The sequence below is a fragment of the Phaseolus vulgaris genome, chromosome 10 (genome assembly GCF_051622355.1).
Source record: "Phaseolus vulgaris cultivar YP4 chromosome 10, ASM5162235v1, whole genome shotgun sequence".
Classification (NCBI taxonomy): Eukaryota; Viridiplantae; Streptophyta; class Magnoliopsida; order Fabales; family Fabaceae; genus Phaseolus; species Phaseolus vulgaris.
In genome coordinates this window covers 5,624,632-5,739,931 of record NC_143507.1, presented here as the reverse complement: position 1 = coordinate 5,739,931, position 115,300 = coordinate 5,624,632, and the positions used below count along the sequence as shown (strand labels likewise).

The 115,300-nt window shown below is 35.7% G+C and overlaps 9 protein-coding genes and 2 pseudogenes across 12 annotated transcripts; 3 read left to right on the top strand and 8 right to left on the bottom strand.

Annotated features, from left to right (window-relative positions):
- Window positions 1–1,007: 1,007 nt before the first annotated feature.
- On the bottom strand, window positions 1,008–9,937 carry LOC137818621 (disease resistance protein RPV1-like; annotated as a pseudogene). Its single transcript, XR_016516373.1, has 5 exons — window positions 9,395–9,937; window positions 3,889–4,969; window positions 3,488–3,763; window positions 2,644–3,396; window positions 1,008–1,608 (listed from the first exon to the last, which is right to left on the bottom strand). The product of XR_016516373.1 is annotated as a disease resistance protein RPV1-like (transcript).
- Window positions 9,938–23,949: 14,012 nt separating this feature from the next.
- Window positions 23,950–29,070, bottom strand: LOC150024168 (uncharacterized). The gene is made up of 7 exons (XM_090296579.1): window positions 26,932–29,070; window positions 26,206–26,288; window positions 25,687–25,945; window positions 25,548–25,601; window positions 25,065–25,325; window positions 24,281–24,946; window positions 23,950–24,081 (listed from the first exon to the last, which is right to left on the bottom strand). Exons 1-7 carry the CDS (start codon window positions 29,068–29,070, stop codon window positions 23,950–23,952), a joined length of 3,594 nt encoding a protein of 1,197 aa, XP_090152705.1.
- Window positions 29,071–32,661: 3,591 nt separating this feature from the next.
- On the top strand, window positions 32,662–36,961 carry LOC137819176 (disease resistance protein RPV1). Of its 2 annotated transcripts, none has more exons than XM_068622948.2 (5): window positions 32,662–33,210; window positions 33,537–34,638; window positions 34,863–35,138; window positions 35,391–36,164; window positions 36,321–36,961. In XM_068622948.2, exons 1-5 carry the CDS (start codon window positions 32,732–32,734, stop codon window positions 36,891–36,893), a joined length of 3,204 nt encoding a protein of 1,067 aa, XP_068479049.1. In that variant the 5' UTR covers window positions 32,662–32,731; the 3' UTR covers window positions 36,894–36,961. The 2 variants fall into 2 exon arrangements, with proteins under 2 accessions (XP_068479049.1, XP_090152672.1); XM_090296546.1 differs by having other exon boundaries at window positions 36,303–36,961.
- A 15,024-nt stretch (window positions 36,962–51,985) lies between these two features.
- Window positions 51,986–53,349, bottom strand: LOC137819173 (uncharacterized). The gene is made up of 2 exons (XM_068622944.1): window positions 52,812–53,349; window positions 51,986–52,593 (listed from the first exon to the last, which is right to left on the bottom strand). The coding sequence occupies exons 1-2, from the start codon at window positions 53,347–53,349 to the stop codon at window positions 51,986–51,988; spliced, it is 1,146 nt and encodes a 381-aa protein (XP_068479045.1).
- A 2,232-nt stretch (window positions 53,350–55,581) lies between these two features.
- LOC137819171 (uncharacterized) lies at window positions 55,582–56,244 on the bottom strand. The gene is made up of 2 exons (XM_090296577.1): window positions 55,830–56,244; window positions 55,582–55,718 (listed from the first exon to the last, which is right to left on the bottom strand). The coding sequence occupies exons 1-2, from the start codon at window positions 56,242–56,244 to the stop codon at window positions 55,582–55,584; spliced, it is 552 nt and encodes a 183-aa protein (XP_090152703.1).
- A 2,080-nt stretch (window positions 56,245–58,324) lies between these two features.
- LOC137812500 (TMV resistance protein N) lies at window positions 58,325–62,562 on the top strand. The gene is given in 6 exon segments (XM_068614503.2): window positions 58,325–58,929; window positions 59,163–60,252; window positions 60,352–60,585; window positions 60,711–61,436; window positions 61,972–62,360; window positions 62,362–62,562. Coding segments are annotated over 6 exon segments (2,985 nt in total). The 5' UTR covers window positions 58,325–58,444; the 3' UTR covers window positions 62,423–62,562.
- Window positions 62,563–74,459: 11,897 nt separating this feature from the next.
- On the bottom strand, window positions 74,460–74,565 carry LOC137819903 (small nucleolar RNA R71; annotated as a pseudogene).
- A 4,333-nt stretch (window positions 74,566–78,898) lies between these two features.
- LOC137812487 (disease resistance protein RUN1) lies at window positions 78,899–82,849 on the top strand. Its single transcript, XM_068614481.2, is given in 6 exon segments — window positions 78,899–79,480; window positions 79,564–80,623; window positions 80,725–81,000; window positions 81,129–81,857; window positions 82,322–82,722; window positions 82,724–82,849. Coding segments are annotated over 6 exon segments (3,087 nt in total). The 5' UTR covers window positions 78,899–78,908; the 3' UTR covers window positions 82,773–82,849.
- Window positions 82,850–83,582: 733 nt separating this feature from the next.
- Window positions 83,583–87,615, bottom strand: LOC137812478 (disease resistance protein RPV1). 2 transcript variants are annotated; one of them, XM_090296426.1, is made up of 5 exons: window positions 87,040–87,615; window positions 85,884–86,958; window positions 85,563–85,787; window positions 84,499–85,227; window positions 83,583–84,260 (listed from the first exon to the last, which is right to left on the bottom strand). In XM_090296426.1, exons 1-5 carry the CDS (start codon window positions 87,612–87,614, stop codon window positions 84,207–84,209), a joined length of 2,658 nt encoding a protein of 885 aa, XP_090152552.1. In that variant the 5' UTR covers window position 87,615; the 3' UTR covers window positions 83,583–84,206. The 2 variants fall into 2 exon arrangements, with proteins under 2 accessions (XP_090152552.1, XP_068470570.2); XM_068614469.2 differs by having other exon boundaries at window positions 83,583–84,107; window positions 87,040–87,611.
- A 6,176-nt stretch (window positions 87,616–93,791) lies between these two features.
- LOC137812459 (disease resistance protein RPV1) lies at window positions 93,792–97,666 on the bottom strand. The gene is given in 6 exon segments (XM_068614449.2): window positions 93,792–94,285; window positions 94,679–95,407; window positions 95,534–95,797; window positions 95,900–96,351; window positions 96,354–96,979; window positions 97,072–97,666. Coding segments are annotated over 6 exon segments (2,988 nt in total). The 5' UTR covers window positions 97,536–97,666; the 3' UTR covers window positions 93,792–93,832.
- Window positions 97,667–108,183: 10,517 nt separating this feature from the next.
- Window positions 108,184–108,669, bottom strand: LOC150024167 (uncharacterized). Its single transcript, XM_090296576.1, has one exon. The coding sequence runs from the start codon at window positions 108,667–108,669 to the stop codon at window positions 108,184–108,186; it is 486 nt and encodes a 161-aa protein (XP_090152702.1).
- Between the last annotated feature and the right edge of the window lie 6,631 nt (window positions 108,670–115,300).

The following is a 115,300-nucleotide window of genomic DNA, read 5'->3' as shown; positions in this document are numbered from 1 at the left end:
AATAAAAATACTATTAATAAAAACAATTATTAATAAAATAATTACACTTTTTGTCACAACATTTTATGACTTTATTCAATTTAATAATAATAATAATATAAAGAATATTAATATTAATAATTATAATTTAAGTAATATTAATATTAATAAAAATATTAATATTATTAATATTAATATTTATTATTATTATTGTTAATAATAATAATATTATTATTAATAATAAAATAATTATAATAACAATATTAATAATTTTCATAAAACTATTAGTAATATTAATAACATTATTAATATATTATTGTTATTGGTATTAATATTTTATTATTATTATTATTATTATTATTATTCTAATACATTAATATAATACTACATCATTAATATAATACTACTTCATTTAGGAGTTGATGTTAATATTAATATTAATGTAAATTTTTTTTCTTTAACTCACTAAAATATTTTATATTTTTTAAAAATATTTTGGATGTGATAATTAATCTAGTGATGTTATCTTAACAAGAGGTAGTAAGTTCAAATTCATAATAAAGACAAATCTAAAAATTGTTTTGGTGGGTGTCTTAATCTTTTATTAGAAAATTATTCAAATTCCAATCATAAAACTTAAAAGATATTGGACGTGTCTGGCAATGCTAACAAGCATTTGAGAAAAAAAAAAACAATAAACAAGAAGGGTAATCCACTATAGACGTGTAGGAACTCTTATTGTCACAATAAAAAAGGCGAATTAGAACTGTTTCCACTATTCACTCCAGTTTCAGCCAAAGACAACACTTTAACTGTTATCATACTAGGCATCAGGAGCTGATCTCAGAATGTGATTAGCAGTAACTGCCAACTATTTTGAACCATTTTTCTTGTACGTTCAGCATGTAGGCAAAATTCTCTGCCTACTTGGGTACAAAATTCTCTGCCTCTAGAAATTCAAAATCTTTCAATCTTGAACCAAATTAACCATGACGTATTTAAGGTCAAGGAAGGTCAGAGACAGAACATGGGGAAAATGGGAAACAAGAGTCTTAATTATGCGTATGGCTACAAGAACATTTATGTAACAGGACTTTTCCTCCTCTCTAAGAAAAAAGTAAAAAATGGTTAAAACCTCTACTCTTCCTGAATCTTACTCATTCCAATTTTCTTTATAAATTTTGCGAGACATTTTTCTTTTGCTTTTTCTTTGGCTCAGGAGAAAGCTCCATTTCCATCTCAATAGATTCATTCATCATACAATAGATAGACAGCTGTTTTCTTGACCACCAAGTGATGACCAGAAGTCACAGAAATCTCCACATTGTCTCCACCTCCCAAATGTGATATTATCTCCTGCCAATCTTCATCATTAAAGGAAATCACTGTGGCTTGCTTGTGTATCTGCAGGGTGCGCTTTGTGTAATTAGCTATTAAGATACTAGTAAGACATTCGGTTGCCATGATTTCGGGGTTTGATAAATAAACAATACAAAAAGCCATTCCCTTCATGCTGCAGTCCTCAGGCACAGTGAAATACACTGAATGTCCCTCACCTGTATGGGCCAACCAATAAGGATCATTGTCACCTGGAAGTAAAACTTCACAAGCCTCATTGGTTGTCAATCCCTGCAACATGAGAAAACAAGCTTAGTCATTTGTGCAATGGACTCCTCACCCCTACAATAATTTTTTTATCATTCTAAAATTACAAAATGAGCATTTTTAATAAAATAAAAGTGAATTGTATAACTTAGGGGAGGCAAACTGTTATGCTTTGAAGAGTGTCAATAAAATTTTGCATTTTTTCTTTGTAATTTTTATTATATTTTTAATTAAGAGGTTGAATTGTCGTATAGGAATATTAAAAACCACAAGAGAAAGCTGAACCATTTTTGTTCTCATAATGTAAAATAATGACCCATATACTGAGAATTTAAGGCTAGATTAGTAGGAGTTACTTACTATTAGATATTAAAGATTCTTAGTGGACTTTAAAGACTACTTAGGTATTAGTGTGGAATTTAGAGAGACTTATTATGATTGTCTAGAGTGACACATATTTGTAAAACATGAATACGCCAATTTAGAAAGAAAATTAAGTTTTCTTTTTATAAGAATTTTATAGAGTTCTAAGTTATAAGAACCTAAACTACATCTCCTTCCCCAAACTTCCGTTTTGTCATCACAAAATCAGGACTAAGTTTTTGAAATAATGAAAGATATTCATTTATCAGACTAGCATCTTTTAACAAATATTTTTCTATACACACAAGCCAGGAGATCGAATCTTTGACCACTTATTGCATAAATTGAAGCACAGCAATGATAACTAATTCAAATAAATTTGGATAATAGTTTTGTTCTGTATATCTATCAACAGCAGATCAATATGAATTTAAATGCATTTCTGTTTATGTCTCAAAGATCTTTCAACTTTTCTTTTTATGTTCAATGGGAATCTAACAAACACGAAACAAGTGTGGGTGGAAGAAAGTGGAAATTAAATTGCTGCAGCTTAACATGATACTTTTAAATTAGAATGTGGTTATTGAATTTTCTTTTAGACACATCATAAAGATTATTTCAAGTTCTCTTAATTAGTAGCTAAAATAAACAGTGAAGGTAAAGTAGAGAAAGGTAAAAACTAGAGAAGGAATTAACCTCAGATATCCTATTGCTGAGAATATCGAAGAATTCTTTGTAACTTCCAACTCCAATCAAAGAAGACCTCAAGTGATGCCTTGAAATTCCTAATTCTGTAAAATTTACAACATCTTCAACCATAATTGTTTTAACATGTTTAGACAGTTGAAACTCTGTCTCACATTGCACCAAAACACTTCGAAGATCTGGAAGCCTTCTAAGCATTGGTACAAGCTCACCCAAAGTATTATTTTGTGTATTCATGGAAACCAGAGAACATGATGTGCCAGAAAACAGACTAATATAAAGGAGAGGATTCATTGTTGGTGACATCCAAGACTGGATGATAGAAGGAAAAAAATTTCGTGCCAGTCCTTTAAATCCGCATAAGGATATATATCCAATGCTTTTCGAGCTTACTATTGAAAAGGGGACTTGTTTCACAGCAGTATTATCAGCAAGTAGAGTTGTCAGGGATTCCATCTGTGCTATATCTTCTTCCAATTTGTCAATCTTCGAACAACCAGATAGGATGAGAGTTCTCACAGATTTCAACTTGTATATCTCTATTGGGAGATTGCTCAGGCTTATACAGTCCTTCAAATTTATCAATAGAAGATTATGGAGATCTCCAATGGATTGGTGTACCTTACACAAACTTGGACAATCTTTGAGAACGAGCTTTTCAAGATTTGGTAGTTTTGAAAAGTCAGGGGTTTCTATCAAGTACTTGGAGTGACTAAGATTGATCATTTTAAGCCACCCTAACACCTACACAAGATATAAAACTAGAGAAGAAAATGAAAAATCAAACAAACACTTAGTGGAAAATTACGATTAGAATTAACCTTGTGGTTTATACCTGGGGTTGTTTCCATACAATTCTAATATTACTGTGCCTTAAATCAATCGCAATCACATCTTTCAGACTAAAATTGTTGGGTATGTATTTTGATGGAAACCCATGCCAACAGACCCATCTCAGATGCTTAGAAAGATACCCATAGTCTCCGGATAGTTTTACATGGTCAAGTTGCAGTAATCTCAATCTCTTCATTCCCTTAAAAGCATAAGCTTCAAAGCAATCTCTGCTGGTCAAATGCAGTGTCAGGGCCAAACCCTCAACAGCTTCTGTTCCCTGTGATGATAAGAGCAAAGAAAAGTAAATTTAGAAATATTTATTGTAAGCTCATTCAGAAAGTGATACATGAAAAGTCAAACACTACCAAGTTTCCAAAACTATATATAAGAAGTATTACTCACAGTATTCTCTGTCAATACTTTCACTGCATCCTCATTAAGCCACAATCGACTGCGCTTCCCAGGTTCCTTTCTTGAACTTTCACGGATTATCTCTCTTCCCAATTCTCGTAGCAAGGGATGCATTCCAAGTTTGTTATTCCTTTCAACTTTTATGAGGCTACGTTCTATGAGAATTGTTATTCCAATATCAGCACATAGTCCACAGCCATTTAGTATCTCTGTCACATAGCCTCTGTCTTTACCAATAAAGAAACAACATACATCAAGAAATATATCCTTTTCCATGTCATTGCGTAAACCCTCAAAGCTTATTCTTAATATCCGTTGAACTCGATCATCTGGAATTGTTTCCAGTTTCGACAACACACTTTCCCACTCTTTCTTTGTCCTCTCAATCAAATATGAGCCAAGGACTTCAAGAGCTAGTGGTAGCCCTCCACAATAAGCAACTACATTTCTTGCAAGTTCATTGAAGTCTTCACTTGGTTTGGCTTTTCCAAAAGCATGCCAACTAAAAAGCTCAAGAGACTCATTTTCGTCCATTTCCTCCATTGTATAAACATAATCAACTTTGAGTAGTTTTAGTAGGCGTACATCTCTGGTTGAAATAATTATCACACTTCCTTCACCAAACCATTTGCGATTTCCAAATAGGGCTTTCAACTGTTTAAACTCGGTCACATCATCAAGCACAATCAGAACCTTTTCTCCATAAAGTCTGTTCTCAATCAAACTTATTCCCATTGCAATGCTATGTATCTTGACCCTTGTTTTTAGGACATCTGAAAGAAGTTTTTCTTGCAAATCAATACATCCTCTGTTATTCGTTTCAATGAAATTTCTACGGGTGAATCCCTTGCCAATTTGATTGTAGATTACTTTGGCCAAGGTTGTTTTACCCGATCCACCCATTCCCCAGATCCCCAACAGAGAACTTGTTTCTGATCGACCATTGATGAACTCAATCAATTCTTGCGCTCGCCATTCTAATCCAACTGGGAATTCAGGAATTGACAATAAGTCGTAGTCAAGTTTTTCCATAATGTCCTCAACAATTTGATTCACTAGTTCACCTTCACTCCTTCAATAGTTATAAGCATACCAGAATAAGCATAAACTAGGAAAAGATAATATAATATTAAGCTAAATTGCAATTTAGTCTTCTTTATACAAATGCGATACTGGTGTTCATGCTTTTCTTTCTTGCTGCGATTTTAGTGACTGAATTTCAGAATAGCTATATTTTTTTTGGCTAATTGTCAATTTGGTATATTTTAATCTTTTCAATTTTTTTTAATTAACTAAATTATTTCCTGATGACACTAAGGATTGTTTAGATCTATTCAATTGTATCTATAAGAAAAATGTATGTAAGAAGATGATAAGAAGAAAGAAATTCTCTTATGTGTATATCACTTCATGTATAAGAGACATTTTTTTTCTAAATTACAATCTAATTAGGAAGGATCACCTAATCATGATATTCTATAATTATTAAATTAATTGCATATAATTAGGTATAATATCGTACAATATTGCATACAATAATTGCGTATAATTTGATAATTACCATTTCCTCAATACTCCCCTCAAGTTGAGCTACAAGTTATATGACACCTTTAAATCCTGCAACAGGTATCGCCACCAAAACTATTTCAAAACAAGTATTGGCCATCGCGCGGTATTTTGCTTCCGCTAATGATCTTGATACGTTTGTCTATTTTTTTTTGACTTCCATGAGATAATAGAAGAACCAAGAAAAATACAATATCCAGATGTTGATCTCCGAGTTTTCTGACAATCTCCCTAGTCTGAGTCGCAATAAGTTGTCAATGTCAGATTGTTCTCGGATGGCAATAGCAATCCTGGTCCCGATAATCCTTTGATACACTTTATGATTCGAATTGCGACATCACAATGAGGTTTCCGTGGAGCCTGTATATATTGACTTAGGGTCTGAACCGAAAATGCTATGTCAGGCCGAGTAACAGTGAGGTATATCATTCGTCCCACGAGTCACTATTTGACTGGATCCTTTAATAACTCCTCATCGTCTGGTGTGAGTTTTAGGTATTACTCCTTTGGAAATGTGTCTGGACGAGCACTTCCTACAAAATATCAAACGCATATTTTCTTTGTGACATGTAAATACCAGCTTTGGAACGGGAAAATTCAGTCCTTAGAAAATATTTTAAGTCTCCAAAATCTTTAATGCGAAATTATTGTAATAGACAGTCTGAATTTTTGTCAAATCATTTCCTATCAAAAGAATATCTCCACATAAATCAAAAGGGGTTGTAAATGATGAGTTATTCTGTCTTGTGAATAGAGAATAGTCTGTCTTGGACAGTTGAAATCCTACAGATTTAATCACATGAGAAAATGTTGAAAACCATGTCCGGGATGCCTGTTTGAGACCATAAAGAGATTTGTTGACTCAACATACAAAGTTCTCCCCTGTCGATGATGTCCGGGTGGCAAGTCCATGTAAATAATTTCATGCAATGTGCCATGTAAGAAGACATTTTGCACATCTAGCTGGTGAGTGAACCAATTTCGTGAGGAGATACCTCAAAGTTGTTAATTTTGCTGTTGGTCAAAAAGTTTCAGAATAGTCGACACCTTAGTGTACCCTTTGCAACAAGGCGCGCCTTATATCTGTCGATGCTATCATCTGAGTTGTACTTTATTTTATAGACCCATTTGCATCTGATGGGTTTCTGCCCAGCGGGCAACGGTGTCAAGGTCCACGTTTGATTTAGCTGCAAGGCGGAAAGCTTTTCGTCCATTGCTTTTTGCCAATTTGGATCAAGGATAGCTTGAGCATAAGTGTGAGGTTCTTTGGTGGCTATGATGTTAGCAAGATATGCACTATGTGTAGAAGAAAATCGTGAATTAGAAAGAAAATGATGCATAGGATACTTGGTTCCATTCGTCCGGTCTTGGGCAGTGGTCTAATGATTGGCTTGGGATCCCGTTACGTAGTCTTGAAGCCAGGAAGGTGGGGTTGATATGCGACTGAATCGTCGAACAAGAAGGTCGGTTGGAGAAGGTTTGGTGATGGGTGCTAGACTTCTTGGCGTGGGAGAAGAAGGTTGGTCTGCTGGATGTTCAGGTGCATTATGACGAGTAGGAGAAGAAGGTTGGTTTGATGGAGGTTCAGGTGCATTGTGATGAGTAAGAGAAGAAGGTTGGTTTGATGGAGGTTCAGGTGCATTGTGATTCGTAAGAGAAGAAGGTTGATCAAGTGAATGTTGGATAGCAATGGGTAACTCAATGTCAATAGTGGGCAAAATACCTTGTAATGGAAGTGAGGATTGCGTCTGTGACTATTGGCAGAATGGGAAAACACTTTTATGGAAGATGACATCTTGACTTATAAAAAAAGTGCCTGCATCTATATCAAATAATTTGTATGCTTTTTGATTGAGAGGATAACCAATGAAAATGCACTGTCGAGCTATGAAGCTCAAACACTTATCTTAAATGGCGTGTCGGTGTCAGATACTCATATCGGACACTAACACTCGTATGACACTTGTAGGACACGTATTCGTGAAGTGTCCAATTCAAAAAGTATTTGTTGGATTTCTGACAATTTTAGTACGGTTCTAACACAATTTTAAAAAGGAAAAATACATTAATTTTCTAAAAACTCAAACTTATTGTATAAATTTTTATTATGATTATAAAAATAAGAAACAAATCCTTTTGAACCAGTCATGAAAAACATCTTTCTGTTCCAAAAATAATCTAGAACATACTTGTGCACATAAATCTTTATTGTCAATTTTTATAATTCATAATTATATAATATATAGATTCGTGTCTCCGTTTCCTACATTTTAGATATTATAGGTATCTTCGTGTCCGTGTCGTATCAGTGTCCGTGTTCGTGTCGTATCAGTATCCGAGTCAGTGTCTGTGCTACATAGCTGCCGAGCGCACGGATCAAATTTTTGCTTAGGTGAAACAACAGTTGCATAACAGAGACAACCAAAAGTTTTTAAGTGAGAAAGTGAAGGCGGACGATTATATAGCATCTCAAAAGGTGATTTATAGCAAATGATTAATGATATATGTGGCAGTTAAAACACATTCCCCAAAATTCTAATGGTAAATGGGACTGAAATATGAGGGCTCGTGCTATGTTTAAAATGTGTCTATGTATGTCTTCTACTACTCCATTTTTGTTGAGGAGTGTAAACACAAGTGCGTTGACATTCAATACCTTTTTTGAGAAAAAAATTACGTGTAGAAATAAATTTCAATTCGTTGTCAACGCGGATGGTTTTAATACATGCCTGAAATTGTTTTTGTGTAAAAGTAATGAATGATTCTAAGAGATGCTAGGTTTGGTTTGGAAGAGGGGACATGTAGTATAAGCCTGCGTGTTGTTTACCCGAGCCAATCATCCTCCCCGTAGCCAAGTCCTGCAAAACGCAACCACGTGGAGTAAAAACGACACAACAATTTAGTGAACTGGTTATCTTACTAACGGACATGAGATTTAAATTAAAAGAAGGAAAGAACATTTTGAGAGTGATATTGTCATTGAATTTAATTCTGCCCGTCAATGAGATGAGCGCAGTTGAGCCTATGAGCAGATTAACATTTGGAATAAATGATGATGAAGTGTGTGTGAAAAATTGTGAATCAGATGTAAAATGATTGGTTGCTCCGCTATCCAAAATCCATGATTTCGTAAAAGCAGAATTAATAGACGAGTTATGGACAAGCAGACTTGCAGCGCTAACAAACATGTCACTTTTACCATTATTGTTGGGTGAGTAAATAGTCTTTGCCAATTGCTGAATTTGCTCGGCGGTGAAACCTTGTACGAGGTTTCTATCTGCCTTTTTGCCAGACATTATCTCTTATTTAGCGGATAAAAATGGAGTGGCTGTCAGAGCACCAAGATCGGTGCTCTGATATCATATAAGAAAAGGGTATGTAAGAAGATGGTAAGAATGATAAGAAGAAAGAAGAAATTTTTATTCTTTTATGTGTATATTTACATCACTTCATGTATTTTCATGCATAAGAAATATATATAGTGTAGGAAGACTTTCTCTCTCCAAATTACATTAGGTAGGGATCCACTAATCATGAGATTCTATAATTATTAAATTAATTGCCCTTACAATATTACATACAATAATAACGTATAATTTGATAATTATTATTTCTTTAATAATATAAATAGAAAAGAGATAAAAACATACCTAAATTGAATATTTTGACTTAAAGAATGTAAAATCTCGAATGAATAAAAAAAACTAAGCAAAGAAAACTATCATTTTAGAAAATTCTCTCAATAAACACATAAAAAATAAAATGAACTCTTTCATAAGCTAAACATAATTTAATTTACATAATTTTTCTCTAAAAAGATCATTTTCAATTTACCCAATTTTTTTTCTAAGTGTTTACATAAAATTTGTCAAAATGCCATTAAATGGTTGGAAGAGATCCAAAATAAGTAGACAACATAGATTAGATATACCTGAAATTCACTGCATGCCAACCAGCAAGATTTGCAGCCTCCCAGAGTGAATTTTTCCATATCATTAACACCTCATCGTTCAACCCTTGAGGTAAACAATTTTGTGCAAGTGCTTCCAACTGTTGTCCAAAACCACCCTCCTGATTACGAACATGCGACGGATCAACATGGTAAAACAAGGGCACCGCCTTCTGGCCGTAAGCTATGCGAGACTCCATGATTTCTACCAGTTCGTTAAGACACCAATTAGAAGAAGCATAGTTTTCGGAGAAAACGATGATGGATATCTGAGAGCCTTGTATGGTTCGCACCAGTTCTGCCCCCAACACCGTTCCCTTCAAAATGTTATCGTCGATGAAAGTGTTGATCCCCGCATTCGAGAGTGCGGCGTAGAGATGTGACACGATAGTCTCGCGCGTGTCGTCTCCTCTGAAATTCAAGAACACGTCATGGATCCAGTGGGTGTAGCTAGATGAAGACGCCGTTGACTTCATTCGGAGCTTAGAATACACGCTGCAACTATCGGTATGCTTCTATCATTAATGTATTTCAATTTGTATTAGGTTATATAATATATATAATAGCTTAGTTGCTTTAGCTTTTTGTTCTGAGTTGTCAAATACTTTTGTTAACTAAACAATGCAACAAAATGCGAAATAACGACGTAAATCTACTATCATTTTTAACAGTTAGAACATGAATTTTTTCTCTTTTGCTTTGCACTTCCAGAAATCATCTTCGTTTACAATTACGGATTAAATAATCACCAGAAAATTTGGAACTGATTTGCATGGCAATTTCAATTTTCTGGCGGAATATTTATAGAAGGTCACTTCATAAGAACAAATCATAAAAATGTTACTTGTGGGAAGAGTAAGCATATAATTTCTAGGTATGAATACTAAAACAATAAATGAATATATATATATATATATATATATATATATATATATATATATATATATATACACATCTATATATCGTGGAAGAAGGTGTATGAGTCAAAAGAGGAAGGAGGACTCATAATGATCGACTTGAGGCGATTCAACGTTACCTTGTTGGGAAAATGGATATGGCGTTTAGGTAGTGAAAAGAAGGGTTTGTGGAAAGAAGTTCTGGACTCAAAATACGGAGGATGGAGGGATCCTAGGAGCCAAAGGAAAAGTAACACTCATTCTCTTTGGTGGAGGGATTTGAAGGAGGTTTGGTCTTCTGAAGAGTGGAAAGGAAATTTTGAGGATACCTTTTCCTGGGAGGTGGGGAATGGGAAGGAGATAAGGCTATGGGAGGACAGATAGACTGGCAACTCGAATCTCAAAGACACTTTCCCAAGACTCTTCTCTATCTGTTCAAATAAGGTTTCGACTATTCGATAGGCGGGGGAGAGGACACAGAATTTAGAGTGGACTTTGAAGATCAAATGGAGGAGGAATATTTTTGAGTGGAACAGGAACAAGAACAACAACTGATGCAAGTGATGGGGGAAAAGAGGTTTGTGATGGATAAGGAAGATTCTTGGGTTTGGAAAGGTAAAGAGACAACAACGTTCACGGTCAAGTCCGCATACAATATCCTCAAACAAAGAGTTCAGGGGCAGGATAGTGAGATGTTTGGGGAGTCCTGAAGAATGAAGGCAAACCCGTCTTCACATCTCACAACTTGGAAGGTTCTGGAAGACAAAATAACGTCTAAAGCAAACTTGGTTAGAAGGGGGATAGGTATGACTACTATTACGTGTTGTCTGTGCAGGAGGAGGAGGAAACCACGTCCCATCTTTTTTGTACTTGAAAAGTTGTCTGGCTCATGTGGGCTAAGTGCTACGAGTGGATAGGGATGGCAGTGACGAATCATAAGGAGCCAAAGAAACATTATGAAGGTTTTAGGTTGAATGGGGTTAAGGAAAGTGTTAATCAGATATGGGGAGGTGTGTGGATAGCTGTTGTAGGAGAATTGTGGTATCACAGGAATATGAGGATCTTCAGAGGTGGAAGGTTAAATCATTTCGAAATTTTTACCATGGCATAAATGAAGGCTTGGTCATGGGTTTTGTCTAAAGCGCATGGTGTAAATTTTTCGTATTCAGATTGGTGTCTTGAGCCCTTGACTTGTATGAAGTCAGTCAAAGTATCTAGGAGATAGGTATGTACAATCTTTTGAGTGTGTCTTGTTGGTTATCCAATTGTTGCCAGGTTGTTTGAAGATGAGTATCTTAGTCAGTTCTCTGTATAAGGGTTTGGTATCCCTGAAATACCTCATACTATTTCATTTGTTTTTTTTGCCAATTAATATATATATATATATATATATATTATGAAATGATTTAAGTTCGTACGTGTATCTATTGGTGTGTGATTTATTATATTTGTAAATTGAAATTGCACATTTACTTATATGATATATGGATTTAGAAAAAGTGCAAAATGACATAAATTTAAATAGTTAGGATTGAATTTTGTTGAGTTTAAGTTTGATTTGAAATGGATTATTATAGTTGAATTGAAGACACGTAAGAATGATAGTTTAAACTTATCAAACTCTTTTGTGCTTATATAAATAAGAAGTAGAGAAAATATATTTTTTTCCATGCAAAGACAATGGTAGCCTTATTTTTAGATCCTTTAGGGTTTAGCGTTATTTTTTTTTTCGTTGTTTTTCTTACCCTTATTCAAAATACATTCAGTTGTGTTAAAGAAGATTGTGAAAATTCAGAGGGACTTCCTTTGGGGTTTGAGGTCTGATGGGAGGAAGATTGCTTGACTTCTTGGGGAAAAGTGTGTGAGTATCGTGATGTTAGAGGACTTGGTACTATTGATATTAAGGTCCTTAACACGGCCTAGCTGGGAAAATGGATTTGGCAGTTGGTTCAACTAAGGGTGGTTTATGGAAGGAGATTCTAGAGTCTAAGCATGGAGGTTGGAGATCTATGAAAGAACATAAGATGAACAACTATGAATCTCTCTAGTTGAGGGACTTGAAGGAGTTTTGGAGGTTGGAAGAGTGGGGTAGGAGTTTTGAAGACTGCCTTAAGTGGGAAGTTGGTAACGGGAAGACTATTTCTTTCTGGGAAGACAGGTGGGTGGGTAATGTTACTCTGAAGAGTAAATTTTTTAGACTTTACTCCCTTAGTGTTGATAAAGATATTTCGTTGAATCTTTGTGGGGATTGGATTAATAGTGTATGGTTGGAGAATTTAATTTGGAGAAGGGGCCTCTTTGAGTGGGAGAAGCTTCAGGTATGTCAACTACTTGAGGTAGTGCAAGGTACGAGTCCGATTTTGACTTTCGATGACAGTTGGATTTGACACGTTGGTGAGTCTCTTGAGTTTTAGGTTAATTCAACTTATGGTATTTTAAGGGGAGAGATGGAAAGGGAAAGCTCACGTATGTTCAAATTCTTTTGGAGGATTAACGCTTTACCCTCGACCCACGTTACAACTTGGAGGGTGTTGGAAAACAAGATTGCTTCTAAAGTTAATTTGGCTAGACACAAAGTTGTGGTTGATAGTATTTTTTGTTGTTTTTTTGGGATAAAAGAGGAGTCTACTAACCACTTTTTTTTTTGGGTGTAGATTTTCTTGGCTTGTTTGGAATCTTTGCTTTGCACGGTTAAGGTTGGTGTCAGTTGCTCCTTAAGATTCTTACTCACATCTCCTATAGTTCAATATTTGTAATGCATATGAATCTGTTAATTTAGTTTTGGAAAGTGTGTGGATGGCTGTGGTAAGGAAGATTTGGTGCCATAGGAATAAAGTCATCTTCAAAGGCGGTGTGGTGGATCACTCTGATTTTTTTTTTTGTCTCAACTGAAGACTTGGTCTTGGGTCATTTCTAAAGTTTCCTTAGCTTGCTTCTCGTTTTCAGATTGGTGTCTTGACCCCCTAGTATGTCTATATTCAATTTATTTTGTTGGTTAGTTATTGGTTGGTGGGTTCTTGTTGTTGGGGTGATTTCGATTTGACAGTAAGGGTGTTATGTGGTTGTTGTTTTTGCACGTTGTTGGTCTTGAGGCGATCTGTTTTTGGTTTTAAGCTTTGTTGCTTTCCTTTTGTTTGGTGTTTGCTTTGGATTTTTCAGTTTGGTGACTTTTCTTGGTGTTCTGGGATTAGTTGTTAGTTTCTTTATGGGTTTGGATTTTTGGAAGTAATTTGTATCTAATGGTTTGTATAAGGGTTGAATCACTCCTGAAGTGATCTCTATTTATTCTTTTCTCCCGATAAAAAGAAAAAGACTTATTTTATAAAAAAATGTTTTCTTATTTTTCCTCTGCCTTTCTTCTTTACTTACCAAAAGTGAAAACCTAAAGCACTTTCTTACTTCCTTAGTTGATTTTAATCAATCTAGGAGATAGCAAGGGTGACTATCATTTCCTTCCATAGAGTCTTTTTCACTTTATTTTTCTTTTTCCTATCACTCAGTTCTTGTTTAACAAGCCTACTATAATTTCCAATTTATGTTGTTTAAGCTTACCAAATAATGATACAAGATATGGTAGACAAATCCTTTGATTTATAAATTGTTGTGACTTTTGGTTGTGAAGATCTATCAAGACACTTCATAATTTTTACATTCAACTTCTCATTCCCAAAATATTTTTGAAGTCCTATAAGATGAATTATGATATGGGTTAACTTTTTCTGCACATATGGAATTGTCTCTCTTGGTTGCTGTATGAAAAGTTAATATTCTTGGATAAAAAAAGTTTTCTTCCTCTTTTAACATCAATTGTGCCATGAGTAACTTATAAGGGTCCCATATTTCCTTGACAAAATTAAACTATGAAACACATAAAATTTCGTCAAGGTTAAGTGAAGATGTTATAATGTTCTTGGCCATATAATGATATTGTGCCTCACAATTTCCAACATCAATAAAATCAGTCCAAGGTTTTTCAATAAAAACACCATCAACTTTATGTATTGGAATGAAAGACCCATTACAATAGTATCCTAAATGTTTCTATTAATAGATTCAATAAAGACCTTCATCCTTACTTTCAATAACAAATAATTGATCCCGCAAAACATAAGTGGTTTATAGATAGATGCACCTTCAACAAAAGGCAAATTGTTTTCTATATTTTTCTTGAAAACAAATTTGAAACTCATAACTTCTTTCAAGAACTTGCTCTTTATTGTTAGGCTTGAAGATGATCAAGTCCCAAGAAATAGTGTTTTGATGATGAACTTTGAAGATGAAGATGTATTTAAAGTGTCTTGACTATCATTATAAAGTTGTTTGAGTCTTACAAGATATTCACAATGAAAGCATACAACACTTTAAAAATGAGTTAAGATGTTTATAAAATATTTTGAAAAAGGTTGAAGAAAATTATTTAATCAATTAAAGCATAAAGTTAGAAAATTTTGTTTGAGTGATTTAACAAATTATCTCACTCTTTAATCAATGATACCAGAGAGATAACAAGTTAGTTAGATTTTAATATATTAAACCAGAGAGTTGTGAACAGATTTTAGTCATTTAATAAACTAATAATGGTTTTAATTAATTAAAAACTAAAATAATTGATTAACAGTGTTTAGATTCAGTTTTAATCTATGATTTCGAAACTATGGAGAGAGAGGGAGAGAGAAAGAAATTTATATTAATTCACTACGTCATAAGAGCTACATTTAATTGTCTAATCACCTTGATTAGACAATCCTTTTATTAATCCCTCAAGAAAACAAGAAAATACAACATACAAAACACGATCTTGAACCCTATAAGATATACCATCTTTGAAATCGCATTACAAGCAACACTCTTGATAACCCTAGTCAAGTTCAATATACAAAAGGAACAAAATCACATGCACAAAGATATAATACAACAAAGAAGAAAAAGACAAAGTAATCACAATGTAAATTTCTTAAACCAATGATTTCAGTTAAAGATTAAAACACAAAGACTCTAAGAAGTGTTTTAATCTCATTTTAGAGTCACTTTGTAGGCGAAGTGTTTTTAAGAAATATTGATTTTGATTTCGTGTCTCTTAGTTTTGAAATGGAAAATTTGGCATCTAAGTTTTAATCGGTTAAGACAAATTTTAGAAATAAGCTCACATGGTTTTAATATGTCAAAACAATATTTTAATTTGTTTAAATCACTTTAAGTGATTTTAATATATTATAAAATCGTTTTAATTGATTAAAACATAAAAACAAAATTTAAACTTGATATTTAAGTGATTTTAGTCAATTAAAATAAAGTGAAATAAACAAATTTAAAATTGATATTTAAGTGATTTTAATCTATCAAAATCAAAACAAAGTGAAATAAACAAATTTTAGGTTTCGGTAATTTTAATCAATTAAATAATTATTTTAATGGATTAAAATGCTTTTCCTTACTGTTTTTAACAAATCTAAGAATATTTTAATAGATTTAAACACATTTTAATCTATTAAATCATAATTAAAAAATTATAAAGGGCTCTAAAGCCCTTTAAAAGGCTTTCTAACTTAGCAAAGAATCAAATAAAAACTAAAGAAGTTCTTATAACACGACTAAAATAAGAAATTACAACCCAAACACAATGTCATGTGATCTTTAATACTTGAGACAGGTATGGTATCCGGGATAAAGATGAGACAAATATGTGCATAACTTTTTTATCAAAATAAAAAATCATGACGAGTTGAAGCAATACCTACGAGGACGAGTTTATTTGTCATCCCTAAATGCAAGTATTACATTATTTTTATCTAATAAGAAAGACTTCAACAAATTTTCATTATGAAATATATTCTTAGAAAATATATATTAATTTTTAATTATTTTGGATTTCAAATTGGCATCAAAGATTTATAAGAAATAAAACTATTTTATTTTAGAAAATGAGGATTTAACTTTGTACATACCCCAATTACGACCGGGTACATTTAGACCAATAACCTCTCATTTAAGATAATAGTTAGGGCACATAAATCAGACAATAACTGCCTGTTTTAGATTATATTTAAGACACATAAATCAGACAATAATATCCTGTTTAATATTATATTTAAGACACATAAATCAGATCATAAATTGGTTATAAATTACTAGTGGTTATAGGTTATTGTTATAAAATCCATTTATATCACGTGATGACCATTCAATGCTTTTCTTAATGGTCTGAGTCCAACAAGACCTATAAATAAGCAATGTCGCTCTCAGTAAAGGGACACATTAAACTCTATTATATACTCTTACTCTTAGCTCTTTGTTAAGGATTCATCATCATATTTGTTCTCCTATAGACTTAAGCATCAAATAGTCTTTTGCAGGTAAACCTCCCTCTCTCATCGGAGACCAACTGAAAGCTCGTTCCCTGAGGAACACGCAGTCCTCGCCAAGTTGTACTCCTCGAGTTCATTTCCGGTAGGAACATCTGGTGCCCACCGTGGAACCTGGTAAAACTTTTCCCAAGACCACTATAGACATCTAGACACACGCTCTCAAGATGAGTACTCAACAGAAAAATGCAAATCAGCCGATTGAGAACTCCCTTCCAACCAATGTAGTGGACCTACCAAGGATTGTGAAGGACGCCTTGGACCAAATTCAAGAAAGGATGGAGCAGGATTTGACATCCCGAAGGAATAACACAGGGCAAAGTTGCTGGCACTGCAAGACTAGATAACTTGCAGGAACTACAACAATACTTAGGATAAGTAGGGGCACACGGAGCATACCCCCGAGTCCCAGAAGGTTCCCCCATAAAACTTAGATTGGCAGGAGAGGACGAAATCTTGCTCTAACATCTTTAGGTCATCTTGGAATGAAACTCCCCCAAGTTCCATGCAAGGAGGGACTAGGCAGGCTGGGGGCACGAACATCAGCCCTTCAGAACACACCCCAACCTGTTGATCAACCGCACTATGAGGACCAACTTAAAGGGGTTTTCACCCTTTCACGAGTGAGGTCATGAAGGCCCAGCTGCCTCAGAGGTGGAGTTGGCCCAACTTGGAAAAGTACTCGGGTGCTTCAGATCCAGAAACACACGTTAAGGCCTATTTTACCTAGGCCCAATTGTTCTCAGAAGACATGGATGTGCATTGTAGACTGTTTCCAACCACTCTGGTAGGAGTGGCCTTAAAATGGTATTATTCTCTACTTAGGAACTTGGTAGATTCCTTTGACACATTTTGTGGCAGGTTCCTTGCTAGGTTCGCGGATTGCAAGCCTGTGGCCACCACCTCAGCATCCATACATAATATTGTGCAGGGAGAGACAAAGAGCTTGAGGAAGTTTATGGCCCGATTTGCTTGGGCTACCCTAAACATACCTAATCTGCACCCGGTAGTGTCCATGCACGCACTACTAGTAGGGTTATGACTGGGAAATTCTTATACACCCTCTATGCGGAACCCCCCGAGGACATGGATCAGCTGCGGGCTAGAGCAGCGAAATACATGAGCATCGAGGAAAATGCCAATGCAAGGAAGAAGGCGGTGAAGGCGTCGACTACCGCAGTTTTCCCGGGCCACAAGAGAAGAAGGCAGGGGAGATTTGAAAATTACACTCCCTTACTGCCTCGAGGGAGATTGTGCTACAAGAGGCCTGTAACTTAGAGTTGGTACGCCTACCATCCCCAACCCCTAACAACCCTTGGGGAGATCAAACAAAACATTGTAGCTACCACCAGAATTCTGGGCATAGCATTGAAGAATGCTTCAAGGTGAAGACCTCTTGAAGGAACTTTTCAGGTCAGGGGCCTTGAACTGTTTCATCTCTTGGTCCGAGAATAATCGGGGCAGAGGACGAGGAAGATCGGGTCGGGAACGAGGTGGTAAGGCAGAGAGTTATTACCAAGCTGGTCGAACTGGAACCCTAGAATGAAGTAGAGCACAGACAGGCTAGCATGATATGGGAGAATCCTAGCGAGGACCTGGAAACCAGGATGAGTCGGTGGTTAGCAGGAGTCATGGTGAAATTAACACCATTGCTGGCGGTTTTGTCAGGAGTGGTCCTACAAGTTCGACGAGAAAGAGACACCTTTGGAGTGTCAATGCTGTTAGCCTCATACCTCTGTGTCTAGTCTGATCTCCACTTTACGAATGAAGATCGGTCGGCCTGGGATCCTAAGTAAGATGACCTTGTGGTGATCACGACCACCGTAGCAAATTGGAGGGTAAAACGAATCTTGATTGATCAGGGTAGCTCAACCAACGTCTTATTTTGGTTAGTGTTCAAAAAATTGAACATCTCGGAGGGCTAAATCCAAGCCTACCTCGTTCCATTACTCGGCTTTGCTGGGGAAAGAGTTAACACAAGGGGTGGGGGGGTACATAGATCTCCTCACCACGTTCGGAACAAGGGAGGCACACCGGTCTATAACTGTGCGGTACATCCTAGTGGATGCCGATACCTCTTATAAAATAATCATCGGCAAAAGGACTTTGAACCGGTTGGTGGCGGCAGTATCAACACCCCACATGGCCATGAAGTTCCTTGATGAAATGAGGGGTATTATCACCATCAAGGCTGAGCCCAAAGTGGCCAGAGAATGCTATGGCCAAAGTCTAAGGGTAACACCTTACTCGGTAACCAAACCGAGTAAAGAAAGTACGAGTATAGATCTATCCTATCCAGAGGAAAAAAAGAAATTGAACGAACAAAATGAAGGGTAATCTCCCATGGCATGCCCCTTTTGTGAAAAAAACCCTGTGAGCCAGGGGTAAGGGAAATTGACTTGGATCTGAGGGCAGAGTTTGATGAAAACTGACCATCTTTCGATGAGCCCATGATTGATTTACAGTTGGGCACTTGCACGACATAAACCACTAAAGTTGGCCACTCTGTGGCCCCATCATTGAAAAAGGAGACTTAAAGCATGCTAAGAACCAACTCAGATATTTTTGCCAGGAATACCTCTAACATACCCAGAATTGACCCCGACTTTGTCTACCACAAACTTTCCATTCTATCGCAGGCAAAAGCGATCTCACAGAGGAAAAGGAGATTGGATGAAGATAGAAGAGCGACAACAGACCATGAGGTAAATCAATTACTTCAGGTTGAATTTATCAGAGAAGTGAACTACACCACGTGGCTAGCCAATGTGGTTATGGTGAAGAAGGCCAGTGGTAAGTGGCGAATGTGCGTAGACTACTCTGACCTAAACAAGGCATGTCCCAAGGATACATACCCCCTCCCATGCATAGATCAGTTGATTGACAATACAGTCGGGTACGAACTCCTAAGTTTCCTAGACACATACTCGGGGTATAACTAGATTAGGATGTACCTGCCTGACGAGGAGAAGACGACATTCATGATGAATAGGGCCAACTACTACAGAGTTATGCCCTTTCGGCTAAAAAACGCAGGAGCCACGTTTCAATGCCTTATGGACCAGGTCTTTGGGGAACTCATAGGAGACATCATGGAGGTATATGTGGATGATATTGTTGTTAAGTCGGCAACTGCGGGGGATCACCCCGAGCACTTGAGAAAGGTGATGGGAAGGGTGCAGAGTCGTAACCTTCGTGTGGGATGAGGCATGCGAACAAGCCTATGCAAACATAAAAAAAGACATTGTCTCCCTACCAGTCTTAACCAATCCACCACCACACACTCCTTCGTATATATATCTCTCGATCTCCCAGGTAGTGATCAACTCCGTCCTAGTACACGAGGTAGGCAAAACTCAGAAACCAATGTACTTCACTAGTCGAACCCTCCAGCCGACGGAAGAAAGATACCAGGTGGTGGAGAGGCTAATCTTGGCCTTGGTTTTTTCTGCAAGAAGCCTGAGCTAACTACTTGATCATGCAAATTTTACGGAAGCCCGAGCTTGCAGGTCCGATGACAACCTGGTCGGTCGAACTATCCAAGTTTGTCCTAAGCTACGAGCACGGGGGCTGTGAAAGCTCAGTTCCTTGTTGATTTCTTGACTGAGTTACCAAAGATAAAGATGAATAATAATGCTTGGAAGCTCCAAATTGATGACTCCTCGAATAAAAAGGGGAGTGGCATGGGCATTATTTTGGAGGGTTCAGACGAAATCATGTTGGAACAATCTATTCGTTTCACATTTGAAACGTCTAACAATCAAGCCGAGTATGAAACCCTTATAGCTGGCCTCAGGCTAGCAAGAGAGTTGGGCGTCAAGAAGGTTAATTGCATGACTGACTCCGAGTTGATCACAAGAAAAATTAAGGGAGACTACGAGACAAAAGAACTCGTACTGCAAAAGTATCATCAATTGGCAAGCTCCCTCATCAGCGACTTCAAGGATTTTGTCATGACCCATATTCCAAGAGAGCAAAACAATCGGGCCGACGTTATATCAAAATTGGCAAGTAAAAGAAAACCAGGACAACATCGCACCCTCATTCAGGAAACCTTAAACTCTCCTAGTTGGGACTCTGATGGGGTATTCCAACTGCAACCAGGAAGGTAGGGTGGATGACCCCGATCATGAATTACCTCGGGCAGGGAGACCTACCAGAGGACAAGAGGGAGGCGAAGAGGATCCGAAGGCAAGCGTCATTTTATACATTACAAAATAGTGAGTTATTTAGAAGATCCTTCTCGGCACCACTGTTGAAATGTCTAGATGAAGAGCAGACGACCTATGTCCTTGCCGAGTTGCATCGAGGAATTTGCGGAGTACACTCCGGAGATAGAATGGATATACATATATGACATTCCCTCGGAGGAATTATACTCTATTATCCCTTCATGGCCTCTGCTACTTGTGGAATGGATATTCTAAGACCCTTTCCACAATCTAGAGTCCATGTCAAATTGCTGATAATAACAATAGACTACTTCACCAAATGGATTGAGGCCGAACCACTAGCAACGATCACTGCCTAACAGGTCCAATACTTCTTCTAGAAGAATGTCATATGTAGGCACGACCTCTCATACTCAGTAGTCAACGATAACAGAAGACAATGTATATACAAAGGGTTTGAAGGCTTCCCAACTCAGTTGGGAATAAAAACTGTGTGACGTCGGTTGAGCATCTTACATACCAACGATCAGGCGGAGGTGGCCAATAAGGTGATTCTCAGGGAATTGAGAAAGAAGGTAGGTTTTGCTAAAGGCCTCTGGGCAGAAGAAATCCCGGGCATCCTATGGGGATACCACTGCACTCCCCAATCCTCCATGGAAGAAACTCCATTTCGCCTCACTTACGGGGCATAAGCGATGATTCTGGTAGAGGTAGGCGAAGCGAAAGCTTCGAGGAAGAGCACAACTCGGGTAACCTGAAGGCAGACCTGGACCTCATCCACGAGATCAAGGAAGATGCCTGGGTAAGAGAGAATGCCGCCAAGGGGAGAACAACTCAGCGGTATAACTCCCGTGTCAAAGCTCGGGAACTCCGAAAAGGAGACCTTGTATGGATAAAGGTCGGGGAAGAAAGGATATGTCGAGAAGAGGGAAAACTGACACCCAACTGGGATGACCCATTTTGGGTAGTAGATACTTTGAAAAACAGAGCATACAAGCTCAAAGAGTTAAGTGGAAAGTTAATTTCGAGAATGTGGAACAATACCCACTTAAAAATGTATTACAGTTGAAAAGAGGGAACTTGTACTCTTTTTCCTTAGCTCGAGTTTTTTTCCCTAAGAAGGGTTTTACCAAGCAAGGTTTTAATGAGGCAAGCTCAGCAAAATAAAATCACTTTCTCAGAACACAATCTTGTCACAATTCAATAAAGAACTAGCAACGCTCAACCAAGAGCGCAAAATCACAAGTTCAATACAAAACTAGCAATGCTCAACCAAGAGCACAATAACTCGCTCAACTAAGATCAAAGCAAAATAATACAAATTCAATCAAGAACTAGAAACTTTCAACCAAGAGCACGACACTCAACCAAGAGCAAATCAAAATAATGCAAGTTCAATCAAGAACGAAATGTTCAACCACGAGCATAGCTAAAAACAAAATCCAAACTGGTCCAAGCTAAACTCGTTCATCCTTCAAATTGATCCACCTGTACATCTTCTCAAATTCCGAACTGGGGGACTTATGTACATACCTCCAATTACGACCGAGTACATTCAGACTAATAACCGCTCATTTAATATAATAATCAAGTCGCATAAATCAGACAATAATTGTCCATTTAATATTATATTTAAGACGCATAAATCAATCATAAATTGGTTATAAATTACTAGTGGTTATAGGTTACTGTTATAAAATCCATTTACACTAGTACAAAAAGGTAGATTAACGACGGTTAAAATCAACATTTAAAGACGGTTCCAGAACCGTCGTTATTATAGGCGTCGTTGAAAGGTATGAACTTATAACGACGGTTCTGGGAACCGTCGTTAAAAGGTATGGACTTATAACGACGGTTATGAAAACCGTCGTTAAAGGTGGTTTGTGTTTTCTTGAAAAAAAATTTACGCGACTTTTAACGACGGTTCCTAAACCGTCGTTGTAAATAAGGATTTTTAAAGACGGTTCCAAGTGGAACTGTCGTTATATGTATTGATTAAAAAAATAAAAAATTTGATTTTTTTAAAAATCTCAAACAACCTGCATAAAGTTTTCAATTACAGAAAATAAAAACATTTCAAATCATAATTTAAATATAAAAATTACATACAACAAATTATAACATAATACAAAAAAGTTTGGTAATATATGAAAAAATTTGTCATTGTAATGATTTATCTATTCTAAAGTGTTATACATGGTTACAAAGTACTTTGACCATGTTGTTCTCACATACTCCAATGCTTCTAAATCTAGCGGGTGTTGGTCGTTGAACAATTGTGACATTTGAAATATTTTGAATTAGTGCATGAATAATAAATCTCAAATTTTAAAGTGTTTATTGTATTGAGGTATTACCTTATCCCAACCTTTCTTAATTTCAGCTTGCAAAATAGTCAACATCCACTGCATAACATAATAACCGCACTCATAATTTTGAGGTTGCCTGTTGGACTGCATGTGAAAATAAATGTATTAAATGAATGAGTGAAACACATTAAATTAAGTGAACAAATATACTTTAAATACCTTAAGGTACATCCAAGTGAGTTTTTGTGCGTTTGAAGTTCTCCTCCCACACAACATATTATATCCAGAGTAAGCACTAAAATAATAAGATTTCATGTTAGAATACATAACATTATATAATATATAAGTAATAATAAATGTTAAATGAAACTGTCGTACCTATCTATAATGTTTTTAAAATAGGCAGGAGGTTTTTTATGCAAGGAGCAAAACCATGCAGCGGTATGATCTTGAACAGATATGATCAATAGTTGCCAATGACGCCTGTATAACAAATCAGTTAATTAATTTCTCTTATTTCAATAATTTATTAAAACTTATTTAATAAATAAGAACTTACTCATGGATGTACGGAGCAAAATAAATGTGTTTTCCACCATTCTTTAAGGCAGTGGTGATGTATGTTTGTGTTTCCGACTTCTTGTTTCCAATTGATTGAGTGATTTGAGGGTCTAAAAACCCATATATATTGTGTTTCCCCTCATCAAAGCATAATCCAGAAAGATACCTAAATTTCAATAAGTTAGTACTAATATATTTAATAAATCAAAAGTATAAAGATTTTAAAATTTGAACTTACATCATCCATAATTGCAGAACTGTTATGTTAATCTCTTGATCTCCGGATGCAAGGTCCAACAAATCAGACATGTGAACGTACAACGGTAGATTACTATGCCTTCCAAAAACATTGGCATCCCATGGAACCTCTAAGACGGTTGTATCTAAAGTTGTAGCAACTTCCACCAATGCCGCCAGAGGATCATCAATGGAGACTATTTTCTTCTTTCCCAGAGACAAATTTGTCTTAGGTTCCTGCTACTCTTAAAAACAAACAAATACTTAAATTAGTTAGAATGTAATATATCTGATATATAATTGTATTAGTATTAGTGCAAATATATACCATAGAGTCTATAGGTCTGACGAGATGTCTAGGCCAGGCAACGAAAGTATGTAATGCCTCTGCCACAATTGTCACCTCTGATGTCGGCACAGGAACTGCAAGATCACCATAAAGGACCTTCTCCACCGTGACCTTCATGAAATTAGAAGGAAGAGGCACATTGTGTAACATTGTGACCCTTTCATAACACTTACCCAAGGCAACAAATCGGGTCAAAGAATTACACTCAACATATAATTCGCATTGGCTAGTTGAGCCAAAGTCATCCCCTGATAGATCAACTACCGAACAACTCCCTTTAGTGCTGACTTTCTTAATAGGAGGCGGAGGTGGTTCATCTTCTACCATAGTAGGTGGTTGCTGTGAGTGTCCTAAACCCTCCAACCGCTTTTTGAACTCCATTTCCATTCGCGCACTAAACTCCTCCATGAAGCTTTCTTTAAGCTCTTGAGTTACCTCAACCTTTAACTGCTCACGTAGTTGTAGTAAATACTCTTGGCTAGGTTCATTGGACAATTGTTCCTTGCTGTGTGATGGAGGTCCAAAGTATGACCGAATCCCAACCCCATATCCAGCTACACGAACACGTCCAGGGTGTTCAGGTCGTCCGAGAGCAACATTAAGAATATCATTGCGACCACATGGTTTAAAAGTCCCCTGTGTTGATTGCTCATTAAGAGAATCCTAAAACAAATGAAAAGAAATTGACAAACTTCAACACATTGAATTTAAAATAACACATAGAATTTAAAATAACACATTGAAAAGAAATTGTCAAACTTACAATGCGTTCAACTGTTTGTTCTGTAGACTTAGAACTCCATGTCCCTAATGTGTTTATACGGGCACCCTTCCACATCTCATGTCGGAGTGGTGGGGATGAAGGTCTTAAAGAATCTACACTATTCATTTCCTCAATGGAAGTAGAACGTGCTTTAATCTTTTCTTCAAGCATCTTCTGCTCTAGCAACTTATAACCACCACGAGACAATAAGTGTGGGGTATCATTATGTGCCTGATTGGCTTTTGCTTTGTTCCGAACCTCCTATCATAACACTCAAAATTTAGTAATACGTTAATATAAACTATATTCAAATATAAAAGTGATACTAACCTGCCATTTTTCAGTTTGTCGAATATTGACAAACTGTTGCCAAGTTTCTTCATCAATGGATGCATATTTTGCACAAGGATTTTCTTCTTTCCTTTTCCCATATATATAATCTGTTGTCAGTTTTGATTTAAACTGACGAAACTTGACACCCACATCTGAAAGAACCTTCGCTTTCAAGGTTTCCACATTCGGGATGTTGTAATGCGTCTACATTGTTTGAAAGAATTAGTTCATAAACAAAAACAAAGTATAAAAGAACTTTAGATTTAGCAAAGTAAAAACAGTTACATACCAGAATATCTTGCCAAATCATGTTTTTCTCGTGATCAGTCACGTGATCCCAGGACTGAGTTAAGATAGAGATCCTTTCACGAGATAGTACTCCGAGATAACTCCTATATTTCTTTGCATGTTGCCCAGTGGGCACACCAGTGTGGATATCAATATAGAAAGGTATTTTGTCATCTTTAGTTATCTTCTTAAACATATTCTTCAATCTTGTAGGTCCTCTACCAGTTTTTGAATGGGAAACTTTATCATCTGCCATGTTCCTGTTATCAAAAAAATATAATAAGCATCAAGAATATGAAATATAATGAAAATGAAATATATTGTAAAACTAAACATGAATCACATGTACATACAAATATATATTCCTTCATCATGATCATTTCGAGTTGCATGTACAACATCAGCAACATCCTCGTACTCTTTATTGATGGTCGTTCTTGTAAGTGATTCAATCTCACAAATGTCATTGTTTGTATCTTCTGGGTCATTATGTTGTTTTTTTCCATGTAGCACAACAGACCAGTGGTCAGACGTAGGATCTTGGATATAGAAAACTTGGGAAGCTTGATGTGCCATTATAAATGGTTCGTCATGATAACCTATCTTTCGAAAGTCAACCAAAGTCATTCCTGATTCATCAACTTTGACACCAGTCTTATTGTCAACCCACTTGCATTTGAAAACAGGTACAGTAAACTTGGTATAATTAACTTCCCAAATCTCTACTATGACACCATAATAAGGCATTGATCCCACAACAGGATTTTGATCCTTTGCAGTTGAAAACTGCATAGACTCTGCCTCCAAGGTGACTCCGCTATTTTGCACTGTACTCCTATCATCTCGAGACTTTGTGTAAAACAAACAACCATTTACTTCATAGCCAGAACAACATAAAACATCAAATTTGAGACCGTTTGCAAGCCATGTTAATGTTTCAGATGCTGATGGATCATTCATTATTTGTTGCTTAAACCATGACATGAAAGTTTTGTTATGCTCAATTAACACCTCTTGAAGATTTACTTATGAATCTACGAGAGTGCCAACCTTTTTCAGGAACTCCTATACATTTGGCTTTTGACATGTACTCGGAACAAAACTCAATAGATTCTTCTGAAATGTATCTTTCAATAATGGAAGCTTCTGGACGACATTGATTCTTCACATATCCCTTCAAAATCTTCATGTATCGTTCAACTGGATACATCCATCGCATATAAACTGGCCCACACAATCTGATTTCTCTTACAAGATGAACAACCAAGTGTACCATAATATCAAAAAAAGATGGAGGAAAAAACATCTCGAGTTGACACAAGATAACAATTATTTCTTCTTCAAGTTCATCCAACTTCTGAGAGTCAATCTCTTTACTACATATGGAATTGAAAAATGAACATAGTCGAGTGATTGTATGCCTAACATTTTTGGGCAAGATTCCACGAATAGCCACCGGTAGTAATTGTTGCATTAGAACGTGACAATCATGTGACTTTAAGCTAATTAGTTTCAAATCATTCATAGATACAAGACTATTCACATTTGAAGAGTAGCCTTGTGGTACCTTAACACCTTTAAGACATTCACAAAAACTTGTTTTCTCTTTCTTTGACAAAGTGTAACACGCTGCAGGCAAGTATGTACGTTTACCAACTTCTCTCGGTGCCAATTCCTCTCGTATATTCATCTCAATCAAATCCAGACGTGCATTCACACCATCCTTTGTTTTGCCTTTAATGTTCAGAAGTGTTCCGATTAGACTGTCACACACATTCTTTTCTACGTGCATTACATCTAGACAGTGTCTGACATCTAACTTACACCAATACGGAAGATCAAAAAAGATTGATCTCTTCTTCCATATTTCACTCACAGTTTGCTTCTTCTTCATTTTTCCAAAAGTCACATCAACATTTTTTATTTTTTCATAAATTTCAACACCACTTAAGGGAGTGGGACAAATTTCATGTTCTTGGTATCCGTTAAAAGCTTTTTTCAATCTACGATACGGATGATATTTTTTTAGAAATCTACGATGCCCAAGATACACGGTTTTTCTTCCGTGTTTCAACTGCTCATAAGATGTCTTGTCTTCACATATTGGACATGCTCTATGGCCTTTCACACTATAACCTGACAAGTTCCCATATGCAGGGAAGTCATTGATAGTACAAAACAACATCGCATGCAATCGAAAATATTCATTCTTAAACGCGTCAAACACATCAACCCCTTCATTCCACAATAACTTCAAATCTTCAATCAATGGATTAAGATAAACATCTATGTCATTTCCAGGTTGTTTTGGACCAGAGATCATCATAGATAACATCATGTATTTACGCTTCATACACAAAGCAGGAGGTAAGTTGTAAATCACTAACAAAACGGGCCATGAACTATGATTACTACTTAAATTTCCAAAGGGGTTCATTCCATCAGTTGCCAATCCAAGTCTTAAGTTTCTTGATTCTTTTCCAAATTCAGGAAATTCTTTATCAATATTCTTCCACTGCAAAGAATCAGCAGGATGACGAAGTACTCCATCATATTTTCTATTATCTGCATGCCACCTAAGGTTTTTAGCGTCATCTGCATTTGCAAACAAACGCTTAAGCCTTGGAATTATAGGAAGATACCAAACAACCTTAGCAGGAGGACCTTCCTTTGTGAATTCATCAATTTCATCATTCTGACCAACTTTAACCTTATAACGTGACAAACCACACCTGGGACATCTTCTTAAATCTTCATACTCATTTCTGTATAAAATACAATCGTTAGGACATGAATGTATTTTTCTATACTCCATACCCATTGGACAAAGTATTTTTTTTGCCTCATAATTTCGATTGGGCAAGGTATTTCCTTCTGGAAGCATGTCCTTAAGCAATTGAAGCAATTCTGTAAAACTTTTATCGGTCCATCCATTCATTGCCTTCAAATTCATCAACCTTAACACTGCTGATAATCGTGTGAAGTTAGTTGAACTAGGATACAAAGGAGTCTCTGCATCATTAGACATATTTTCAAAAACTGCATTAGCAAAAGATTCTACTCCCACATCACGAATCATGTCTTCTAATCTATCATCCATTGAGAAATGAACTTCCTCCGAAGCTCCGGGCACACTTTGCAAGTCTAACAATTCACCATGCCACGTCCATGTTGTATAACTTTTCAAAAATCCATCACATAAAAGATGTTCTCTAATTTCGGAAACACTCAATATCCTTCCATTTAAACAATTGACACAAGGACACCTTATCCTTACTCCATTCTTACAACTAACGGCATTATGTTCTGCGAATTGTATGAATTCTTCCACCCCTTTTTCGTAAGTATCACTTATTCGTGGTGTATTAATCCAACTTCGATCCATAGAACTGCTAAACTAAGGACCAGTGTGAACTCAGAATCAATACGCTTTATATGTAATCATTAAAAAATAAATCAAAATTGCCGAATGTCGGACACCTCCGGACTCAGAACCAGGGCGTTCAATATGTTAAAACAATATAGAACCATTAAAAAATAAATCAAATTTGCCGAAGGTCAAATACCTCCGGACTCAGAACCAATGCGTTCAATATCTCAAAACACTATATAATCATTGAAAATTAAATCAAAACTGCCGAAGGTCAGACACCTTTGGACTCAGAATCAGTTTGTTCAATATATAGAATCAATAACTCCAAACAAACACTTCTAAAATATAGTAAAAAATAAATAAAAATATACTAACCTCAAAATGGGTGGCGGTCGCGGTCGAAGGTCACAATGTCGCGGCTTGGAGGGCACGGTGGGAACGGTGGCACGCCTTAGAGGTCACGGATTGCGCCTCGGCGGTCGCAGGGCGTGGGTCAGCGGTCACTGGAAGCAGGGGTTGGGCGGTCGCGCCTATCGAAGGTCAATGCGAGCGGGACGACGGTCGGGGGCGGTTGCGCACGGTCGTGCAGTGGGGTGTGGGTCGCGGAGGTCGCACGGAGCAGTGGCGGAGGTCAAACGGTGGCGGAGGTCGCACGGTGATGGAGGTTGTGCGGTGGTGGAGGTCTCACTGTGGTGGAGGTCGTGCGGTGGTGGAGGTCGCACGGTGGTGGAGGTCGTGCGGTACTGGAGGTCGCGCGGCGTCGGTCGTGGTGGTCGCGGTGCAGGGCAAAGTTGCGGCAGCAGATTTGGTAAGAGGGAAGAAAGGAATAGCTGTGTGAAAGAAGAAGAGTGAAGAAGCAAAGTTCAGCGTTGGAATTTTGAAAAGGGGACCCACTTTTAACGACGGTTCAGTGTGAACCGTCGTGGAATATCTACTTTTAACGACGGTTCCAGGGAGAACCGTCGTCAATTCCTACACGCTCCGCTTTTAACGACGGTTTAGGCGGCAACCATCGTTAAAAGTGTAAAAAAATTTCAAAAAATTTACGAAGTTGCCACCGCCTCATTTATTACGATGGTTCTTTCAAAACCGTCTTTAAAGACTGTCGTTAATGAGATATTTTGTACTAGTGTTATATCACATGATGATCATTCAATGCTTTTTTTAATGGTCTGAGTCCAACAAGAACTATAAATAGGTGATTATTCTCTCAATAAAGGGACACACTAAACTCTATTCTACACTCTTACCCTTAGCTCTTTGTTAAAAGATTCATCATCATATTTATGCTCCTACTGACTTAAGTATCGAAGAAGAATCTTTTGCAGGTGGACCTCCCAAACTGTAGGTGCTGGTCTTGTGTAGGTTCTTGAGGCCGGGAGAGATCATCATTTGGCAGGTGCTGCTTTGGGGAAGGAATTGATGATTCAGACCTCTTTCATCATCTTTTCGTGTTCGACTTGCGCATTCGGCAACAAGCCCAACACTGAATGTCAAACACCAGCGATTACTCCCTATTCAAGTTCAGGGATAAACAAGTTGGAATAATCTTAGGTGCTGCTGATTTTGGACTTTCATGATTTTCCCCATCAGTTCCAGATATTGAAGTAAATGTACCTACTCATGTTTCCACTATGTGGTAGAGGGACCCCGGGTTGCCTTGATTCAGAGTACTTCTTAACACGTAATTTGACTGACAAAAGTGATGTTTACAGTCTCGGTGTTGTATTTTTGGAACTTTTGAATGGAAGCACACCAATCTTTCATGGTGTCATGTATGGGGCTTTTGATGAAGATGCTGTTACGGTGTACAGTTTTAGGCTTAGGCAGTGGCCAATTTTGCAGGTGTTGGCTCCATGCAATAGTGGTCTTAAAGTTTTGTAACCGTTCTTTTGCTGGTCTTGATAGCTGCAGATTTATGTCCAGTTTTGTCCTAAGCCGAAAGGTGACAGATTTTTGTATACGGGTTGGGATACTCCTTAATATCCCTTTAATTCATTTTTATTTTTTTTGATAAAAAAGAATCCACCTGTACATCCTCAAAGATTTCGAGCTAGGGGTTTATGTACATACTCTCAATTACGACTGGTACATTCAGACCAATAATCGCTCATTTAATATAATAATCAAGACACATAAATCAGACAATAACTGCCCGTTTAATATTATATTTAAGACGCATAAATCAACCATAAACTGGTTATAAATTACTAGCGGTTATAGGTTATTGTTATAAAATCCATTTGTATCACATGATGACCATTCAATGCTTTTCTTAATGATCTGAGTCAAACAAGACCTATAAATAGGTGATGACTCTCTCCCACACTAAATTTTATTCTATACTCTTACTTTTAGCTCTTTGTTAAGGATTCATCATCATCTTTGTGCTCTTATGATCGGAGTGTCTTTTGCAAGTACCCTCTTTGATCAGAGACCAACTGAAAGCTCGTTCCCCGAGGAACATGCAGTCCTCTTCAAGTTGCACTCCTCGAGTTCATTTTCGGTAGGAACAAACTTTAAAACCTAATCTATTTTTTTTCAGATTTTCGTTTTACAAAATTTCAAACTAATTTAAAGAAAATGATTTTGAATTTAATTTCAATGTATTTATTTATATGGAATTAGATTTAGATTTGTTTTTAAGATCTAATCCATGTGGTACTCACCTCTCAACACTAAACTCTTAAAAGATACATCATTTGCTATTAATAAAAAGTGAGATGCAGTTAACTTAAATTTAGAAAGCATAGCATTGTACCCTAACTTTATGCAAAACATACCAAATTTCAATATCTAATTTGTTGTTTGAAAATAATAATTAGTTGCTAATAAAGAAATTTTTATTATAATTTTTTAATTTATATTTAAAACTATTTTTAAAATCGGTATCAAAATAATTTAGAAATATTCAAACTACTTTTTTTGGAAATATGAATTTAAATTTAAAATATCTAATTATCTAGATATGAATTTATAAAAATTTAAATTAGTTTTATTAAATAGTATGCATTTAGATTTTTAATTTCTACATAATGTAGATCAATATTGGATTTATATTAGAGATAGGAAGGAAAGGAAATCAATATATGTATGTACCACTGTTACATATTTAATAAACTTACACTTTTAAAATACAAAGTGATCATGCCTAACTTTTCATATCTGCTATGATATGATAATCAATATCCACCACTTCTAGTAGCTAAAGTTATGAAAGATAAAAATATTATAGTAAGAATTTATTTTACCTCATTTGTCACAAAAATAAGAATCCATTGCAAAATTGCACACATAAAACTCAGCCATGCAGTTTCGGAGATGAAAGTCCATTGCCTTATGTAGTTGTAAAAGGAAAAGCTCACAATTCGTTGATGTTTAAAAGAGAGCACAAATTTATCTTTTGCAAAGCTTAAGTGCAAATTCTTTTATAGTTATAATAGTTACTATTTCCACTTACTGCTGTGATTGTTGTTTTACTTCCTCGTAGAGAACGAAAGGAAGAAAAACACATCGAACTTGTCGTTGTGTGCTTCGATAATGTCGTTGAAGTTTCGTTATTAACCATAGTTACGATGCATTCACTTACTCCCACAAGCCGTATGGACACCAAATTGAATCAACTTGCTTTCTTGCTTTTACTGACTCGGTCGTGTTTCATAGAATTGAACCAATGCCTTACGCTTCATCATCCTCAAAATCTAAACCCCGATGGATATACGATGTGTTCATCAGTTTCCGGGGCGAAGACACTCGTAAGAACTTCGTTTCTCATCTCTATTCTGCTCTTGCAAATGCCGGTGTCAACACTTTTCTGGACGACGAGAAGCTTGCCAAGGGACAACAGCTGAAAACAGAACTGTGGCATGCAATAGAAGGGTCTCAAATTTCCGTTGTTGTTTTCTCCAAAAACTACATTTACTCTACATGGTGTCTCGACGAACTCGTCAAAATCATGGAATGCCATTCTTCTAGAGGTCAAGTAGTTTTGCCCGTATTTTACGACGTTTTCCCTTGGTTTCTACGTAGACTGCAGGATGTTTCTTTCGAAGTCATTTTTGAAAAAGATAGTGACCTCCACCTCGTGAAACAATGGAAGAATGCACTGAGTGAAGCAGCAAGTTTTGCAGGTTGGGATGTTTCACGTTATAGGTATATGCTTATGCTTTTTGGTTCCCTTTTATTTATCAGATTTCTTTTTGTCTATCCATCTATTATTCTTTCTTGTAAAGGAATCTAACTCACTTCCTTGAGTAGGGTGCGTGAGTTATGAACTTCCTTATCATTTTCTTCTAATACTTAAATTAAATAGTATCTTTATGGCTTCTCTGATATACTTGTAAAAGGTTTAGTAAAAGTTTCTGCTAAGAACACTACGGCAGAAAGACAGGAGATCAACAGTGCAAAGGCTTTTTTTAGAATCTCCTATAATTTGTACCTATTAACATTTCGGGTTATGTTTTCTTTTTTGTTTGCAGAAATGAAAACTTGGTTGTGAAGGAAATTGTTAGTGAAGTTTTGGAAAAATTAGATAGAACATACATGTCTATTACAGAGTTTCCAGTTGGATTGGAACTTCGTGTGGAACACTGTATTGGCTTTCTTAGAAAGCAAACAAGAGGAGCTTATATATTAGGGATTTGGGGAATGGGAGGGATTGGTAAAACAACCATAGCCAAAGCCATCTACAATGAAATTCGATATGAATTTAAACATAGAAGTTTCCTAGCAAATATTAGAGAAGTTTGGCAAAGAGATCAAGGGAAGATTGATTTACAAGAACGACTTCTTTCAGATATCCTTAAAACAGAAAAGATCAAGGTTTATAGCATTGATTGGGGAAAAGCTATGATAAGGGAAACGCTTGCCACAAAAAGAGTACTAGTTGTGCTCGATGATGTGAACACATTTGGACAATTAGATGAACTATGTGGAAATGGTAATGGGATTGTTGAAGGAAGCGTAATAATCATTACAACAAGAGATGTACGTCTACTCAATGTGCTTGATGTTGACCATGTATATGAAGTGGAGGAAATGAATGAGATTGAGTCCCTTGAGCTTTTCAGTTGGCATGCTTTTAAGGAAGCAAATCCACCAGAAGATTTCCTTGAACACTCAAAGCAAGTAGTCACTTACTGTGGATCACTACCTCTAGCTCTTGAAGTTCTTGGATCTTATCTATACAAGAGAAGAAGAAAAGAGTGGGAAAGTGTATTATCAAAACTTAAAGAAATACCAAATGATAAGATACAAGAGAAATTGAAAATAAGCTATGATGGTTTAACCGATGATATGGAGAAGGACATATTCCTTGACATATGCTGCTTCTTTATCGGTAAGGACAGAGCCTATGTCACAGAGATACTCAATGGTTGTGGACTTCATGCTGAAATTGGAATAACAGTCCTGGTAGAAAGGAGCCTCATAAAAGTTGAAAAGAATAACAAACTTGGAATTCATGATTTGCTACGAGACATGGGAAGAGAAATTGTTCGTCAAAGTTCACCACTAGAACCACAGAAGCGCAGTCGATTGTGGGTTCATGATGATGTACTTGGTATATTGACAGAAAATACTGTAAGAACCTTCTCTTACTATTTTTTGAACTATCAATCATCCTCAATATACCATGAGCACCATAAGAAAAGTTTATATTTTTGTTTTCTGAATCATAACTTTCAAGTTTCGGTTTAAAACCATTTACCTTTTCAAAGTATTTAGCTTCTAGATGTGTATTACTTATCAACTTTCTCATGTGAAAACAGCCAATATTTAATTTCTTTTTCATTTGTTTTTCATAGGGAACAGGAGTGATTGAGGGATTGGCTTTGAAGATGCAAAGAACCAGCGGAGTTTGTTTCAGTACTGAAACATTTGAGAAAATGAAGAGACTGAGACTTTTGCAACTTGATCATGTACAATTAGCGGGAGATTATGGGCATCTTCCCAAACAACTGAGATGGCTTCATTGGAAAGCATTTTCATTAACACACATTCCTGAAAACTTTTATCAGGAAAACATAGTTGCTATTGACTTAAAATACAGTTATCTTAAACTAGTATGGAAGGTGCCCCAGGTATACATATTACCTGATATTTTCTATGATGACAATATTAATTTGGACAAAAACTCACATACTCTATAACAATCGGTGTTGTTCTCCAATTAAATTTGAAGTTTTACTTTGGTAATTTGCTTTTTACTAAATAAATTACATGCAAATTTGATTGAAGAACAACACCAAATGTATCTATAATACAGTAAGTTGTCTTATTAATTTTTTCTGCCATATACTTTGCTAATCTTTCAGTTTTAAATTTTCTTGCAGTTTCTGGAGAGGCTAAAATTTCTCAATCTTAGTCATTCCAAGTACTTATCAAAGACCCCAGATTTTTCAAAACTACCAAATCTTGAGAAGCTCATTCTCAAAGATTGTCCAAGCTTGTATGAAGTACACCATTCAATTGGAGATCTAAATAACCTCCTTCTATTAAACTTGAAGGATTGTACATGCCTTGGCAATCTTCCGATGGTTATCTATAAGTTAACGTCATTACAAACACTCATCCTTTCTGGTTGTTCAAATATTGACAAGTTAGAAGAAGCCATAGGGCAGATGGAATCCTTAACAACTCTAATTGCAGACAATACTAGTCTAAAACAAGTACCTTTTTCCATAGTAAGATCCGAAAAGATTGGATATATATCCCTTTGTGGATATGAAGGATTGGCACGAAATGTATTTCCTTATCTCATATGGTCTTGGATGTCACATACAGGAGGACTTTCAGCCTGTATTCAACCATTTGGGATCATGCCAACATCTATAGTCTCCATGGATATACAGGATACTAATTTGGTTAATCTATTATCGAAGCTGAGTGACCTTTCAAAACTTCGAAGTATTTCTGTACAATGCGACTCAGATTTTCAGATAACTCAAGAACTAAGAATAGTTCTGCATGAGTTATGCAATGTAAACCTTTCTGAATCTGAAAATGCATATCTATCACAAAATTCAGAAAATTCTATGGCATCGTTTTTGATTGGAATGGGAAGCTACCACCAAGTCTTCGATATGCTTAGCAATAGCATATTAAAGGTTCTTCTCTCTCTCTCTTTTTCTGTGTCTACCTTACATTACCTATTCACTTTACAGAGCATGAAATATTTTTTCCTGAAAAATATGTATTTGTTAACCGAGCATAACATGGGGTTTCATATTAAATAAATAACTAAGCTTTGCTGCATGATACAGGTATTGAGAACCAATAGTTCCACTGATTTTGTGCTTCCAGGGGACAATTATCCTTATTGGTTAGCCTATACAGGAGAAGGTTATTCAGTACCTTTTCAAGTTCCTGAAGATAGTGATTGTCGCATGAAGGGAATGTTGTTGTGTGTTGTTTATTCATCAACCCCTGAAAACATGGCAACTCAAAGTCTTACTAGTGTCTTCATCTTTAATTACACAAAGTGCACCATTCAGATATATAAGCAAGAAACAACAATGTTTTTTACTGATGAAGATTGGCAGGGTGTAATATCAAATCTAGGACCCGGAGACAACGTGGAGATTTTTGTAGGAGTTGGTCATGGAATCACTGCTAAGAAAACAGCTGTGTATCTGATATATGGTCACTCAATTACAATGAGAATGGAGTCACTTGGACTGAGTGCACAATCATTACATGAGCTGAGTGTGACTCTGTGGCCTGAATTAAGTGCACAACCATCCACTGGTGTGGAAATGGAGCCCTCAAAGAAGCCGAAGAAAAATATATTTGCAAAAATGACAAACAAAGTGAGAGTATGTGGATGTTTGAAGTAGATTAAGGGTTTTAGGGCTCCATTGTTATCAATTAGTAAATTCAGTTGTTTTCTGTACGTGCTATCGAAATAAAGGGAATATATATATATATATATATATATATATATATATATATATATATATTACAAGACAATCTATGATATTATACAACTGTTAAAATAAATTGGTTGACTACTATACCTTTTTTAAGGAATATAGCATGAAATGAGTAACAAATAAACCAACATAAACTAAATTACATATAAAAATGTCTTTATGAAAAATTACATTTTATTACCATTTTAATGGACTATTGTAAAAAAGTGAATCAAATTTTTTAAAATGGACAAAAGCATCGTAGATTTATCCAACATTATTAAAGTGTACTAGTATAGAAATAGTCTTTGATTACGATTAAAAATAATATTTAAAGACACTTTTATAACCGTCGTTGATGTAGATATCAGCAATAACTTTTAACGATGATTTTAATCGTTGTTAGAAAACAAAAATTAAAATACTAAGTTGAATGATAATATTTCTAATGACGATTTTAATCAAGAACCATCGTTAAAAGTCATTTGAAAGGATTTTAATGATGATTGTTATCAGAAATTGTTGTTAGAAATGACTTTTTTAGAATGGTTTTTCTCTATAACCATTTTCTTTTATGAATTTTTGAATACTGCTGTACATGTTTTCGTTTTGCATAATGTAATAAATTTCTGGACAAAATTATGCATTGCATCAAAATTCTAGCTACATATAATATCATAATTTAAATATAAAATACTTCATATAAATAAGTACATATAATATCATAATTTAACATAAGTAATTGTATATGAAAAAATTCAAAATAAAATAAAATTATAATGTCATTCTAATCATTCATCTATCATAAGGTGTTATACATGGTTACAAAATATTTTGACCATGTTGTCTTAACATACTCTAATACTTCCAATTCTAGCGGATGTGGGTCATTGAAAAACCGTGACATTTGAAATTTGTTTGAATTATTTCATATATAATAAACACCAAATTTTAATGTCTTTGTGTATTGATGTATTACCTGATCTCAGTCTATATATATTTCAGCTCGCACAATAGTTGACATTCACTGCATCATATAGTAACCACACTCATAATTTTTAGATTGCTTATTGCACTACACATCAAAATAAAGGTTATTAAATGAATCGATGACACACATTGAAGTGAGTGAACAAATATACTTTAAATACCTTAAGGTGCAACCAAGTAAGTTATTTTGAGTTTGCACTTCCCCTCCTACTCAACATGTTATATCTAGAATAAGCACTGAAAATAATAAGATTTCATGTTATAACACATAACATTATGTAATGTATAAGTAATAATACATGTTAAATGAAATTGTCTGCAAAACCATGCAGCGGTATAATCTTGAACATATATAATCAGTAGTTGCCAATGACGCCTACATAAAAATTTAGTTATTCGATCTTATTTCCATAATTTAGTATAACGTATTTAATGAATATGGACTTACTCATGGGTATACAAAACAATATAATTTTTTTTCCTCTATTCTTTAAGGCAATGGTGATGTATATTTGTGTTTATGACTTTTTGTTAGCCAGTGATTGAATGAGTTGAGGGTCTAAAAACTGATACGTATCTTGTTTCCCCTCATTGAAAATCCACAAATATATCTAAATTTCAATAAGTTATTATTAATATATTTAATAAATAGAGTATAAATCACTACTGCAAAAAAAAGGTGAAAAATGATACTTATTTTAGCATCAAAACAACGGCTCTCGGATCGCTGTGTTTTAGCAGGTAGTATATTCTCTTCAGACAAAGATGATGACTATTTGACTCTGTGTTAATGTCACACTAAAATGACGGTTATGACCATAACCACCGTTTTACACCTTTTCATAACTTGTATACAATACATGCATGAGTTATTAAATGAAGGTTCTGGTAAAAATCACTGTTTTATACCCTCCCCAACCTCAGCACAGACGATGCACTAAAATGGAGGTTATTACCATAATCGTCGTTTTATACCCTCTCGAGAGGTATAAAACGACGGTTTTGGTCATAACTGCTGTTTTTATGGGAATTTTTTTTTAGTTCATTTTGTTTAATGTTAATTCCCATCTAAATTGATTTGTTCAATTAAAATCCAGCCATTCAAATACATAAATTCAGAGAATCAAATTATATATATTGATAAAAATGTATTACAAACACTAATAACATATTCCTATTTATCTATCTTTCTAATTTCTACACTATTGATTAGTTATCCTAAAGTTATAGAAATTACGAAAATATGTGGTCCAAGCATGTCTCACTTATTCTATGGCAGCCAAAGGTAGTGGACTCTCTTCCATAAAGAACTACATTACAAAATAAGGTTCACTTTAACTAGTGTTAAGATACATATATGTTAAAGAATTATAAAGTATAATTTAAATATTATTACTTACTCCTAATCCCTTGTAATATCTGCTCTTACAATGGTAATCATCCATTGCACAATATAATAGCCACACTCGTATCCTCTCGGTTGTGTATTACACTATAATTCAATAAAAATTAAAAGTTACTATTGATAAACAATGAAAAGAGAAAGACAAAAATTACAAACCTTTAGTATCAACCATGTCATATTTTGATAATTTGAATTGGATCGACCTTTGAGGATGTTATATCCATGCCATGAACTGATTAATACAAAAAACTGTATTAGTAGATGTTTAAGTAACATACGCAATTAAGTTTATAGTGTAATTACACATCAATTATATGCTTTAGATGTGTGGATGACTTCTTGTGCAAGGAACAAAACCACACACCAGTTTTATCAACTATGGACAAGACAAGTAACTGTCAATGATCCCTATATCATCCATGAAAAGAGTTAGTAAGTATTTAAAACATGAAATAGTAATAATTAACGACTTATAATTGAACTTACTCATTAATATAAGGACAAAGTTAAATTTGTTTTCCCTCTTTTCCCAAAGTGTTAGTGATGTATGACTGAGTTTCATATTTCTTTGCTCCAATTGGATTAATATAATAGGGATCCAAGAATCCATAGACATCTTGATTCCCTTCATTGATAGAAACTTCAGAAAAATACCTACAAGTTATTAGTTAAAGCATAATCAATAATAATTTAACATAAAGTAAACTAAAACATAGGTAAAGATACTTACATTATAAAAAAATGAATTATATTTATATTAAGCTCCTGATCTCCAACTACAAATTCTAACAAATCTGACATGTATATGTACAGTGACATGTCAGTGTCTCTTTAAAAATATGTAAAAATGTATAAATTCATAAATTAGGGATTATTTTATGTTTATTGTATCAATTATTTTTCCACAAAGATATGAAATATATTCCATTTATGACCAACATAACTTCCTTCCAAAGCGGATTCAAAGTCATAATAAATGCAATTTAGACTTATAACAACCTTTGGAAGGAATCAACAACAGAACCAATGCACAGAGAATTAAACCAGCCTTCAATCAATGCTGTCAAAGGTGAAACAATCGGTTGTTTCGTAAAAACAATCGGTTATTTTTTCTGTCACAACATTTATAATGTTTCACACTTCAAGAAATAATGACAAGAAAGAAACAGAATAAGGATAATCTCATAAACTTTGCATAGATGAGAGTTTTCACATTAAAAGACATCAAATGGAGCCAAATATTAACTCAAGTGAAAAAGAAATACAAGTTTAAGAATTAAGAAGACATAAGCTCTTGGCCTTTTGACAATGTTCCACTCTTAAGGAGCGGTGATCCACCACTATTCATGGGATTCTATCATTATCAAATTAATTGCGTATAATTGCATATAATGGTGTATAATTTGACAAGAACAATATATCTAATAATTACTTCTCTAATCTTTGTAAGAACAATATGGAATCACTGTATTGACGGTATAAATAGGAATGTTGGCTTCTCATTTCATTAACTAGTTTGGGGTGTTTCTATATTAGTGCAAACACTTGTATTTTGTGTAGACAGTCAAGGCATTTCGATAGGGTCTAGGCGATTAGTTTGTTAATTTGTTCTGGAATTAGGTACTGGTTTTGGTTAGATGTAAGGTACTCAACTAATGTTTTTGGAATCATAATTTTGTAGGGAAAGAATTGAAATCTCTAAAATAATTCATATTTATTATTTTTGTTATTGAATATATATATATATATATATATATATATATATATATATATGTTCTTACAACAGGGACCGAGAACACTAGAATCAGGTTGACAAGATTAACTCTTATACAAATCTTCCAATCTTGGGCTAGACTCTCTCGGTTTCCTCTTGGGATGGATACTCTGGGCTTCTCCTCAAGGCAGATGCTCTCGGCTTCTCCTCACGTTGGCTGCTCTCGGCTTCTTCTCACGTTGGCTGCTCTCGGCTTCTTCTCACGTTGGCTGCTCTCGGCTTCTCCTTACGGCGGGTACTCTCGGCTTCTCCTTCACACAGATGGGGGGGGGGGGGGTGTACCTGCAAGTCGCTCCGATGCCAAAGTCAGAAATAGTTTAACGTTTTTCAGATAAAAACCACTCTTACCTTTTTCTTACGTTAACCTCCTATTTATAGGATATCTTTAATGGCCTTTCCACTTTACTTTTGGACTTTCTTTCCACACCATTTTATTATTTACGCACCCCCTAATGCAGGTTTCTATCTTATTTGGGCCTTATTATAATAATATTTATATTTTGTTTTATTCTTTTATTGTATAACCTCTCGGTTATGTGTAGTATCTAGCTTTCGGCTAAAGCCTATCAGCACAACACTTGTGTATAACCTCTCGGTTATGTTTAGTATTTAGCTTTCGGCTTAACCTCTCGGTTTTAGCCTACCAGTACACTGGCCCCTTAGGCATAAAGAATTTAATTTAAAGTTTTTAAGAAATAAAATAAAAAATTTTATGTCTAAAATTATGGTTTTGAGATATGATTTGATTTGAATTAAATGCCTCGTTTACTGTGTTTTGCTTTCTCAGACTGAATGATTTGACATTAAGACTCTTTGAACCCTTAGATGATTGATTTTTTGAACGGCTTTGAAGGGTTGTGACTTTTCAGTATCTAGGGTTTGTTTTGCTCATAAATAGGCAATGTATTCAAGCTGTTATCATTTTCTACGGTTTGTATTGTTTGCGGAGAGCTAGGACGTTTGAAGTCTTCTTCCTTCAAAGGTAACAATGTCTAATCCGAAATCTTCTTCTAGTTCAGATGATCTGAGTGATTTGTCAAGCACGGGTGGTGAATCCACCGGTCGAGAGGTACGAGGAGAACAAGATCTTGAATCGAAGTCTTCTTCTGCTACCCTTTCTTGTATGAAAGACTCAAATGATGCCGTTATCGCAACTGTTGCCGAAAGAGTTAGAATGATTTCTCCAAGGAAGACACTTCGTCCAGGTTACAACTGGGTTAATCCTAAGGTCCGAGACTTCTTCTCTCAGTATCGCTCTGCTAATGAGCTTCGTGATTTTGTTTCTAATTCTCAGATTTATTATTCTGATTTTGAGAATGATATAATTTCCTTTCGGTGTGTGGGTGATGTTGATAATGTCTATCATGGTCGAGAGGGCGATAGCAACGAATTTTTTTATTTTTATGCTTGCTTTTTTAGGGACCTCCATATTCGATTTCCCTTGAATGATTTTCAAATGGGCGTTCTTAACATTCTTAATATTGCTCCCACCCAGCTTCATCCTAATGGTTGGGCATCAATGCAAGCTTTTAGCATTTTGTGTAAATTGTAAGTCCTAGATCTTTTTTGTATTATTATAGCTCTCGGCCAGGTAAACGACCGAGTTGGTTGTCTTTGATTAGTAAGTCCTGTTAGAAAAGATGGCTTTAAACTAGAGGGGGGTGAATTGTTTAAAGAGGATTTTCGGAAACTTTTAAAACAAGAATAAATTTATCTCAGGAAACAATTGATTCAGAAATTTAGTTCGCCAAAACAACAAGCAAAAGTTGTAGTACCAGAAAAACAATCGGTTGTTTCGCAGAAACAATCGGTTGTTTATACCAGCAAACAACAAATAAACTGAATTTAAAGAGTTAGAGATAGAGAGATTGTACACAATTGTTTATACTGGTTCACTCCAAACCCAGAGCTACATCCAGTCTTCTCAGAAACCCCGAGGAAATCCACTAAGCAATCACCACTTGATCACTTACATAACAACCTAGAGAATGACCTTGAACACCTTAAGAAACACACTCTCCTTGGCCAACACTAAGATTGCTGATCTTGAACCCCTCAAGAACACACAGCCAATCTTAGCAAACACAAAAACGAAACTTGTTCAACAGAGTACAAGGATTACACTTGTTACAAAAGATACTCTGAAATCAATACAAGCAGAATCCTATTCCAACACTTTGATCAATCACAAACTCTTAGCAATCTCAGCTCTTTTAAAAAAAAAAAAAAACTCTTAGCAAAAAATTGTCAAAGATTCTTAATTGTTAAATCTGTTTTTCTGAATTTATTCAAAGATGTAGTTTGTTATCAAATCTTAACAAACTCTTAAAATGCATTTAAAGATTGGTCAAAACATTTAATGACTGGAGCGTAAGCAGTTAAAACATTTAAAGCTCAGTCAAAGCTAAAACAGTTTTTCTGTTATGGTCCCAAAACAAACAATCGGTTGTTTCCTCGAATCAATTGGTTGTTTTGGTACTTAATAGTTCAACCATTTTAAAAACAGTTTTCAATCTTTTTCTCAAAACACCTAAGTACAAACAATCGGTTGTTTCGAGAAAACAATCGGTTGTTTTAACTTAGTTTGAAAACATTTTACTTTCACAAAGATTGAGAATGCTAATGCTTTAGATTTAATCAAAGGGTGGATTACAACATATAAACTACCCCAGAACTAGACTAGCAGAGGCTTCAACATCCTTCAAAGGATTTGGATTCTTCAAAGCTTGAACACCACTTGGTTCAACAATCTCCCCCTATTTGATGAAGATAAATCCCTTATGCTTGTGTTGTACCTGATTAAATCTGAAGCAGTTCTTGCAATAGAACTTTGAACAAAACATAGAACTTCTGATATTTTGTTAGCGCACAGATAAACAGTAATAAACTTCAGAGCTAAATATCAGAAAAATATTACATATCCCAAACTGTTTTAACAAATAAAAACAGAAACTTAAACACAACATATATCTCCCCCTATTTGTCTTCACAAATAGACAAATATAAGAGATAAAACAAGATATTGTTTTGATTACATCAGAATTAAAGCAGCAACAACAGAAAGAAAGAAATTTTAAAAACCAGAAATAACAGCCAAAAACAATCGATTGTTTCGATAACCAATCGGTTGTTTTTCCTTCATTCTTCTTCATCAGCAAACTGAAGATCAAAGATTTGATTGGACAACTTCAATCTGTTCATCTAGAGTCATAAACCTTGTATCCATGTTGTCAAACCTGGTGTCAATCCTTTGGAAATTACTAACACAGAGATCATGGAGGCTCCTTTGATTTTCAGCAAAGCTACCAAGCCTATTCACCATGAGTCTTTCAAAAGGAAACATGGTTTGCATCCTTTCTCCTTGATTTCCAACACCAACACTTGGTCCAGCATCTTGATAATCTTCAGGTGGATCTTCATGTTGAACATCCATATCAGCAGGTTCATCTTGTTCAAGATTAGCAGCACCACTAGATGAGGCACCATGATCACCATCCTTGCTTATCCATTTTCCACCTACTTTTGTAAAACCCATTTTGCTGAGTGATCCATTGTTCAACTCTTAAGTTGACTTGACCAACTCAGATGTTTCATCTTCAAGGTTAACTTCAAAATAGAGTAGAAATTTAGATACTAAAACAGCATATGGATAATGATAATCACCTAACCTCGTGGCTTTTTGCATGTGCTCTTTGATGATGTGGATCCAATTGATCTTGATTTTCTTGGTGATGCAGAAGATATAAACCAGATCTTCTTTAGTTAGCACAGAATGATTAATCCCCCTTGGAGTTAGAATCCAAGTTACAATGAGAGCAAGCAATCTCTCATCAAGCTTCAAACCTCCAACCGAGCATGTACTTACTTGAGCATGTTGATTCTTCAAGCAACTCTTGTAGAATTGGATTTTGTTAAAATCCTCCACCACTCCAAGGTTTCCCTTGTTGATTCTAAGACCAGAGAACTTGAGACCAACAACAACAGTCCATACTTCATGAGTTATCTCCATTTCTACACCCTTCACATGAGAAACTAGATTGTTTCCCTCAAACTTTAGGTTTGTGTAGAACACCCTCACCAAATCTGGATATATGTTTCCCTTCATCTCCAGGAACTTTCTGAGAGATTGATCCTTGAGCAGCCTTCTCACATTATCAAGCTTTTTACTTTTCAGCCAATTAAAGCATACAACCTTGGGGTTGTTTATCTTCTTGATACTTGTTTCATACCTATACTTCTCAATAAGATCATTGTCTCCAGAAAACCAACCTTCTAGCCTTCCTTCAAACCTTACAGCCCTGTTTTTGACTCTCTTTGAGGTGGGAGGAGTTGATTCCATGCTTGGCAGAGAAGAAAACAGAGAAGAACTCACTTCACAGATTTTTGCAAGAGATGTTGCAAGAGATATTGCAAGAGATGTTGCAATTGGTTGTTCTTGTGGAAGAAATCTGCACCAGATTTTATAGCAGTAAAAGAATCAATTTGCATTTAATTTTATTCAATGGGTACCTGATTTTCAAAGAGAGAGGACTTGACTCTGCTCTGCACATAAAATGTCAGAAAAAGCTGAGAATCACATGGTCTACACATGTGATCTTTAACTAGTCATGAAGGCTCTTGAAATTTCCAAGATTTTGGAATATTTTCCTTTATAACTGTTGTAACTTCTCACTGAACATAATCAACTTTCAACACAGATTCTTTCACCAAGATTCTCTCTTTGAATTGATCTGCAACGGATAGAAATTTAAAATAGCAATTAAAACAATTTCTTCATAGTGGTGTCAGACCCAAAACAATCGGTTGTTTCGAAGAAACAATCAGTTGTTTTTCTGCAGCAGTTAAAAACTTGTTTTTGAATTTTAACCATGAGCAGAAGGAGTTCAAAGCAGATGACATTGATTATAAAAAGATTGTTTAACCATAAGAAAGAACTTTGAAACAGAAATTGAGAACAAATAAAGGAAAGTCTTATCCTTATGTTAATTCTTCAATGAGCCATGTGCTTTATGATCAAAAAGCCTCTTTTCACTGTTGAGGTCTTTTGCATAGCATTGATTCAGCTTCAATGACTGCCTTTTTCTTCAACAGCTTGATCAGATGACTCAGTCCTTCCTTTTTCTTTAATTTTCCTGCATAAAAGATTTCAAGCAGCAAGATTTGGTCCCCTTACAAATTTTGGTCCGTTTGACTTTTCTTTGCAGTTAGAAACTTCACATCCCTTAGGAATCCATTTCATAAAACCTATTGGAACAGAATATTTTCTTATTTTAACAGAGTGGCCTTTCTTCATGCAGTAAAAGCATGTAACAACCGGTTGTTTCGTCTTAACAATCGGTTGTTTTTCTGATTTTCTTGAAAAACTTTTTGAAAACTTATCTTGCTTGTTCTGTGGATTAAAGCCTAAACCAGCCTTTTCAAAAACACAACTTTGAGATGCCAAGAGATTCTCAAAGTTTGATTTCCCCTTTGAAAGCTTGTCCACAGTTTCAACAAGATAGTGAACCTTTTCCTCAAGATTTTCACAATTTTTGCAAATGAGAGTATCACACTTGCAAGAGGCATTTTTGAAATGATTTTCCAATTTTTCAAAATCACTTTTTAATTTTTCCAGATCCTCTTCAAGTGATTTAACTCTCTTTTCAAGCCAACTGTTAAGATCTTTCAATCGGTTGTTTGAAAGAACCAATCTATTAGTTTCATCATGTGTTTCTTGAAAAGCTTCAAGTAATTCACTGTAATTTTGTTCATTTAAGGAAGCACATGAACTTACCTCACTTGAGCTGCAAGATTCATCATCATTTTCAGCTACCAAACATATGTTTGCCTTTTCATCTTCACTTGATGAAGAACTTGATGTACACCTCATTTTGATCCCAAGCTATGTAGGCTCTTTTTGTCTTGCCTTTCTTCTACTTGTTGCTAGTCTTTTTCTCTTTGTTCTTGTTTGGACAATCTGCCTTTATATGACCTTGCTCACCATAACCAAAACAAGTATAGTTATTTGAATTGAAATCATTGGGTTTCTTGTTTCCATACCTATCCTTGTTGTTGTCTTTGTTGCGGTTTCTCTTTAGGAATTTTCTGAATTTTCTTGACAGCAAGCTAAGGTTTTCCTCATCACTATCATCACTGGAATCTTGCTTTCCCTTGTGCTTGGATGCTTTCAAGGCTATACTCCTTGTGTGCTTATCTTCACTCTCTTGAACATTGAGCCTATTCATCTCTAGCTCATGTTCCCTAAAGCTTTCCAAACAAAGAAGCAACACTTAATGATGTTAGATCTTTAGATTCGAAAATAGCAGTTACCTTTGGTTGACATGCTCTATCAAGACATTTCAAGATCTTGATGTTCAGCTCTTCTTTATCAAAGGTCTTGTCAAGGCTCATTAGGTGATTGATGATGTGCGCAAATCTTTTCTGCACCTCAGCAATTGTTTCTCCTTTAAGCATTCTAAACATCTCATACTCTTGAATAAGAACATGCTTTCTAGCTCTTTTCACCTCATTTGTTCCTTCATGAGTGACTTCCAAAGTGTCCCACATTTCTTTTGATGATTTGCATTGCGAGACCCCGAAAAACTCATCAGAATTTAAAGCAGATGTTATAATATTTTTGGCAATGCAATCGAATTTGGCCTTTTTGCTTTCTACATTAGTTCATTGAGACCATGGTTTCTCAATGACAGATCCATCCTTTTCAAACTTTGATACAAAAGGACCATTTTCAATTGCATCCCAAATTCCTTTGTCAAGAGATTCCATAAATATTTTCATTCTTACTTTCCAAAACTGGTAGTTCAAACCACAAAACAAAGGTGGTCTGTTAATTGAAGCACCTTTTCCAAAAGGTAGTCTATCAGCCATTAAAAAAAGATTTTTAGGATCAACTTGAATAACTTTCAAGAACCAAGCTCTTGATGCCAATTGTTAGAAAAGATGGCTTTAAACTAGAGGGGGGGGGGGTGAATTCTTTAAAGAGGGTTTTCGCAAACTTTTAAAACAAGAATGAATTTATCTCAGAAAACAATTGATTCAGAAATTCAGTTCGCCAAAACAGCAAGCAAAAGTTGTAGTACCAAAATAACAATCGGTTGTTTCGCAATAACAATCGGTTGTTTCGCAGAAACAATCGGTTGTTTATACCAGCAAACAACAAATAAACTGAATTTAAAGAGTTAGAGATAGAGAGATTGTACACAATTGTTTATACTGGTTCACTCCAAACCCAGAGCTACATCCAGTCTTCTCAGAAACCCTGAGGAAATCCACTAAGCAATCACCACTTGATCACTTACTTAACAACCAAGAGAATGACCTTGAACACCTCAAGAAACACACTCTCATTTGCCAACACTAAGATTGCTGATCTTGAACCCCTCAAGAACACACAACCAATTTCAGCAAACACAGAAACAAAACTTGTTCAACAGAGTACAAGGATTACACTTGTTACAGAAGATAATCTGAAATCAATACAAGCAGAATCCTATTCCAACACTTTGATCAATCACAAACTCTTAGCAATCTCAGCTCTTTGAAAAACTAAAAAAAAAACTCTTAGCAAAAACTTGTCAAAGATTCTTAATTGTTAAATCTGTTTTTCTAAATTTATTCAAAGATGTAGTTTGTTATCAAATCCTAACAAACTCTTAATATGGATTTAAAGATTGGTCAAAGCATTTAATGACTGGAGCTTAAGCAGTTAAAACATTTAAAGCTCAGTCAAAGCTAAAACAGTTTTTCTGTTATGGTCCCAAAACAAACAATCGGTTGTTTCCTCGAATCAATTGGTTGTTTTGGTACTTAACAGTTCAACCATTTTAAAAAGAGTTTTCAATCTTTTTCTCAAAACACCTAAGTACAAACAATCGGTTGTTTCGAGAAAATAATCGGTTGTTTTAACTTAGTTTGAAAACATTTTACTTTCACAAAGATTGAGAATGCTAATTTTTAGATTTAATCAAAGGGTGGATTACAACATATAAACTACCCCAGAACTAGACTAAACCAGCACATCAACAACATGCATAGTAGAGGCTTCAACATCCTTCAAAGGATTTGGATTCTTCAAAGCTTGAACATCACTTGGTTCAACAAGTCTGCTATTTGCTTTCTTAAGCCCTTTACGTCGTCATATAATGATTTTAAAGGAAAGTTTTTCAAGATCCTAATAGAGCCCGAAGGAAGAGAGTATTTTTTTGATGGGGACACTCCAAAATTTCCCTTGTATTGGACGCAAGATCCATTAAAGTTCAATTCGTGGTCTTGCCACTCGATGAATGTTGCTGATCGTCGTGTTATTGAAGTTTTTGGTCATTTCTCGTATCGGATTCCCACTCGCGCTTTACTACAGTTGTATACTTCGAAGAGTCCGCAAGAGGATTTCATTGGTATGTGATTGTTTCGCTTTTTTCTTGTTTTATAGCTTGAGATTTTTAACTTTGCTAAATTTTTCATTGATTTTCAGCATTAATGGCGGCCATCAATCCGAAAGGTCGTTCATCTTTTACAAAACTTCTTAACAGAACTGGCGATGTTACTCCGCGGCGTAAAAATGTGGTCAATCCGGTATTGGAGGTGGAAATTGTGGAACCTCTTTCTCGTACTGAAGCCCTTGAAACTGCGAAGGATGACCATGTTGCTGGTCCTTCGAAAAAGTCCAAGAAACGTGGTAGAAGTAGCAAAAAATCACATTCTTCTTCTCGACGTCATCGTCATTGTGAGGATGTTTCAACTGAGCCTCTTCCCGAATCCATTTTTGGTGCTTCTATGAAGTATGCCAAGTTTGTTCAAACTTCGTTTACTAAGTCGTCATATAACCTGTTGAAAGCTGAGGATTCTGCTTCTTTAGCTGATTCTATCGTCGAGCTTTCGAGTAGGACGTTTTTGATTGGTAAAATGCTGAAAGTAAAGAATGGCAATTGTGTGACTCTTGCTGAATTTGAAAAATTAAAGAATGATTTTTCCGAGAGTAATGAGAATAATGCTGCACTAAGTTTGCAATTGGAAGAGATGAGTTTGCAGAGCAAGCAACAAGGGATAGAAAAAGAAAATCTTGAGAAACAAGTTTCTGATTTGGAGGCCGCGAGTTCGAAAATTGGTGAAGAAATCAATGATCTTCGTAATAATAATCAACTTCTTGAGAAGAAAGTTTCGGAGTTATCTTCGGTGAAGGATTGTAATACCAACACTATTAAAGGTATGGAAGATGAAATTGAGCAGTTGAAGGTGGATGTTTTTGAAGCTGAAAACTTTATTTTGGCGCAGCATAAGCTAGGCTTTGCAAAGGCTTTGGCACAGGCAAAATATTTCTACAAGATTCCCATAGATGAAGGCAATTTTGATGTCATTAAAGATTTCTATAATGGTAACTTAGTACCTGTTAATGAAATTCCAGAGGATGATGCTAATGATGTTGATGCTGAGAGCTAGATGGATATATGCTCTTATTTTTGTTTATAGCTCTCGGTTTAGTTAACGAGAGTGAATTTGTTTTGGAATGCTGATCTATGTATAGATATTTGCATTCTTAATGTAATCCCTTTTTTGAAACCTTAGCACGTATAAAGTTTATCGGTTTCTTTTTAATTTGTGTTATTTTGTTTGTTATTTATTGGATATTACTTTATGTTTCTCATTTTCCGGCTATCATTGAACTCGCGACCGTGACATCTCGGTTGCATGATTAATTTTGTTTTTCGGTTACAATTAAATGTCACGATAAACCTTTCGGTTTTAACCTCTGGATGCTTAATCTTTCAGTCATTTAATTGAAAATGTTTTAAATGCCATATTTTGGTTATGAGTGCTTAACTATACTTCTCAGTTTCTATAACCTTAAAATAAGACTACCTTTCGGTTTTTATAACTTCAAAGCACTGAGACAACCTTTCGGTTTTTATTTTAAAGTGTTCAAAATGGTGGATTTTCCGCCCGAAATGCAATCATTAAAAAGAATTCTTAGAAGACCAAAGAATTCTTTTGGTCGAATTGTGAATATATAATATCAAGTTATATAGAATATTTTAATGTAACCTAATGGTTTACTAGTTGATAATTTTAACAGGAATAAATATGAATGAAAGATGCAGTTTAGACAACCTAATACAATTAATGTCAAATTTCACCTTTCGGTTTTAGTATCGATTTTTAGTTTAACCGAAATAAAACAACTTCCTTGTGATTTAGATTTTGATTTATTCTTTCAATCGAAGATACTTTTATCTCACGTTTTCGACTTTAATATTCGGCTTATTATGCTGTGAAGTATATCTTAGTCTAATTTATTCGATGTAGCAAACATTCGCTATTTGTTTTTTCAGCATCACTATTCGACAATTATTTTAAGTCACGAGATAATAGTTTATGGCAAAAGTATTTACATGAAATGATTTTACCTAAAGTGAAAGCATTTGAAACCGAAAGAATTATATGAAAAAAATTTTGCTGGGGAGGAATTTCTCTTGAATTGTAAACATTTAGGACCGATAGTTTTATTAAGGAATATTCTTTCGGGAGCGATTTCACTTGAAGTGAAAGCATCCAAGACCGAAAGTAATATAAGTATATGTGTTCTTCGGGTGGGTTTTCACCTAGAATGAAATCATCCAAGATCGAAGGTATTATAAGTAGATGTTTTTTCGGGTGGGTTTTCACCTGGAGTGAAATCATCCAAGACCGAAGGTATTATAAGTAGATGCTTTTTCGGGTGGGTTTTCACTTGGAGTGAAATCATCCAAGACCGAATAAATGAAAGTGAACGAGATAAATTATCACTTGATAATGCTTCTTCTTCATTAATTGATAAGTATGTACACAAAAGGTCTTCTTTTTATATCTTCTACTTTAACTAAAATAAAACTTTAAATGACTTGCATTCCATGTTCTTGGTATCACTTTTTCTTCCAAAGTTTCTAATCTATAAGCTCCATTTTGCAAATTTTCTAGTACCCTGAACGAACCTTCCAAGTTAGATGCCAGCTTTCCATGTCGCGGATCTTTTCGTGCATCAGTTCGCATTCTCCATACCAAATCCCCCTCTTTAAAGTCTCTTAATTTTACTTTCGCATTGAACCTCTTCATCGCTCTTCTCTTTACTGTTGCCTCTTTTATTTTTGCTTGCTCTCTAAGTTCTTCAATAAGATCAAGGTCGGTCCTCAGACATTCATTGTTAATATTCCAGTCTTCTATTTGCCTTCGTAGTGTTGGTTCATTTACTTCTACGGGTAGCATTGCATCTGTTTCGTACGTGAGGTTGAATGGTGTTTCACCAGTTGAAGTTTGTGGTGTGCACCTATATGCCCATAATATCTCTGGCAACTTCTCTGCCCATAAACCTTTAGCGCTTCCTAACCTCTTCTTTAACTGTCTGAGAATAACTTTGTTTGCAGCTTCTGCTTGTCCATTCGTTTGCGGATGTTCAACTGAAGTGTTTGTTGACTTGATTCCCAAATCTGCATAAAATTCCATAAGATTTTGTCAATGAATTGTCGGCCATTGTCAGTTATAATGGTGTGTGGGATTCCAAATCGACATATTATATTTTTCCATACAAACGTTTGAACTTGCTGAGCTGTTATCTTAGTCAATGCTTCTGCTTCTATCCATTTTGTAAAGTAGTTTACAGATACTATCATGAACTTAGTTTGTCCTCCTCCAAGTGGAAATGGACCAAGTATATCGATTCCCCACTTTGCAAATGGCCATGGAGAAACAATTCCTTGCAACTCTTGTGCTGGTATATGATTTAAACTTCCAAACTCTTGACATTTCTTGCATGTTTTAACATAGATTTCGCAATCTTCTCGGAGTGTTGGCCAGTAATATCCGGCTCTGCAAACTTTTGTTGCCATTGTCCGAGCTCCACAGTGTAATCCACAAATTCCTTCATGAAGTTCTTTCACTACACACTGAGCTTGCTCTTTTGAGAGACATTTTAACAAAGGCATTGAATGTCCTCTTTTGTAGAGTTCATCTCCAATTAAGAGAAAACTAGCTACTTTCTTTGTCATTTTTGTATCCAGTTCAACACCTTGCTCTTGGTTCTTTATCACTTCTATATATGTTTTTATCCATTCATATTTTGATGTTGCAATATTGAAGCATTCCTCTAAACCAACTGTCGGATGACTGAGGGTTTGTTGTATGACTGAGTTATGTTGTAGTTGTCGTTGTTGACTTGCTAATTTGGATAATGAATCTGCTTTCATATTCAATTCTCTCGGAATATATTTTATTTCGGCCTTATTGAATCATTGCATAATATTTAATACCTTATGATAATATTGTATTAATAATGGATCTTTTACCTGATAATCTCCTCGTACCTGTCCCACTGAGAGTTGAGAGTCACTTTTGCAAATGACATTTTCGACTCCCATGTCTCTAGCCAATAATAATCCTGCAACAAGAGCTTCGTATTCGGCTTGGTTGTTGGATGTTCTGAACTCGAATCTCAATGCCATCTCTATTTGGAAGTTGTCTGGTCCTTCAAGTACTATCCTTGCTCCGCTTCCTTTTTTGCTTGACGTGCCATCTACATATAATATTCACTGTTCCTGCTACGTTGTTGTCGGCATCTGGATGATGAAATCCGCAAGGGATTGGGCTTTGATTGGTCCTCTTGGTTCATATTTGATTCCATATTCTGAAAGCTCCATTGACCATGTCACCATTCTACCTGCAAGTTCTGGTTTTCTCAAAATTTTAGATATTGGATAATCTGTCCACACAATTATCTGATGATTCTGAAAATATGGCCGAAGACGTCTCGCGGTTTACACCAGTGTTAAGGCAACTTTTTCAACCTTGGGGTATTTGGTTTCGGCATTTTGGAGGGATCTACTTACAAAATATATCGGTTTTTGCTCCGGGTTCTCTTGGATCAATGCTGCTCCTATGGCTTCATTTGAAGTTGCTAAGTACACTATGACGGGTTGGGTTCACACAGGTTTAACTAAGATTGGTGGTTCAGCTACCATACTTTTGATTTGAGAAAAGGCTTGCTCACACCTCTCACTCCACTCAAAGGTTTCGGATTTTTTTAACAAGTTTACTATCGGTTTAGTTTTTTCAGCCAATAATGGTAAAAATCTTGACAATGAGTTTAGCTTTCCCACTAGTCTTTGCACTTCCTTCAAGTTTTTTGGACTTCCCATCTTCATTATTGCTTCGCATTTATCAGGATTTGCCTCAATTCCCCTGTTGGTTAGCATGAAGCCCAAAAATTTTCCACCTTTGACGCCGAAAACGCACTTTTCTGGATTGAGACGTATATTGTACTCTCTTATGCGTGCAAACACTTCCTCAAGGTCTCCCAAATGTTTCTCTACCTCTCCTGATTTCACAACCATATCATCAACATACACTTCCATGTTCTTTCCAATTTGATCTTTGAACACCTTGTCCATCAATCTTTGATATGTTGCTCCAGCATTCTTCAAACCGAAAGGCATGACTTTATAACAATAATTTGCAGTATCTGTGGTGAAAGTTGTTTTTGGAATATCCGGTTCATACATTTGTATTTGATTATACCCTGAATAGGCATCGAGAAAGCTCATCATCTCTTGTCCAGACGCCCCATCCACCAATTGGTCTATGTTGGGTAATGGATATGTATCTTTCGGGCAAGCTTTATTCAGGTATGTATAGTCTGTACACATTCTCCATTTTCCATTCGGTTTCTTAACAAGTACCACATTGGATAACCATGTCGTGTACTGAGCCTCTTTAATGAAACCAGCTTGCATCAACTTCTCGGTTTCTTCAATTGCTGCCTTTCGACTTTCTTCTCCCAACTTTCTTCGTTTTTGAGATACCGGTCTCGCTTCTCGACACACAGACAATTTGTGACGAATTACCTCCGGATCAATTCCAGGTATATTAGATGGTTTCCAAGCAAATAAGTCTTTGTTGTTACGTAACACTGTGATAAGTTTGTTCAACAATTCTTCGGGCAAACTTCCACTTATATAAGTGCATTGCTTCTTGTCCTGGCCCAATACCACAGTTGTGGTCTCTTCTTTTGGTTCTAACCTTTTGTCATTTAATCTTGGGTCCAAATCTGCCATTGCCACCATTCTTTCAGTATCTTTGTTTGCTTTCAAATTCATCTTCAAACCCGCTGCATAACACTCTCGAGCATCTTTTTGATTGACATAGACCGTTGCTATCTCCCCCTTCTCTATTGGAAATTTCATGGCTAAGTGTGGTGTTGAGACTATTGCTCCCAACTTGTTCAAAGAAGATCGCCCCAACAACACATTGTATGATGTAGAAGCATCCACCACCAAGTATCTGATTTTGATCTTTTTAGTTTTACTGCCTCTTCCAAATGTTGTCATCAAATCAACGTATCCTTTCGTGCTAACTCTCTCCCTCGAGAAGCCAATGATTTGTTCTCGGAAAGGTACAATATCTTCTTCTCTTAAATGCAACCTTTAGAAGGTATCCCAAAATAAAATATCAACTGAACTCCCCTGATCAACCAAGGTTTTCATGACGGCATATTCGACTATTTCTACTGTTATCACCATAGGGTCTTCGTGATCAGGATCAATTTCTTGAAAATCTTCATCTGTAAAAAGCATTGGTGGCAAAGTTCTTCTTTTGAAAATATGATTAATGGTTCTGATACTTCTCCAATGTTGTTTCCTTGCTGATGAGGATTCCTTTCCAGAGAAACCACCTGAAATTGTGTTTATAAACCCCTTGACAGGCCTTCCCAAACTTCGCTCCCTACTCCGCCTTACTGACTGCGTGTTTTGATAAGTTCTATCATTTCTTCCTTCCGGCCTTCCACCCCTTCTATCATCTCTCTTTTCTACTCTTTTATTTTCTCTTCTTTCAAATCTCTCCACCCTTCTCTCTCCTATCTCACCCCCTCTCAAACCTCTCTCCGGACTTAACCTCAGTCTTGTATTTCCTCCTCGAACAAAACGTTTCAACTGCCCAGCTTGAATTAATTCCTCTATCCTATCTTTCAACCCAATACATTCTTCTGTATGATGACCATGATTTTTATGATATTCACAATGTTTAGTGTGGTCTGCCCTGTCCGGTGTTCTTGCTTTTCTAGGTGGTGGTATTATCTCTGCCGCCATGGCTTCCTACAGGACTCTTGTTCTGTTTGTATTTAAGGGTGTGTATTGCTGGAACTTTCGGCTTCTAAATTCTTCTCTAGCTCTTCTAGCCATAGGTCCACTTTCTCTTTCTATCGCCTTCTTTTCACCTCCATCAACCCTTACCTGATTTCGAAACTCTCTCAGCTCTTCCATTTGCATGAATTTCGATGCTCGCTGTCTTAACTCATCCAAATTGGTCGCGGGTTTCTTGCAAAGACTGTCAGCAAATGGTCCCGGTTTCAACGCTGTTATCATATGATGCATGGTAACCTCTGGGCTGAGATTTTGAATTCCCAGGGCAACTCTTCCAAAGCATTCCATGAACATCCTCAACGACTCTCCCTTCTCTTGCCTTATGTTTACCAAGGCAATCGAGGTTAGATGATGAGGACGACTGGTTGCGAACTGAGCACCAAACTTTTCCACCAATGTATCAAAGCCTTCCATGAACATCCTCAACGACTCTCCCTTCTCTGTGAAGGCAGCTTATAAGTGTCTCAAGGGGGAGGAGCTTGTAGTGGGGGAGGATTTGTTTGCAAATTTTTGGGCTCTAAAGACCTTACCTTCGGCACATTTTATGACTTGGAGGGTGTTACGTAATGCCATTCCTACTAAGGACAATCTTTTGAGACGTGGCATTCCTTTGACGAGTGATCTGTGCCCCCTGTGTGGTGTCGAAGAAGAGTCGGTAAGACACTTATTTTTTTGAATGTAAGATATCTAGGAGAATTTGGGGTTTGTGTCTAACTTGGCTGGGGCTCCCTTTGGTGCTTCATTGAGACGCACAAAAGCATTTTAGGATGTTCAAACCTATTGGTTTGAACCACGCAGTTACCAGGTGCTGGGGGGGTATTTGGGTAGGTATTGTGAGTGAAATTTGGAATCACAAGAATAGGGTTGTGTTTGAGAATGGACGGGTGGATCTTGTGGAGGTTTTTACCGTGGTACAAAGGAAGACTTGGTCTTGGGTCACAATAAAAGAAAAATCGACTATTTTCTCTTACTCAGACTGGTGTCTGGAACCTTTTTGTTGTATGAGGTATTTGAAAGTCTGATTTTTTGTGTTTTTAACTAATGTTTTTTCCCAGTCTTGGTAGTCGTGGTGAGGTTTGTGCAGGTGTCTTCGGTAACTCCTATCTGGCAAGGTTGGACTGAGGCTTGGAAGGTTTTGTGTGGTTATGCAGGTGTCTTGGTCATTCTTTTTTGGCAGGGTCAGATTGATGACTTTGCTCTGTGCTGCAGTAAAGGAAGTGTTTTTGTATGCTTATTGGTTTGGTGCTGGATATTTTACAGTGTTTGAAATGTGGCAAAAGGTTATCTGGCGTGTTTTGGTTACTATTGTGGCCAGTTCGGGAGGATGATATGTGTTTTTTGTAAGGTTTTTTTTTTGGCTTACGTATCCTTCGTATAAGAATTGGTTTGTCATTGTTAGCAATTGTTTTTTGGTACAACTTAGTCGGTTCAAAGTTATGACTTAGTTGTTGGATGGTGTGTCTTGTATTGCTTTGTTGAGTTTGACTCTTGGGTAAGGTCCTCCAACTTGATGGCAAAGACCTTGTTTAGTTGTTGGATGTATGTCCTTGTTTGAGGGTGTGACATCTCTGGTGGGGTGATTTAACTGTATTTGTTGGGTTTCTTTACCTTTGTCTGGGATTTTAGCTTGATCTGTAGTACAATGTTTGTTGGATCTTTAGTTGGTAGGGTTCTAGGAAACCTGTTTTTTGGAGTTTTGTATAAGGGTTGAGACACCCCTGAAGTGACTCATTTTATTTTATTTATTCTTTGCTGAAAAAAAAAAAACAGGTTTGTAATAAAGAATAACAACAAAAACTAAAAACAACATTGAGTATAATATAGAGTTGACAAGCGCAATGGTTACGAGTGCAAGATGCATCCGAAATGTATCATAAAATTTTCAGTAATTGCTTTGATCTCATCGTAAATAATTGTTTACACCAAGTTATGATTAAATCAGTAAAAATAAAGAATTGTTTGGACTTTTAGAATTAGATATTGTTGTTCATGTAATATTTGTTTCTTATCTTAACGCGCACGACTATTAAGAAACATCAATGTTCCACCTACTTGAATGGTTTTGTGTCTGTACAGATTATCTCTTTGACTATGTTACATTATTGCTTTCTCTTCTAAACACTTGATCAACTCATCGATTCCTTCCATGGAATTGAAGTCTTCATCATCCAAACTCCCACGGATGTACGATGTGGTCATAAACTTTAATGGAGAAGACATTCAAAGGAAATTTGTTTCTCATCTCGATTCTGCCCTCTCTGCTGTTGGCTTCACCACTTTCCTTCACCACCCCAATGCTCTCAACCCAATTCACTTCCAACAACCTATTCTCAATCTCTCTCGTGTAGCCATGGTTGTTTTCACCAAATCCTATTCTCAATCTGCTTGGTGTCTTCATCAGCTTCAACAAATCATCAAATGGCACCAAACTTATTGCCGGCATGTTCTGCCCGTTTATTACGAAATCCAGCCATCTGATGTTCGTCTTCAGATGGGTGATTTTGGTGAAGCCTTCAAAGCAACTGCTCAGCAAACATTCTCAGGACAACAACTGGAGCATGGCATGTGGAGGTGGAGCTACGCACTCACCAAAGCTGCAAATTTATTTGGATGGGATGAGAGCAATTACAGGTAAATCACTCACTTACTAAGCTTGTACTTCAAATTTGGTTTTTTTTTTTTTTTTAGCAAAGAATTAATAAAATTAAATTAAGGGACACTTTAGGGGTGTCTCAACCCTTATACAAACCCTGCATAAAGTGGGCTAGAAGCACATAAAAAAACCTATTACATTATCCAGTGAAATCCCTGTTTATAACATCTGCTCAAAGCCTAAGCTTCTATAATTGTTATTGACCTTGAAGGAGTGATGCTGAACTAGTGGACAAAATTGTTAAGACCATTCTTAATTTACCACTCTTGTCTGCTACTAAATTTCCAGTTGGTTTACAATCCCGTGTGGAAGATGTGATTCGAACCATCAAAAATAAATCCACGCAAGTTTTTACGATAGCGATATGTGGAATGGAAGGATCTGGTAAAACCACCATTGCCAAAGCCATCTACCATCAAATTCATGGTTCATTCCAGGAGAAAAGTTTCATCGAAGATATTGCACAAGTTAGTCGAACGAGAGGGGATGTTCATTTACAAGGACAACTTCTTTCAGATTTCTTAAAAACAAAGGTGGAGATAGATAGCGTTGAGATGGGAACAAGTATGATTAGGGAAAGACTTGCTGGGAAAAGAGTGCTCATTGTACTTGACGATGTGAATCTCTATTGTCCCTTATTATTAGACCTATGGGAAAGTCGTGCATGGTTCGGTGAAGGAACTGTAATAATCATTACAACCATAGATGAAGACCTACTCAGGATACATCAAGTTGATTCTGTTATTCGTATAAAGCTAATGAACGCAAACGAGTCCCTTGAGCTTCTTAGTTGGCACGCATTTAGAGAAGCAAAACCAAAAGAAGAATATCATTTCCTTGCAGAAAGAGTTGTTACTTATTGTGGAGGACTATCTCTAGCTCTTGAAGTCATTGGAACTTATTTACATGAAAGGACGAAAAAAGAATGGACTACAGTATTGTTACGATTAGACAATATTTCCCAGCACGATCTTCAACGGAAATTGAAAATAAGCTTCGACGGTTTACGCAATGAAATTGTAAAAGATTTATTCCTTGATGTATGTTGTTTCTTTGTTGGTAAAGGCAGAGCTTATGTTACCAAGATCTTAAGTAGGTGTGGAGCAGACGCTGATAGTGGAATAAGACTTCTCATAGAGCGTAGCCTCATACAAGTTAAAAACAACAACAAATTAGGAATGCATTCTTTGCTACGAGAAATGGGAAGAGAAATTATTCGTGAAATTTCAAGACAGGATTCTGGGAAGAACAGTCGACGCTGGATTGATGAGGATGCGGGATATGTATTGACAGATACCACAGTAAGAACATTCTCTATATATGGTTTTGAAACTTCTTTTTGGAAGTGTTTGCTTCCTGGTCTGCAATAAATTTGGTTTACTATGCTCCTTTCATCACAGGGTACAGAAGCCATTGACGGATTGTTTGTGAAACTGCGTTCTTCCAAATCAAGACTGCTGCGACAAGATCAAATACAACTTGCTGGAAATTATGTTCATCGTTATAAGAATCTGAGATGGATCAGTTTGCACGGGTTTTCTTCAGAATACCTACCTAACCACTTTTATCTGCATGATGCAGTAGCCATTGATTTAAAACACAGTCTTCTTCAATTCGTCTGGAAAGAAGCCAAGGTTTTTATTACATGCCGTTTTCTATTAAAATACAAAGCTTAACTAAAATGAAAATAGTAACCTACTACTACTGTTTCATTTTATTTTCTTATTTAATATTTATCAAAAATACTATCTCGATGCAGGTTTTGAGGTGGCTAAAAGTCCTTAATCTTAGTCACTCCGTGTACTTGACTGAAACCCCCGACTTTTCTGGATTACCAAGTCTTGAACAGATCATTCTGAAAGATTGTCCAAGATTGCGCGAAGTACACCAATCTATTGGATGTCTCTGCAATCTTATACTGCTAAATTTGAAGGACTGTACAAGTCTAAACACTCTCCCCAGAGAGATATATAAGTTGAAATCTTTAAATACTCTCATTCTCTCTGGTTGTTCCAAGATTGAAATATTAGAAAAAGATATAGTGCAAATGGAATCCTTGATAACACTAATTTCTGAAAATATAACTGTTAAACAAGTGCCTTTTTCAATTGTAAGCTCAAAATGCATTGGATATATATCTCCACGTGAATTTGAGGGATTGTCACATAATATTTTCTCTTCTATCATTCGGTCTTGGATGTCACCAACTATTAATCCCCTATCTTATATTCATTTTTGCACGGATATGGAAGATAATAGTTGGGATGATATTGCGCCATTGCTTAGCAGCCTTGCAAATCTTCGAAGTGTTTTGGTGCTATGTGACTCTCAGTTTCAACTATCTAAGCAAGTAGAAACTATTCTGATCGATTATGGTCTAAGTACTACAGAATCAGGAATTTCAAAGGAGCACTTAAGATCTTCTGTGATTGGTCTTGGAAGATACAATGAATTCTTCAATACTGCCAGCAATAGCATATCAGAGGTTTTTCTCTAGCTTTCCCTTTGTTTATTACCTTTTCCATCATTTAACTGTTAATTAAGAGAACACATAAATATTCCTAAAGAAGTATCTTTCGGAAACTACAGTATTAAACTTTCAACACCCTTCGCTTCTATTGCTACACAACTTCATCTAAAAGTTTCTTATTTTAACAATTAACTAATCTTTTTGTTGATGCAGTGGTTAAAAAATTCGATGCGTACTCATGAGACCTGCATTTGAGTCTTACCTCTTGGGACAAAATATTATTAATAAAAAGAACAATCAACTAACCAAGTGCTTATGCTTATACTAAGTACTAAAATATTGATTTCCACTTGCTTTACTTGCTTCATGATTGTTTTATTGCGAGTCATCGTAGAAATATACTGAAAGAGATGAAAACTGAAATGCATATGATGGTGATTTATACACACAAAAAAACTATTAACCAGATTTGTTTAGATTAATTACCATTGGTATATTTTAATTTGTATTACATTGTTCTTATTTAAATTTTTATCCCATGGTACTACAGGCTTCGAGAAGCAGTGATTCTAGTGAAGTTTCTCTCCCGGGTGACAACGATCCTTATTGGTTGAGCCATAAAGGTGAGGGACATTCTGTTTCTTTCACTGTAGCTGGAGATCGTGAAATGAAGGGAATGGCTTTGTGGGTTGTTTATTTCTCAAATCATGAAATCATTGAACCTGAATGTCTTGATAGTGTCTTAATTGTTAATTACACAAAGTGCACATGCCTGATACACAATCGATGGACCGTAATTTCCTTTAATGATGAAGATTGGCATGGGATAATGTCAAATTTAGGATATGGAGACAAGGTAGAGATTTTTGTGACTTTTGGTTATGGATCGGTGGTGAAGAACACAGCTGTCTATTTGATATACGGTGAATCAAATGACTTTGAAAGAGAGCCCACCAAAGAAAAATTCCCTCATTAGATTCAAAAAGAAAATTGTAATGTGACTTTTTTGATAAGTCATTTATGTTCTTTCTGAGAGTAGGATCCCTTTAGTTATGGAATTAATCCTTTCCTTTCTATGTTTTTCCTTTAGAGCAACTCATAGTCAAAAAAATTAATGTTTATGGAATTACCCTGTTTCTCACTCGTCATTGTGCTTCCTGACTTTAAATGATCTGTTTATTGTATTTGTTTCGTTGTTTAGCATATAATATTTCATTAAGAAAACCTCTTCAAATTAGACATTGCATTATGAAATAAACAAAGTTGTTCGATTGTTCGATATTATGTTGTGTTTAGTTTTGCTATCTGTTTGGTAGTGTCTGTTTTTGTTTCAACATAATAAGCCCGTAGCCTCATCCCTTGATTTAGACTAAATGAAATTGTTTTTGAATGGGTTGGAACTGAGAGAACGATTACCTTCCTCCTCGGTTGGTCGGTCTACTTATACCTCTTCCCTTTACCGAACGCCTTCTTTCTTTCCTTTATCCTCCTCTCCCTTGCAAACTCATGGTTCGGATGGTACCTGCAAAAGACACTTCGACGCTCAAGTAAGATCTCGGTATTCGGTGTTCGGTGCAATTAATGCGTGATGATGACGTACCCTTTTCTTGAAATCTGTGACTATTTATATGATTATCATGAGCCATTTTTTATTGTCAGATTAGGGTTTTGGATCATAATTAAGAGTGTATTACCTATTACTTAATCATTGTTTGGTCTTGTTAACCTTCCGACCGATACACTTGCCCTCAAGGCTCGAGGGGTTTGAACCCGAAGAGTCTATTTGTGACGGTTATGCTTTCCGATGCGAGATGTGACGTTGGCGGAGCCGAATGCTTGACGTGATGTGCGTAATCATTACTTAGGTTTTTTGGCGCCAATCGATGGGGACCGTTTGATCAAGGAACGTTCATTATTCCTCTCTCCTCGAAGGCTATAAATAGTGGTTCCCCCTGCCTCTTGCTTGCACTGACTTCCGAAACCTTATCATCCTGGCAAGGTGTTTTCCATTTATTCGAAGAGGTTAGTTATGTCTTCTTCTAGCTCTTCCACTTCTACTTCGTCTCCCTCTTCTTCCTCTTCTTCTAGCTCGTCCTCGACCAAGACTTTTTCGGTCGGGGCGCTTCAAACCTTTCCCCCATGACTCATGAGGTGGTTTCTCCCATATCCAACTCGGTTATGGGTAATGATCCGGCCACAGTTGTCGACCGATCAAACCCTGCCGAGGAGTCATCCCACCGTGTGGGATTTGACTAGGTTGACCCTAAAGTAGCCAGGTACACTTCTTTGTTTATAGATTTTGCTTCTATATCCTATTTTATAGATAAGTTTAGCCTTTTGAAACCTGATGTCGCCGATGGTATTCTAGCCATCCACTCGTGTCACCCTGCCGATACCATATGTATTAGTCAGGCTCCTTCCGAGACCCTTTTTCTTTGCCTACTCTTGCTTCTTTTCTGATTTGCAGATAGCCCTTCCTTTCGATGATTTCACCATTGGCATCCTTCGGCCGCTCAATGTATCCATTTCCCAGCTTCATCGTAATACATGGGCCTCTCTCCAAGCCTTTCGACTTGTGTGTGATATGTTTCGTCTTTCACCATCCCCTACAACTTTTCTTCATTACTACATGTCACACGTGGCCAACCATGTGAGTTGGCTATCACTCATTACTCGATCGGGTAACGTCATTTTCGCCGTTATACCACCTCGTACAAAAACATCAAGGGAAAATATTTTAAGATTTTCATCGAGTCTGAGGGTATGGAGTTCTTCAATGATGGAAATGGTTGGTCCAAATTTTCTCTGTATTGGACTAAGATCCCCATCGATTTAAATAGTGGCCTCGTTCGGCCTCGAACGTCGAGGAGTTATAGGTATATGCTGTTTTTGATAACCTACTCAGAAGGCTCCCTACCTGAAAGCTTTTAAACGTATATAAATTGTCCCATCAATTGAGTGATTTTCATGGTATGTCTGCTTTGTTCTTTATCTCAGTGGGCCTATACTTTCTGATTAACTTGTTTTTATTTGGTATAGGTATAATGACTCAAGCAGCTCCCCAATCTAGTGACATTCAGGTTGCATTTCGTGCCAAGGCCCTTCCTAAGGGCAAGGGGCAACTTCGAAATGGTTGTCGCGGGAAAACCCTCTGTCATCGGGGCACCTGATCCTGGGCTTGTTGAACCAAGTGGTGTTCAAGCTTTGAAGAATCCAAACCCTTTGAAGGATGTTGAAGGCTAGGCTGTGCTTGCTGTTGCTAAGCTGTCTTAGATAGGATCTGGGGTAGATTGAGTTTTGTAATCCACTCATTGATTGAATCCAAAGCATAGGCATTCTCAATCTTTTAACAAAGAAAAGTGTTTTTCAAACTAAGTGAAAAACAACCGATTGTTTTATACTTAGGAGATTTTAGAAAAGGTTGAAAACTGTTTTTCAAATGGTTGAGCTGTTAAAACCAAAACAACCGATTGATTCGAAGAAACAACCGATTGTTTGTTTTGGTACCATAACGGAAAAATGGTTTGTGCTTTGACTGAGCATTAAATGATTTTCTAACTGTTTACGCTCCAGTTTTTAATGCTTTGACCAATCTTTAAAGGCAATGAATAGTTTGTTAAGATTTGATAAGAAAAAACAAATTTGATATATACAGAAAAACAGATTTTGAGTTTTGAAAGAGTTGAGATTGCTTAAAGATTGAGATTGATAAAAGAGTGTGAGCTAGGATTTTCTCTTGTATTGATTTCAGATTTGCTTCTGTAACAAGTGTAATCCTTGTATCTGTTGAAAGAAACCTTTGTGTGTTTGCTGAGAAGTGTTGTGTGTTCTTAAGGGGATCAAGATCAACATTCTTAGTGTTGGTGTGTTGACCAAGAGAAGTGTGTGTCTTGAGGGGATTAAGGTCACTATCTTGGTTGTGTTGTAAGTGATCTAGGTTTGATTGCTTAGTGGAATTCCTCAGTGGTTTCTGAGAATACTGGATGTAGCTCTGGCTTTAGAGTGAACCAGTATAAACTTCTGTGTGCATTCTTGGCTTAAAAGTTTACGAAAACCCTCTTTAAACAATTCACCCCCCCCCCCCCTCTAGTTTAAAGCCATCCATTCTAACAATTGACATCAAGAGCTTGGTTCTTGAAATTTATTCAAGTGTGATCCTAAAATTTTTTTAATGGCTGATAGACTACCTTTTGGGGAAAGTGCTTCAATCAACAGACCACCTCTGTTTTGTGGTTTGAACTACCAATTTTGGAAAGTGAGAATGAAAATCTTTGTAGAATCACTTGACAAAGGAATTTGGGATGCAATTGAAAATGGTCCTTTTGTCCCAAAGTTTGAAAAAGATGGATCTTCCATTGAAAAGCCTTGGTCTCAATGGATTGATTCAGAAAGAAAGAAGGCTAAATTTGATTGCGTTGCTAAAAACATAATAACCTCTGCTTTGAATTCAGATGAGTTTTTCAGGGTCTCTCAATGCAAATCTGCAAAAGAAATGTGGGATACCTTGAAGGTAACTCATGAAGGTAAAAATGAGGTAAAAAGAGCTAGGAAGCATACTAATCCAAGAGTATGAGATGTTCAGAATGCTCAAAGGTGAAACAATTGCTGAAGTGCAGAAAAGATTCACACACTTCATCAATCATCTCATGAGCCTTGACAAGACCTTTGAAAAGGAAGAGCTAAACATCAAGATTTAAAAATGTCTTGATAGAGTATGGCAACCTAAGGTAACTGCTATATCCGAATCTAAAGACCTAACATCCTTGAGTATGGCTTCTTTGTTTGGCAAGCTTAAGGAACATGAGTTAGGGATGAATCGACTCAATGTTCAAGAAAGCGAAGACAAGCACATAAGGAGCATAGCCTTAAAAGCTTCCAAGCACAAAGGCAAACAAGAATCCAACGATGAGTGATGAGGAAAACCTTAGCTTGCTGTCAAGAAAGTTTAGCAAATTCTTGAAGAGGAACCGCAACAAGGACAACAACAAAGATAGGTATGGAAACAAGAAATCTAATGATTTTAATTCAAATAACTATACTTGTTTTGGTTGTGGTGAGCAAGGTCACATAAAGGCAGATTGCCCAAACAAAAGCAAGGAGAAGAAGTCTAGCAACAAGGAAAAGAAGAACAAGACAAAGAGAGCCTACATAGCTTGGGATGAAAATGAAGTATCATCATCAAGCTCTTCATCAAGTGAAGATGAGAAAGCAAACATCTGTTTGATTGCAGAAGATGATGATGAATCTTGCAGCTCAAGTGAAGTAAGTTCTTGTGCTTCTTTAAATGAACAAAATTATAGTGAATTGCTTGGAGCTTTTCAAGAAACTCACGATGAAGCTAATCGATTGGTGCTTTCAAACAACCGATTAAAAGAACTTAACAGCTGGCTGGAAAAGAGAGTGAAATCACTTGAAGATGAGATTGAAAAATCTAAAAATAATTTCAAAAATTCTTCTTGCAAGTGTGACACTCTCATTTGCGAAAATTGTGAAAATCTTGAGAAAAATGTGCATTATCTTGTTAACACTGTGGACAAGCTTTCAAAAGGAAAATCTAACTTTGAGAATGTCTTGGCATCTCAAAGTTGTGTTTTTGGAAAGGCTGGTTTAGGCTTTAATCCACAAAACAAACAAGATAATTTTTCAAAAAAAAAATTAAGAAAGCCAGTAAAACAACCGATTGTTAAGTCGAAACAACCGGTTGTTACATGCTTTTATTGCATGAAAAAGGGTCATTCAGTTAGATTCTGTAAAATAAGAAAGTTTTTTGTTCCCAGGGGCTACATGAAATGGATTCCTAAAGGATGTGAGGTTCCAAATAAGAAAAAGAAATCAATTGGACCCACATTTGTGAAAGGGCCAAATCTTGTTGCTTGAACTCATGTTTATGTAGGAAATCTAAAGAAGTATGAAGGACTGAGTCATCTGATCAAGTTTTTGGAAGAAAAAGACTAACATTGAAGCTGAATCAATGTTCTGCATCTGTCCAAAAGCCCTCAACAGTTAAAATAAGGCTTCTTGATCACAAAGCACATGGCTCATTGAAAGAACAACACAAAGGATAAGACTTTCCTTATCTCTGTTCTTAATTCATGTTTTTAAGTTCATTTTCATGGTTAAATATCCTCTTTAAAATGTTTATCTTCATCTGCTTTGAACCCTTTCTGCTCATGGTTAAAATTCAAAATCAGTTTTTAACTGCTGTAGAAAAACAACCGATTGTTTTGAGTCTGACAGCACCGTGAAGAAATCAATTTAATTTCTATTTTGAATTTCTATTCGTTGCAGATCAAATTAAAGAGAGAATCCTTGGTCAATGAATTTGTGTTGAAAGCTGATCATGCTCAAAAGGAAGTTACAACAGTCATAAAGGAATATATTCCACAATCTTGGAAATTCAAGAGCTTTTAATGACTAGTCAAAGATCACATGTGAAGACCATGTGATTTTCTGCTTTTTCTGACATTTTCAGTGCAGGACATGGTCAAGTCCTCTCTCTCTGAAAATCTGATACCCACTCATGTCATAGAATGCTTTATGGTTCTGTTTATGCTATAAAATCTGTTGCAGCTGATCTCTTCCACAAGAACAACCAATTGCAACATCTCTTGCAAAATCTGTGAGTGAGCTTTTCTCTATTTTCTTCTCTGCCATCATGGACTCAACTCCTCCCACCTCAAGAAGAGTCAAATCCAGAGCAGTAAGGTCTGGAGGAAGGCTTGAAGGATGGTTTTCTGGTGATAATGATCTTATTGAGAGATATAAATTTGAGACTAGCACCAAAGTGATAAACAACCCTAAAGTTGTTTGCTTTGATTGGCTGAAAAGCCAAAAGCTGGACAATGTCAAAAGGCTCCTCAAAGATCATTCCCTTAGAAAGTTCTTGGAGATGAAAGGGAATATCTATCCAGATTTGATAATAGTTTCTACACAAATCTCAAGTTTTAGGGAAACAACCTTGTTTCTCATGTAAAAGGTGTAGATATGGAGATTACACATGCAGTGTGGGCTGTTGTAGCTGGTCTAAAGTACTCAGGCCTCAGAATTAACAAGGGGAACCTTGGAGTAGTGGAGGACTTCAACAAAGTTCAATACTACAAGAGCTGCTTGAAGAACCAAAATGCACAAGTTAGGACTTGCTCGGTTGGTGGCTTAAAGCTTGATGAAAGGTTGCTAGCCCTCATTGTGACTTAGATTCTAACTCCAAGGGGGAGCAATCATTCTGTTCTTACAGAGGAGGATCTAGTGTACATCTTCTGCATTATGAAGAAGATCAGAATTAATTGGATCCACATCATCAAAGAGCACATGCAAAAGGCAATGAGGTTAAGTGACTATCACTATCCATATGCTGTTTTGGTTTCTAAATTTCTACTCTATTTTGAAGTGAACCTAGAGGATGAAACATCTGAGTTGGTCAAGTCAACTCAAGAGTTGAACAATGGATCTCTCAGCAAAATGGGTTTCACCAAAGTAGGTGGGAAATGGATTAGCAAAGATGGTGACTTTGGAGCCTTATCTAGTGCTATTGTTGATCATGAACAAGATGAACCTGCTGCAGATATGGATTTTCAACATGAAGATCTACCTGAAGTACATCAAGATGTTGGACCTAGTGTTGGTGCTGGAAATCAAGAAGAAGGAATGCAAACCATGTCTCCTTTTGAGAGACTCATGGTTAATAGGCTTGATAGCTTTGCGGAGAATCAAAGAAATCTCCATAATCTTTGTGTCAGCAATTTCCAGAAGATTGATAACAGGTTTGACAGCATGGATGCACATTTCATGACTCTAGATGAACAGATTGAGGCAATACATAACCAAATCTTTGATCTTCGATATGCCGATGATGATGAATGAAGACAAAAACAACCGGTTGATGTATCGAAACAACCGATTGTTTTTTGTGGTTGTATCAGTTTTTCTATTTTTCTGCTTTTGTTGTTTTAAATCTGATGTATTAAGAACATTTATCTTTTTAATATCTTCTCTTTGTCTATTTATGTAGACAAATAGGGGGAGATGTATGTATGTTGTGTTTGGTTTTAGTTTTTATTTTCTGCAAAACAGTTTATATGAGTGAAACCTCATAGGTTTTTGCTCGAATATTTGTTTGTTGTTTGCTCTGATATTATGTTCTGAAGTTCTATATTTGTTTCTGTGCTAACCAAATATCAGAAGTTCTATGTTTTGCTTAAAACTGTGCTTTGCAGGAACTGCTTCAGATTCAATCAGGTACAACACAAGCATCAGGGATTTGTCTTCATCAAATAGGGGGAGATTGTTGAACCAAGTGGTGTTCAAGCTTTGAAGAATCCAAACCCTTTGAAGGATGTTGAAGGCTAGGCTGTGCTTGCTGTTGCTGAGCTGTCTTAGATAGGATCTGGGGTAGATTGAGTTTTGTAATCCACTCATTGATTGAATCCAAAGCATAGGCATTCTCAATCTTTTTAAAAAGAAAAGTGTTTTTCAAACTAAGTGAAAAACAACCGATTGTTTTGCCAAAACAACTGATTGTTTTATACTTAGGAGTTTTTAGAAAAGGTTGAAAACTGTTTTTCAAATGGTTGAGCTGTTAAAACCAAAACAACCGATTGATTCGAGGAAACAACCGATTGTTTGTTTTGGTACCATAACAGAAAAATGGTTTGTGCTTTGACTGAGCATTAAATGATTTTCTAACTGTTTACGCTCCAGTTTTTAATGCTTTGACCAATCTTTAAAAGCAATGAATAGTTTGTTAAGATTTGATAACAAACAACAACTTTAATATATACAGAAAAACAGATTTGAGTTTTTCATTGATTTTGAGTTTTGAAAGAGTTGAGATTGCTTAGAGATTGAGATTGATAAAAGAGTGTGAGCTAGAATTTTCTCTTGTATTGATTTCAGATTTGCTTCTGTAACAAGTGTAATCCTTGTATATGTTGAAAGAAACCTTTGTGTGTTTGCTGAGAAGTGTTGTGTGTTCTTGAGGGGATCAAGATCAGCATTCTTAGTGTTGGTGTGTTGACCAAGAGAAGTGTGTGTCTTGAGGGGATTAAGGTCACTATCTTGGTTGTGTTGTAAGTGATCTAGGTTTGATTGCTTAGTGGAATTCCTCAGTGGTTTCTGAGAATACTGGATGTAGCTCTGGGTTTAGAGTGAACTAGTATAAACTTCTGTGTGCATTCTCTCTCTCCTTAATCTCTTTAAATTCAGTTTTAATATTTGTAAACTGGTATAAACAGCCGATTGTTTCTACGAAACAACCGATTGTTTTTCTGGTGCTGTTGTTTTTGCTTTGTGTTTTGGCAAACTGAATTTCTTATCATTTGTTTCTTGAAGAAATTTCATTCTTGGCTTAAAAGTTTGTGAAAATCCTCTTTAAACAATTCACCCCCCCTCTAGTTTAAAGCCATCCATTCTAACAGGGCTTGCTTCTGCTGAATGGAGCAAAAAGAAAAAGAGGAAGACGACTGCTCGAAACACCATCTATGGTCGGTACTACCAGTGCCCTTCTATCACTTATTGGGGGAAACGCCCAATTTTCCAAAGGCGTGCAGGTCTTTCTGACGTTGAGTAAGGAAAACATGTTGACGACCATCCCTTGCCATGATTTGTTATCGGCTGCGGTCGAAATGCAGGCTCGAGCCCTGGTATTGACCAGGCTTGCTGCCGATGAGGGCAACCAACAATTGGCCAAAGAAATTTCCCGACTCAAGCATGAGCTGGGCGAGGCTTCTAGCTCTCTAAAGTCATCGCTGGAAGTGGTGTCGACTTTTGAGTCTTGAATGGCCAAAGCTAATGCTGAGCTCAAGTTGAGCAACATGTGACGCGCCGAGCTCGAGGTAGGGGAGAGGAAAAAGGTGGCCGAGAAAGAGGGTTGGATGGAGAAGCAGATGAAGGAGATTGGGGAGTTGAAGGGAAGAACACAAGGCCTTGGAGGCGAAGAAGACTTCGGTTGGATTCGAGCTTGACCAACTCCAAGACAATGTCTTGGTGATGTGTGGTGAAAGCTTCAACCAGGCCGTTCGGAAACCACACCTACTCTACAATGGGCCATCCGTTGAAGGTGACTTCGACGTCAATAAAGACGTGTACGAGGGCCTCATAGTGGCCTTTGACAAGGTTGTGGCTCTTCGGAACTCAACACCAAGGGCTTACTTGTATGCCATTGAAGAGGAAGACGATTAGGTTTTACATTTTAATGTTTTTTGTTCCCTCGAGGCCAGGGTGTGGCCTCCCCTTTTTTTTTTATCAATGAATCATTCAATTTTCTACATTCCTGTTTTAATAAAAATGAACAAGTAATGATAAAGAAGATACGTCGAGAGTATAATACCAGTCTTTGGTCGGTTATAACTGCGAATTTTTTACTTAGTTGCTCTACGTCTGTGGGTCTCAGGAGGGATTACTAGTTAAGGTAAACGTCCTTGGTCGAGCTGAATCTTCGGGTCTTGAGAGGGATTACCGGTTATGGTAAGCGTTCTTAGTCGAGCCGAATCTTTGGGTCTCGGGAAGGATTATCGGTTAAGGTAAGCCTCCTTATCCGAGTTTAGTCTTTGGGTCTCTGAGGGATTGCCGGTTAAGGTAAGGGTACTTAGTCGAGTTGAGTCTTTGGGTCTTGGGAGGGATAACGTATTTAGGTAAGCACCCTTAGCAGAGCTAAGTCTTGAGATTTAAGCATTGTGCGTTTAAGCTTTAACTTGTATTTAAATGAACAATTTAAAAATTGCCTCGTTAAAACCTTCCTGACCGAAAACCCTCCTTAGGGATAAAGCGGTCGGGTGAGGAAAGAATGCATAAATTTATTTATTCATCTGTAATAAAATTTGAGGTGCGTGACATTCAACGTCCTCCATACAAATTTGTCTGACAACAATTCTATGTAATATGCCCGCCCAACCACTACGTCTCAGAATCAAAAGGAGCCTGATAAATGTCTAATTTCAGTAATATTTCATATTAAAATATAAACATTTATGAGTATTAATTGCTAATTTACATATATAATAATCCCTAATTTATGAATTTATACTTTTTCACATTTTTTATGATCTTTATTTGAATAAGAGTATTTTATTACAAAAATTAGTGTTAATTGCAGGTTTTTAGGGAATAATGGAGATTTGGATTAAAGAGGAATGATTTGAGCTAAGAAGAGGTAGCTTGATGGTCTCAAAATGCATAAAAACGCTGAAAAAGCCAACTTTGCAACAAGGATTCTCGCTCAAGCGAGAATGCTCCAATAACATTTTTGGAAATCACCGCCTTTCTCGCTTCATTGAGATATTCTCGCTCAAGCGAAAACGCGTCAGACAAATTGGGTTATTTTTCTGTTTTATCAAGACCAATTAGCACGACGCAGGAAGTCACCTAACCCTAGTAAATTAGGTTAAATAGGGTGCTAGAGGCACAAACATTGAGTGAAATGTAACCCAATTGGGAGAATGAAAGGTGCTAGAAGTATGCGTGACTAATTTTACCTTTTAGGATTGGGAGTGATCTGCTCGAACTCTTATGTATTAAAGTGATATTTAATATGATATAATATTATGTTCTTGATTGATTATTGGTATTGTTGTTTTATTTCTAAATTTCTGTGACAAATTAAGAATCTTAAATCTAACTGAGAGGTATTTTTAGGGTTGTGACGTAAACAACAATACTTAACATATTTGAGTGCTAGAGATAGACTTGAAATGTTAATTTCCATTAACGTCTGAGTGTGCTTCTAAGTTGTTTTTATAAGTATGCGAGAGATCAATATTTAGGAAACATTTTTAAAAATTTTACATGCGAGAGATCGATATAAATGAATTTTCTACGGGCATCAATTTCAATCAAAGAACTTAATATTGACATGTTAATCAAAATACATAGGAGTGAGGATGATGAAACCTAATCCCTATTTTACCAACTTGAAGCAACCAATTCTTTGTTTGTTTTCTTATTGATCACTGCCAACACAATCACCATCAACACTCTTTTAATTGTTTTGTTTATATTTAGCAAACATTGTACTTGATAATTCATTGTTCCTTGTGGGATCGATATCCGTCCTTAGGGACAAATTATTACTTCTGACAATGCGGTGCACTTGTCGTAGAAAGTCGCCAAGTTTTTTACGCCTTTGCCAGAGACCAGGTTTGATTTATTGAGTATAACTTTCTAAGTATTGTGAATATTTTTATTGTTTTGCTTTGTTTTTAATGTGTTTATTTTATTTTTAGATTGTTACTCTATTTTTATTACTTTCTTAATTATTTTATTTGCTGGATTTGTCTATTTATTTTCTGATTTACTTTGGATTCTCTTTTATTGTTACAATTTAATTTTCTGTTATTTTGTTTTAACTTTTTTCTTTTATTTATTTTATTATTTAAATTTTGGTTTATTTTTAAAATTTTTGAAAAAACAAACAAACTATAAAATAATTTTTTTTTTCGGACTACTTGTGAATTTTTCTTTCTAACCCTTGCATTAGCTGCTTTTATATGATATTGAAAGGTCGTATTCCAAAGATCAATTGTTATTTGAAGCGAAAATTGAGAAGGTAGCTAGAAGGAACCAGAAATCAAAGGCAAAAGAGAAGCAAGAGGACACTAGAGAGGACTCTTCAACAACTTGTCCTTTTTTCATTCATCTTTTTCAGGAGGATAACAACATGGCGGAGGAGGAAACACCACCTCCTAGGAGGACTTTCGGAGACTATGCCATACATCAAGGGCCTAGACACTTTTCTAGCATTGCAATACCTGCTACTAATAGGGCCTTGGAGATGAAGCCAAAATTCATCACCCTCATTAGTACCAATCAACTCACAACAATGGACCATGAGGATCCCCACACACTTGGCTACATTTTAAAAATTGGTGGGAACTATGGGTTTTCAATCATGTAATATTAACAATGTGTATATGCGTTTGTTTCCCTTTTCTTTGGAAAGGAAAGCAAAGGAGTGGCTTAAATCACATTCTAATAAGAGCTTAACTAGATGGAAGGATGTGGAGGAAAAATTTCTACAGAGATTTTTTCCAATTTCTCATTATATTAAAGCTAAGTCTGAAATTTCTATGTTCAGACAAAGAGCAAAGTAATCTTTCTATGAGACATGGGAGAGATTCAAGATGATGCTAAGAAGATGCCCTAATCATGGGTTTGCAAAAATTTCTCAACTTAGCATATTCATTAATGGTCTCAGATCTGATACGAAGATGCTCCTAGATGCCGCAGTTGGTGGCACGATGATGGCCGTTGATGTAGAACAAGCAACGAGAATTATTGATGCTTTGGCCACAACTGATTATGAAGCCCAACATGATAGACTAGGTCATCAAAAGAGGGGATTATTAGAATTGAACACTATAGATGCATTGCTGGCTCAAAATAAGATTCTGACACAGCAGATTGAGCAACTGACCGCACAAATGGCCAAACTACCCCAAAGTTGCATGTGGTTCACTCATCCCAAAGTCAGAATATACCTATCAGGTGTGATTTTGTGTAGGTGAGGTTGTCCGAGATGGCACATGGTAAGACGATCTAAGTTGGAGCATGTGTAGCTACTCGAGTATAGGCGCCCTATGAGACAAGTTAACTTAGAACATGTGTAGCAACCTGAGGTGGCACGTGGTAAGACGACCTAACTCAGAACGAATATAGTTACCCGAGTATGGGCGCACTATGGAATTATTTGACTTGAAAACAGGTGTAGTTATCCGAACTAGCACATGGTAAGATGACCTAGCTCAGAGTAGATACAACTGTCCGAGGAGGCGCCTTGTGAGGTAGGTTAACTTGGAGCAAATGTTATAGTCACGCGGTATGACTTCCCAGCTCGGGGGTGAATACTGTCGAAGTTCATCATCTGGCCAAGCCGGAGTGTGAATTACCCGAACAAAGTTTATGATGTCATACCCTTTGGATGACTCGTGGAATGAACAGTGTTGAAAATGTCCAAACAAACGATGGATTGGTTAGGTCGAAGTGGTATACAACTCAGCCAACCAGAAAGGTATCGATCGTCAAAAGGTTAGCCAATTAGTTAAGAACTAATTTCGTTTATATATTTCATCCCACCCCTATTAGCAAGGTCATATTACGTTAATCTGGCATTAGTATATTAAGGGTGTAAAATTGGGTCAGTTCGATTGGCAAAGTTCGATTCGCTAGAATGTTCGTACATTCGTATACTATAAGTAAAGAACTTTTGATTTCAAAATAATGAACATCTTAGGGTTCAAAATTCTTAATAAATGTCGATGAGGAGTTTAAACGTTAAATAGGTTCAACAATTAAAAGTAAATAGTAAATACAGTCCATAAAAATTTTGAACTAAGGATCCTCACTAGCTTTCCATCAATCACGTTTTTGCTTGGATCTAGCTCTGAGAAGTCAACAATAGGGTGGACAACAGTTGCCTGTTCCAATACAGCTTCAAACCCAACAAGGTAGGATTGGGTGGCGTTCTTCATTGCGCGTCATTTCTTTCTTTAAGTCTTCAATCTCAATTGAGAGTTTGCTTTTCTCTTCGGCCAAGACAAGTCTCTCTTGGGTCTTGTTGGCCAATGCCACGCCCAAATGGTTAACTTCAGGTCGGAGGCGTTCGACTTCTTGATGGAGTTCTATATTCTCTTTAAACCTTTGGTCTTCAGCTCTTTTCCGATCCTTTGCCTTGACGTTGACTAGGAAAACCAGGGAAAATGCTTGGCCAAGAAGTTTCTCGGTGTTGTGACGGAGGTGATCTTCATCATGAGCCATCAATCTGGTCTTATCTTCGTCAAGCAAGTAGCATGACTCGCCATGTGCTGGAATGTCAAATCAGGATTCCATAAGCTTTTCCTTTGAGAACTTTCTGCCTCGCATTCCTGAATAGTTATGACCTCTTAGTTAAGAGCTCGACCATTCGAGTGTGAGTGCTTGATAGGAGGAGCTGCCACTGATCTCTTCCTCTTAAAGACAGGTTCCAAGGTGGTATGCTCGTCTTGATCGGATTGGACTTGAGCGGCATCAGTTGGAGTTTTCCTCTTTTGTAACAAAGAGTCATTGTTCATGCTCGCAGCCACCCTCATTTTCCTGGCACGCTCGGACAACTCAGTTTTGCTAATGTTAGAAAGCATGTTATCTGCAAAAACAAACAAATACTCAGAAGTCATGGATTATGTTCTCCTTTCAAGGATGAGAAAGGAGATATACCGATGTAGGCTTTAAGAGCACCAGGGAGGTATTCTTTATTCAAGAGGGTTGGCATGTCGAAGACGACCTTGAGACCTTCCAGGAATTCACAAATACCTTGTTCCCTTGGGGACAGGTCTTTCAGGCGCCAAGCACACTAAAATCGGAGTTTGGGTGTCCAGTATAAAGGAAAGTCGTCCACTAGGGACGAATCTCCTGCCGAGGCACAAACGTTGATAAATGGATTTTTGAAATTTTTATTGAATGACTAGAAGAGGGTAAGCAGACCTTTCCTAGGGGTACCATTTAGAGAAACCCAAAACTGGCGACTAGAATGTTTGAGTTCGAAGAAATAGTTCCACAGTTGGCGAAATGTCGAGCTGGGAACACAAAATTATGAAACCTCGGATGAATGACCAGCTATTCGGATGTGGCTGGGCGGGTGCCACGTTCAACTCGGTTAATAGCTCTTTTTCTAAGATTGACAAGGGAAGGCGAAGTAGGACCTTGGTGAAAAATGTGGCGTAGAAAAAGCAAAATGGTCTGTTAGGGTCCGAGGACTCGTTACTACATATAGGCTCCCCTTCCCTACACTCTACTACTTTCACTAAACTCTCATACTTTTTGCTTAAACCCCCCGATTTTCTTAGCTTTCTAATTTTTAAACGGGTAGTAAAGACGGAGGTTTCTCTAAGCAGTTCCTTTTTAGCCCAAGGATAAGCAAAACTATAATCCATCTTCAAAGACAACAAAGACATAAACAGAGATAGAATGCAAACGAAGTTCAGGGGAAAGCACATACAGAATGAGTCGAATCAACGTATACCAAGGTGCATTATTGAAATCAATGGAAAGATTATAGTCACCAGATAAAGTTAAACGAATGAAACATACTTGTTTTACCAGTGGAAGATGGCGGTGTGAAGTGGTGCGACGAAGGGAGGGAAGTGCTTGTTGGCATAGAGAAAGAAGCAAAGAGTGTTAGGTTCAAAGAAGAAAAGGGTTATGTATGGAGGAAATGAACTCAAAACGAAAGGATTGCCTCACCGTTGATTTATGTTCCACGTGTACACACCACATTAAGTATGGTGGGATGTCTTTCTGAAAGACGCTTAAGAATCTGTGTCCCAGCTACCCTTTAACAAAAGCGTCGTGTCAACCACCAATACAAGTAAGCCTCTTCGCCTCCTCAAGCTCGGCTTGAACGTGGGGCCAGTGTACTAGTCTGACGTGCTCGGGATCTCGATCCCGAATACTTCAGTGTGATAACTCGGTTGGTCGGACCCATTTGGAAAATACCTAGCTTGATCTGGGATAAAATATAAGCCTCATAATGTCTTATGAGGTCAACCCAAACAGTTGGCAGTCCATGTTAAAATATAATTATAGTAAAATGGCTTAACTAAATTAGTTAGGCGTATATATTTTCAATGTAAATAAAAGCTGATAAAAATAAAAGTTGCATGCACTCGTAAAATGAAGCCAAATCTTAACAGAATATTCTTGTTGATGAAATTGTTGAAGGAAAGTCTATAAAAAGGGTATGAGACCCTGAGCAAAGGTATGTTTTTCTGAGGATTTTACACTAATACAAATTTTTCATTGAGATATCATAGTTTGAATGCTCTCACTGACTTGATTTTCAAAGTGTGATCAAGAAGTGGAGCTTCCCTCGTCACAAAGCACCAGGGTCTAGGTTCAACAACATCAAGCAAAATTGATTGAACTTGGAGTCTACTACCGAGGTCCGACCAAAGTCAGCAGACGAGAACAATTCTCATATAATCTCCCAATTTCCATACAAGATTTTCCTCTTGTCATTGTCAGGACGAATAAGAAAATTTAAGAAAAAAGAGGTAAGGTGGGATGAAAGTATATTCATATTTTTTTAGTGCTAGCAAATGTCAAGTTTGATTTTAAATCTAATCACATTACTTTGATGTTATCATGGTTTGTCACTTCAACAGGTTTGTAACAAAGAATAACAACGAAAACTAAAATATTTTTAAAATTATACGATGAAAAATAAGAATAAACTACATGCATAAAAGTATAAATAAAAAAAGTTAGGGGAAAAAATATTTAACCGTAAATAGGGTTTTAATATAGAGGTGACAAGCGCAATGGTTACGAGTGCAAGATGCATCTGAAATGTATTATAAAATTTTCAGTAATTGCTTTGGCCTCACTGTAAATAATTGTTTACACCAAGTTATGATTAAATTAGTAAAAATCAAGAATTGTTTAGACTTTTTGCTAATGTAATATTTTTTTCTTATCTTCACGTGCGCACGACTATAAAGAACATTAATGTTCCGCCTACTTTGAATGGTTGTGTCTGAACAGATCACCCTTTTGACTGTGTTGCATTATTGCTTCTCTTCTAAACACTTCATCCACTCACCAATTCCTTCCATGGAATTGGAATCTTCATCGCCCAAACTCCCACGGATGTACGATGTGCTCATCCACTTTAATGGAGAAGACATCCAAAGGAAATTTGTTTCTCATCTCGATTCTGCCCTCTCTGCTGTTGGCTTCACCACTTTCCTTCACCACCCCAATGCACTCAACCCAATTCACATCCAACAACCTATTCTCAATCTCTGTCGAGTAGCAATTGTTGTTTTCACCAAAACCTATTCTCAATCTGCTTGGTGTCTTCATCAACTCCAACAAATCCTTAAATGGCACCAAACTTACTGCCGACATGTTCTGCCTGTTTATTACGAAATTGAGCCATCTGATGTACGTCTTCAGAAGGGTGATTTCGGAAAAGCCTTGCAAGCAACTGCACACCAAACGTTTTCAGGACGAGAACTGGAGCATGGCATGTCTAGGTGGAGCCACGCACTCACCAAAGCTGCAAATTTCTTTGGATGGAATGAGAGCAATTACAGGTAAATCACTTACTCAATAAGCATATTTTAAGCTTGTCCTTCAATTTTGGCAACTTGTTCTATAATTGTTATTGAACTTGAAGGAGTGATGCAGAACTAGTGGACAAAATTGTTAAGAGCGTTCTTAATTTACCAGTCTTGTCTGCTACTAAATTTCCAGTTGGATTACAATCCCGTGTGGAAGATGTGATTCTAACCATAAAAAACAAATCCACGCAAGTTTGTACCATAGGGATATGTGGAATGGATGGATCTGGTAAAACCACCCTTGCCAAAGCCATCTACCGTCAAATTCATGGTTTATTCACGGAGAAAAGTTTCGTCGAAGATATTGCACAAGTTAGTCGAACGAGAGGGGAAGTCCATTTACAAGGACAACTTCTTTCAGATGTCCTGAAAACAAAGGTCGAGATAGATAGCGTTGAGATGGGAAGAAGTATGATTTTGGAAAGACTTTCTGGGAAAAGGGTGCTCATTGTACTTGACGAAGTGGATCTCTATTGTCCATTATTATTAGACCTATGGGAAAGTCGAGCATGGTTCGGTGAAGGAACTGTAATAATCATTACAACCAGAGATGAAGGCCTACTGAAGATACATCAAGTTGATTCTGTTGTTCGTATAAAGCTGAACGAGAACGAGTCCCTTGAGCTTCTTAGTTGGCACGCATTTAGAGAACCAAAACCAAAAGAAGAATACAATTTCCTTGCAAGAAGAGTAGTTGCTTATTGTGGAGAACTACCTCTTGCTCTTGAAGTCATTGGAACTTATTTATATGAAAGGACGGAAAAAGAATGGAACATAGTATTGTCAAGATTAGAGAAAATTCCCCGCTATGAATTTAGACTGATGTTGAAAATAAGCTTCGACGGTTTAGATAGACAAATGGAAAAAGATTTATTCCTTGATGTATGTTGTTTCTTTGTTGGCAAAGACAGAGACTATGTTACCAATATCCTAAATGACCGTGGAGTAGACGCTGATAGTGGAATAAGAGTTCTGATAGAGCGTAGCTTCATACAAGTTAAAAAGAGCAACAAATTGGGAATACATCCTTTGCTACGAGAATTGGGAAGAGAAATTATTGAAATATCAAGAAAGGAATCTGATGAGAATGGGGAATATGTATTGACAGATAATACAGTAAGAACATTCTCTATATATGGTTTTGAAAGTTCTTTTGGAGTGTTTGCTTCCTCATGTGCAATACATTCATTTGGTTTATTTTGCTCCTTTCATCACAGGGGACAGAAGCCATAGACGGATTGTTTGTGAAACTGCGTTCATCCAGAAGAGATTACTCCGAAGCTTATCCTTTAGAGATAAGAGACGGATCAACACTGGTGCAACCAGATCAAATACAACTCCCTGGGCATTATGAGTATCGTTCTAAGAATCTGAGATGGATGAGTTTGCACGGGTTTCATTCAGAATACCTACCTAACGACTTTTATCCGCATGATGCAATAGCGATCGATTTAAAACACAGTCTTCTTCGATTCGTCTGGAAAGAACCCAAGGTTTTTATTACGTGCCATTTTCTGTTAAAATACAAAGCTTAATAACTGAAACAAAAATAATAACCTGCTACTGCTGTTTCATTTTATTTTGGTATTTAATATTTTTCACAAAAACTATCTCAATGCAGGTTTTGAGGTGGCTAAAAGTTCTTAATCTTAGTCACTCTGTGTACTTGACAGAAACCCCTGACTTTTCCACACTACCAAGTCTTGAACAGCTCATCCTCAAAGATTGTCCAGCATTGGTGGAAGTACACCCATCTATTGGATGTCTCTCCTATCTTACATTGCTAAATTTGAAGAACTGTACAAGTCTAAGCAATCTCCCAAGAGAGATATATAAGTTAGAATCTTTAAATACTCTCATTCTCTCTGGCTGTTTGAAAATTGACCTATTGGAAGAAGATATAATGCAAATGGAAACCTTGATAACACTAATTGCTGAAAACACAGCTGTGAAACAAGTGCCTTTTTCAGTTGTAAGCTCAAAAAGCGTTGGATATATTTCCCTACGTGGATTTAAGGGATTATCTCGTAATCTTTTTCCTTCTATCATTCGGTCTTGGATGTCACCAACAATGAATCCCTTATCTTATATTCATTCATTTTACACGGATATGGAGGATAATAACTGGGGTTATATTGCGCCATTGCTTAGCACCCTTCCAAATCTTCGAAGTGTTTTGGTGCAATGTGACTTCCAGATTCAACTATATAAGCAAGTAGAAACTATTCTGGTCGAATATGATCTAAATACTACAGAACCAGGAATTTTGAAGCATAACTTCAGGTCTTCTTTGATTGGTGTTGGAACATACAATGAATTCTTCAATACTATCAGCAATAACATATCTGAGGTTCTTTTCTAGCTTTCCCTTTATTTATTGTCTTCACCATCATTTAACTATTAATTAAAGGAACATAAAATAATCCTATAGAAGTATCTGACAGAAAGTCAGTACTAAACTTTTAACACCCTTCTCTTCTATTGCCTCACAACTTCATCTAAAAGTTTCTGATTTTAACAATCAGCTAACCAAGTCATTATGCTTATACTTAGTACTAAACAATTGCTTTCCACTTTCTTGTTTTACTTGCTTCATGATTGTTTATTGCCAGTGATCGTAGAAATATAAACTGAAAGAGATGAAAACTGAGATGCATATGATGGTGATTTACAGACAACAAAACTATTAACCAGATTTGCTTAGATTAAAAATGCCCGTTTTGTAATTTTCAGTGATAAAATAATGATTGCAGAAGACAATTGGAAAAGCAAAAATTAGATAAATAATTATTTTTTTTTTATTCCATGGTACAGACATTGGGAAGGAGTGACTCTAGTGATGTTGCACTCCCGGGTGACAATGATCCTTATTGGTTGAGCCATAAGAGTGAGGGGCATTCTGTTTCTTTCACTGTAGCTCAAGATCGTGACATGAAGGGAATGGCTTTGTGGGTTGCTTATTTATCAAATTCTGAAATCATTGAACCTGAATGTCTTGCTAGTGTCTTGATTGTTAATTACACAAAGTGCACATGCCAGATACACAACCGAGGGACAGTAGTTTCCTTTAATGATGAAGATTGGCATGGCATAATGTCAAATTTAGGATATGGAGACAAGGTGGAGATTTTTGTGAGTTTTGGTCATGGATTGGTGGTCAAGAACACAACTCTCTATTTGATATATGGAGAATCAAATGACTTTGAAAGAGAGCCCGCCAAAGAAAAATTACTCCATTAGATTGAAAAAGAAAATTGTAATGTGAATTTTGGTAAGTCATATATCTTCTTTGAAACAGCAGGATCCCTTTAGTTATCGAATTAATCCCTTTCTTTCTCTGTTTTTCCCTGTTTCTAACTCTTCACTGTGCTTCCTGGGCTTTACTTTATCTCTTTATTGGATTTGTTTCTCGTTGTTACTTTGGCAATTCTTTTCATTAAGAAAGTCTCTTGGAAAGAGACATTGCATTATGAAATAAACACAGCTGTTGTTCGATATTTTGTTGTGTTTAGTTTTGCTATCTGCTAGGTAGCCTCTGTTTCAACATACTAAGCACCGTAGCCTCATTCCTTTTATTTAAGACTAAATGCAACGAATTTTAATTATCAATTTCTTTTGCAATTTTCATTTATAGCTTTCATTATAGTTTTCAGTTTAGGTTTCCATTATATGTAATTTTCAAGTTTTCAACTAGGTTTTTCCAAATATGGTCACGATCTTAAAAGAAATATCGAACCATTTGTTTAAAAAAACTTATTTCTGCTTATTTATTGATTCTTTATTTATTGTTGATAAAAAAACATAATAATATAAAATAGCAGCTATCTATATCATAATGAATGTCTTTCTTTAAAGATGATTTCTTAAAGAAATATTATATGCTGAAAGGGAAAAGAATCGACAAAACTAACCACAAGAAAACAAATACAATAAACAGGTAAAGTAATGCCAAGAAGCACAATGTGAGGACTGAGAACAGTGTAAATAAACATTAATTTCTTAACTATAAGTTATACTCCAAAGAGAAACAAGGAAAGGATGGGAAATAAATAGATTGCAATGAAGGACACAAGTATTAATTCCATAACTAAAGGGATCCTGCTGTTCACAAAGAGGTAGATAAATGACTTACCAGAGAAGTCACATTACTAATTTTCTTTATAAATCTAATAAGAGAATTTTTCTTTGACGCAGGCTCCTTTTCTATTTCTAAGTCATTTGATTCACTACATATCAGATAAACAGCTGTGTTCTTGACTACCAATCCATTACCAAAACTTACAAAAATCTCCACCTTGTCTCCTGATCCTAAATTTGACATTATACCTTGCCAATCTACATCATTAAAGGAAATTACTGTCCCATGGTTGTGTATGTGCAATGTGCACTTTGTGTAATTAACAATTAAGACACTTCTAAAACATTCAGTTGCCACGATTTCATGGGTTGATAAATAACCGACACACAAAACCATTCCCTTCATGTCACGATCTGGAGGCACACTGAAAGAAACAGAATGTCCCTCGTCCATATGGGCCAACCAATGAGGATGATTATCACCTGGGAGAGAAACATCACATGTCTCACTGCTTGCCAATACCTGTACCATGCGCTAAAAAGCTTAGTCATTTATCTAATTTTCCTATTCAAATTGTCTTCTGCAAACAATAAATCTGGTTAGTAGTTTTGTTGTGTTATGTCACCAAAGGGATTCAGAATGCATTTCTGTTGTCGTCTCTTTCAGTTTATATTTCTGCCATCATTTGGAATAAAAACAATCAGAAAGCTAGTAAAGCAAGAAAGAGAAAATAATCACTTCGTCAGTTGATTAATAAAATAAGATACTTTTGTATGAAGTTGTGTGGCAGTAGAAGGTAAGGGTGCTAAAAGTTTAGAATTGTAGTTTCTACACTTTTTTTAGATTATTTTTATGTTGGCTTAACTAACAGCTAAAGTGAAGGTTATAAACAAAGGAAAAGATAGAGAAGAACCTTAGATATGTTATCGCTGGCAGCACTTAAGAATTCTTGGTACGCTCCAAAACCAATCAAAGAAGACTTGAAGTGATGCTTTGAACTTCCTGATTCTATAATATATGCAAAATATTGGACCAGAATATTTTTCACTTGCTCAGATAGTTGAAACTCAGTTTCACATTCCACCAGAACACTTCGAAGAATTGCCAGGCTACTAAGCAATGGAGCAATATCATCCCAACTATTATGCTCCATATCCATGCAAAACGAATGATTATAAGATATGGGATTCATTTTTGGAGACATCCAAGACCGAATGATAGAAGGAAAAAGATTAGGTGGCAATCTCTCAAATCCACGTAGGGATATGTATCCAATGCCTTTTGAACTTATAATTGAAAAAGGCACTTGTTCCACAGTTGTATTTTCTGTAATTAGAGTTATGAGGGATTCCATTTGCACTATATCTTTTTCCAATGGATGAATCTTCGAACAAGCAGAGAGAATGAGAGTTTTTAAGGATTTCAACTTATATATCTTTCTCGGCAGATTGCTTAGACTTGTGCAGTCCTTCAAATTTAGCAGTGTAAGATTGGAGAGACATCCAATAGATTGGTGTACTTGGCGCAATCCTGGACAATTTTTGAGAATGAGCTGTTCAAGACTTGGTAGTCCGGAAAAGTCAGGGGTTTCCATTAAATACATGGAGTGACTAAGATTAAGGACTTTCAGCCACCTCAAAACCTACACCGTGAGAGTTTTTTTCACAAGTATCAGAGAAGAAAATCAAAATGAAACAGCAGTATGCATATCACATGGGTTTGAGGGATTTATGCAGGTTTATGGTTATGCTCTTTTTATAGCAACTCAAACTTTTTTGTTGTTATGCCTGTAAATTGCTGTTTGGGTTGTCTATGTCTTGTGAATGTTGGTTCTTGTATAAGATTGGGACACCATAAAGTATCTCCTTTTAATATATTGTTTATTGTTAATAAATAAAAAAATGAAACAGGTTACTGTTTTTGTTTTAGTTTTAGTTTAGCTTTGTGTTTTATTAGAAAATGGCAAGTAATAAAAACCTGGGGTTCTTTCCAGACGAGTCGAAGAAGACTGTGTTTTATGTCAATCGCTATTGCATCATGCAGAGGAAAATCGATATATGGGTATTCTAAAAAAGACCCTTGCAAACTGATCCATCTCAGTTTATTAGAAGTGTACTCAGAATTTCCATCGAGTTTCAGCAGTCTTGATGGTTCTCTTCTGGCTGAACGCAGTTTCACAGGCACTGCCCAAGAGTCTGTCCCCTGTGAAAAGAGCAAAGAAAAACAAATGTACTAAAAATGAGAAAGGAAACACTTCAAAGAGAAGTTTTGAAAACCACATATAAAGAATAATCTTACTGAATTATCTGTCAATACATATTCTCCATCGACAAACCGCACTTGCCTCTCCATCTCTGAAATGTTACGAATAATTTCTCTTCCCATTTCTTGTATCAAAGGATGCATTCCAATTTTGTTGTTCCTTTTAACTTTTATGAGGCTACGTTTTATGAGAACTCTTATTCCACTATCAGCGTCTACCCCACAGCCATTTAGGATATTGGTAACATAGGCTCTGCCTTTACCAACAAAGAAAGAACATACATCAAGGAATAAATCTTGTTCCATTTCACTATGTAAACCGTGGAAGCTTATTTTCAATATCTGTGGAACTTCATTCAGGGCAATACTTTCTAATCTTAACAATATTCTGTTCCATTCTTCTTTCGTCCTTTCATATAAATAAGTTCCAATGACTTCAAGAACAAGAGGTAGTCCTCTACAGTAAGCAACTACTATTCTTGCAAGGACGAAATAGTATTCTTCTTTTGGTCTTGCTTCTCTAAATGCGTGCCAACTAAGAAGCTCAAGGGACTCGTTTTCGTTCAGCTTTATTCGAAAAACAGAATCAACTTGATGTATCTTCAGTAAGCCTTCATCTCTGGTTGTAATGATTATTACAGTTCCTTCACCGAACCATGCTCGACTTTCCCATAGGTCTATTAATAATGGACAATAGAGATCCACTTCGTCAAGTACAATGAGCACCCTTTTCCCAGAAAGTCTTTTCCGAATCATACTTGTTCCCATCTCAACGCTATCTATCTCTACCTTTGTTTTTAGGACATCTGAAAGAAGTTGTTCTTTTAATTGGACACCCCCTCTCGTTCGACTAACTTGTGCAATATCTTCCATGAAACTTTTCTCCGTGAATGAACCATGAATTTGACGGTAGATGGCTTTGGCAAGGGTGGTTTTACCAGAACCATCCATTCCATATATCGCTATGGTACAAACTTGCGAGGATTTATTTTTGATGGTTCGAATCACATCTTCCACACGGGATTGTAATCCAACTGGAAATTTAGTAGCAGTCAAGACTTGTAAATTAAGAACGCTCTTAACAATTTTGTCCACTAGTTCAGCATCACTCCTTCAAAGTCAATAACAATATTATAGAACAAGTCATGTATTACCAAAATTGAAGTACAAGCTTAGTGAGTGAGTGATTTACCTGTAATTGCTCTCATCCCATCCAAAGAAATTTGCAGCTTTGGTGAGTGCGTGGCTCCACCTAGACATACCATGCTCCAGTTTTCGTCCTGAAAACGTTTGGTGTGCAGTTGCTTTGAAGGCTTTTCCAAAATCACCCTTCTGAAGACGTACATCAGATGGCTCAATTTCGTAATAAACGGGCAGAAGATGTCGGCAATAAGTTTCTTGCCATCTAATGATTTGTTGAAGCTGGTGAAGACACCAAGCCGATTGAGAATAGGATTTTGTGAAAACAACAATTGCTACACGAGAGAGATTGAGACTAGGTTGTTGGATGTGAATTGGGTTGTCTGCATTCTGGTGATGAAGGAAGGTGGTGAGGCCAACAGCAGAGAGGGCAGAATCGAGATGAGAAACAAATTTCCTTTGGATGTCTTCTCCATTAAAGTTTATGACCACATCATACATCGGTGGCAGATTTGATGATGAAGAGGCCAATTCCATGGAAGGAATTGATGAGTAGATGAAATGTTTAGAATAGAAAGCATTAATGCAAAAGAGTGAAAGAAATGATTTGTAGAGATACAAACTCATTTAAAGTACTCATTTAATATTGGATGAAGCGCGTTAACACACCATTGCATAACCTTTTTTACTTTAGCCAGTCAACAAATTAGACCAACGGCTACTTAGAATCACAAAATAATCAACTCTCCCGTTCTTAAATATTTCTTTTGACACTTTTAAAGAGAATAACGTTCACCTAACAACCCACTTTAATAATATAATAATGTATATTAAAATTTTAACTTAAAAAATAAAACAAATATTATTAGAATATAATATTTAGGAGTATTAAAGTGGATGATTTTATTCTGTGAATATTATTGTACCGGTGTATGGCCGAGACCGATCCTTGGTCTTCCTGACCGAGATCCACCTGGCTGACCGAGACCTGGTCTACCTGGTTGAGACCTTAAAGACTTAGTCGAGACGACCGAGACCAGGGAAACCTGGCTGAGACCTAAGAGACTTGGCCGAGACGACCAAAACCTGGTCTACCTGTTCGAGACCTTGGAGACTTGGCCGAGACAACCGAGACCAAGAGAACCTGGTCGACGGCCGACCCATACTACCGCTAATGCTCAAGCCAAGGTCAGTGAAGTTAATCCGTTATTAGGAATTAGGTAATACAACCCTAAGCTAGGTCCACTCCGATAAACAGGCCCAACAAGGTAGGCCTATAATAATATAAATAGCACACATCCCAAGGAGAAAGGTACGTCATTTATTATCGTTCACCTACCAAAACACCATCACCCGCTTTACTGACTTGAGCGTCGGAGTGCCTTCGCAAGTACTCCCACCATCCGGTAGTCACCCGAGACCGAGTGCCGAAGGAGAAGCAGGAGGACGAGAAGAATCCCAGTTCATCACCTAGCAACCTGACCAACCGAAGGAAGGAGAAGAAGACTTCAATAGTTCTCTAAGTTCCCTCTCCCTATTAGGAACAATTATAGTATCATCACCCAAAAACATATATTACACTAATAACTACGAAAGTTTTTAAGTTTTTTAAAAATTACATATTAACTTTATACACTTTCATTTTGAAAACATACATAGAGTCTGGTTTTATTTTCTGCAAATATTAAAGTTTTAAAAGCTTATAATATTATCATTTATGCAAATGTTAAAGGATCAATATCTAGAATTTGGGAAGGGGTGTGGATTGCAATTGTTGGTAAAATTTGAAAATATCAGAATAGGTGTGTCTTTAAGAATGCGAGAGTTGATTATTTTGGAGGTGTTTGTCGTGGCACAAAGAAAAGTTTGGACTTGGATTACTAGTAAAGAAAAAGATGCAAAGTTATCTTATTCTGACTGGTGCTTGAAACCTACAATATGTATGAATTTTGTTAATTAGTATTGTCTTCTTTACTTTGGTATGTATTTGTAATTCTTTCTTTTAGGAAGGAAGAACTTGTGTTTTTAGAAGACTGTTATAAGCATGTTGTCTCTCTAGTTGGAGTAAGGGGATATTATGCAATAGGAGCATCTCTTTCTCACATTATAAAAAAGAGACTCCATGCAAAAGTGGCGTGCAAAGGATTACGAGTTTTTTTGTTGTGTTCATGGTATTCTAAGGTGTTGTACTTTTTGTAAAGTTTTTTTTTCTTAAAAAAAGGCTCTAATATTTTTGGAGGTTGGTGTTTGGTGGTTTGTTTATGTCTTTATGTATTTCAGTGTTTGATGTGTTGTTATTTCCTAGTTGTTGCCAAGGGTGGGCTTCTTTGGTTAGTTTTGTTGTAAGGAATAGGTAGTAGTTTTTGTTGAGAGTTTGGAATAAGTTGGTATGTGAGGTCCTATCTTATCTTCTTCTTAATTCTTGTACAAGAGTTTGGTCACCCCTTAAGTGATCCATATTTATTTATTATTTCTTGCTGATAAAAAAAAGTGACAATTACTTGATATCTCTAAATGATCATACTACTACGTGGTTCATTACACAAGAAGTCACTCGTGTATCTGAAGCAAATAGTCAACTAGTAATTAAATTATTAACTTTTTTTTATCGGCAAAAGATTAAATTATTAACTTACATCATTTTATTACTTAAATGTTTCCTAACATGTGTTTTTTATTATGTAGCTCATATAATGGATATAACATTTTGAGAGGTTGACCATGTTTAAAGTCTCAAAAGCTTACATGGTTGCACCTAAAGGTTATTTGTAATTTTTATTAATTAGTTTCCTATCTTCTTCTTTTTTTGAAATAAATAGCATTAATTTTCAATTTAGTGCAATAAACAATCGAGAGGGTATGATTATGGCTATTATATAATACAATAAATGACTACCATTGTACGAGCTGACATTGACAAAGGTTGAGACTAGGTAATCACATTTAACTAATTCTTTATATAAAATAATCTCTACTTTATGGACCAATTTCAACTTATTCTATCTTGCAGTATGTTATGGATGTGTCACCACTCGATTTTGAATTAATGGATTATATGAGGAATTTTTTGGCGACATATTTTCTCCACTTCTACAATTTTACAATTTTAGGATTGATGATGATATTTGATTAATTAAATCTTAGGTTGTATAATATTTGTTTCAATTTATGTTTCAGTGTATAGACATTTTTAGTGTATAATTTTTTTAAAACATAATTGATTACTTTGTGTAAAGAAATTTGATTACTTTAAATATTTTGTTCTTTTATGAGTATTTTATAGTATTTATATTTTTTATTGTCATAATTATGCATCTGGTGTGGTTTACTCAATTACATGTTAATAAAGAGGAAGAAATGAACTAAACAAAATATACTAAAAAAATTCATAATATAAACTATGGTTCAGACCAAAATTGTAGTCTATATCACTGTATAGACAACTATTATAGCAAGAAACCATCATCTATATGGTCTCCTAATTCTTTTTTTTAATCTATGACACATTAGGTAATGATTATATCCACGGTTTATTTTTGTTGCCCAGAGATATAAACTATGATTTCTCTAAAAAGTTAGTTTATAAGTATAACTATAGGCCACGATTGTCAATCATCGTCTATGTGAAAATTGTAATCATCGTCTATGTGAAAATTGTAGACCACGACTTAAGTCGTCGTCTATAACGTGTATGTTTAGACGATGAATCTATAGACGAATGCTCTAAATACGTCATCGTACAGCTCCAATAATCATCGTCTTTGAACCTTTTTACAATACTGGTTAAAGTAGTTTAGCATCGACCAAAATACCGCTAATGCATTTTTTAAATTTTATTTACTTCATCATTTAAATGAAATATTTTTTTTTATTTAGTTTGTGTTGGTGTGACCGAAACTAATAATAATAATTTTGTTTAAAAAAATCTTCCTCGTAAGTGTCTTGTAATCTTTAACAAAAGTAATTTTTTTTTAAAAAAAAAGGTATACAAAACAAAAAAGAAACACATGAATTGCCTGTATTTTAATCTTTAACAAAAGTAAACTTACACACAAAAAGGTATACAAAACAAAAAAAAAACACATGAATTGAATTTAAAGAGTTTCATGCAAAAAAAAAAAAAAAGAGTAGACAAAACATAAGCACCTTTGCCTTGTTTTTTGTATTGTGATAGACATTGCTTAAATGATAGTGAATAAAAGTTGAGAGAGAAATGAGTTTTATGTAGATAAAAATAAAAGAGATAAGTGTGGATAAAATGATGAGTATGAGGAAATTTGTGTAGAATACTGAGAGAAAAATTCTATGTTTTGATTTAAAACTAAAGTCACATGAATTACCACATTTTTGTCATCTAAGAATTATCTACTCTTTCTATTCTATGCTACAAAGACATACACATAATAAAATCAGTATCAACTTAATTAACACTAACTTAAATAAATATTAAAAATATATTATATTAATATTGACCTAATTAACATTAATTTAAATAAATATTAAAATAAATAAATTTAACACTAATCTAGTTGACTTTACCATAACACTAACTTTATTTATTTTTAATATTTATTTGAATTTTATATCTATAAAAAAAAAATTAAAAAATCATAAAAAAAAATTAATAAAAAAGATATTTCAAAAATACTTTAATCCTTATAAAAAAAACTATAAATAAATCCTACAACAAATGCCCTAAAAAACTAAACAAACTCTAATGTAAACTTGACCTTAAATCCTATAGCAAGGCTCATAAACCCTAAACCCTTAAAAGTGGTATTCTTCCTTACCATGTACCCAGAAATCAACATAGGTTGAACCAATTATGTAGCAAAACAGCAAGGCTCATGTTTGCCCGAATTTGAGCTGCATAAAATAGTGTTGCACTTAAAAAAAATCTTTAAATAAAAATTAATTTTAAAAATCAAAATAATTAGTTATTATTTGACTAAATTAGACATCATCTTATAAACTAAAAAAAAGATAGTATCTAAAGTAGTTTGAATTATTAATAAAAATTTATAAAAGTTTTCAAATTGGTATCTAATCTTTAACTATCAAAATTTTAGGTACTTATTACTTTATTTTTAAATTAGTCTGTACAGATTAATTTAGAATATAAAATATTAGTAGCTAAAATTTTGGTAGTTACTTTAAATATAAATTTAGAAACTATTTTATAAATTTATATTAATAATATAAACAATTTTCGATACTAATAATTTTTTAGTTTATAAAATAGTATCTAATTTAGTCAATATAGTGATTAATTATTTTTAGTCTCTAAATTAATTACTATTTAGTGATTTTCTTGTAGTGTTGGTTAAGCTACACAATTTTTATATGATAAACTTTTTTATTATAATTTTTTAGATTTTTTAACTTCATAAAAATAAATTATTTACTTAGATTCAATTTTATGGCAACACTTTTCTATAGAAGTTAATTCATTATTATTTTATAGTGACATATTTGTTTGTTCATCTTTTACGATCCACATTTGGACGGAAGTTTGTATTTCTTTATTTTATAACATCCATTATTGCGTGATGCAGTGGATATGAGCTTGTTCTATGTAAATTTTCAAGTAAAACTGAAGCTTTGACCATATTTTGTGATAGAAATTAAAATTTTCGTTTTTCTTGTAACTTTTTCTAAGAATATTTTGTATATACTTTAAAAATTCAAAAAATTATTTCTTATACAAAATTTTATATAAAATATAAGATATAACCAATGAACATATAACATTCTATAATAGATTAATTTAAAATATAGTTTAAATTAAAATATATATATATATATATATTTACATGAAAAATAAAATAAAATAAATGAAGTGGAAGTTAAGGATTTGTCGAAAATTAAGTATAATTTTAAAAATAAAAGAAATACAACATAAAATTGTCATGAACAGTTCTATAAAAATCAGAAACTCACCTTTTTTAATAAAAAATAAATTATAAAAATATATTTCTTCATTGTTAGGAATGAAATTTGATTGTAAATTTCTAAATAAAAAGCCAATTTTAGTATGATATTACAGAAACTAATTATTTGAACATTTTTCATATTTTAATTAATATAATAACACGCCACATTAAATTTAGGCAATAGTACTTGAGAGAGAGAAAAAAAGACAGTTTATGAAGAGACATTGTGTGCTTATGTCAAAGACCTAGTTATTTCTTTTTCACTAAGGAACTTTTATTGAAATTTTCTTTTCTTTCCATCCCTTTTTCATTTAGATCTAACATTTCAGGAGTCTGATTATACTACTGTTAACTATAAGTAAAACAAATACAATCAGTGCAAAACGGGAAATGAGATTAAAATTTATTTCATTTAGTCTTTAAGGGATGAGGCTACGGTGCTTGTAATGATGAAACAAAATCAGAGACTGCATATTAGATACCAAAGCAAAACACATAACAATATCGAACCATTTGTTTAAAATAAATTATTTAAGCTTATTTATTGATTCTTTATTGTTGTTGATAAAGAAAACATAACAATATAAAATAGAAGCTATCTATATCATAATGAATGTAAAAAAGATGATTTCTTAAAGAAATAGTATATGCTGAAAGGGAAAAAAATTGACAAAACTAACCACAAGAAAACAAATACAATAAACAGGTGAAGTAAAGCCAAGAAGCACAATGTGAGGACCGAGAACAGGGTAAATAAACATTAATTTCTTAACTATAAACTATATACTCCAAAGAAAAACAAGGAAAGGATGAAAAAATTTTTTTGCAATAAACGACAACAGGATTAATTAATTCCATAACTAAAGGGATCTGCTGTTCACAAAGAAGTAGATAAATAACTTACCAGTGAAGTCACATTACAATTTTCTTTATGAATCTAACGAGGGGATTTTTCTTTAGCGCAGGCTTCTTTTCTAAGTCATTTGATTCACTACATATCAGATAAATAACTGTGTTCTTGACTACCAATCCATGACCAAAACTTATAAAAATCTCCACCTTGTCTCCTGATCCTAAATTTGACATTATACCTTGCCAATCTACATCATTAAAGGAAATTACTGTCCCATGGTTGTGTATGTGCAATGTGCACTTTGTGTAATTAACAATTAAGACACTTCTAAAACATTCAGTTGCCACGATTTCATGGGTTGATAAATAACCGACACACAAAACCATTCCCTTCATGCCACGATCTGGAGGCACACTGAAAGAAACAGAATGTCCCTCATCCATATGGGCCAACCAATGAGGATGATTGTCACCTGGGAGAGAAACATCACATGTCTCACTGCTTGCCAATACCTGTACCATGCGCTAGAAAGCTTAGTCATTTATCTAATTTTGTTATTCAAATTGTCTTCTGCAAACAATAAATCTGGTCAGTAGTTTTGTTGTGTTATATCACCAAGGGATTTAGAATGCATTTCTGTTTTCGTTTCTTTCAGTTTATATTTCTGCGATCATTTGGAATAAAACAACCAAAAAGCTAGTAAAGCAACAAGAAAGAGAAAATAATCACTTAGTCAGTTGATTAATAAAATCAGATACTTTTGTATGAAGTTGTGTGGCTGTAGAAGCTAAGGGTGCTAAAAGTTTAGAATTGTAGTTTCTACACTTTTTTCAGATTATTTTTATGTTGGTTTAATTAACATCTAAACGTGAAGGTTATAAACAAAGGGAAAGATGGAGAAGAACCTTAGATATGTTATCGCTGGCAGCACTTAAGAATTCATGGTACACTCCAGCACCAATGAAAGAAGACCTGAAGTGCTGCTTTGAAATTCCTGATTCTGTAATATGCGCAAAATGGTCGACCAGAATATTTTTCACTTGCTCAGATAGTTGAAACTCGGAGTCACATTGCACCAAAACACTTCGAAGATTTGGAAGGGTGCTAAGCAGTGGCGCAATATAATTCCAATTATTCTCCAACATATCCGTGCAAAATGAATGAGTATAAGATACGGTATTCATTGTTGATGACATCCAAGACCGAATGATAGAAGGAAAAAGATTACGAGACAATCCCTTAAATCCACGTAGGGAAATATATCCAATGCTTTTTGAGCTTACAACTGAAAAAGGCACATGTTTCACAGCTGTGTTTTCAGCAATTAGTGTTATCAAGGTTTCCATTTGCATTATATCTTTTTCCAACAGGTCAATTTTCGAACAGCCAGAGAGAATGAGAGTATTTAAAGATTCTAACTTGTATGTCTTTCTGGGGAGATTGCTTAGACTTATGCAGTTCTTCAGATTTAGCAATGTAAGATAGCAGAGACAACCAATAGATGGGTGTACTTGGACCAATCTTGGACAATCTTTGAGAATGAGCTGTTCAAGACTTGGTAGTGTGGAAAAGTCAGGGGTTTCTGTCAAGTACACGGAGTGACTAAGATTAAGAACTTTTAGCCACCTCAAAACCTGCATACAGATAGTCTTTTTGAGAAATATTAAATACGAAAATCAAAATGAAGCAGTAGTAGTAGGTTACTATTTTTGTTTTAGTTAAGCTTTATATTTTAATAGAAAATGGCACGTAATAAAAACCTTGGGTTCTTTCCAAACGAATCGAAGAAGACTGTGTTTTAAATCGATCGCTATTGCATCATGCAGATAAAAGTCATTAGGTAGGTATTTTGAACAAAACCCGTGCAAACTCATCCATCTCAGATTCTTAGAACGATACTCATAATTTCCAGTGAGCTGTATTTGATCTGGTTGCAGCAGTGTTGATCTGTATCTTTTCTTTAAAAGATAATCTCTTCTGGATGAATGCAGTTTCGCAAACAATCCGTCAATGGCTTCTATCCCCTGTGATGAAAGGAGCAAAGTAAAACAAATGAATGTATTACACATGAGGAAGCAAACACTTCCAAAAGAATTTTCAAAACCATATATAGAGAATGTTCTTACTGTATTATCTGTCAATACATATTCCCCATCCTCATCAATGAACCGTGGACTGCTCTTCACAGATTCCTTTCTTGAAATTTCATCAATAATTTCTCTTCCCATTTCTCGTAACGAAGGATGCATTCCCAATTTGTTGTTCTTTTTAACTTGTATGAGGCTACGCTCTATCAGAACTCTTATTCCACTGTCAGCGTATAATACTCCACCGTTATTTAGGATATTGGTAACATAGTCTCTGGCCTTATCAACAAAGAAACAACATACATCAAGGAATAAATCTTTTTCCATTTGAGTATCTAAACCGTCGAAGCTTATTTTCAATATCTGTGAAACTTCATTCAGGGGAATACTGTTTAATCTTAACACTACTTTGTTCCATTCTTCTTTGGTCCTTTCATATAAATAACTTCCAATGACTTCAAGAGCAAGAGGTAGTCCTCCACAATAAGCTCAAGGAGATGGTATTCTTCTTTGTGTTTTGGTTCTCTAAATGCGTGCCAACTAAGAAGCTCAAGGGACTCATTTTCGTTCATTGGCTTTATACTATAAACAGAATCAACTTGATGTATCCTCAGTAGGTCTTCATCTCTGGTTGTAATGATTATTACAGTTCCTTCACCGGACCATGCACGACTTTCCCTTAGGTCGAATAATAATGGACAATAGAGATCCACTTCGTCAAGTACAATAAGCACCCTTTTCCCAGAAAGTCTTTCCCGAATCATACTTCTTCCCATGTCAACGTTATGTATCTCCACCTTTGTTTTTAGCACATCTGAAAGAAGTTGTCCTTGTAAATGAATGTCCCCTCTCGTTCGACTAATTTGTGCAATATCTTCAATGAAACTCTTATCCTTGAATGAATCATGAATTTGATGGTAGATGGCTTTGGCAAGGGTGGTTTTACCAGATCCTTCCATTCCACATATCGCTATGGTACAAACTTGAGTGGATTTACTTTTTATTGTTTGAATCACATCTTCCACACGGGGTTGTAATCCAACTGGAAATTTAGTAGCAGACAAGACTTGTAAATTAAGAACGGTCTTAACAATTTTGTCCACTAGTTCAGCATCACTCCTTCAAGTTCAATACCAATCATATAGAAGAAATCATGTAGTACCAAAATTAAATGAGAAGCTTAAAATATGGTGATTGAGTGAGTGATTTACCTGTGATTGCTCTCATCCCATCCAAATAAATTTGCAGCTTTGGTGAGTGCGTGGCTCCACCTGGACATGCCATGCTCCAGTTCTTGTCCTGCGGTTGCTTTGAAGGCTTTTCCAAAATCACCCTTCTGAAGACGTACATCAGATGGCAGAATTTCGTAATAAACGGGCAGAAGATGTCGGCAATAAGTTTCTTGCCATCTAATGATTTGTTGAAGCTGATGAAGACACCAAGAAGATTGAGAATAGGATTTGGTGAAAACAACAATTGCTACACGAGAGAGATTGAGAATAGGTTGTTGGATGTGAATTGGGTGGAGTGCATTGGGGTGGTGAAGGAAAGTGGTGAAGCCAACAGCAGAGAGGGCAGAATCGAGATGAGAAACAAATTTCCTTTGAACGTCTTCTCCATTAAAGTTGATGAGCACATCGTACATCCATGGGAGTTTGGATGATGAAGACGCCATTCCATGGAAGGAATTGATGAGGTTAACTGTTAGAAGAAGAGAAAGCAATAATGCAACACAGTGAAAGAGATGATCTGTACAGACACAAAAGCAATGAAAGTACTTCCTTAGTAGTCATGGAAGCGCGTTAACACCATCGCCGAATCTTTTTATTTTATGCAAATATCGCTTAAAGTTTTAAAAGCTTTGATATCATTTCTCACATAAGAGGTTAATGTTGTAATGGAAAAAAGTAAAAGGTATAAATACAGTTTAGAAAAACATCACGACAGCTCAATTTATTTGTAATCAGTTTATAACATTATTTCAATATCATTTTTGTCAAAATCATCGAAAAAACATTAAACAATATTTAATAAGTTTAAAAACGTTTTGTTAAACCTCTATTTTAAACCTTGTTAACTATTTTCCCTCCTAGCTATATTTTTATTTTTGTTCCATGCCTTTTATTCGTATCTCTTCGTTCTGTACTTTTAAAAAGTTGTTTTTTAGTTTCTGTTAAATTTTTTTGAAGTGACTGACGATAATTACATGAAACTAATGTGGTTGGATTTAAAATAAAAATTGACATATACATAAGTACTATATTGGCATGAACTAAAAAATACATGGACTGAAGGTAAAAAAAACTATTGTGTATTGCGGAGGAACAAAAATATTAATAACTTTTCTCTTACACGAGTGAAGATGCTCTTATAATCTTTCTTTTTTATAATTTATGTTTTGTTGGACCTTTAGTTTTCTTATGTACTTTTCTATATGCTTCCTCTTTTATGATGCCAAGTGCTTCTCTCCTTTGTATTTTATATAAAATTTTACTGGTGTGTATTTTATATAAAACTTTATTGGTGTGTATACATGCATAATGACATGAATACAAAGTTTCATGTTGTTTTTCCTTTCTTCTTAAATCCATGAAATCCTTTATGATATCAAAGCGGGTTAAACCCGCTTTGACATGTGTCACTTTGATATCCCTTCTTTTTGTTCTTGTGTCTTCTTGTTTCTATCTTTTACCATGACTACCGATGACTCCCACAAGATGTAGTAAGTCTCTACTATTTTACTTCGGAGAGAATCCGCGAGCCGTGTTGGTTTCGTCTCAACTTGATGGTAGTAACTATTATTTATGGAGTCGTGCGATGAAAAGGGTTCTGCTCTCGAGGAACAAATTCAAATTTGTCAATGGAGAGATTGCAACGTTATCGTGTTTTCTTGGATAACTCGAAGTCTTGTCACTCAAAATCGCTCAAATAACCATTTTTATCGATAACGCAAGAGATATATGGGAAGGAGAGATTTTCCAAAAGCAACCATTTCCGCACATTTTTCCTTCTTCAAGAAATAAACTCGATCAAGTAGGGAGAGAGGAGCATCTCTGAGTATTACACAGTTTCCAAAATATTGTGGGAAGAACTAGATTCACTTTGATCCGTCCCTACGTGCGTTTGTAGTGTCAAGTGTGTCTATAGATAGTCCAAGACCATACTTGAGTTCAAAAAATTAGAGAGAGTTATGTATTTTCTTAAAGTTGATGCAATCCAAGGAGATGCATTGGAGTGGCAGCGAAATGGTTGAAGGTTTGTAACGAGATTGAGAGTGAATTGGTGAAGTTTGCGAGTGATTTAGGTGTGAGGAGGTAGAAAGAGGTAAGGCCAACTTTTTATGGTTTTCACTAGGCCAAGAAGGCTCTCTAGAAAAGGGAGATTTAGGAGAGAAAATGAGTTTCAATTATGAATACTTTGTTCAATTAGTGCAAATCTAAATACGGTGTGCATTTGAGTTCTTTATAAATGAAGAGTATGAAGGTAACTTGCTCCTTAAGTTACCATAACTCTAGTTAAGCAAACTTAACTAGAGTGAGGTTTAGTGGCTTAAGTAAGTGTCGTTAACTAAAATGAGATTTAGCAGCTTAAAAAAATATTGTCTAGTGTAGATTTTTTAAAGATGCTCAAGAGACACTTGATTATATGACAAATGAGTATTCTTTCTCACTATGTACCCAAAAATCATGCAGCAAAACAGGATCGATATGTTTGCCCGAATTTGAGCGGCATAAAAAAGTGTTGGTTAAGCTACACAATTTTTGCATAATAAATTTTTTTATTATAATTTTAGATTTTTTAACTTCATAAAAATAAATCATTTACATAGATTCAATTTTATGGCAACACTTTTCTTTAGAAGTTAATAGTCACATTTGTTTTAGCGTTTGTTTGTTCATCTTTTACTATTCACATTACGGAAGTTTGTATTTCTTTATTTTATAACATTCATTATTGTGTGATGCAGTGGATGTGAGCTTGTTGTATGTAAATTTTCATGTAAAACTGAAGCTTTGACCATTTGTGATAGAAATTAAAATTTTCGTTTTTCTTGTAACTTTTTCTAAGAATATTTTGTATATACTTTAAAAATTCAAAAAATTATTTATTATATAAAATATAAGATATGACCAATGAACATATAACATTCTATAAAAATATGATTACATGTCATAGTTTAAATTAAAAAAAAAATGTTTACATGACAAATAAAATAAATTATAACAAATTTTATCCGTGAAGTGCAAGTTAAGGATTTGCAGAAAATTAAGTATAATTTTAAAAATGAAAGAAATACAACATAAAATTGTCATGAACAGTAAATAATATAAAAATCAGAAACTCACTTTTTTAATAAAAAAATAAATTATAAAAATATATTTCTTCATTGCTAGGAGTTTTCTTTGGGTTTGGGGGCAGTGATCAAAAGTGTATATCCTGGGTTAAATGGGAGATTGTGTGTAAGCCCATGAAGGAAGGAGGATTAGAGATAAAAGATATTCAAAAGTTTAATCATACACTTTTAGTGAAATGGAAATGGAGACTTCTGATCGAGGAAAAAGGGAAGTGGAAAGACATTCGTGTCTCTAAATATGATAACAAAACAAGAAGAAATCAAGTCTTTACAAAATATCACTCAAGCTGGTGGCCAGACTTGAATAAGGTATGTGGTGAGGATGAAGGAGAGGGATGGGTTCATGAAAAGATAGCTTGAAAAATTGGTTCAGGGGACAAAGTTAGATTGTGAGAGGATGCGTGGGTGGAAAACAGCTATAAACTCAGCTTCTTATATCCTAGGTTTTATTTCGTATCTTTGGACCAAGGGAAGAAGGTGGGGGAGGTAGGTTTTTGGGGGTTTCTAGATGGATATGGCGGTTAAGTTGGAGGAAGGTGAGGTTTGATTGGGAATTCATTATGGAGGGAGAAATGCTTAATCTCATTAGTAGAGGAAACATGGATAAGGAAAAGATGGATCAGATTGTATGGAAAGGGGACCCGACAGGAGTATTCTCTGTGAAATCTGCCTATACGAGCTTGAGTAACCATCCTAGAGGCTTTACAGACAATGTGTTTAACCTCTTATGGCAAGCAAAAGCGATGCCTAAGGCTTTAATCACAGCGTAGAGGATTTTGCTTGACAGACTACCAACTAGTAATAACCTTATTAGGAGAGGTATGGTGGGTATATCTCCAGTATGTGTGCTCTGTAAAGCAGCAAAAGAATCTTCACACCACTTGTTTCTTGATTGTATTTATGCACAACGAGTGTGGTATCCCTGTTATAAATGGATTGGTATCTTGTTTGTACAACATAATGATATCAAACATCATTTTGAGAACTTTCACTCAGTATTCTTGTCTTCCAATCAGAATACGATTTGGAAGAGAATGTGGATAACCATTGTTCGGTATATTTGGAAACAGAGAAATGTAGTAGTTTTTAAGCAGGGGTCCGATGCTAAGGAAACTTTTCACTCAGCTCAGATATCGTCTTGGCTAAGGTTGAAGCACAGGATATCTTCCTTTAATTTTGCTCTCTCGGATTGGCTTATGAACTCCAGCCTCTGTTTACAAAGCTGCTGAAAGTGATGACTTTTGGTGAGGAATAAGTAGGAAGCAGTGGAAGATGGGTGTAGGAGGAGCGGTTGTGTGGGAAAGTTTATCAGAAGTTCTGTTTGAATATAGGTGGTAATATGGTTTGTGGTTTATTTGCTGAAAAATTAATGTAAGAGTTAACTTTCATGGGTCTTGTGCTGTCATATGGGGTAGGGGCTGCTGTATTTTGGTTCTTTCTGCTGCAGAATTTTCTGCATAATCTTGCAGCAACCTTGTAGCAAACTTTTTGTTGTTTTTCTTTGATTCTGTTTTGGCTTAATTGTCTTTTTTTCTTTCGTAGTTTTATAAGAATTGGGATACTTGTTTAATTTTAATTCATTCTTTATTGATAAAAAAAAATTGATTTTAAATTACTAAATAAAAATCCAATTTTAGTATGATATTACAGAAATTAATTATTTGAACATTTTTCATCTCTTAATTAATATAATGACACGTCACATTTAATTCAATTGAAATCCATTAAATTTAGGCAATAGTACTTGAGAAAAAAAAATAAAATAAAACGAGAGACAGTTTATGAAGGGATATTATGTGCTTAAAATGGAAAAAGCCTTTTCAAAGACCTAGTTATTTTCTTTTCACTAAGAAAATTTTATTGAATTTTTTTTTTCATTCCCATTTAGAAACTAAAATAATTAGTTACTATTTCATTAAATTAAAAATTATTTTATAAATTAAAAAAATTATAGATATTAAAAGTAATTTATATTATTAATAAAAATTTATAAAATATTTTCTAAATTAGTATATAACCATTAACTATCAAAGTTTGAATTATTTACTACTTTATATTTTATATTAGTTTCTATTAATTTTTTATAAACTAGTTTAGAATATATTAGTAGTTAAATTCTTAATAGTTAATTTAAATACAAATTTAAAAACTATTTTATAAACTAGTTCCAAGGTTTTACTCAAAACAACAAAGAAGAGAAGCTCAGAGATAAAAGGTTACTCTATGGGGTATGCTGCATTTAAACTCTAATTGCAGACAACATTATCTCAGTCCTTGAAGGTTTGTGGAAGAAGAAGATTGCACAACACACATCTTTTCAGGTAAACACAAATCACATCCTCTTCTTTTCTTTTCATCACTTTTCTTTTGAAATTTTTCCATCCCTGTCTTCATTTGCAATTACGATTTAAATTTTAAGGTTTTGAAGGGTGCAACGGTATTATCATTGCAATTATGGCATTTCTTTGAAATTGTTTCTAACATCAAAATTTCAAATTACAGACTTCAAAACCATGATCAGTGTGATCCATTTAAACTTAGTTATCCATTTACACATTATATATATAAGAAACTCATATGTTAACAAGAACGATACATAAGTAGACTATACACATTCATAAAGAATTCTAAGAACAGAATAGATGGAAGCCTATTATACCAATGAAATGATTCTCTATCTATAAATTCTAAATTAGCCAACTTATCAGCACATGCATTCCCTTCACGAAAAACATGAGTAACTCTAAACATGATTTTCCTACAGTAATTAAGATAAGTATTTCATCGATTACGAAGCATCCACAAAACATTTGTCCTAGCAGTAAGCGCAGCACAAACCAAGACATAATCACATTCCAGCCAAACATTAGTAAGCCCCATCTTTTAAGCTTCTTTCATAGCTTGTATAACTCCATAAAACTCAACAACCAAAACAGTTTGAACTTCAAGAAACGCAGAGAAGGCTCCAATAAATTCCCCCATACTCCCACGGAAAATACCTCCACAAGTAGAAAGACCAAGATATCCCCTAGCAGCCTCATCAGTGTTAATTTTAACCCAACCTAGTGAAGGAAACTCCCATCTAACAGGAGAAGGACAGAGAACTTTACCAATACAAGTATTTATATCAAAAAACTTAATTACACCGAAATCCAACACACCATTCTTCATTGAAGCTTTAGATGAATTTTCCTAGACAAGTTAAATATTTAATAACCGAAATAGCCTCAATCTTATCCTAAAATCGAGCATAATTCATTATACGCCATATCATCCAAATAGAAAAAGTTATCATAGCAAGCTTAATCAATTTAACCAAAGGACTACCATCACTCTGAATAAAATAGAAAAGATCATCCTTATTAGAGAAATGATGAAGTAAGAAAAAATTGTCGAACTCAACTCCAAATATGCAAAACATTAGAACATTTAAAAAATAAATGTTGAATAAATTCCTCGTTCTTTTCACAAAGTGTACACATAAAACAAATATGCAAACCTTTATTCTGAATATGCTGATATGTAGGGAGACAACCATGAAAAACTTTCCAAAGTACAAGAGTTTTGGAAGGCGAAATATATAATGACCAAATAAATCTACCCCAACCACAAGGAACTCCTGGTTCCAAGAAAAAAGTCATAGCCGATTTAAGAGTGAAATGCCCAGACTCATGTAGAATACAATTAGGAATATGATGTTCCTCCCTAACCATGATATGACTAAAAAGATGAGGCATCTGCTGTAAAGATAATGGAATATTCCAATCACATCCTATCTAAAATTGAGAGACGGTATCCGGAATGCTAGCACCATCAGATAACCCTACAATATTTGCTAAAAAAGTAGTAGAACACTTTTATCATTCCAAAAATTAATAAAAGAACATATACCAACAGTGCAAGAAGTATAATAAAGTATAATAAAATAAAACTACTTAATTCCAGGTCAAAGAGATGAGGATCTATAAACCCTTCTAAACTCGTATTTCGATTTAAGAATCCTAGCTTTTAAGAGCAAAGACCAAGGTCTGTTGCTATAAGCAAAGTTCCAAGCAAACTTAAGAAGATATGCATTATTTTCATGGTGAAGGTTAATAATCTTCAACCTCCATTTACAAAAGGAGAACAAATCGTAGCCCAATTAAAGTTAGCTATGCCTTTTTTAGAATATCACCAGTTCAAATAAAATTTTGACACCACTGCTCAACTTGCTTAAGAAGAGAAACATGCCATTTATTCAAATTAAAGTTATAAGTTAGAAGTCCAGTAACCACCGTATTGACCAACTGAATTCGACTCATCATGTTAAGAGATTTACCTTTCCAAGATGTTAGCTTCAATTTGACTTTATCAGTCAAAGGTTGAAGAAATCGACACTTTGGAGCACCAACAAAGATAGACACTCCTAAATAAGTGAAAGGCAAATAACCATGACTACAAGAAAGAATACGCTATATTTTGGTGACAAATCTTGCAGAATTATCCATGGTAAAAAAAACCTACTCTTAGAATTATTAACATATTGAACCGAAAAATCACCATATGTTTTAAGAAAAATACTTAAATTTCTAAGAGACTTATTATCCGCCCTACAAAAAACAAAAATGTCATCAGCATATAAAATATGAGAGGTAGTGAGAAAATCTTGCGGACTAGCCATATGTAAAATCTTTTTATCATTCACAAGCTTAGAGAAACCTCTACTAAGAACTTCCTCTACAAGACAGAAAAGTAGAGGAGACAAAGGGTCACCTTGTCTGGCACCTCTAGTACAAGGAAAAAAACCGACCAAACTGCCATTTATTCTGATAGAAAGCATAGCTGAGCAGAGAATTGTTCTAATCCAACCGAAAAAACAAAGGGTGAAAACACAAGTACATAGGGTTGAATTGTATTTTAAGACTTTTTGAAACTTTTGCACAAAGCTTAGTACTGAAAAATGAAGTTTATACTTGATAGATGATCTATTAAACTGTATTTTCTAAAGGATATTGTCTTGTGAAGATTGTCAAACGTACTTGTAGGTTTGATAGGCGCACTGTCAAAAATCCATTTTAAAGCTACACTACAAGGAAATCATTAAATAGAAACAAATTTTAGAGACAAAAATAATTAGTTGCTATATTGACAAATTAGATACTATTTTAGAGACTAAAAAACTTATTGGTATCTAAATTAGCTTTTATTATTGATAAATAGTTTCTAAATTGGTATCTAATTAGGTACCAAGGTTTTAGATACCAAATTTAGAATCTAAATAATTGGTAGCTAAAACTTAGGTAGCTAATTAGGTACCAATTTAGAAACTATTTATCAATAATAGAAACTAATTTAAAAACTAATTTAGATACCAATAATTCTTTTAGTCTATAAAATAGTATCTAATTTAGTCACTATAGAACTAATAATTTTTTGTCTCTAAAATTGGTTTATAATTAATGATTTCTAGTAGTGCTTGTTTTTAGCAAGACTCCCATCTTAAGTTAGATAAATATTAATAACATGCAATTTAAGAAAATTTGAGATGAGAATGATTTATCCAACATACTTTTATATTGGTTCATCCGTAAATAACAAACTATGTCCAATTTCCAATTAACTAATTTAGTTTCACTAAACAAACTAATGTTGCAAAAATACAAATAAGTATTATTTGGAACTCAACCACTCCCAACTGAAACAACCTAAGTATTATTTGAAAATATTCACTCCGGACTAAAAGCCCTAGTATTATTTGGAACAGAACCTCTCCCAACTAGAAACTCAAGTATTGTTTGAACCTTAACCACTCCTAGTGAACCATTAAGTATTTTTTTGGAATACAATTACTCCTAGATAAAATCAAGTATTGTTTGGAACATAGATCCTTCTAACTAAAATAAAGTATTTTTTTTTAGAACATAACCACTTTTGGGTAGGACTCTAGGTATTCATTAGATCATAATCACATTTGGCTAAACACGAGTATTATTTGGAAAACATCTACTTCTAACTAAGGATTTGGTAAAAGATTGGAGTGATCTAAAAGATCACAAAGACTTTTCTTATTAGAAGGAGGTGTCATCTTACTATAGATACAAGATTTAATCACTCTATTGTTATTTGAACATGAATAATGTTCACGTGAAGATCTAGGCAATTAGAGTTTTGAGTAATAAAACTGATAGCATTTTGTAGTTTTGATCACTTGTTTAATTCTTCTACAACTAGAAATATTCCTTTAGATACTAAGTTGAGAAAAGATTCGTTAAAGTCTTTTTTATGCCAGTTGAGAGTTTTCACTTTAAATTTTCATCTTCATAGTTTTGTATGTTAACGCGGCATGAGCATAATGATGCATTGAATAAAATCCACACAACATTAAATACTAAATATTTTCTTTAAGAAACATTATGATAGCTAGAATGACTTAGCAAACAACTGTCACGGTTTTGCGTTTCATAAACAAAAGTGTGATCAAGATTTATAATTTGTTGTTTTAATAATACTTCATAAAAATAGGATCTAATAAAAAAAAAATCTAATTGCGAGAATCTATAGTAGAAATGTTTTTTTTTTATCAGCAAAGAATTAAATAAATTAAAGGGGCCACTTTAGGGGTGTCTCAACCCTTATACATAACCATCAACAACAAGTTTAAAAAACAATTAAAACAGAAAAATAAAAATGCATGATACACCCGGAATAACCAACAAGGCAAGCCTAATCTTTTCATCAAGCTTAGGCTCATAACAATAAGCATGAGTCAGGGTCCATTTCCTCAGCACAGCAGCAAAAAGGCCCCTAAAAAGCAAAACCAGCTCACGTGAATAAATGTACATACAACTTGCACATTCCATCCTTCCCATACACCACCCAAATCAGCACACTCCCACCACTCCAACAACACCGAGCCTACTATTTTAATAATCTTTCCACCTTCGGCAATTGCCTTGGTTGGTTCGGTGTCAAAGTAACATTGCTCAAACAGGGGCTCCATCAGTGCAACCAAACCATCTTTCTTGTTATAACCACTTATGAAAAAGTTTAACTTAAGTCTTCTCGTTCCATAAGACTTCCTAACCAAGCATACCCTATTTCATACTTCCTCCAACCGCTAACAACTCCCAAAAGAAAGTCTAGCACCAACATAAGGCTTGTTGCCTAAGACAGACACAACTTGTGAAGGCCAAAGCAGCATTTATATCCCACAAAGACACCAAATAAACAAAACCAAACCAGCACAAGAATACAAAATAATTAGGGGTCCAACCAGCCCCATTTCTTGGTTATCTCCAGCATGACTCTGAATCCTCATAAAATTAGTGTAGCCAGCCAACCGAAACTGATAAAAGAGCATCCTAACCAGGTTCCCCTGCCCATCCTAGTGATAGCACCGTACTTGCAGCAGCACCAAAGCCCAAATAGGACACCCAACGTCACCAACGAACCCAATTCAATTATGGCGTCTTTCTATCAAAAACCCACATGGAGACCCTGCTTGGTTCAGTTTTGATGTGAACAGACCTTCGGAAACCACCTGTTTTGCCATGAATAATCAGCGTACACACAACATGCATTGTATTGGATTTAAGAGCCAATCAGAAAAAGCATATGAGAATGACCCTTCCCTATGTTTCAACCAAAGCCAGGACATAAGTTGAGCTGCTTGAAAGGCTTCCTCATGGTCAGGGACCCCTTGTCTGAAGATCACATTGTTCCTGTGCTCCCATATGTAGCGTAGAATGGCCACCCACACTCCTTTTCAGACCTGGTTCTGCTTCTCGGACATATTAGAAAGATGAAAATTCAGAAAATGGTTGCATATATCCTTATTGTATGCACCTAGAACACCTATCCATGTAGAGCATAGTGTCCAGACACGATAAGCAAAGGTACAATCCAAGAACAGATGCTGGGTAGTTTCTACTGACTGGTTACATAAAACGCACAAAGGAGAATTCACCATAATCCCTCGTACCACAAGATTCTAACGAGTTGGAATTTTGTCCAGGAGGATTCTCCAAGCTATTATTAAAGCTTTTGGGAAAGCTTTGGTATTCCATAAGAGCGTAAAAACATCATTACTTGGTTTGGTTCCTTGGTTAGCTAAAAGGCCATATGCTGATTTTACCGAGAAAAAACCTTTTGGATCCCTATTCCAAGAAATAAAATCCTTAGAATCCTTGTGCATAACACCCCTAGATAACACTTCTGATAATTCATCCTTCAGAATGGATTCCCAATGGAATCTCTCCCTTCTCCAATTTAAGTGCCAATGCCACCCATAACTGTCCCAGAATCCAGTCTCACCCACCTTCATCCCTTGGTTGAGAGAGAGAGAGAATAATCTAGGATTTAACTCCTTGAGACTTTTGTTATTAACCCACAGATCCTCCCAAAAGCGCACTAAGTCCCCAGATCTGACATTCCATGTAACAGCTTGTTGGAACCAGCCTTCCCCATTACCCTCCATACATATTTTTTCTAAATCTCTCCACCACCAAGAATGGTAGCAAGGTCGTGCATGGTCATTACCAGATGTCGCTGAGTATTTGGACTCCAGAATATCTTTCTATTTCCCTTTCTCGTCACTCATCAACCTCCATTTCCATTTCTCCATTAAAGCATAGTTAAACTTCCTGACATCCTTGATTCCAAGACCACCTTCTTCAAGGGGTTTACAAATGTTCCCCCAACTTACCCACGGTATAGATCTATTATCTCTACCCCACGCCCATAAAAAACTTCTTTGGATATTCCTGATTCTCTCTCTAGCACTAACTTTATTGACCATCGGTTCCCAGAATTGTACCTTCCTCGGGTTACCTCTTACTTCTAACCCCAAGTACTTGAAAGGCATCCTCATTGTGTTGCAATTAAGAGTCTTGGCGTAGGTTTCCAAGGTAAACCTATCAACATTTATCTCAGCCAATTTTGATTTGTGGAAGTTGATTTTCAAACCAAAAACTAGTTCGAAGCATCTAAGAATCGTCTTTATAGTGAATACATTAAGGAAAGAATCCTCACATAAGAAGAGAATGTTATCTGCAAATTGAAGCATGCTACATACAATTTCCCTCCTTCCCACCTTCACACCTGTTAGCATATTTTGCTTAGACGCTTGTCTCACTAAACCAGCTAAACCTTCAGCAACCACAAGAAACAAGAAAGGCGCCATAGGATCACCCTGCCTTAATCCTCTTAACGGTTTGAATTCCTCTGTTGGGCTTCCATTAACGAGCACTGAGATGGAGGACGATTCCAAGCATCCTCTAACCCACCTCACCCATTTGCTATGAAAGCCTAGCCTCTGCAACATATCAAATAAGAAGTCCCACCTCACCGAATCGTAAGCCTTCTCGTAGTCCACCTTGAAGCAAAGAGCACTCCTTCGATTCCTCCTAACCTCCTCCACCACCTCATTTGCCATGAGCACGCTGTCTAGCATTCCTCTATTCCTCAGAAAGGCATATTGGTTTTCGTCGATAATCAAATGAAGAACATCATTCATACGGCCAGCTAGGACCTTAGTCACGATCTTATAGAACATACCTACAAGGGATATAGGCCTGAATTGATCCAGTGAAAGAGGGTCACACACTTTAGGTACCAAAGCAAAGAAGGAAGCATTACAGCCTTTTGGTATAACCCCAGTATCTTGGAACGAGTTTACAGCTTCCATAACATCAGATTTAAGGACATCCCAGCAATTCCTAATGAACATAAAGTTGAAACCATCCGACCCTGGACTCTTTGATCTTTCACACTGCCACACAGCTTCTTTCACTTCTTCCTCTGTAAAACTCGAAACCAAGCTTAAGCTGATTTCATGAGGGAGGGATTTGAACTCCACAGAGCCCAAATTTACTCCAAAGTCTCGTGTAGCTGTAAACCTCTTTTCAAACAAAGCCTTAGCTTCCCTGCAAACTACTTTCGGTTCCTCACACCATTTCCCCCCAACCTGCACACCTTTGACTTCGTTTTTAAGTCTTCTCCACGTAATGACCGTATGATAAAATTTGGAATTCATGTCCCCAAACTTGTACCAGTTTGTTCTTGATTTTTGCCTTGTAAGAGAGTCCAACTTATTATCAATCATTCTCAATTGGCTGAGTAATTCCATTCTTCCTATCCGATCGCTCTCCTCTAAATCATCATTATCATCCTTAACATCAAGGATCTCAATATCCTTCAGGATTTGCTTTTGATTTGTCTGCAAACACCCAAACACATTCTTATTCCACACTTTGAGGTCTGCCTTCAAGTATTTTAGTTTTTCCTTAAGGCTAGATATGTTGTCTCCCTGTCCATTATACGACCCCCATTTCTCCTTCACAAACTCCTTGAACCCTGGCTCCATGAACCAAGCATCTATGGAACGGAAGGGTTTAGGGCCCCAATCTTTGGCCCAAGACTTTGCCACAATAGCACAGTGATCGGACACAATTCTTTGTTGCACATATTGCTTATAGAATGGCCAGGTCTGGATCCATTCTTCAGAAACCAGGACTCTATCCAACCTACTTTTAGCGGTTCCATTTGGTTTGAACCATGTATATTTTTTGCCCACACTTGGAATGTCCACCATACTGTTTGCATCGATAAAACAGTTAAATCCACTTATTTCCTTCCTCTGACTAGACCCACCTCTCATCCTCCCTTCTTACAGCATTAAAGTCTCGACAAAAGCATTCAGCCATGTTCTGATAACTCCTCTTCAGTGAAGTTAAAGCTTCCCATAAAGTGATTTTTGCACTATGGTTGTAGGCTGCATAGATATTAACCACAAAGCACATACAACTAGATTTAATGTGTTGACCTACCACCGCAATGAAACCTATCCCGACAACATGCGAATCATAGCAGAATTTATCTTTATGCCACATTGATAACATGCTCCCTGCACCATTATCACCTTCATAATGCACCCAACCTATATTACTATCCCCCCAAAGAGAGAAACAGCGATTATCAGTAAAAGACACAGTTTTTGTCTCCTGCAAACACACAAATTTCACACCCTCCTTGGCTATACAGTGTTTCAAATAATTAGCTTTAGTGCCCCCCCCCCCAAGCCCCTGATATTAAGATTGAATATGACCATAATTCAGCATGACTAGTACCCTCCTCGACATTCTTCTTAACTTCCTTATCCCTTTCCTCCATACTTTCCAATTCAACTACAATATTCACCTCCTCCCCGGAACACCTCACCCCTAGATGTTTCCCCGCATCCCAAATACGTTCAGATTCAGCTACACAATCCTCAACCCTTAATTTGTTATTGCAGTGTTCAATATCATTATCAGATTCAGCAAAGGAGCCTCGACTTAACCTGGATGATGAATTGACCCCGTAATGCAGCGGCCCTAATCCTCCCTTAGACCTCCACCGCAGGCATGATGGTTTCGTACCTTGTTCCCACAGTCCTCGCAGCCTCCGCACATTCTCCAACGTGATGGGTTCTTCATCCGTAATTGGCAAGGCTTCGTCATTGGTTGGGCCTCTGCTCACCGACGTGGAACTACCCACACTGCTTGGTTCACCATGGGACGCGGTTTGGTTGGGCGTAAGGTTGTACAGAGGTCCTCCTCTAGGCTCGCCATTTCGAATCGTGCCACCTGGATGAGGGGATCCGTAGGTAGGCTCCATGTACCTACCTCCAAAGAAATTAATCGAAGCCTCCATTGTCGGTTCTGATCCTCCACTAGTCGTCATCGTCGGCGTCGTGAACTTCCCTTGCCCCGCCCTTCCATGATCCATTTTCGTAGCAACCCTAGCTCCCTGTTTCGTTAGGCCCAAAACCCCACTATTGTTAATTTGGGCCTTAGAAAGCATGCCCACACTTAATTTGGATAGAGGGGAGTTAAGGTTTCGAGAACAGTGAACTAGGTCAGATAGAGCATTATGTATGAGGAAACATATAGAGTTGACTTTCTCTTGTACAAATAAAGCTGCCCCAATAGCAGAACCCCCTGCTCACGTATTACCTTATTTGTATAAGGTAAACTGTCTTTGCTTTGCCTCCCCCTTTCATACTGAGTAAGTTACCTTAATTGACTCGACTTTGCCTGTGGGGTCATTTCATTGTCTTCCTCATCCTCCTTTCCCAGTCGAGAAGTGCCACCGGCATCAATGTCCCTACATTCCAATGCTTTGTCCGAAAAAACAGATTCCACGATGAAGGTGTCCGATGAAGATATGTTATCCGAGGTAGTATAATTGTGTTCAGGGCAACTGCATACTCGTCCTCCTTGATCGGATTCCCCTTCAATAACACTAATATTGTATATTGGACCATTTATCTGATACCCATTTGTGATTCTGATTCTACTCGTTTTGGTCACCCGTAATTGGATTCGCACATATTCAAGGTTTTCCCACTGCTCAGTTACCTCATCAATGGATACCAGATCTGTCATCTCTCCAATAATCTTAGACAAGCAATCCTTGTTTCATAGAGGTAGAGGAAGGTCGTAACACCTCGCCCATACTAACCTGTGGCTCGTTACAAAAGAGGCAGACCAAGGTTCTAAGTCTTCGAACACTGCACCGGTTGTCATCCAAGGAAGAATTTTTTTATGTGGTTTCAATACATGGACCTTTCCACTGGTCCTGTGGAGATTTCCTAACAACTTCTGCATACGTGTACTTCAAAGTGTGGTCCCTACGTGCGGCCCTCCTCTTTACTTCTCTCCATTCCTCCTCTTCCTTCGATTGCACCTTTCCATGGGAACGTTGATTCTTGCCCTTGTCTCCCACAAGAAGTGTCCCAGCTTGTTGAGAATACTCAGTTCTCCTATATTTTGGCAGATTAACATAGAGTTTCATATTACCAATGAAGATCTTATCCAACTCCTTCTCCAGTTTGGACTCATTTGGGACAGAAAAGAATCTCACGAACCCAAACCGTCTTCCCCACCTGTTTCTACGTCCAGAAATGAATACCTCCTTCACCCTTGTCCAGCTCTGAAAAATCTTCATCATATCGTATTTGCCTTGAGAGCTTGGGAAGTTTGAAAAGAAGAAAGTAGAGACTGAGTTAGAAGACGGTTGAGTAGAACGCAATGTACGTTTTCCCCTCTACTCCTCCCTCCAACCACCTTGGCGCTGACTCCGTTCTCCAAAATGACGCCGTTCACGCCGTTCATTCCGTTCATGCCATTCACGTCGTTCATTCTGTTCATGTCGTTCGCCATTCATGCTCTAGGAGCAAAAGGAGGGTTTTGTAGTATGATTGGTGGCTATGGATGTTTGGTTTCGTTACCCATTAATGGATCTATAGAAGAAATGTTTGAGACTTTGATTTCATGTTTTCTTGTCCATGCGGGTTAGTCTCTTTCATGGTGACATTTTTTGTCGTCTTTAATAAAAACAAGTTGTTCAGAGTGTGTTCAAACGTTATTCAAAAGGAATGGCTACACTTAAATGAAGGTATCTTTTCTTCAATTTATTCATAACTTAACCCAATTTTATTAAATAATAATTTTCTATGTTTCAAAACCCATGTTTACTTTAGAAAATAAATATACAAATTTTCTCAAGTCCTTAAACTAAAATTTTCACCTTTTAGTTTTTTTTTTTAACTTTAGCTAATTTGTCTTTTTCTAATCACAAACTAAGTTGACTCTTCAAACTATCTCTTTTTTACTAAACTAATCTTAATTTTTCTTAAGCGTGTTTATCTCCTTTAAAGCATTTCAGACTTAGTTTTAATATATTTATATTTAAGAAAGATTTCGAGATTTATCATGGAGAATATCGTAAGGACTTTCCTCATCATCTAATTATGATACAAAAAGATCAAAGAGTTTTAAAAACCTTAAAACACACTACAATGATTACCTTGTTCACATTTTTTATTTTAGTAGTTAAATAGAGATATGCATATTACATTGTTCAGATATTCTAAAGTAGCTAGGTAACTCTTTCTGTTTTTGGTTTTATGCTTTTTCTTATAAGAAGGATAACATTCTCATTTTTCATTGGCATTTTTTTGGGGATTTATCGTCCTGAGAGCCATGTCATCATCTAATCACTCACTAAATCATCTAATGAATTTATTCTTTCACTTAATAAGGTTTACATTTGGTTTTTAATAAACTTAGGAATTGTTTGAATGAGTTTCTCCATAAGGATTTTTAGGAAATAAAATTAGAAGAAGAAAAAACGGAAATAAGGTTCTCCATAAAAGAAATAGCTTATGCACCAGTTAAAAATAAAAATTTAGAAAAGTTATATATAAGAGTTTCTTAAATTATATATCCTTTCCTTTCATAGTTTTATTTCTCTTCAATATACTCATGAATGTAACTAAATTATTCACTACAAGAAAATCATTAAATAGAAACCAATTTATAGAAACTAAAATAATTAAAAAGAAATTTGATTTCTAAATGAGTTTCTATTATTTTCTATTATTGTTAAATAATTTCTAAATTGGTATCTAATTAGCAACCAATATTTTTGCTACCAAATTTAGAAACTAAATAATTGGTAGTTAAAACCTTAGTTGCTAATTAGATATCAATTTAGAAACTATTTAACAATAATAGAAACTAATTTAGAAACCAATTTTTTTTTTTAGTTTCTAAAATGGTCTCTATTTTAATTTCTATTGTAACTAATTATTTTGGTCTCTACAAAATTTTTTTTAGTGATGGTTTCAAACAAGGTTCACAACAACCATTGATTTCGAGGTTAGGCTTGGAAACATAGAATTTTCTTCTTTGACAATAAATGATAATATTGTGTTGATCAGTAAGATCACAAAAATAGAAATCAGGGATGTAGTATAACAGTGTGAGGGGTCAAAAAAATGCTGGCACTTATAGTTTCAAATTCAACTTCATTAAAAATAATTGAAAAACTTTAAAATAGGACATTTTCAATTAATTTATCATTTTGAGAGTTTTGGTAAAATAACAGGGGGTTTCATTCATAACTTTGGTTGCCAAAATCCAATAAAATTAGAACACTGTAAACCTATATCTCTAGTGGGACACTTGTAAATTATAACCAAAGTTTTGTCTAACAAAATTAGAAAAGTGCTTCCTAGTATCATAGACGAGTCTCAATCAATTTTCTTTTGGGAAGCATTATTG

Coding starts and splice junctions, on each gene's coding strand:
- LOC137812478 (XM_068614469.2), bottom strand. CDS start 87,524: ATGGAATTGGCCTCTTCATCATCAAATCTGCCACCGATGTATGATGTG. Junction 85,788..85,883: donor ATGTATTGACAGATAATTCA/GTAAGATTATTC, acceptor CTCTTTTCACAG/GGGACAGACTCTTGGGCAGT. Junction 85,228..85,562: donor TCGTCTGGAAAGAACCCCAG/GTTTTTATTACT, acceptor CTCACGGTGTAG/GTTTTGAGGTGGCTGAAAGT.
- LOC137819171 (XM_090296577.1), bottom strand. CDS start 56,244: ATGGCGGCAGAGATAATACCACCACCTAGAAAAGCAAGAACACCGGAC. Junction 55,719..55,829: donor GTTTATAAACACAATTTCAG/GTGGTTTCTCTG, acceptor TGCTTTTTACAG/ATGAAGATTTTCAAGAAATT.
- LOC137819176 (XM_090296546.1), top strand. CDS start 32,732: ATGCCTTACGCTTCATCATCCTCAAAATCTAAACCCCGATGGATATAC. Junction 33,211..33,536: donor TGGGATGTTTCACGTTATAG/GTATATGCTTAT, acceptor TTTTGTTTGCAG/AAATGAAAACTTGGTTGTGA. Junction 34,639..34,862: donor GTATATTGACAGAAAATACT/GTAAGAACCTTC, acceptor TGTTTTTCATAG/GGAACAGGAGTGATTGAGGG.
- LOC150024167 (XM_090296576.1), bottom strand. CDS start 108,669: ATGGAGGGTAATGGGGAAGGCTGGTTCCAACAAGCTGTTACATGGAAT.
- LOC137819173 (XM_068622944.1), bottom strand. CDS start 53,349: ATGAAAGCAGATTCATTATCCAAATTAGCAAGTCAACAACGACAACTA. Junction 52,594..52,811: donor GTGGGGAATCGATATACTTG/GTCCATTTCCAC, acceptor AATTTTATGCAG/ATTTGGGAATCAAGTCAACA.
- LOC150024168 (XM_090296579.1), bottom strand. CDS start 29,070: ATGGATCGAAGTTGGATTAATACACCACGAATAAGTGATACTTACGAA. Junction 26,289..26,931: donor TGGTTGTTCATCTTGTAAGA/GAAATCAGATTG, acceptor GACTTTCGAAAG/ATAGGTTATCATGACGAACC. Junction 25,326..25,547: donor AAGCGAAGGTTCTTTCAGAT/GTGGGTGTCAAG, acceptor GTGTTATGATAG/GAGGTTCGGAACAAAGCAAA.